The sequence below is a fragment of the Solanum dulcamara genome, chromosome 7, assembly GCF_947179165.1.
Source record: "Solanum dulcamara chromosome 7, daSolDulc1.2, whole genome shotgun sequence".
Lineage (NCBI taxonomy): Eukaryota > Viridiplantae > Streptophyta > Magnoliopsida > Solanales > Solanaceae > Solanum > Solanum dulcamara.
The window spans coordinates 18,720,345-18,864,523 of record NC_077243.1 but is presented as its reverse complement, the minus strand read 5'-3'; the positions used below and the strand labels follow the sequence as shown (position 1 = coordinate 18,864,523).

Genomic DNA, 144,179 nt, shown 5'->3' with positions numbered 1-144,179 from the left:
GATCTACCTGTTCACCTCAAATACTACTTTTGCAATATTATTTTCTTCAGTAATGTTAGTACTTCTAGCTTTTCTACTCCTATCAATCTTAATACCCTTTCTTCCAAGCATCTTCTACATACCACTTAAGCTATCTTAAGTTCTATTTTCCAAATAAAAGAGCCTGCAAGTTACTATCAAGCTTCAATTCACTCAGGTTGGAAACAAGCTATAGACACTAAAATTAAAGCCTTACAATCAAACCACACTTGGGATGTAGTGTCTCTTCTTCAAGGAAGAAAGAGTCTACCTTGAAAATGGGTTTATAAGGTGAAACAACATGCATATGGCACCTTAGAGAGATTGAAAGCCAGATTAGTTATAAGAAGAGACATTCAAAGAGAAGAAATCAATTTCAATGAAACTTTTTCTCCTATAATCAAGATGACTACAATCAGGTGTTTACTATCTATTACTGCTAAAAAGGATTGGAAAGTCTCCCAGTTTGATGTTAACAATGCATTCTTGCAAGGTGATTTGCCAAAAGAAGTCTACATGAAATTTTCAGCTAGTCTCACTTCTCCTAATCCTAATTTGGTATACAAACTAAGGAAATAACTTTATAGGCTGAAACAGGCATTCCGACAATGGTATTCCAAGCTTGAAGGTGCCCTAAGTTTCAAGGGATTTGCTACTTCACTTAATGACTATTCCTTATTTTTTTCAAAAGCTAGGTGGTTTAGTCTCTATAGTTGCAGTTTATGTGAACGACATTCTTATTACAGGAGATGATCACAAGGAAATAAAAGCTCTTAAGGTATTTACTCATCAGGAGTTTAAAATCAAGGATCTTGGCCTTTTACATTATTTATAGGTATGGAAATCTTAAGAGACCAAACAGATATTATAATCAGTCAACAAAAGTATACTTTGGATTTGTTTCAAGAATTTGATGTTTCCCATATGCCTTGCGCTTCTTCGCCAATGGATTCCTCACACAGGCTATATGCAGATTCAGATGAGTATATATTAGATCCTACTCTACTCTTTACCGACATCTCATCAGTAAATTAAATTATTTAACTCATACAAGGCTAGATTTATGCTTTGATGTATTGAATTTAAATCAATTTATGCAAAAGCCTTGTGTGTATCATTTTACTATTGCTTTATGAGTTCTTACTTATCTAAAGGGTAACCCCAGCCAAGGGATTTTTATGACTGCCTCTCCTTCGTTTATTTTTACGGCATTCTATGATATCGATTGGGCATTTTTCCATGAATTCTATTGTTCAGTCAGCGGATTCTTTATCAGCATGGGTGGTTCTCCGATCTCTTGGAAGTCGATAAAGCAAGCTATCATTTCCTTTCCATCAATCAAAGCTGAATATCAATCAATGTGTCATTTGGTCGCGAAACTGACCTGGTTAACTAGGTTACTCTCAGATTTATTTGTTCCACCAGAGTTACCTATTCCCATTCTCTCAGACAGCCAGGCGGCAATACATATCTGTGTTTCATGAAAGAACGAAACACATTGAGCTCGATTGTCACTTTGTAAGGTAACAATACCTTTCCAGTCTTATATCTCTTTCATTTGTTCCTTTCAAAGATCAGCTGGCCAACATCTTCACTGAGCCTTTGACCGACTCTTTTCATCTTCAGATTCTGTCCAAGATGGGTATCACTTCTTTACCCTCCATCCTGAGGAGGGATGTTGGAAATATTGGAGATGAAAAGCTTCACAGCTCATTAACTATGGCAGATGCTATAATGAAGAAGATGAAGAGGTCTTCAAAGTCTTCAGAGAGTTTGACAAAATCAAAATTTTATGACTTTTGTTTCTTTACAAAATACAAAGGAAGTGGCACAAATCAGACCCTAGATATTTTTCAAAAGTATTGGAATATTTATCAAGTGATATTTTTGAAGTTGTTCAAAGTTTCTTTCATTCAAAAGTATATGCTATCTTTTTGAATTAAACTCTTATAACTTTGATACTTAGTAGGCGTTTGGATATGTGATTTTATCTCATAATTTCAGAGATGAAATCAACGTTTATACATGCAATTTTATCTCATTATTTCAAATCATGAGATGAAATTTCAAATTTTCAAAAGTTGGATTTAAAAATTTCATATCATGATTTTAAAATTTTCAAATATAAAAATGGTTGAACTCAACGGTGGCCCTCTAAAGTTGGCACCAATTTTTACTTAGACACTTCAACTAGACTTTGTTCATTTTTAACACATCATGTCATGCCTTTCTGTGTTATTTTGACATTTTTTGTTGAGTTGGCAGAGTGTGTGTGTCGCACTGATTTTGAGAGCGGGAAAAATATTTTTTCGTGAAAAATATTCTCTCCCTTTCTTCTCTTCCCTATTTCTCCTTCAACCTTCCACCACCATACACCAAACCACCACCACATTAATTTGGAAAAATCTTATAAAAATATGGCAACGCACTGATTTTGAACAAAATAAATAAAATCATTACACTAATTTTAAAAAACTTTACAAGAACGTAAAAAAATAAAACACGAATAAACTTCATCGAAAAATTACTACCGATAAATACTCCTCCAAACCTATTCTACAACTACCATCTAGTTATTCGTCACTTGAGCTTCTTCAAAATTGAATCTCGTTATGATTTAAATGTTTATTCTCAATCCTAGAAAGTCAAAGAACACCCAACTGAAGAAGAAAGTTAAAAGTTTTTTGATTTGATGGTAATGCAAGAAAACTTGTTAGATCCTTCCTCTATCAAATACAAATTCACAAACTAATTTTTTTTCAAATTTTTGAAATTAAATATTTCTTTTCAATTACTATTTTTTTAAAATCTTTTACAGATCTCAAAATGCTATCACCACCTCGCCGGAAAAGATGGAGATCCACCATTATCGTCATTCTCTTTGTATCTCCCTTCCTCTCTTCCATCAAAACACATTTTATCTAAAATTAAAATTATTATCTCTAAAAAAATATGAAAAATTATTTAAAAAAATCAGATCCGAGTGTCATAATTTTTTCCGGCGAAACTCTATTTTTTTGGTAACTAACGTTCTTGTATTAATCACCAAAAAATTGCTTTACATATCAGTAGCTTGTTATATCACAACAAACTATATCTCATATATGATCAAAGAGCTATCTATATGTAAGAAATTCTAAAAGACATAGCTATGTACTATATTCTGCATTTTGAGGGGAGCTCTAACACATATGTCATACACAATCTCCTTTGCTATTGCTTCTCCTGTGCACCTCTTATTCTCAAATATTCTTCTATTCCTTTCGGTCCATACAACATGTGTAACTTCAGAGTATACCATGGTAAACAATTGAGCTTGAATTATCTTGCCCTTAGTCCTTTGAATGGCCCGTTGCAAGTGTTGGTCCCAAGTGAGCAAGCCATATTGAGATCTTTGCATCCACTATAACATTCTATCCCACAATACTTTAGAAAAAGAACATTATACATATATATGTTCTCTATTTTCATCATGCATTTGGCATAATAGATGTTCTCTATTTTTATCATGCATTTGGCATAAATTACATTTAGTATCTATCATCATCCCCCATTTCACTAATCGGTCATCAGTTATCAGCTTCCCTTGTAGTTGTTGCCAGGTAGTAAATATTTCTTTTAGTCTATCTTGATTCAAAAACATGAGTCATTTCCATGTAACCTTCGGTTGATCTCCAAGTAGTTGATAATACAATTTCCTCATAAATCTTTAGTCTGTTTAGATATCTGCCTTTGTGTTGCATAATTCCTTGCTTCTATTATCCTTCTTATCAACCTGGAGGCTTGCCTTGGCACCTGTATAGTGCTCACATGTTGATCCTTTATATAATAAGTGTGTACCCATCTAATCCACATTTTGTCTTTCTTGTGTTTCAGGTCCTAGTATCTCTTCATAACTGCAGCTTTGTTCTAGAGAAGTATATTACTAATATTTAGTCCTCCCATACTTTTTGGAGTACATACTTTCTCCCAAGCAACTAAAGTTTTTCTTGTGATGGAGTTACTCCCAGACCATAGATAACTTTTACAATGAGCTTCTATTAGCTTAATCATTTTTTATGGGATCATGAATAACTGAGCCCAATATGCCTGAATTCCAAAAATAACAGTCTGTATTAGTTATGTCTTTCCTGTATATGAAAAATTCTTTGTTGTCCATGATGTTATTTTGCTTGTAATCTTGTCTAAGAGGGCTTCCACTGAACCATGGATATTTTTTGTGTTAACAGAGGTACTCCTAAGTACTTGAAAGGGAACTCTTCTATTGAATACCAAGTGATTGATATTTATGTTCTGGACTGCCTTAGACACTCTCCTAAAGTAAACAAAACTCTTTCCTAGATTAGCTTGCAGACCTGATGCTTTTGAGAAGTTGCTGAAAGCTTGTTGCAGGTACTCTACTTACTTCAAATCACCCTTATAAAATAAAAGTAAGTCATCTGCAAAGCATAGATAACTTATGTTCATCTTAGCACATCTTGGATGATATTGAACTCTTTCACATTATTCAGGTTGGTGAGATATCTACTAAGGTATTCCATAGCTATTCAAAGAGATATGGAGATATTGAATCTTATTGTCTCATTCCTCTAGCAACTTCAAAAGGAAGAAGAGGCTCTCCATTCAAGATCACACTATAAGTAACAGATGTAACACATTCCATAATCCAACCAATAAATTTTGTGTGAAAGCCTAGTTCAACCATAACTTGCTCTAAATCTTTCATTCTGGGGAATCATAAGCTTTTTGTATATCAATCTTGATCATACACCTTGGAGATATGGTCTTCCTTGAGTACACTTTAACCAATTCATGAGCAAGAATTATATTGTCACCTATTCTTCTACCTGGTATAAAACTTGTCCGTACTTCACATATTATAGTAGGCATCACTTTTTGCATTCTTGTAAACAGTATCTTAGAGATCATCTTATATAATACATAACAACATGCAATAGGTCTATATTCTCTGATGTTAGCAGGCTTAGATTCTTAGGTACTAGAGTAATGGTAGTACAATTGATAGGTTTGTACATAGTGCCTATATTAAAGAAACTCTATTTATTTTGGTACAGAAGAATTTTTCTAAAAAAATGACTTTTAATCCTTTATTATTGAAATATTTTTTTCAAAATAAAATTTAAATAGTTTTTATTTCTTCTTCTTATAATTAATTTTTAAATTTTAATTTTGTGAACCAAATTGACACATGTCCTCCTTTTATTAGTTAGCATGTCACGTCACTCTCGAGTGGATTACACATATTTTGTAATTTTACCTATTGTCAAAAAGGTGTCAAAATGAAACAACATCGCATGGCATGAGATGTCTAAAATGAACAAAGCCTAGTTAGGGTGTCTACGTGAAAGTTAGTGCCAACTTTAAGGGCCTCCGATGGATTCAGCCTACAAAAACTGACCCACAAGTTTAGATTTGGAAAAAAAATCCCAATTTTATATCTACAACCATTTATTTCATGTGTAAATAAATTTATAGTTGATATTATTACTCTTACCAACCATTAAATCATATATATCGGATATAACAATTACTCTCACCAACCAAATCTATTATTACTTCAAACCAACGTCTATTATGTGGGAGGATTATATGAAAGAGTAGTACACTACAATTCATGTTCAATTTTATTTTTTTATTAAACTAAAATTCGATCAATAAATGTTGTATTTTTTTTAGAATAGCTTTATTATGGTTTGTTATAGTTTTGTTATAAATTTTGCTAATTTGGTAAAATTGTATAAAGAATTGCATGTCCAAACAAAACTTCAACTTTATCTCATATGATTTTATATCATGATTTTATTTTACATGATCAAATGAGCCCTTAAATTAAAAAAATCTAGTAATATTAGTCACTTTAGACCCATAAGCTTACGTTCTATGGTGTATACAATTATTGCTAAGATTATGTCTGCAAAATTCAAATCTTGTCTTCCAAGTTAGGTGAAAATTACGAATCGTATGTCACAGTCACTGTCACGATCCGAGTCTACATTCTAGTCGAAACACGGTACTGTTGACACCCAATTTTGACCTGCCACAACGCAAATGAGTTATCGAGTTTCTTCAATTTTCAAACAATTTGAAATAATTAGTTTTTAAAAAAAAGATCAAAAAGAAAATTTCAAGTTATTTTTATGTAATTTGTCATTTTTATAATTTTTTGACTGATATATATATATATTTCTATTTAATTATTTATATAATTATTAGGTTTTATAAATATTCAAAAATAATCTAAAAAAAGATTTAATTATTTCGTAAATTAGTAGTTGATATTTTCAAATTAATTAGATTATAGTTAGATTAATTAATTATTTTGTTAGAATTAAAAAAGCTATTTAATTAAATAATATAAATTCATCCTAAACGAAATAATTAAATGAATTTAGTTATCTCTTTAAGTTAATTGATTATGATTGGAATCTAAGTGGTCAAATTCCCAAAACTAGTTCTTTATTCCCACAACCTTACATAAATATTCTCACTACAAGAAGTCCCCAACCCACCCTTACAGCAACTCCAACATACACCTAACCTATACTTACAATTGACAGCACAATTCCCACGTGGCAGTACTACAATTTCTTTCAATTCTAATTTCTAGCACACCATATACCAACCGACCCCAATTGTTATACCCATTTCCCAATTTCAATTCCTAATCTGGTGCCTCTCTACAATACTATCCTCTCTCTTCTCTCTATACTCAAACGCCGACAACATACAGAGCTGTCGGAATGGCCCTATCGCCGCCAGCGGCACTCCGCAGACCACCGAACTTAGTCCAAGAGGAGCCTCTCTCACCCAGGAACAAGACCCAACTGGAATCAACACCTAATTCCATTCGTAGCTCTTCGTATATCGGCTAGAACGCGACCCCTGTAGAGATTTCGAAGGAGCAACTAGCTTGGGCACAAAAAATCATTTTCTGATCACAAAATAGAAGCAATGGTGAAACTCAGGGTAAAGACGCGGAGTCTGATTCTAAACAATCAGATACACAACAAATTTCAAACGATTTCACACTCCCAATCGGAAAATCTGGGGATACCCAAGGTGACTCGGATACTGAGAGTGGTTCTTTGGATAAAGAGTTCTCTAACTCAGATGAGAATTTCTTGAATTTGAAGAGATTCGACACAGGTACACAAAATGTGGAAGACTCGGCGAGCGTATCAACTGGTGCTGGAAATGCCACACAGGAAAGGACCTCGAAACAGTCGAATGTCGACAGCGAAGAAACGACAAGGAGCAATATCCAAATCAATCCAAGTAAGAGTGTATCTATTCCGATTGAACATAAGTCGAAAGAGGTAACCCATTCTGTACAACAAGAGGTTAAGAATAATAAGGAAAATAAGGGTGAAAATGAACTGAATTCTATCGCTATAGAAACTGATACTCAGGACAACATAGGAAAAAATGATGCATGTAATAACAGTACCAAGATTAATCATAACAATTCAGAATCTAACAAGACTCAACTCCCCCATGATCTTACCAAGCTAACATCCAACTTTGTTAAACACAACCCTCAGTATAAACCAAATATCCAGAATTCAAATGACAAACCTCCCACAAAATCAAAATAGCTACCCCAGTTGCAGAGCCCCAAAATAGATTATGTCCCAGAACCAAGTCCATTCACAGTTATACAAACTTATGCGACTAGACTAAGAGTTAACCAAAATAGAACTGAAGCGCCTATTAATATTTCACCTCCTGTCTACACCACAAGACAGGGCCTACCAGCTATAATCTATAAAAAGGAAGACTTTTTTGTGAAACTTGCGTCTAGATGTAAGTATACTTTAATAGGAAAATTCACCAATACAATGCCCAAGATAGAGCTTATCAGAAGAAGCTTTATTCAGCAGACTCAACTCACGGGAGGTGTCAAAATTGCACATTTCAATGCAAGACACATTTACATTGATCTTGATAATGAGGAAGATCATATTTCAGTCTGGAATAAACAGAAAATGTATATTGATGGGCAACTTATGCGACTACAATTGTGGACTCCAACCTTTAGGCCAGAGGAGGAAACTCCTATCGTACCAGTTTGGATCATACTACCAGAACTACCGTGGCATTGTTACAATAAAGAGTTTATAACCACCCTTTTAGACCCGATTGGTAAAACCCTGTACCTGGATGCAGCATCTCTTAAAAAAACTAGAGGCAGTGTTGCAAAAGTAAGGATACAAATGGATATCACCAAGGAAAGGCCTCAACATGTATGGTTAGGAATTGATGAAGAGGATCACAATAAAGGCAGATGGCAAGCTATACAATATGAAGGTTTACCTGAATACTGTTCTTATTGTAAGCATCAAGGACATACTATGACAAGATGTAATGTCAAGAGGAGAGATGAAGAAAGGAAAGGAGCTGAAGAAGCAAAGAATAATAAAACCAGGAAAGAAGATGACAACCAGGTAGGGCTGTTCACGGTTTTGGTTAAAACCAAAACCAAACCGAAAATTTAATCAAACCGAATAAAAAAACCGACATTCAATTTGGTTTGGTTTGGTTTGGTTTTAAATTTGAATAATCGATAATATTTGGTTTGGTTATGGTTATAGTAAAAAATAACCGAATAAATAACCGAACCAAACCGATAATTATATACATAAAAATTATAATTATTTATATGTATAATATTAGCTTTTCATAAATAATTAAAAATATTTTATACCTTTTAATTATTAATTTAATTTTAATATACTTATTATGTACAACAATCCAAGCCCAATCCAAGCCCAACTCTCTCAACTCTCAACTCTGAAGCCCAACTATGTGAATAGCCCTAGAAAGTAAAAACCCTACTCTTTCTTTTCCTTTTACATTTTCACTTCCAACTATGTGAATAGCCCTAGAAAGTAAAAACCCTACTGTTTTGAGCATTGATTAGTTTGGAGCTTAAGCTAAGGAAGATGTACTTTTGATTATATTATGGTCTATGGATTCTCTAATATCTAGTTAGTTTAGTTTAAATATGTAATTTTTTTATTTATGGACAAAGTTGTTTGTATTTTGGAACCCCTATTTGACTTGCTCTAGTAAATATAAACTACGTTGCAAGTTTGGTGGACCTAATTTGCCATCAACATGTCTTTCCGACAATAAATCGAAAAACCGAACCAAACCGAACCAAACCGACAATAACCAAACCGTGGTTATTATTTTACTTGATTTGGTTATGGTTTTAGACATTTAAAAACCGACTAAGTTGGTTTGGTTATGGTTTTAATCAATAACCGACCCAAACCGAACCATGAACACCCCTACAACCAAGTATGTCCCTTACCCACTGTACAAATGTATGAGAATAATATATCTTTAACTAATGCAGGTACAAAAGAAAATCAAGCTGGGAGACAGAGACAGCACCAAAATAGGAACAAAAACAAGGAGGAACAACAAGAATGGCAAATTCAGAAAAAACCAAGACAGAAGGAACAACAAAAGAATGTTCAATCAAAGCAGAATCTAGTAAAGCAAACAGGTATTGACTTATCTCTCCCATCCCCCCAAGTCCCCATTAATGGCTTAGATGCTGATGCAAATGACACGATGGATGACGACTGCAACAAAAAAAAAGGAAGGATTCAGGTATTGACTTATCTCTCCCACACCCCCAAGTCCCCATTAATGATTTAGATGCTAACACAAATGACACACTGGATGATGACTGCAATACGACAAAAAGGAAGGATTCAGGTATTGACTTATCTCTCCCACACCCCCAAGTCCCGATTATTGGTTTAAATGCTGACACAAATGATACACTTGAGGATGAATGCAATATTACAAAAATGAAGGAGCCAGGTATTGACTTATCTCTCCCACAGCCCCATGGCTCCCCCAATAATTTTAATGTTGTGAATGATGTAGCTGTTGTAGTTTATGGAGGTGAGGATGGGGGAATACAGGAGGAACCCACTAACTTGCAGGAAGGGGTTACCAGAGGGAGGGGAAGTACTTTGGTTGACCCTAGGAAAGACATTAGAGCTCCTGCTACCACAGAGGTAACTACTACAACTGTAATTAGAAAGAAGAGGTACAATGAATACTCACAACAAGAAGAGGACTGCTACACAATGGATAAGGAACCCCCGGATCCGAAAAGGCAAAATGAGAGTCCTCAGGCGTTTAACAACAAGGCTACATTAGCCCTTAGTAAGAAGAAAAGGGATGCGTTGAAGAAGAAAATTATTAAAGAAATGCAATCAGGACAACAGAGCTTACATGATGTACTGGTGGTGGAACATGCAGGCATCCATGTGACAGCCTTGCAAATTTAGAAACTGGATACTGGAAAATATGCCCTTAACAAGGAAATTACTCCACAAGAACTAACAGATGAATACAGAGTCACACATTCTGAGGATGAGGAAGATCCTGACCAATATGATGAGGTTCAAAAAGAAGAGGAGGAAAGGAGGGCTCTGTCTACCAGGGGTCAGCAAGAAAATAGGAAAAAGAAACAACAAGATAACACAACAAGTTCGGATAATGTTATTTGCAAAAGTGGCATCAAAACAAGGTCCAAATCAAATAAGTCTCAATGATTAATACCATATGTTGGAATGCAAGGAGTATTGATACTCAGGATTCACTGGATAGACTCCAAAAACTCAAAGACTATCACAAAATATCTATGATGGCAATTCTTGAACCATTCTCAAACCAATCACACCTCAATTCCCATAAAATTCAGCTTAATATGGACAATGCTATTCATAATTCCAACAACAAAATTTGGCTCTTGTGGAATAAAGATGTAACATGCTCCATTATAGATCAGGATGAGCAGCAGATTACCTGTGAGATCAAACATGTTACATGGCATATTACCTATCTCACAACCTTTGTTTATGCTAAATGTAAAGATCATTTGAGAAGAGATCTTTGGGATAAACTACTACTATATTCCAATGTAGGCAAACCATGGTGTACAATAGGGGATTTTAATGTAATCACTGGCATTGAAGAGAAGCTGGGGGCATACCCTACAACATGAACAAAAGTTTTGAATTCATAAGTACTATTGAAGCTTGTGGACTCATAGACTTGGGTTTTCATGGTGCAAAGTATACATGGTGTAACAACAGAGAGAATGATGCCAGGATTTGGAAGAGACTAGATAGAGCTATGGTAAATGATAAGTGGTTAGACATGATGCCTATGACTACTATTACTCATTTAGCTTCCACTGGATCAGACCATTGCCCTTTATTCATGGAGTGTGCAGAGAGACAGAACAATGCCCCTAAATATTTTAAGTTTCTACACTTCTGGGTTGATAATGATAGCTTCCTTGATGTAGTGAAAACGTGCTGGGGAAAACCTGCTGCAGGAAATCCTATGACAAGATTTCAGGAAAAAATGAAAAGAGTGCGAAGCACTCTGAGTAAGTGGTCAAGACAAGAATATGGTGATATTTTCTCTTCCATCACTGATTTTGAGACAAAAGTTAGAGAGGCTGAGGATGCAATAATCAGTGATAACTCCGAAGATAATAGAACCAAGTTGAACTTGATCAATGCCAAATACATCAGGTATCTAAAGATAGAGCAATCCATCCTCAAACAAAAAACTCAACTCCAATGGTTTAAGGAAGGGGATGCCAACTCCAATTACTTCCATGCTATCATTAGAGGGAGAAGGAGAAGACTGTATATTCACAAAATTGAGGATGATCAGGGTAATAGTATTCAGGGAAATGAGGAAATTGCCAAGGCTGCATGTCATTACTTTGAAAAGATATTCACTACAGACAACAAGAAAATCAATGAAGATTTCCTTAAGTACATACCTAGAAAGGTCAGTGACAATCAAAACCACATGTTGCAAAAGGTACCTACTAAAGAGGAGTTACAGAAAGTGATTTTCTCTATGAGTGGTACTTCTGCTGCAGGTCCTGATGGGATGAGTGGCAAGTTTTTCCAGGTATGCTGGGACATTATCAGTGAGGACCTTTTGGAGATGATTCTGTTTTTCTTTAATGGCCATGACATCCCAAAATACGTCTCCCATACATGTCTGGTTCTAATCCCAAAAGTTGAACATCCTAATAGACTATCTGAATTCAGACCTATATCTCTCAGCAATTTTAGTAGCAAAATAATCTCCAAACTCCTTAGTAGCAGACTAGCTCCCATCCTTCCACATCTTATTTCTGATAATCAATCTGGATTTGTCCAAGGAAGGAGCATATCTGAGAACATTATGCTGGCTCAAGAAATTATACATAACATAAACAAACCCAAAATTGGAGATAATGTGGTTATTAAACTTGACATGGCCAAGGCTTATGATAGAGTCTCATGGTCCTTTATCTGTCTTGTCATGAGAAAGATGGGATTTGGGGAAACCTTCATAGACATGGTATGGAGAATAATGTCTAACAATTGGTACTCTGTCATCATAAATGGCAGCAGGCATGGTTTTTTCCACTCAACAAGAGGTCTCAAACAGGGAGACCCACTCTCTCCTGCTCTCTTTGTTCTTGGTGCAGAGGTGCTGACCAGAATGTTAAACAACCTTCATCAGCACTATCTATACACTGGTTTTCAAATGGAGAAAAGGGGTCCTCAAATTAACCATTTGAGTTTTGCAGATGACATTATTATTTTCACCTCAACCTCCAAGTATTCTCTTCAACTCATCATGAAGACTCTTCAGATGTATGAAGGCATTTCTGGGCAGCTTATTAATAAGGACAAAAGCCAAATCTTAATCCCTACCAATACACCTGCTGATATAATGGATAGAGTAGTGACCATCACTGGTTATAAATGCACTCATGGGCCTATGACATACTTGGGATGTCCATTGTATATAGGAAGACAAAGGGTCATATATTTCACTGGTATAGTTTCAAAAGTGATTGCTAAAATTCAAGGGTGGCAGACAAAGATGCTAAGCTATGGGGAGAGAGCCACTTTGATCAAATCAGTGTTTCAATCACTTCCTATACATCTGTTATCTGCCATAACCCCTACCAGAACCACTTTGAAACAAATAAAATGCCTTATAGCTGACTTCTTCTGGGGTTGGGATAAGGAGAAAAGGAAGTATCACTGGGCCTCTTGGGAAACCCTGAGCTTACCATATGAGGAGGGAGGTATTGGTGTAAAAAACTTGGAAGATATATGCCTGGCAATGCAATACAAACATTGGTGGTTGTTCAGAACTAAGAGATCTTTATGGGGGGATTTCTTGAGAGCTAAATACTGCCAAAGAGCTCACCCTATCACAAAAAAGTGGCATACAGGTCAATCTCTCATGTGGAAGAAGATGATGAAGAACAAAGGTGACATAGAACCTCACATTAAGTGGAACTTATGTTCAGGAAACTGCAGTTTCTGGTGGGACGATTGGCTGGGTATTGGCCCTCTAGCCAATCACTATGAATATATTCCAAGATTCAACAACTCCACTGTCTCCATGTTCATGACAAATGGAAAATGGAATGAAGAGAAAATCAGGCAACAGGCCCCTCAACACATGATACACACAATTCTCAATACTAAAATCATGTACCAACAAAATACATTAGATCAAGCTCAATGGAAGCTGCAATCACGTGGAAATTTCACTTGTAAATCAGCTTGGGAAAATGTGAGAAAGAAAAAAAACAAGACATTGATAGATAGGATGACATGGCATGCTAACATCCCTTTCAAGGCTTCATTCTTGCTTTGGAGAACATTGAGACACAAACTGCCAATCAATGATAAACTGATTTCTTTTGGGAGAGAAACCGCAGAGTGCTCATGCTGCTACAGGCCTGGTTTGGACAACATAGATCACATATTTGTCTCGGGAAGCTTTGCTAAACACATCTGGACATATTTCTCCAACTGGAGGGGAATCAGGCAGGACCACAACTCCATTAGAGACATGTTGATGAGATGGTGGACCTACAAACCAAACAATGCTGTACATAAACTCATATTGCAAGCCCTCCCTATATTTATTTACTGGAATGTCTGGAAGAACAGGTGTGCAAGTAAATATGGAGGAAATAAATCTAGTACTACTAGGGTGAAGTTCAATATAATCAAAGAAATATACATGCTTATTACTACAGCTTTTCCATATATCCAATGGCCACCAGCTTGGAAGGATCTAATTATTTGGATAGAAAACTGTAAGCATGACATAAAAGTAACCCAGGTTAAATGGCTCAAACCCCCCCTAACATAGTTAAACTTAACACTGATGGGAGTGCCATAGGCAACCCAGGAAAGATAGGAGCAGGAGGCATAGTAAGGGATCATAAGGGTAATCTGATATATGCTTTTGCCTCTCCTTTGGGAGTTGGAACAAATAATCAAGCGGAAGTGCAGGCAACCAGTTTTGGCATTAATTGGTGCATTCAACATGGTTATAATAGAGTAATATTGGAAGTAGATTCGGAACTGGTGATCAAGTGGCTGAATCTGGACATCAAACCACCCTGGAACATTCAAAACTACGTTAATGAACTCCAACAACTGGTCCAACTGCTAGAATACTTCCAATGCAAACATGTTTTTCGGGAAGCAAATTTTCCAGCTGATACATTATCTAAGTACAGCCATACACTTGATAATACACAACACTTCTACAACCTTCAACAACTTCCACAAGAAACCAAGGGCTACATAAAGCTAGACAAGATAGGAATGGCAAGCTTCAGGAGAAGAAGATTAAAAAGGATAAAACAACCTTCTTGAACATTTTTTATCTCTAATTTTCCTAACTTGGCTACGATTGGTGTTGCTGCAACTTTCCTTGGACCTACTTGGTACGACATGTCTAAAAAGAGCAAAGATGAAAAGAATTTCCCCAACCCATGCGAGATAAAAGGTTCGTATACTTGTTCTTGAATAGGACTAGTGTAGGCTACTTTCTTGTATTCTCATGGAAGGGGAGAGTCTCTCTCATTTATGCTTTCTTAGTTGATTTGTACCGAGAGGAGTCCTCTCACAGGTTTAATGCTTTCTAGTTATAGTTAGTCTCTCTTTTGTATCGGGGATGAGTTAGCCGACCTTAATAGGTTAGCCGACTTATGAACCACCATAGGATCGGAGGTAAGGTTTATGTCCCCCTCCTTGTATTTTATTTTGATTATTTATGTTAAGGCTTGGGGGTGCTGCTCAACCCCTGACTGTGCACGAGAAAAAAAAAAATTCCTAATCTCACTTTACTCGTACAGAACCCAACAAACATACATTTCCATTACACCGCATACATATACAATATTTTTTCCCACCGATTCAATTTGCCAATTACATATTATACTCACCAGTAGTCCCAACAACATTCACTACAACAGCATACCCAATTCACGATACAGTACACACATGCCCAAAGACAAACACGACAAGCTTTTCCTGCAAAATCCCTCAAAATCCGTCGGATTTGAAGTTCATCCATCTCTCTCAAGTAGCAGGTAACTCCACTCGTTTGTCAACTTTTTCCTCCTCTTTTTTTTCAAATAAGATTTTCTCTCCTCTCAAACGTCTCTTTTTGAAATTCAAATAGTTTTTTTTGGCTATAAATATCGCACTTATTTTCATGGGAAGAAGGGGAACTTGGAGAATATTGAAGTTTCCATACGATCTTTCGCTAATTTATCTATTTTTCTTTCCTCACTCAACTCTTATATTTTTTAATTACTTGCCGTCGAAATTGGTGTGGATCATCCTCGAGCTCGTTGTTCCGGCTCGCTGCCCAAAACCAGGTAATCCTCTTTCTTTTCCCTTCTTTTCTTGAGTATTGACTAGTTTCTAGTTTTTTTTTTCTTAGCAAGATTCATGTGTTTTGTATTTTCTTGTGTAGATAGTTCGTAGTTTAAATATGTTTCTAGTAGTTTGTAATTGATGTCTTTTCCCTGCGCCGATTAGTATGAATATGTTGTATCTCATGCCTTCCTGTTATTTTCTTTGGTCAATATTAATATCCGTTGTCTCGCCTGGGTTGTGATTCAAGTTTGAATCGTTCTTACTTCATGTCGAGATGTACGAAACTTTCATTGTCTATGTTCATAAGTTAAACATGTAGACTATCTCATTTTTAGAGCTGATGATGTAGGCATTAATTGGATCACATTGCTTCTCTTTTTCCACTTCAGATTTTAGTGTTATGTTTGGTTTCCATTGCTTTCTTTGAGAGTACTTGCAGACATAGTATTATTTTTATTTATTTGTTTATTTATTTATTTTTGGATGGATTAGAGCTCATTTTTTAAAAAATATTTAAAATTATATGATACTAGTTTAGTATTAATCTTTGCTCTCATATGTTAATCCTTATTTCCTCGTTCTATTTGCATGAGCTATCCTATTCGAGTCTATTTGGACTCCCCATCTTTTGCATGCGAGACCTCCATCGAGCCATTCGAAAGAGAAGCTAATATCGTAGAGTGAAAACCTGAAATGGTAGCAGATCGCAGAACAGCCCCAAAGGGCTAAAATAATTGGAATTATGGACTTAAAAGGTCGTATTCCGTCAGTGGCTACGGGAAGCAGAAATGGGCTAGAGAATGTCCTTTTCTTTAATTTTTTACTTTATTTAGCTTTTTACTTTTGTGAATTCGTGATACTCGTTGCTAACTTCTTGAATTACTAATTAACTTAAATGAATCCTCAAATGGGAAAATTAGAGGTTTTTCAACGATTTTTATTTTTATTTCATAATCTTATTTATCCGAGTTAATTATGTATGTCAATTTGTCTTTTAGATGAAATTTGAGATTTTGTAAGAATGATTTAAGGATTTTCTATATCCTTTCATAGTTGTTGAACAAGATTTTTTTAGTCCATGTTTATGAGTTTGAACTAATTGTTTAGTTCAAAAGCTTAACTATGGATGAAAATGTTAAATTATAATTATTTTGAGATTTTACAAATGTCAAAAGAATTTTTAGTTATTTCTAAAATAAGATTGTTTTCAAGTAACTCAAGTTTCTTTAAAATTAGTCAAACTTTTAAATCCGTTGGTCAACCGCATGTTAGTGGAGTGGATCTTTTAAGGTGTGTAAAACCTTTCTTAGAGGATTGCTTGAACCCTTACCCGACTTTGGTTTATTAAAAAAGGTTTCTTTTCAAAATTTCTTTTTAAATGATTTCTTAATTTTTCTAAAATTAAGTGGCGATTTTAATTCTTGTTTTTCTAAGAATATATCAATTTAAATGAGTTTTTCGTCAAGTTATGAAAACGTTTTTTAACTAAGTTTTTTTAAAAAAGGTCATAACAAGTACCTGGAACTATAAGTGATCCCAAGCTAATCATTAGCATAGCATCTCTAAGCATATTATATGGAAGTTGAAGCGTAAGCTATAAACTAAAATCATAACTGAAATACATTTTAGAAATAAGTCTATTACAACTAAATACTAATGTTTGAGAGCTCTAAAATGAATAAGATAATTTGTTGGGTTAAGACCCCAGGCTGCCTGAAAGCCAACACAGATGAAGTGAATAAAATCAGCTGAATCATAACTAAAGTTCTCTGAATGCGACGAGTAGGGCTGCTTCTCGGATGGATTGGGCGGATGATTATGATTAATAGTTTGGCTTATCGAATATTAATTTTTAAATATACGAATTCACTAGTCAATCAATAAGTATTGGTTGGTAAGGTACCGAATTGGTAATTATGGGATGATGTATTACCTCAATTATTTCATGCTTTCTTTTTTGCACTTCAACTTATCAATATATTGATCTCCCATCAAACAATCTTGAGTTTCATCTTTAATTCTGTAAGCGACTAAGTTTTGTTTTTGAAAAATAACAATCAAGAAAGAAAAATAGCGACAAACAATGATATTTATATTTCAATAATTTGTGCAAATGTTACAATCTTTATGAAATCTAATGAAAAAGACATAATCCTTTGATTCTCCTCCTCAAGATCGTCAACTCATGAGTTTTGCTTTGTTCTTGAATAGATGAAATGTTTGTTGAAACTTAACTACGAATGCAGAGCCAAGATTTGATCACAATCAAAGAGATATGGGAACTGGCGGCTCACAATACTTGGAGATGAAGACTCCTTGCGGATCACCACTAAAGAATAGAGCTTTTCTATGTATTTCTCTTCTTGTTCTTTTTTCTTCCTTTTCTTTCTGGTTTTATGAAGACCCATTTACATAGTTATAAGCTAGGATTTTGGGGGTATTTTGATCTTCAATTAATTTTGGAGGACCTTGAGCTTGAAGAGCATGAGTTGGGCTTGTATTGTCAACTTAACGGACTGAGCCAAATATAATTTGAATTTTATTTAAGTCATATAATTTTAACTTAAGTATTGATCCGACTTTATTAATCAATAATTTAATTTGATCAACGTATCGTGAATTTAAGATTTAATCCAAATTTAATATGAATTTATCAATAAAATTTCAGTATCCATTTTTCGTTGCTTTCACGCTTTATGAGTATAGTAGACCTAATATGGTGTAGTGTTAATAAGGTCTTCGTAGTTGCATGATTTTATGGTAATAATGGTTTCAATTTATTTTTCGTTTTTTATTGTTGGTTTGTGATTGCAAACATTAACCTATGCCATAATATTTAGTTTATCTTGGGAAAGTGAATTAGGGTTTGGTATAAATAGTGAGCAAAACTCAAGCGCTAACTCTAGTCTAATAAATTCTTTTAGAGATAAGTTGAATTTACTTGGCATAAATCAATTTTTCTTATCTAAATCCCTCGTATAGATTTGAAAAAAAAAATCATACTAAGATAAATTGTCAACTCTTGAGACAGATTGAATGATGGTTACGATAGGAATTAAGTGCATATCTAGACAATTCAAATATTTGTAACTGCATGAAATCGAAAATGATGCATCCCATATAGAGGGGGACACAACTTTAGTTCTTTAATCAATATAATTTACAAGCAATTCAATTACAAGAATTTTAGATATAAAATCACAATCATACTCTCTATATTTACGGAATAGAAATTGGACTATCAGTCAGTAATCGTCTAGTCCAGATCTTTTCTCGCCTAGAACCTAAGGAATTTGACTTTACTATATCTACATACAAACGCACATTACTTGTTAGGTGCAATTTTGAACGTATCATGCTACATGAACACCAAATCAATCCACATATTTGCTCCTCTTGGGATCATTAGCCAGGTTGTCCACTTGTGTGCCTTCTCTGGCTTGCCTTCATACATTTGGTGCCGGTGAGTATAGTGTTAGCACTTCATTCATCACCCATCCCATCTGCATAATTCACATTCCAAAAATTTCATTACTAATATGCAATTTATTATATAAGATATGTACTAGAAACAATTAATGAATGCTAAATCATTTTTTTCTTAACCATAAAAAAGAAACATGAATTAACTACAAAATTTGTTTTTTTGGTAAAGGAGAAAATTTGGACATAAGAGAAAAAAATTAGACAAATATAGTTGTCATTGGTGAAACTTGTTGAAGTTGCATGGCGTAGTTACTAGTGCGCTATGTCCTTCTTTTTTTTAACGGAAAAAGATCAAATATATTCCGTATTATTAGAAATAGTTTAAATATATCCCGTTACACTTTCAATTCAAATATACCTCTTCCGTTATACTTTGACACAAATATATTCCTAATTTTAACAAAAAGACACATGTCACCTTAGAAATCAAATAACCCACCGCCAAATTAAAATACCCAATTTCCTTAAGAAACCCCCCATTTAACTCATCCTACCCATTTTCTACGGTGACCCAATTTGAATCAAACCTTATTACTTTTATGAATGGGTTGGAATAGATAAATTTTAGGTTTGTCTGTCTTGGTTTAAGTTAGGATGTTGGAGATTTTGTATATTCTTTTTTCGCTTTTCATTTTCATTTCAATTGAATTAGAATCAACAAATTATTTGTTGGTCACATATATTAACTTTGCTTACTTGCATAGAAATGCCTTTATAAGTTGTTAAAGTCAGATGTGATATAGGTAAACAAATGTCAACTTTATTTTTACACCTTTGGTTCATTTGGCTTTTTCTTTCATCATTTAGGTTCCGCACTCATTCTGGAATGGAGGGAGTATTATTTAAATTCGTCGTAATTTGTTTTAAAGACGAATTTCATGAGTTAAGCAACATATTTTATTGGTCCCTAAATCTTGTTCTTTTTAGAAGAAATTTCAGAAACATAATTAGGTTCCTTAGCTATAGTTTGCTTAATTATGATTTGTAGCTACATGTTAGAAAGAGAAGAGAGGCGAGTGTATTAACGAAATACATTTGTATCAATGTGTTCAAAGTCAAGTGTATTAACGAAATACAATTTGTATCAGCGAATACAATTGTATCAATGTTGTATTTCGTAACAAATTGCATTGTATTCATGTGTGTTTATATTTTGTATCACTGAAAGAGCATTCATCTGTTGCCATGTGTATTTATATTTGTATTTGTTGCCTTATGTGTTTGTATTTGTATTTGTTGCTTTATGTGTATTTGTATTCATCTGTTACTATTTGTATTTTGTATCATTGAAAAAGATCATCATATGTATTTGTATCATTGAAAAAGATCATCATATGTATTTGTATCATTGACTATTAACATTTATATTTATATCATTGATTGTTACTATTTGTATTTGTATTGAGATCAGAGAGAAAGGAGACGTCGAGAGAGAGGGGTAGAGAGAGGCGAGAGAGAGACAAAGGGGGCAAAGAGAGGAGAGAAGGGGGCAGAGAGAGGAGAGGCGAGTGAGAGAGGGAAGAGAAATGAGAAAGGCGAATGAGAGTGCAGAGAGAGGAGAGAGACGAGGGAGAGAGATGAAGAGGAGAGAGGAAATTGCTATAAAATCCTAATTATAGTTACGAATTGTAATTATTTCAAACTATAATGGTGTATAGTAAAAACATTCACATGCTTGCTTTACTACGTGATTTTTCCTTCTTTTTACGCACAATTGTCATATTTTCTTTTATGTTGGGATTTTTATCCTAACAAATACTATAGTATAAAATTAACTACTAATGATTATTTGAGTAATCTGGTCAAATTACAATAATATTTTCTCATTAATGATAAATATATTAAAGGAATCATTATAAAGAAATCAAAATAAGAAAAATAGCAGTGATTAATATCATAAATCACAAAGAAGGTGAATATAGTAAAAATGAAATCTAAAGTGAGGTCTTTGAATTTTTCCCCAAAAAGTAGAGTACATATCTAGTTTTACTTATGAGCTCATCCATTATTTAGTGTTATTTGAGCTTATCCATTATTTATTAGTGTTTCTCCTTATACGTTAGCTTTCTGAAAATTTGTCTATTGACCGTCAACGTCCTAAAATTAACTTTCATTAGTATAATTATCTGTAAAATATATGGATATATACTATTATATGTTTAATTGTGAACGTAACAAAACAATTCAAACTGTACTTTTGGACATATTGGAAAGAGGATAGTAGGAAAATCAACTTTGTCGATCATAAATGGGTGTACAATGATTAATATAATTAACTGTAATTACATATGGAGCTGACTCCATTTTTGGACATGCATTGAAAATTTATACAAATACTTTCATGCCTAAATAGGAATAAATAAATAAGATAAGATCATTCATCTCATGGGCAAAAAAGGCAAACAGATTAAAGAAAAAAATCCAACATTAATGGAAAACATTTAAATTAGCAATGATACACATTATTATAAATATAAACATTCTCCCTTAATGGTTTGTCAATCATCTCCATATTAATCCTAAAAAGTTCTTAATTAATCAATCATGCATCCAATTTACGTCTTGTTATTTGTCTTTGCATTCTGGCCTTACGCTCTGGTAAGTTTTCACTTCTTTTTTATTTAAGGACATGTTTAATTATATACATTGATATTTTTTAAAATTGGATTTAATGTTGATCATTTTTTATTTGGCAAAAAGGTGTTGAAGGAATTGGTGTGAACTATGGGCTTCTGGGAAATAATCTAGGAAAAATTAGTTGATTGAGTGCTTTTTAAAAAATAATTACTGATTCTAGCGATATTTTTTATTTATTACCATTTATAGCAATATATAGTAATATATAGCAATACTATGATAAATCTATACTTGTATTAAAAGTGAATTATGCATACAATATAAATGTATTATAAGTGTTTTAAAATATATATTATGTTTGTGTAGTAAGAAACTAACATAATGTATTATAAGTCTATTAAAGTATGTGATAAATGTATTATCCATCTATAAAACTTGTATTATATATGTTTTATAAATAGTTCTCTGCAATATGTATTAAAACTGTATTATACATGTATTATAAATATTCAGTGAAATTATTTTTTTATTGCTATAAATGGTAACTATTTTCTTAATATTGTATATTTATGTAAGTTTCCCAATAATCTACCACCACCAGCCCAAGTTATCAATCTCTTAAAGTCCAGAAACATTCAAAAGATCCGAATTTTCGATCCGAACCCGGATGTGTTAAAGGCACTAGAGGTTTCTGCCATTTCAGTAATTCTTGGTACTCGAAATGAAGACTTGCAAGCACTAGCAAGTGATCCAACATTTGCAACAAATTGGGTACTCACTAACGTTATTCCATATGCTTCACTTATTAAATTTACTCAAATATCAGTAGGTAATGAAGTGATACCAGGACCATTAGCAACTTTTGTATTAGGAGCCATGCAAAATCTAGACTCAGCAATTAGAGCGGCCTCTAACTATTATATACCCGTTACGACAACAATCTCGTTACAAGTTTTAGGAACCTCGTATCCTCCTTCGAATGGCGCCTTCTCCGAGGATGCCAACCAATTCCTACAACCAATCCAATCGTATCCACCTTTTTCCACTTAATTAATTAAATAAAATTTGGAGTTCTTGATGTTCTTCATGTGTTCTTGGTGTTCTTGAAGAAGAAAAAAAAAAGAGTACATTTGATTCAAAACTCCAATTGACCAAATTCGAAGCCGAAGCCGAAGCCGAAGCCGAAGCCGAGCGATCGACGACTACGACGGCGCGAGGGGAGACCCTCTTCTTGACCCTTTAGCAACATGAAGGAGTGCTTCTACTTTTAAGTAGGAGACTTTTTATTTCCACCACCTATGTGGGACCAAAGCTTATTTAATAAAGCAAGAGAGAACATATCATTTTCTCTCCACTTCTTTTTCCCTCAATTTTCCATTCAATCTATCAATTAAACCCAACATTCAAAACGTATAAAATTTTAATATCTTTTTTTTGTGTGTATGATCAGAATTAAACTTTTTGAAATCGTTACAATCATTCAGTTTTATTTTAGATTTCCATTCTTGATGGTAAATATCATTACATTATTTTTGAACTGTAAAAAAAAGGTGATATTTCTAGTTCTAAAAAGGGAGAATCTAGACATTCCACTCTCGTTTTTCTATGTACAACTAGTATATTAGTATATATATCGTGTACATTAGGTGATTTGCTAGGAGGCGAGGGAGAGCACATCACTTCTCAGGCATAACTCAATGAATGTCTAAAAAGTGGGATCGGACTATCTATATGGGATAAATCTAGACTCAACAACTAGAAAAGTAGAATGTGGCACGCGTGGCGAAAAGAGATATATCATCCGTGATGAAGAAGAGATGACCTCGGGACAAGTGTCATGATATGATCGGTAAATATGGCATCATTCACAGAGAATCCAAAATCATGTCATTTTCCCATCTAGCTCCAGAGCTATGGAAACGGTGATAAGTCAATAACTGAATTCTCTCTAAAATTGAGTAATTTTATTAATAAAATCCTCTCCAAAATTATTTCCTTGAGACTTGGCCATATCTTTCCTAAACTAATCTCTGAAAACCAATCAGTTTTATCAAAGAGAGGCTAATTACTGAAAACATTCTCTTGGCACAAGAAATTGTCCATGACATCAGAAGAGGTAATGTTGGCGGGAACTTGGTTATGAAATTAGATATGTCAAAGGCTTACGATAAAGTTTCTTGGGTTTTTCTTATGTCTGTCCTTAGAAAGCTAGGCTTCAGAGAATATTTTATAGAACTCATCTGTAGAATCATTTCAAACAATTGGTTGTAATTGTTAATGGGTTTAGACATGGTTTCTTTAGTTCTTCCAGAGGTCTCAAACAGGGCTATCCTTTATCTCCTGCTTTATTTGTTATTTATGTTGAGGCCCTCTCCAAAGCTCTCAATCATCTAAATAACAGAGTGGATTTCAAAAGTTTTACCATGAGTAAAAATGGACCGCAAGTGAATAACCTATGTTATGCTGATGATATAGTGTTTTTTTCTTCGTTCGACAAGCACTCTATTAAATTGATCATAAGGCAATTGAAGATGTATCAGGAGGCATCAGATTAAGAGATTAACAATGACAAGAGTTGCTTTATTAACCATAAGGATGTAAACTTCAGAATCAATCGGAAGATCTAAAGATGGACAGGCTATAATGAGACTAAGTTTCCTTTTTAATACTTGGGGTGTCCTATTTATACTGAAAGGAATAAAGTATTAGCCTTTCCACTGACTTGGCCACTAAGGTGATTAATAAGTATAGTGGTTGGCAGAATAATCTCCTTTCAGCTGGTGGCAAGGCTCTTATCATCAAACACTTTCTACAATCTCAAACTCTACATCTTTTTAATGCTCCTGAACCCCTCAAGACTATACTTTATCAAATTGAAGATTATTTCTCCAATTTCTTCTGGGGTCAACGCGAAGGAAATAACAAACTTAACTGGTGCTCTTGGAAGAATATGTATTATCCAGTTGAAGAAGGTGGTTTGGGTTTCAGAAGGTTGTTTGATATATGCAAAGCTTTCACACCTAAAAGGTGGTGAAGGCTTAAAACCATGAATAATTTATGGTCTAACTTTATGAAAGAAAAATATTTCCCTAGAACCAACATGGCGGCCAAAGTTATCTGCTTAAAAAACTCTAATGATTGGAGAAATATTTTTCATATCAGGCCTATTGTGGAACAAAGGATTAACTGGGAGATCAAAGAAGGCAAGATGTATTTTTAATGGGATAATTGGCCTCCTCAATGTCCATTAATCAATAGAGTGCAACTCCAAAGAAAATCTGGTAGCATTACTGTGAGACAGTTCATTATTGACAATCATAAGATCAAGAGACTCTCAGACACATTCTTTCTGATCAACTAGTTCCACAGGTGATTCAAGTGGACATTGGCAATATGGAGGAGAAAGATCATTGTATTTGGACTCCTACTACTAACGGAAATTTTTCATGCTCTTATGCTTGGGATTTTCTTAGACAGAGACGACAAAAAAAATCCCATTTTAAATCAAATTTGGGGCAAAAGAATTCCTTTTAAGATCTCTTTCTTCACACTATTAAAAACAGGGCAAAAAATGACGGATAAAAGAGCAACGTACGGCGTCTCTACAAAAATGCGACGGATAATGCTATGTTGTCCGTCTTTTTAATTTTTAATTTTTTTTAATTAAAAGCGACAGACAGTGATACAAAGTTCGTCGCTTCTTTTGGTGATTTTTTGCGCCAAAAATAAACCTTATTTATATGTAATTAGTTTATATATTTTGATAAAAAGTAATTATTTATAAAATAATTATTTACGATGCCATCCGTTGGTTTTTAATTAATTTTAATTTATTAATTTTTTTTAAAAGGAACAACGGACTGCGTTGCTTAGTCCGGCGCTATTGGTCAACAAATTTGATCAACAAATTTAAATAAGCGACGGACTGTGTCATTTTATCTGTCGCTATTTTGGTCAAAATAGTGGTCAACCATTTTAAAAAAAGTGACGGACTCTGCGACGCAATCCGTCAGTTTTTTAAAAAAATATCCCATTATAGATTGGGTTTTTCTTATTTTCTCCCTCTCTATTTTCTCCTCCTTCTCTCTAGAACCCGAAACCCCCGCCCTCCCCTGCCCCTCACGTCGCCGCCAGCCCTCCTCTTTGTCGTTGAGTCCTCCCCGTCGCCACCCCTCGCCGACAGTCAATCCTCCTCCTATTCTTGTTAAGGTTAGTATAGTTAGGGTTTTTAATTTTGATTTTATTTTTTGAATTTGAGAAATTAGGGCTATGTTAGTTAGTTTATTTCATTTAGTTTGTTGAATGTATGTTATTAATATTGTTATTTTGTATATGCAATTGTGAATTAGTTAATGATGTTGGAAAGTTGATTTAGGGTTTTACTTTGAATTGGTGTTTTTGAATGAAATTGTGAATTTAGTATTATTTGAGTTGATATTGAAGTGTTGTTGAAGTTAGAATGTTATTAACATAATTAGTTTATATATTAAATTGTGAATTAGTGAATGAAGATTTTAGGGCTTTAGTTTGAATTGGGTATTGTTTAGTTGGAATTGAAGTGTTTTAGTTTTAAAGTTAAAAGTTAGAACTATGAAGTAATTAGAAGTTAGAAATCTTGAATTATTGAACTTAGAAATACTTGAATATAGAATGTTTGAAAGTTGAACTTAGAAATATATTGAATTGTATGATTTTTGATGTTTGGAAGATATACAAAGTCATGAAGTTGAACTTTAGGATTTTTGAAGATGGAACTTAGAAATTCTTTAGGTTTGTATAGATTTTGAACTATTTAGACTAACTAAGTAGAATAACTTAGATATATACTTGAATTTTAGGATACTTGAATTAGAACTTGAACTTATAACTTATAACTTAGAACCTGGATTTAGAACTTGAACTTAGAATTAACTTTGAACTTGAATTTTTGTTAACTTTACAAATCTTATTGAACTGTAGTCCTTATGAACTAATTAAGCTAATTAGAGTTAGATTTTCAAAGTCATGAAGTTGAATTTTAGAACTTTTGAAGTTGAACATGAAAACCTTTTAGGTTTGTATAAATTTTGAACTCTTTAGACTTTAGAACTAATTAAAATAACTTAGATACTTGAATTTAGAACTTCAACTTGAACATCAACAAGTTTAGAACTTAGAACTTGAACTTAATATAATTAGAACTTAATTAGAACTTGAACTCAATTATTACTTTATTAATTATAACTTGAATTAATTAGAACTTGAACTTAATTATTACTTGAATTAATTATAACTTGAATTAGTTATAACTTGAATTGATTAGAACTTGAATTAATTATAACTTGAACTTAGTTGTAACTTGAATTAATTAGAATTTGAACTTAATTAGAACTTGAATTAATTAGAAGTTAAACTTAATTATAACTTGAATTAATTATAACTTGGACTTAGTTGTAACTTGAATTAATTAGAATTTGAAACTTGAATTAATTAGAAGTTAAACTTAATTATAACTTGAATTAATTAGAATTTGAACTTGATTATTACTTGAATTAATTATAAGTTGAATTAGTTAGAATTGGAACTTAATTATTAGTTGAATTAATTAGAATTTGGACTTAATTATTACTTGAATTAATTATAAGTTAAATTAATTATAAGTTAAATTAATTATAAGTTGAATTAATTATAACTTAAAGTTAATTATAACCTAAATTAAATATAACTTGAAATAACTATAACTTGAACTAATTAGAACTTAACTTTAATTATAACTTAAATTACTTAGAACATGAACTTAATTAATTCTTGTTTTAATTATAACTTGAATTAATTAAGTTGGTGGTGATTTGAAAAGTTCTAAAGATTTGACCTTTGTGTTAAAAAGATAAGCAAAATGTTCCCTTTTTAGTAAGGGGTGAAGAAGAATTGAATTTGGATTGAGAAAACACATCAAGATCAGTCTTTTGTTGATAAAGAAGAGATCTTTAGTGTTGGGATGAAGAACAATTGAAAAAATAAGAAATCCCTTTTGCCACTTAGGTTGATGAGAGCTACTAAAAAAATTAATTAATTAAATAAATAAAGCGAAACAAATTATGTCGCTTTCTTATTTTTTCAATTTTTCTTCATCCCAACACTAAAGATCTCATCTTGTGTCAATAAAAGACAGATGTTGGATCTATTCTCTTTCTTTTTTCAAAAAAATCATCTTGGAGATTGTGTACCGAAGCTCAATGGCATTGATATGTGTTTTCTCAACGCAAATTCAATTTTTCTTCACCTCATTACTAAAGATCTCACATTTATCAAGAAAAGATTAATTTTAAGGTCTTGTGCATTAGATGTGGCTTTATATATTTTATTGTTACTTTACATACAGGTGTTATCTGGTCATGGTGATAGATCCCGGGATCATCTTGGGGTTAGCCATTCTGGTAGTAGTAAAAAGAAGAAGTCTAGGGGACCTATTGATCTTGAAGATATCCAGGACATATTTTTTCAGCATCGGATATGCAGCGCCACCGAGCTTCTCCTACGCATATTCATGTTGTGCCTTTTGGAACTATGGATCATGCGGTTTACCATAGTCAGTTCCGCCGACTAAGCGACCCTTCTTCTTCTGCACAAGTTAGATATACTTCATATGACCAGACCTACCAGCTACCCATAGAGGTTATTCCTCTATCCTAGAGATTATCATCTTTGTCTACTCCATCTCCCACAGTTCTATCTCCCTCATCTTAGTCTCCTCACCTATCGTTCCTGAGGCTTAGAGATTCTAGTGTTGAGACTGACACTCCTCCCTTGACTCAGCAATATGTACATCCTATAGCATCAACTTTATCTTCTTCTGCTGCTACATCTGATGCAGCACAGGATGTGCCTCAGTTAGCTCCTGGGCTAAGGGATAGACTAGGGAGAGTGATGATTCATCCTAATGGATCTTCTTATCCTCGTAAGTTTATTTTTTTATTTTTTCTAGATTAATAAATTATTTATAAACTAACATGTTTATTATGTGTTTTGCATGTGGCATCCTTCAAAAGATGCTACTAGGGATCTTTAGAAGAGTGTTAGGAGGCTATATACTGAGCTCTATCACTCTTGGAAGACAATTCCAGACAATATCCGTCAGAAGATGTTTAATGAATTCAAGGTATATATATGTTTAAATCTATTTTTTAGTTAAGTTTAATATTTTTAGTATACTTTACTTAACTAATTATTTAATGCTATTCACTTTTTTCAGAGTTTATGTACCTGGGAGCCAAGGTACGACATGGTCATTGCGACTACTTTTGAAAGAAAAGCGAGTACCAGACTATCTAGCTAGCTAAATAAAGCTAGAGATGATCGGACACCTTCGAGTTGGATGCCGCCTCACATTTATGAGGAATATGTCAGTATTGGGATACCGAAGAATTCAAGATTTTGTCCGATCAATCCAAACAAGCTAGAAGCAGCCTAAAGGGTGGTTCGTTGCACACCGCATGTGCAAATAGTGTTGTTATGATTTAGAGGGAGATAGTAAGATTTCTAAGTTTTAAGTTTAAATTCATACTCTTTAAATAAATTATTTGACAAAATATTATTTCATTAATTGTATTTTTATTTATAGAAAAAATAATAGGACGCGAGCCCTATCGTCATGAAATCTTTAAAAAGACTCATGTGAAGAAAACGACAAACGAATCGGATCCGGATGAGTGAGCGGAAGAAAGGGCCGAACGATCCTATGTAAGTTAACATAATGTATAATATATTTTGATTTTAACTTATATATATTGATTATAACTTTTATTTTGTAATATGCAGCAAGAGTATGAGCAGTAAAAATGTGAGATGGGAGATTCGATTCAGTTAACGCCTGAATAGTCCACTCAAATTTGGAAAGAAAAAGTGGTTGGAGGGAGCCACAAAGGCCTAATATATGGAATGGGTTCTAGGAATGACGTACGACGACTCTAGTCAGGTTTAGAAGGTAATGGATCATCACGTCAAGCCGAGGGCATTGACGAGGTTTAGATAGCTCTATGTCTCAGTAAATCACAGAATTTACACGTGCATTGGCAGAGTCTGAGGCAAAAAGGGTTGAGGAACATAAGAGTATGAATGAACAAGTTGAGTAAATCAAAGAACAAGTGATCAACCTCACCCGTCAACCTCCGCCACGTTATTCAAAAGGGTCCACTCTAGATGACTCCGACAATAGTGATGAATATATAGAAAATAGTCCCTAGGCTCCCTATATATGTTAGTTTATGAATATTTTGTATATTTCCTTTAACTTTGAAACACTTTAAATCGTTGTAAGTTTACACTTTAATCATTTTGAGTGTTAATTTATGTTTGTTATGAAGTATTTTGTGTGTTAGTTATGTTGGATTGGGCTGTATTGATTGTTGTTGAATTGAATTTATATTACAAGCAGATTTCTGCTGTCAAAAAAATTACAAAAAAAGCGACGGATTGGGTCCTTTACTTCGTCGCTTTTCTAGTTTTCTTTTTTAAAAAAGTTTCTAGAAAAGTGACGGACAGGGATCCTATGTCTGTCCCTTTTTTGGAAATTATCAAGCAAACCAAGAACAAAAACGACGGATGGGGACCCCTTATCCGTCGCATTTTTGAAAAAAATAAAATAAAATATTATCGACGCAGTCCGTCGTTTTTGGTATAATTTTTTTAAAAAATAAAAATAAAAAGATACAGTTCATGACCCTATCCGTCACTTTTTGAAAAGCGTCCACCAAAAAAACAACGAAAGAAACTGTATCGCTTTTTCGTCGAATTTGACCAAAAAAGCGACCTTGTTCGTCGCTTTTGTCCATCATTTTTTAGCAGTTTTTAGTAGTGTCATGTGGAGAGTCATTAGAAGGAAACTTCCCATTGATAGTATCATTACGATATTGGGTATTCATGTGGATACTAGATGCACTTGTTGCACGATCTCTCAATTGGAGACACTGGACCGTGTGTTCATTACTAGTGATTTAACGAGGAAAATTTGGAATCATATGGCTAGCCCTCTTGGAATAGTTCATAACTCCAACATTATCCAAGACACTTTGGACTATTGGTGGTAGTCTACTACAAAAAATGAAGTGCACAAGCTGCTGCTCCATCTCACTCCCTTTTTCACCCTCTGGGAAATTTGGATAGCAAGAAATGCAAAAAGGTATGATAACAAAAATACCTCTATTTTCCGACTTATTAATCAATCTTGTTTAATGTGCAGATAGCTTTATCCAAGAAATTCAGCAGAATGGATGCTAATTGGGGATGGTACTACATGTTTCGTAGCTGAGAACTACAAACCGAAGATCAATAGCATATTGGTCAATTGGACAAAACCTCAAGGAAATACTTGGAAAATCAATACATATGGTAGCTTCATGTCAAGATAAGGTTTGGTTGGAATTGGCGCAATTGTTAGGAGAGGAAATGGGAAGATAATTATGGCATTTGCCAAATTGATTAAATTTTCTACTAACAATTCATGTGAATTGGAAACAGCTTTACATGGGATTGAATGGTGTCATGCTAACTCCAACTCTCACATCATATTAGAAATGGATAGTCTGATGATAGTGAACATGATTCATGGTTTGATACAACCCCTTGAACTCTGAAGAAGACTGACCAAGTTACAACAAAAGATTAGAGATATGGATTGTGAGGTTTTGCACTTCTTTAAGGAAGCTAATGCAGTAGCTGACTCTCTTGCTAGATATGCGACAACAAGAGACATAAATGAAATTTATATCAGAGAAGAACAGATGCCTGTTACTACTAGAGGACCTTTGAGGATGGATAAACTCAACCTTGCCTCCTTTAGGTTCAAAAAAGAAAAGTATTCTGGTTGGCATTATGAGCCACTATAAAGGGCTAATGGGGGGCCTCGGCTTCGATAGAATCCCTAACTGAAGAAGAAGCCTTCCCGGATGGAAACTCCTAGTTTTAGAGCTTAGCCTAGCCTAGTTATTTCCTTTTGGTATTACGTGTGAAGAGGTGTTTGTCCTTATGTCCTCCTCTCTTTTAATTATTAATAAACAAGAGAATTTTGACGGAAAAAAGAGGAAGTCAATAACCGGTCAGGATAACCACATAGGTACAATTGTTCCCGAAAAATATGAGACGATTCATTTCATCAATCACGTAGTCCAGCACATAACAGAAGACAATGTGGTGATATGAATCATTAAGGAGGCGAGATTACGCAAGACACTTTTTAGGGTTTTGTTTTAAATATATATTTTATCCCTCATTTTTACCCACAACATAATTTTACTAAGCAGATTGCGATCTCAAGATCTGTAAATCATCAGCTCTTAATTTCTTGAATATTATTCCCTCTTGTTTTCTTGGTGACGTTGTTGGACAGCCATGCTGGAGAACTCTATTTCATTGCTTTAGTATAGTCAATTGTTTCATAGTTATTTGTTTTCTATCATTATCGTTAATTAATCATGTTTAACAAGTCATCTTATGAATTATTTGGTCATCTTAATCTGAGAGTCACGTTAACAAATTCAATTATACCGATTTAAGGCTAATTATTGACCTAGAACCTACAACCACTTGTTTTCTATTAGAAAAATATTTTTTTGTGGAGACTAGAATTTAGCTTGAGGCTTGTCAAAAATATTGTCCTTAAAATATTTCGCCCATTAATTAAGTGAATAGTATTATTAGGCGTATCCCTTATAACATTCAAAAAGCTCTTTCAATAATTAACTTGGAGCAGAAACAATAGATTTCCAAGAAAGAAAAGCCAGCGTTTTGAGAAAGAAGAAAGAAGAGTGTAGACCGGAGCAACTCAAGTATCTTGGTGGCTTAAACCCAAAATCAAATGAAAGAAAAGTTAAATATTTTTGAAGTCTATTATTCTAACTATTTGAAATACAAAGTTGTTAAGAACTTTTTTATAATCGATTTCTTCTAATAGTTTATTTTTAATTAATAATATATCTATTTAATCTTTTTTGAGACATTTTATTTATTTATTTAATGTTTTTTACTTCATATTATAGGGTTTTTTAATCAGAAAGTAGTTACAAAAGTATGAGTCTTGGTTCCCAAATTCTCAAAATCCTACAGAAGGTGGAACATCCTCCAACGTATCCATGATAATAGGTAACATATAAGCCCATAAAAAAAATAATTATATAAATATTTTTAAAAATGAGGGATTACACAACCTATTGAAGATGTTTATCTAGAGCAAAGGTGTTCTTGCTAGGCTTAGTGTGAAAAGAGGGAAATCCAAGTTTTGAAAGTCATTAAACAATGTATAGTCATTGCCTTGTACACCAAAGTTAATAAGACAGATGCGTTAACTTCTTTTAATAATTTTTTTATATGGAAAAATACATTTTTTATAAAGAATACTCAATATTTATTTTTAAAATACCTATAACCTATTATTACTTAAAATAAAATAAAATGAGGCCACTCATATATGAGGGCCTAAGGTTACTACATTTTTAAAAAGCCTTTAGAGCCGCCGTTGAGTATAGATATATATTTCTTATGCATGGGTTCTCCAAAGTAGTGTATATATTTCTCCAACAACTAACTAATACGACCAGATAACAACTCGTTGACGATTAGCTTAACTTCGTTAAGTGTAAGAGGAAATAATAATTACTAGATATAATTAAAAATAAAATTCAAAAACTTACATGCCTGACTGTTTCTAGTTGGTTGGACATGATTCAGTTGAAATTTATAAAAAAAGTACTTGAAGTTGGAGTTTTAGAAGAAAAAGGTATTCGGAAAGACTAGTTATATGTTTGAATATGAATTTCACTTGAAAAATAAAATAAAAATTTGTAAGTGCAAACTTGAAATATAGTTACATACTCCTCAAAACCTATTTAACAAATTTTAGGTTGTCGTTTCAACATTAATTAATTGACACTACTCAAAATTAATTTAACAAATTTTAGGTTGTCGTTTCAACATTAATTAATTGACACTTGAAAAAACAAATTAGTTAATGTGGAGTAGGAAAAAGGTATTAGAAAGTTGAGATAGTATGTTTGGACACAAAACAAAATTGAAGTTTTGAGAGTGAAAACTTGATTATTACTTTCTTTTTTAAAAAAAAAAAAAAAATCTCAAAACCTATTTTTCAAACTATAAAATTTATATGTTTAATTTGAAGTGAAATAATGGACCACATTATAAAGAAAAAACACTTATTTGAAATAATTGAAACCATTATTTCAAGGGAAAAGAATATTTATACTCCAAAAAAATAAAATATTTATTCTTAAATGCTTTATTACTTTCATAGCCATTTTTTATTTTAAATTTGTGTGCTTACGTCAGTGGCCATCCTTTTTTCCTCTCTGATACCATCACAATATATTACAGTATATGAATATACTCTGATGGTATTAAAGAGTAACTAAACAATGGTTTCATTGAAGGGTTGCTTCTTCCTCCTTGATACCATCAAAATATAATATAACCTGGTGGTATCAAAGAGTAACTGAGCAGTGTTTTCATTGAAGTTTGCTTTAGTTCTTGGATGAGATTAATCAATCATCCATGATACCATTGCGGTATATCTACTTATTGTCATGATATCATTGATGTATATTTCAATTCTTCAATATTTTAATTTAAAAAAAGAGTCATAACTTAGATACAATTTTTTAAAAATTTGCAAAAAGAGAAAAAAATAATTATTTAGAGTTTATTTAATAAATAAGATTGTGACTTTCATAATTTTCTCTTAATTATTTCTTATTTATTTCTTAAAAAATGGAGCTCAATCCTATATGATACTGATAGAGAATCAATATACCGACGGAGTATCACAGAAAAATAAGCTCAGTCCTATATGGTACAGCTATGGTATCAATATACCGACGGAGTATCACAGAAGATTAATTCATAGTTGTGATGTCGACGTCATGTTGACGTCATGTGTGAAATAAGAAAAGAGAAAGTAGGGTAGGCGCGCAAATAGTTTGGGTCATGAGTCCATTAAGGATAAATAGTTTGGGTTGAGTCCAATTTAGATAAATAGTTTCACTAATTGGTGCAATTTATGTAGCTTCCCTTATTTCAAATATTTGATACAAAATATTAGACTCCCAATAAAATATTGATTAGGATTCCTATCTCAATCAGGGGGCGGATCTATGTGCATCTGAGGGGTGCCATGTCACTTCATGGTCTCGGTTGAAAATCTGTATATACATGTATATTTGTATATATATTTATGAATAAAGTATAAATATTAATCGTGGCACCCTTAGAATGAGTCTTATAGTGCCAATGGTTAAAGCTCATGTTTACCACCGTAGGAATGCAAGTTTGAGCTTTGTTGTAGGGTATATTGTGAAAAAGTAGATTAGAAACCTAGACCTTAAGTAAAATCTTAACTAAACTAACAGAACAAGTCTGAAATATGTATGTAAATTTGCTAATAAATAAGTTTTAAGTATTTTCTTATTCTATATTGGGGTTTTTGCCATATGTTATTGTTCAAAATAATGTGGTATGCAGAAATTCAAAATCCTGAATCTGCCTCTGATCTCAATTATTGAACAACAATATAATACTATTTTCTTTATTTCAATTTATGGGCACATTTTATTTTTATACTTATTTACTTAGAGTTAAATTTATTTTTATAATAATCTCTTATATATATATATATATATATATATATATATATATATATGGACGGATCAAGTAGCACTGTACAAGTCTCACAAGGTAGTCATTTTCTAGCTATATAGATGTCGAACGCATAGGCATAGTTTCAAGAGTGACGATGTTGATGAAGACAAAATGAAATAATTTATCAAAGGAGGAAAGATGACGACTTGCCTCTACCTCCTAAAATTAATTGAAAAAGTTTCATAAAGAAATCACCATCACAAAGTAACGTTTGTCTATTTTCAGTTCTCCAAAGTCAAATAAAAAATCAAAATAACTTTTAATTTGACTATATTTTTGTGTAATCTTTGCTAATTTTTCTTTTGCAGCTTCAACTAATTTTTGTGTAAATCTATAAACTATCCATATACAAACAATACATGTGTCAAACGAAATCAATATAATTAGGACTAAATGAAGGGTTAGTTAGATTTAAATTTTCTCCAAAAAATTGAAAAATCATCTAATAAAACACATCCATAAAAGAGAAAATTAAACAATATGATGAGTTGGGACATGATGATAAAGAGTCCATATGCATAGCATTAGCCATTAGAACCAACGTGCGTATATACAAGTTTGTGGACTGCAATTCTTTAGCAAAATTGGCTAAAACCGCATCCACGTCCACAGGGTTCATTTATCTGGTTCTCCTTCTTAGCTTATGAATTTAGTGGAGAAGCAGAGGCGCGAAAATTTATGACTTCTCAATTCTAATTTTTTTTTAGATTATTGAATTTTAAATTAATAATTTATATATTTTAAATAAATTTTTATGATAAATATAAGGTTTGAAATAAAAATATTGAGTGTGATTGAGCCCATAACCGACACTTTAGCTTCAACTCTGAGTATAGTTGATGAGCTAATAGTTAAAATCATCTTTAAACTTGACACATTTTATCAAATTAACACCTAAACTATGAGAAGTCTTAATTACCCCCTCAAACAAAGATTCTTAAAACTATTTACTCTCATAAACTATGAGAAGTCTTAATTACCCTCTCAAACTTGAATTTTTGGAATTATCTGCCCCCTAATATGCCACATGATTTTAAAAAATTGTTCCTTCAATATAATGATTGTTTGTTGGCTTGTTGCACTTCTTAAAAATTTTTTAAAAAAAACAAAAAGCGGATTTTGTTCTTTTGTAACTTGTACGCAACAGTAATTCAATAACTTTTGTAGAAGAGAGTTCAATATTGAAAAAATAATAACAAAATAGAGAATAAAAAAGATGAATATAAGGTAAGTAATAATATAGGCTCAAATTATTAGGAAGTACAATTTCCCTCATAAGGAAGCTATTTCCAAAAATTATTCCATTCCCCTACAAAAGTGGAAACTAATGACACTTCAAAATTTTTTTTTTTTTTTAACTTCTTACCTGTTTTAAAAAAAATTAGAAGTACATATAATTATTTTAAAATATATATATATATATATATATATATATATATATATATATATATATAAGTCTTTTATTTTTAAAAATGGGGCCCCCAAAAATATGGGCCTTAAGCAATGGCTTTAATGGCCTAGGGTTAAGACGCCCCGTTTATAGGAAGGCTCGAATCTAATATGAATAGATAAATTTCATTCATTCATGTAGAATTCTTATTAATGATACGCTTCACAAGATATTTCTTATGTGTGCACACAAATAATATTTATTCTGTATAATATATAGGAAGATATTGTTATTAATCTGTATCAATTATTAAAAATACTAAGAATAGGAACTTTGAAAAATTCCGTGAGAAATGGTGAGGTTTAAAAAGTATTTTTTAAAAATTTGAAAAACTCAAAATCAGTAGATAGAAAAGTATCTGAAATATTTTTCTCAAGGAAAAAGATCAAGCTCACTGAATGCAAAAGAAATTATTCTCCTCAAGTCCCTAGGCCTCCTGGGCGAGACAAGCTACCTTTAGCTAGGAGCCTCTTTTCCTTCTGCCCAGCTTCCCGCCGTGCTTTTTTCCGAGGCGCTGCCTCTGCCTCCACCCAATGGATTATATCCTCTTTGGATAGAAAGTTCTTACTCATTGGTGTTATCTAAAATCACGAGATCAGCGAAACGTTCAACAGCGATAAAGTACACTAGAATTTAATTGTGTAGAAGAAGAAGAAGTTCAAAAAATTCGTAAGGAAAAAATTTTGAGGATCAAACAAATTTATAGCCATGAAAGTACTATTTCTAAAAGTTTGCAACCTTCCAAAACAGTCACTTAAAAAACGGCGAATATTTTAAATGAAATTCGGGAAAAAAACTGAACTGGGAGGATCTCGTGTGAATCTGGTTCAGGTTGGATATTTGGTTGATTTAATCAATAAATAATTAATTAATTAAAAAAAAATTGTCCCAAAATAATCTCTTGATAGATTATTTTTCAAAGCAGTCGAAGCCTAGTGAGCAACAACGACGATGCGAGAGAGGTCCCTCTTCTCAACGATTTTAATAACAAGTAAAAATGTTACCTTATTTAAACACTTGAACTTCTCTTTTCACCAATAATGAGGAAAAATACCTTTTACGAAAGCATGTGTTCTCTCTGTTTCCCATTTAATCTATACTAGACCCAACAAATACTATACGGAAATAATATAATAAATATATCGCGATAAGGAATAAAGCATTAAAATACACCATTGAAACTATCAACTATAGAGTTAATAGTTAAAATGACCCTTAAACTTGGCACACTTTATCAAATGCACACCTAAACTATGAGAAGTCTTAATTGCCCCCTCAAACAAAGATTCTTAAACTATTTACCCTCTAAACTATGAGAAGTCTTAATTACCTCCTCAAACTTGAATTTTTGGAATTATCTGCTCCCTAATATGCCACACGATTTTAAAAAATTACTCTATTTCAATTTATATGACTCGTTTTCTTTTTAAGTAAATTCCAAAAAGAATAACACATTTATATATTTAGTAAAAAATTTATTTTCGTTCCTATTTATATAATGTAGTTCGACTCGAAATGAAGTTTAAAAAAGATGTGGTCTAAAATAAGTCATAAATATTTGTGTGACAATAATTATTTCATTGGGGGTAAAATAAAAATTTTAAAGTTAATTTTTTACTAAATATAAAAATGTATTATTCTTTTTGAAATTTACTTAAAAAGAAAGCGATTCATATAAATTGAAACAGATCGTTATATCAATTTTATCAGATTCTTGAGCCAAGTTTTATTGTTCTAACTTTTTTTTATAGTGTTTTCTTCAAAATTTGTTATTAATGATATTCTTAGTTCATAAGTATATATATTTTTGTTTTAGTTATTATTAAAATTTAATCAATTTAAATATGTCAACTAGAAAATATGATTCCGATTTTACAAAAAGAGAGAAAAAGAGAAAATTTGAAGAATTAAATTAATCCCCAAAAGGAACACTTGACAGATTTTTAACAAATAATAAAAATCTTGAATCGAAAAATATGAGAGAATGTTCTTCAAATAAACAAGTCCCTAATAGAATTGAGTTGGATTATAATAACATCCAAAAAGAAAATCTAAAAGAGGTTGATGAAAAATATGACATATTTCTGATAATCAAAAACTCTTAAATAAATTAAATAGTTGCATTTCTAAAAAGAAATAAATGTGAGGATCTTTCTTTTTATTTTAAAAAATTTATCTAAATAAATAAATATTAGAGTCCTTCTCTAAAGTTTGATTTTAGACCTCCAATTTTATTGAGTTGGCCTGCCGGTGGGTTGTTTCAGATGGTCAAAAACACATGTCGAACTCACTATATTATTGGCTTGGACAAGTTCCTTTCTATGATATCTGACCTCTCAAATCATTATTTGTCTCCGACCCACATTTTAAAAAGAAATAGTCAGATAATTTTATTCATTTTCTCTAGAAAGCAGTTAGCTTATGTGGATAATGTATGCTGATATATGCACATAGGTCACTTAGACGACGTTCGATAATAACTCCCAGAAAAACAACTTATTTATGTATTAATTTTATATAAGTTATATAATGTTTGGTAGTTGGTTAATTAAAAAGTAAGTTATTTATGTATTAAATTAATACAATGTTTAATTTGTAATTTATAAATTTGCATATCTAATACATGTATAAGTTAATGAATAAATTTGTGTATTATCTTATATGAGATAAAAGATGAAATAATTAATACCAGTATAACTAATAATTGTATTACTAATGCCTACATAATTCTAACCAAATATCACTATAACAAAAACAGCTTTTAGCAGCAATAAATATACACGTTAACAAAGAGTGTCAAAAGTTTTACCGGTATTAATTAATTTTCATTAGATCCAATGTCGCTAAATATTTTAGGAACATTTACAAAAAATATTAATTACCTCTATAAAACATATTCAACGATAATTAAATTATTGTCGTTAATTAATTAGTGCTAAAGATCATTTTTGGAGCAATGTATCAAACGATCCCTTAGTTTAGGTAACCCTCAATACAGTAAACATGCATGCATTTAAATTGTTGTTCCAATAATTTATCACTTTATAGCCCATTGATGGCATCTAGAAACTAGATATTCATTTTGTGCTCTCCAATTTTTGGAACAGCACCGACTCTCTATTTCTCTCTAAATTTGTCCTACCTCTATTCACATTAGATTATTTAGTAGGTGTTTGGGTATGAGTTTATTGAGATTTTAAAAAAAATAGTATTTGAAGTTAAAATTTTAAAATATATATATTTAAAATTTTAAGTTGTGATTGGATATATACTTCTATCGAAGTGTATATTGGACTATTCAAGTATTATTCTGAATGATTTTTTTTTTATTAAAATAGAAGAACCACAAAAAATAATAAGTATAAGTAAGGATGGCTATGCTTTTATTGCTTTAACCTTACAAATCTTATTGACCTTAAACACTTCTACTACTTCTAGCAAACATGTGAGAAATAAGAACTTAAAAGGATCAAAATATACTCTATGATCATAAACGTTCATCACAATGTTTAGAATATATTTTATGATAATTTATGAATGAAAATACTAATAATATAAAATGATAAAATAAAACAAGAAAGAAAGTAGAGCGGAGCCCCATCTTCTTTGTATTTATGATAAATCCTCAAATTTGTAGTCTTGTATCAATTTGGTTCTTCTCCTTGTCTCATTGCTCCAACCTATTCAAGAGTTTTTTGAAAATGCATTAATTCCTCTTAGATCTGTTGGCCCTTGCCCCTTGTTGTAGTTGAACCTTATCACCTTCTGCATTACCACTTTCATTAGTAATTGTCTTGGTGTTGAAAAATGACAAAAGTCCCATATTGATAGTTAATGAGATAGGTGGACTGTTGGGTTTTAAAGGTGTGAATAGGAAATGAAAGGTTGTGACATTTACAAAAGGTTGTGACCGTTCCAAAAGGTTGTGACTTTTCAAAAGGTTGCGACTTTTCAACAAAAGTTGTGACTTTTTTGAAGAGTTGCGACTTTTGTGAAAGGTTGTGACTTTTGTGAAGGATTGTGACTTTTCCGATAAGCCACAATAAGCACCTGTTCACACTACCCTTTGTTGTCTATAAATAGAGGATTTTTCTCTCATTTTTAAAACATTGAATTCTCCATCTTCTGCATATATTTTCTTACAAACAAAGTTGAGTCTTTGTGTGATTTTGTTGCTGGCTTTTGAGTTCGCTGAAATTATTGTAGTTTGAGGTACCGCTACTTTTTTAATAGTTTATCCGTTTTATCTTGGGAGGAAATAATCCTTAACCTTGGGTACAATGAGGAGATTAAATTTCTTAAGGACACACAGTGAATTCTGTGGACTCGGATACTATTTTTTATTTTCATATTTATTGTTTCTGGTGTGCTAACCTTAATATAGGAGGGATAACATGGACTCCTTATAAGACTTGGACATTCCTCCTCCCTTTGAGCTAGCTTTTGAGGTGTGAATTAGGTCTAAGACCTAATTTAACATAGTATCAGAGCAAGACCCGTTTCACCCAATGTTGGACCCCCAAAATTAAAATTGCCCATGCACCAGATGTTAACCACTGGGTGTGAGATGGGGTATTGAAGAATGACAAAAGTCTCATAGTGATGGTTAATGAGATGAGTGGACTCCTTATAAGCCTTGGACAATCCTCCTTCTTTGAATTAGCTTTTGGAGTGTGAGTTAGGTCTAAGATCTAATTTAACATGTTCAAACTCTATAGACACTTTGTCCTCTTAATTATGATGTTTATCATGAGTTTTTTTATTTTTACGTTTTTCACTTCTTTTTTGCCTAGGAGAGGTGCCAACGTCCCTAGAGCATTTGCAAAGCAACTATCCACTTTTTCATTCTCCTCACTTACCTTTCTAAAAAAACATTTGCATCTTGTAAAATATGTGGAGACAAAAAATTACATCCAACGACTTATAAACCTACCCATGATCTTTACCATGTTATTATTGTTAATTCCATATTCGATCATGACACTATTTGTCGCTTCTCAATGTAGCTCTCCTTCTCATATTGTACACACTTGAAAGAATAAGAAATTTTTTTATTTCCTGTATCTCCTTATCTCTTTAAGTTTGTTGTTTGCTCTCATTTTATAACACACACATTTGATCTGTGGTATATGGTTAGTAAAGAAATCAACTAGCATTAATCAAATAACTCTCTCCGTTTTAATTTATGTGTAGGTGTATAGACCAAGCACAAAGTTTAAGAATAAAAGAAAGATTTTCGAAACTTATTATTTAAAATAAGTCATAAATATTTATGTGACTATAAATTATCTCATTTAGAATAAAATTGAAAGTTTAAAATCAAATTATTACTAAATATAAAAAATTATCATTCTTTTTAAAATTAACGAAAAAGAAAGAGTATCACATATAATTTATATATTGGGACTGAGGAATACCTATATTTCGCTTTAGGAATGATATTAGGTGTGAACTCATTCTTATTACTTTATTATTTACATTATGCTTTTATAGGAGACTATGAATGTTTGACTATATCAAATATATACAACAACAACAACGAACCCAGTGTGGTCCCACCATGTGGGGTCTGGGGAGGGTAGAGTGTACGCAGACCTAACCCCCACCTTAAAAGGTAGGGCGGCTGTTTCCGAAAGACCCTCAGCTTAAGAGAGAAGAACAAGGGAGGAGAAACAAGGAAAAACAAGACATAGGTCAGTAAAGCCAGGCATATAACAGACAATATAAAGATATGAATAATGAGAGCGATAAAGCGATAAAGCGATAAAGTCAGGGTAGGAAAGATCGGGGATAAAGGAGCATTAACTACTATAGATAAAATAGGATACCCAAAGTATACTGGGCCAACTAATATAAGCAGTAATCCCATGCAAAATCATATGTTAAGACAAATGAGCGCGACTACGACTACTATGGAGAACCGATCGGCCACCTAGCCCACTACCTTAGTCTGAGTCCTCCATAGCCTCCTATCTAAGGTCATGTCCTCGGAGAGCTGCAACTGTGCCATATCATGTCTAATGACCTCTTCCCAATATTTCTTCGGCCTCCCTTTGCCCCTCCTGAAACCGTCCATAGCCAACCTCTCGCACCTCCGCACTGGAGCATCTGTGTCTCTCCTCTTCACATGCCCAAACCATCTCAGTCTCGCTTCCCGCATCTTGTCCTCCACCGATGCCACTCCCACCTTGTCTCGGATATCTTCATTCCTAATTCTATCCATCCTAGTGTGCCCACACATCCACCGCAGCATTCGCATTTCCGCGACTCTCATTTTCTGGACATGGAGTTTCTTGATTGGCCAACACTCCACCCCGTACAATAGGGTCGGTCTAACCACCACTTTGTAGAACTTGCCTTTGAGTTTTGGTGGCACTTTCTTGTCACACAGCACTCCGGAGGCGAGCCTCCATTTCATCCACCCTGCACTGATGCGGTGTGAAACATCGTCGTCGATATCCCCATCTTCCTGTATAATAGACCCGAGGTATTTGAAGCTTCTTTTCTTTTGAATATATCAAATATATATTACTATATTATCAATAGTATCCATTAGAGTGAAAATAAAGCAAGAAATTGTAGGAGTAGAGTCATATATATGATTGCAGTTAGGTTAGTGGGTTTTGCAATCATAGTTATCATATCTCCAGCATTGACTTGAAAAAAGTTGTAGGATTTCTAATTAAGTTCAATCAGTGCTATTTTTGGCTTTGCCATGGAATGGGGACAGAATTCGACACAATCATTATTGAGAAATGATATCAGCAACTGATTTAGACTTTTGATTGTGCAAGAAAAATGGAAACTGTGAGATCTAAAAAATCCAATCAAGAAAAGGGAAGAACAAAATCCCGTCAATCAACTCAGATTAGTAATACTATTAACGTTAAATTAATTCTACTTATTCAGCAAAATTATGACTTAAGAGCCCAAATCCAACTTAAAGCCCCTTTTTTGCTTTTGAACGTGTTTGCCTAATGCTAACTTTAAGGCATAAAGTTCTTAAAGTCAGTCAAAAATGAAAAGTTAGGATTCCTAACTTTTTTTTTCTAAGTGTTTAAAGTCATTTTCTTTGACCATGAAAATGATTTTTATATCCCTTATATTTTAACTAAATTCTCAAACTACCCTTTTTATTTTTTTAATCCTAAAATTCACATCATTTTCCTCATTTAAGTACTTTTATCCAAACACTCAACTGCCTATTTATAAAAATAACTTTCAGCACTTCAAAGTTCTAAAAGCACTTCATACATAAAAGTTACTTTTTTTAAGCCCATCCAAACGGGCTCTTATACGTGCCAGGGTTTATGACTTACATACATAGCTTATTTTATCTTTTACTTGTAGACTTTTTTGCTCTCACTCTGTGTTTGATAATTGCTGTAGACTTGAATAATTTGGACTTGCGCTATGTAAAGATCATTAAATGAAAAAAAAATACTTTTTATAAGATTTTTTTTATTTCTAACGGCTCGAAAATTTTGATTAAAAAATTAATAAGCCTATATCGATTTCATCACACTTCTTGGCAGTAGACCTATTGGGGTGTCAAAATCAAATTCAATCTGTTCAAGTTTGGACAGATTATGGACCCATCCACTTACTAGCTCAACATTGTATATAGTCATAATAAAAACTAATAATTTCATTAGGTATTAAAAAATTATAAAAAAAACAAATAAGATAATTAAAATTTAGTAAAAATTGTAGGGGTTGGGTTATGATTGCATTTTAGTCCATTTCAATCCAAGTAGCTTTAGGACCAGTCAATAACCTACCAATTTATTAACTCAGACTAATATGATCCGCTTAAATTTAACTCAATACGTTCATTTGACGTGCCTAATTTTCATCAATAAAGTACATAAATGAAAAAAATGAAAATCCTAAATATTTGAATTAATTGGCATGCCAGGCAAAATGTGCATATCGTATCTCTTGACGTGACAAAACATTCAAATTAATCCCCCTTCGTTCACTAATTTATGCATGCCAATTCATACTCTTTTTTTTCTGCACTTCAATTTGAAAATAGTTGACACAGTCAAATATCTATACATAACAGCGGCATAGGCCGGAAAGTACTAGTCATTGTTAGACCATAGGACATAGGTAAATGAGTAGTTGCTTTTTGGAAAAATTAAGCGGTATGATAAATATTTTTACTATATTATACGGTATAGATATAGTTTAAAATAATTACAACTCGCATTAAACATATTTACTCGGTGTGACAAATCTCGCTGCCATACAATATATATGTATATCAGTTATCATTATACAGTTTTTCTGACAAATATACATATACAATTCGACAGATATACATATACAATTCGTCTCTATCCTCCCTCTCTCGATCTCGCTAGCCTCTCTTCTCCTCTTTCTCAATCTCGCTTGTCAGATATACAAATACATATGTATACTAGTTACATATATACAATTTTTTTGACAAATATACATATACAATTCGACAGATATACATATACAATTCGCCTCTATCCTCCCTCTTTCGATATCGCTCGCCTCTATCCTCCCTCTTTCGATATCGCTCGCCTCTCTCCTCTTCTCTCTCCATCTCCCTTGTCAGATATACAAATACATATGTATACTAGTTACATATATATAATTTTTTTGACAAATATACATATAAAATTCGACAGATATACATATACAATTCGCCTCTTGCTCGCCTCTCTCCTCTATTTCTCAATCTCGCTCATCTCTCTCCTCCTCTCTCTCAATCTCGCTGCCAGATATATAAATACATATGTATACCAATATTTGTATATTTAGGTATACACATAATATGTGGGTATATCGACTGTATAATTCGCTACAATATTTGTATAATGGCAAAATTTATGTTTGCCATTATAAGTAATTAGGGAAATTATACCCATATGGAGTAATTATGCTTAAAAGGTTTGTCATATCTGAAAATTCTTCTTACTTTTTTATATACAAAATGGCTAGCGTTGAGAGTAAAGTTGTTCATGATTATAATTAAAAAATAAAATCGAACCGCAATCTGAATCAAATCGATTAAAAAACTGATATTTGGTTTGGTTTGGTTATGTTTGGTTTTAAATTTTGAAAACTGATATTATTTGATTTGTCTTTTATTTTACTAAAAATGAACCGCAAAAAAACCAAACCAAAACGAGAAATTATATATATAAATTTCATAATTATTTATATATTATTCATAAATAAAATATAAATATTTTATTAAATTTTAATTAACTTAAGTTAGCAACTTTATCATTTTCTCAAGTCCAACACTTAAATTTTGGTATATAATTTTATTGTACCTGTCACGCCCCGAGAGGGTACCCTAGGCGTGGCCGGCACTCAGAAACCATTTCTGACTTCTGAGAGAACCACTTGGTCTCATTTCTTATTTATTCATGAGCGGAAGACTTAAGAATACTAATGTGGGCTTGTCATAATCAAAGGAAAAATAGATAATTATTAGAAGAAGTAGTTTCTAAGGAGAACTACTCCGATTACATCATCAGACTCTGTCTATGAAGCCTCTAATACTCTTAGATGGTGCCAATGACATGTCCATGGCTACCTCAAAAGAAACATCACACTCAACAATAATAAAAGGATAAGGAGTTCCTTCGAATACAAGAAGGACTCACCAAATAGCTGAAAAGAAATGATCTTCAACGATGCGCCTGTTGAGGATCTCTAACACCTGTATCTGCATCATAAAACGATGCAGGTCGAATGACGTCAGTACGTGGAATGTACGAGTATGTAAAATGGCAGGAAGGTAAGGATAGATATCAAGATACTCCTCTCAATAAAACTCAGCTCAGAACTCAACATCATCTCAACATGAATATGTAATGCAAGTTTAAAATATAATAATAAAAATAATAGTAATAAGCAATGCTTACTCAGTTGGGAGTTTCTCTAACCGACAACCATCACTTATGAGCTAGCGATGATACAACGAAGCGATGTCGTTGCCACATCCATCCAATACCTTGCCAGGGTAAAGGACATCACCATCTTGGATCCATTCATCAAAGTCCTCTTTTTGGGACTTAAGAGGCATAGCCTCCATCCTACGCTGGCTACGTAGTTCTGGGGTTTGAGTCAATTAAACTCTTACCCAACTCGGTGCTCAATACTACTCCCAAAATATGTGCTCATATTAAACTCATCATCTAGTCTCATTGGACTTTAATTTAAATCATCAAACTCATCTCATTTCATGTTCATCAATCATTATACTTCCAAAAACATCATTTACATCTCATCAAAACATCTTGCTCAAAATATCATTTTCTCAAATTCATTCAAATTCAACTCTTTTGCTCTTTCAAAACTCAATAAAATACATATATAGTATTAATTCATATAACTCTCTTTTTATCAATAAAAATAATAAAAAGCCAACATCTTTACACAAAACATGTGTAAAAATATTCATGAACATTAAATCAATTAGGATTCATGGGAAAGTAGCCATGAACAATAATTCCAATAATATGAGAGATAAGAATAATAATAATATTAATGCATAATATATCAAACTCAATAGAAGAAGAATTAATTCATCTAGAATTCAAGATTTGAATAAAACTCAACTATAACTCAATTATAATAAATTTAAATATTGGGCGCATGGATGAACTCAATCCAATGCTATGAAAGCCTTACATACCTTAAATCCGAAGGTTTACTCCGAATTGGAATACTCTTGGATCCCTAGCCTTTTCTTCTCGCCGGAGCGTTTTGTGTACTACCCGGAGTATAAGAATAACCGGAGTAGTATTTTTATACTACTAAAACTAAAACTATATTTGAGAAGAAGTATATAGAGAGAAGAAATGCTTAGGAAAGCTTGATGAATAAAATGAGGAAATAAGGTGGGTATTTATAGGTGGGAAAGAGGGACCTAACAATAAATAAAATAATTATAAAGAAAAATCTGAAAATTTAATGGAATATATTGATGTCATGGATGATGTTAAATGGAGGACAATTTATGTCATGCATGATGTCAAATGCATCTAGATGTTTCCATGGTAGGTAAGATGAGTTCTTTTTAACAGAATACTCATTTTCGAAGCTACGTTTGAATAAGATAAATTCCTTATTAGGATTTGGTTTCTTCATAAGAATTGTAGATATGGAAGTCTAGTTTCATATCGTTCAAGAATCAACCAATTTGGAGCAACCTACAGTGAGATATGAATTTTCTTCTATCAACACTCAATTTCGTCACAGCACTATATCTTGCAAAGATTAATTTATTTGACCTACTTATACTCCGAATTTGAAGTTATGTTCTTCATGAAAGTTGTAGGTAAGGATGTTGTGATTACCCAGAAATTTGAATCACCTAATTTGGACCAACCTATGAAAAGTCATGCCCAAAATACAGAGGCTGTATTATTTTTGTCGAGAATTGAAATACCGACATACAACATTTTAGGGGTTGTTACAATATCTCCCCCTTGGGATCATTCGTCCTCGAATGAAGATGAAAATAGGAGACATAAAGAATGAATATCATCAATACATCAACTCCGATACTCAAATGGTTAATGACTCAAACTCAAGAATAAACATCGACTCAAAGGTAGAAGTAAGGAATATTACCTTGAATATCGTCATCAGAAGGCATAAATAGATAAGGATAGTTAGCCTTCATATCTTCTTCAGCTTCCCATGTAGCCTCTTCAATAAATTGATTTCGCCATAGGACTTTGACAGATGCCACTTCCTTAGTTCTTAATTTGCGAACCTGACGATCAAGAATTTGAACTGGAATCTCTTCATAACTCAAACTCTCTTTCACCCCAATGCTCTCAGCTGGGACAACAAGTGAAGGATCTCCCAAACACTTCTTAAGCATAGAGATGTGAAACACGGGATGAATAGCAGCTAATTCTGGAGGCAACTCCAATTCATAGGCTACGTTACCTACCCTCCTCATAATCTGATAAGGACCAATGTAGCGGGGACTAAGCTTCCCTTTCTTTCCAAATCTCATCACACCCTTCATGGGTGAAACTTTCAAGTATACCCAATCGTACACTTCGAACTCTAAATCTCTTCTTCTAACATCAGTGTAGGATTTTTGGCGACTTTGAGCAGTCCTCAACCTCTCTTGTATGGTTTTCACCTTCTCCATAGCTTGGTGAACCAAGTCTGGTCCAATCAACTCAGCTTCACCAACTTCAAACCAACCAATTGGTGATCTACATCTCCTCCCATACAGAGCTTCATAAGGAGCCATTTGAATACTCGAATGGAAACTATTATTGTATGCAAACTCAATAAGAGGTAAATGATCATCCCAATTACCTTTGAAGTCAATGACACAGGCTCTTAACATATCCTCCAAAGTCTGTATCATACGCTCTGCCTGGCCATCTGTTTGCGGATGAAAAGCAGTACTAAGGTTCACTCTTGAACCCAAGCCCTTCTGAAATGACTTCCAAAACTGAGCAGTAAATTGAGCTCCCCTATCAGAGATGATAGACAAAGGAACTCCATGCAGTCTAACAATCTCTCTAAGATATAGTTTGGCATAATCCTCTACAGTGTTCGTAGTCTTAACCGGCAAGAAATGGGCCAATTTGGTCATCCTATCCACAATCACCCAAATAGAGTCATGTTGTTTGCGGGTTCGTGGTAAACCGGTAATGAAGTCCATATTGATCATTTCCCACTTCTATTCCGGTATCTCTATATTCTGAGCCACTCCACAAGGCCTTTGGTGATCAACTTTAACTTGTTGGCAATTTGGGCACTTGGACACAAACTCTGCTATATCTCTCTTCATTCCACTCCACCAGTATACTTCTCTCAAGTCATGATACATCTTTGTTGAACCTGGATGGATGGAATACTTAGAATTATGGGCTTCTTTCATGATTCTCTCCCTAATACCATCAACACTTGGAACACATAAGCTTTCTTGATATCTCAACACTCTATCTCCCCCTTTGGTAAAAGCCATTACCTTCTGCTTATGAACCTCATCCTTCAGTTGAAAAAAAATAGGGTCCTGATCTTGCTTTTCTTTCACCTCTGCAACTAGAGATGATTCGGCTCCATTTCGTACTATTGTACCACCCTCACTAGAGTCAATAAGTTGAACTTCCAAACGCGCAAGTCTATGCACTTTCTTTGCCAACTCCTTCTTTTCCTCTTCCACATGAGTTGTACTTCCCATAGATAACCTGCTAAGAGCATCAGCAACTACATTTGCTTTACCTGGGTGGTAGAGAATGCTCATGTCATAATCCTTGAGCAACTCTAGCCATCTCCTTTGCCTCAAATTCAGCTCCTTCTGGCTAAATACATACTGCAAGCTCTTATGGTCTGTGAACACATTCACATGTACACCATAAAGATAGTGACGCCAAATCTTAAGAGCAAATACCACAGCTGCCAACTCAAGGTCATGAGTGGGGTAGTTCCTCTCATGAGTCTTAAGCTGCCTGGAGGCATAGGCAATGACCTTACCTTTCTGCATCAATACACATCCCAACCCAACTCTTGAAGCATCACAATAGATTACAAAACCATCCATTCCTTCGGGTAGGGATAGTACTAGAGCAGTAGTCAATCTAGCTTTCAACTCTTGAAAACTTTTCTCACAAGCATCAGACCATTGAAACTTAGCCTTCTTCTGAGTCAGCTTAGTCAATGGTGAGGATATGGATGAAAATCCCTCAACAAACCTCCTGTAGTAACCAGCCAAACCTAAGAAACTCCTTATATCGGTTGGAGAGGTGGGTCGGGGCCAGTTCTTAACTGCCTCAATCTTTTGAGTATCAACTTGGATTCCATCCCCAGATATAATATGACCTAGGAATGCTACAGACTCAAGCCAAAACTCACACTTTGAAAACTTAGCATACAACTCCTTCTCCTTAAGAGTTTGAAGGACAATCCTAAGGTGATTAGCATGCTCACTCTTACTTCTAGAGTAGACCAAAATATCATCGATGAAGACAATTACAAATGTATCTAGGTATGGCTTGAATACTCGGTTCATGAGGTCCATAAAAGCTGCTGGAGCATTTGTCAATCCAAAGGACATAACAAGAAACTCAAAATGACCATAGCGGGTTCGAAAAGCCGTTTTCGGGATGTCACATTCTCTCACTTTCAACTGGTGATAGCCTGATCTAAGGTCTATCTTAGAGAAGCATGTGGCACCCTGAAGTTGGTCAAATAAATCATCTATTCTGGGAAGAGGGTACTTGTTTTTAATGGTGACCTTGTTTAGTTGTCGGTAATCAATGCACATTCTAAGGGACCCATCTTTCTTTCGCACGAATAGGACAGGAGCGCCCCAGGGTGAGACACTTGGCCTAATAAACCCCTTATCTAGGAGGTCTTTCAGTTGTTCTTTCAACTCTTTCAACTCAGCAGGAGTCATCCTATAAGGAGGAATGGAGATAGGTTGTGTATCAGGAAGGATATCAATACCAAAGTTTATCTCTCTATCAGGAGGAATTCCGGGTAGATCCTCAGGAAAGACTTCAGGAAACTCATTCACAATGGGAACTGACTCAAGAGATGGAGTCTGATCATTAATATTTTTGACTCGAACTATATGATATATACATCCCTTAGAGATTAATTTTCTGGCCTTAAGGTAGGAAATAAATTTACCCCTAGGCACTACAGAATTCCCCTTCCACTCTAAGATAGGCTCATTTGGAAATTGAAACTTGACAATTCGGGTCCTACAATCAACCGAAGCATAACAAGAATAAAGCCAGTCCATACCAAGAATCACATCAAAATCAACCATGTTCAACTCAACTAAGTCAGCCATGGTATCCCTATGATAGATTGACACAGTACAATTTCTATAGACCCTCTCAGCTAAGATAGAATCACCAACAGGAGTAGACACACTGAAAGGCTCAAGAAGACACTCAGGAAGGATCTCAAATTTACTAGCCAAGTAAGGAGTCACAAAAGATAATGTAGCACCCGGATCAAGTAATGCATACACATCAAAAGAAAGGACTCGAAGCATACCAGTAACAACATCGGGTGTGTTTTCTTGGTCTTGGCGACTACCCATAGCATACAGACGGTTGGTTCCCCCACCTGCACTTGAAGCTGCACCTCTATGATTACCTCTATTCTGTGGAGCTGCAGAAGAAAACTGAGCTCTACTACTTCCATCTCCCTGCCTTTTTGAAGGACACTCATTCTGGAAGTGACCTATCTTTCCACATCCATAGCAAGCATTGGTGCCCACACGACACTCTCCCAAATGGAGCCTCCCACATCTAGCACATGGTGGTTTTCCTCTAGAACCTTGAGCCATACTTAATTGGGACTGAGAACCTTGAGATCGAAAGTTTTGGTGACTTAGCGATCTCTGATCATACCTGGTATTAGGTGTAAAAGCATTTGTTGGGGAAGGTGCATAATTGGAAGACCTTTTCTGAAAGAAAAACTTATTACCCTTCCCTTGCTTCTGCTCATTCTCATGCCCAGCAGACTTAGCCTTCTTGCTTAGGTGTTCTTCTCGGTCCTTTTTCTTGTCATCCTCAACCTGCTGAGCATACACCATCAATCTAGAAAAATCCATGTCAGAAATCATTAGCATTGCCTTACATTCTTTCTTTACATGTTTGCCTAGGCCAGAGACAAACTTCCTCATCTTAGACCTCATATGGGGAATCATTTCTGGGGCATATTTGGACAATTGAATAAACTTCAAACTATATTCTTTCACAGTCATATTCTCTTGCTTGAGGTTCACAAACTCCTCAATTTTTGCTTCACGTAGCTCTTGGGGAAAAAAGTTATCAAGAAATGCTCTTTCAAACTCATCCCAAAGAGCAGGCTCTGCATCTTCACCTCTACTTTCTTTCCACTGGTTATACCAGACATTTGCGACATCCTTGAGTTGATAAGACACCAACTCAACACCCTCAATCTCTGTAGCATGCATCGCTTTTAGTATCTTCCACATCTCATCAATGAAATTTTGGGGGTCTTCATCAACGTTAGAACCCGTGAAGACCGGTGGATTCATTCTCAGAAAATCTCTGATCCTCGTGGCAGCAGACGGCTCTTGATAACTAGAGCTAGGAGTTGGTGAACTCTGGCTACTATTTCGAGCAGCCACCAACTGGGTGAGCATAGCAATCGCTCCTCGAAAATCATCCTCAGAAGTAGGAGTGGTCTGAACAGTAGGTACTTGGGGTACCTCAGTAGACCTTGCAGGTCGGCCCCTAGTTCTCTGTGGAGGTATCACTGACTGTGGAACCTCAGTGCTGGGAGCGTTCCTCTGACTAGCTGAACGTTTAGGAGGCATGTCTGAAACGTGTAAACGCACGAATTAGAAAGAAAGCTTTTATAGAGTTAAACTCTATCGCACGAACTCAGATTATGAAAGAAGTGAAATAATTCCTAATGTCCTATAGCTTCCTGATTATAAGTGTGGTGCACGACACACCCATAAACAAGACTCTACTAGACACGACTTCATAGATAACCTAGGACTCTTGAACTCTGGGCTCTGATACCAAGTTTGTCACGCCCCGAGAGGGTACCCTAGGCGTGGCCGGCACTCAGAAACCATTTCTGACTTCTGAGAGAACCACTTGGTCTCATTTCTTATTTATTCATGAGCGGAAGACTTAAGAATACTAATGTGGGCTTGTCATAATCAAAGGAAAAATAGATAATTATTAGAAGAAGTAGTTTCTAAGGAGAACTACTCCGATTACATCATCAGACTCTGTCTATGAAGCCTCTAATACTCTTAGATGGTGCCAATGACATGTCCATGGCTACCTCAAAAGAAACATCACACTCAACAATAATAAAAGGATAAGGAGTTCCTTCGAATACAAGAAGGACTCACCAAATAGCTGAAAAGAAATGATCTTCAACGATGCGCCTGTTGAGGATCTCTAACACCTGTATCTGCATCATAAAACGATGCAGGTCGAATGACGTCAGTACGTGGAATGTACGAGTATGTAAAATGGCAGGAAGGTAAGGATAGATATCAAGATACTCCTCTCAATAAAACTCAGCTCAGAACTCAACATCATCTCAACATGAATATGTAATGCAAGTTTAAAATATAATAATAAAAATAATAGTAATAAGCAATGCTTACTCAGTTGGGAGTTTCTCTAACCGACAACCATCACTTATGAGCTAGCGATGATACAACGAAGCGATGTCGTTGCCACATCCATCCAATACCTTGCCAGGGTAAAGGACATCACCATCTTGGATCCATTCATCAAAGTCCTCTTTTTGGGACTTAAGAGGCATAGCCTCCATCCTACGCTGGCTACGTAGTTCTGGGGTTTGAGTCAATTAAACTCTTACCCAACTCGGTGCTCAATACTACTCCCAAAATATGTGCTCATATTAAACTCATCATCTAGTCTCATTGGACTTTAATTTAAATCATCAAACTCATCTCATTTCATGTTCATCAATCATTATACTTCCAAAAACATCATTTACATCTCATCAAAACATCTTGCTCAAAATATCATTTTCTCAAATTCATTCAAATTCAACTCTTTTGCTCTTTCAAAACTCAATAAAATACATATATAGTATTAATTCATATAACTCTCTTTTTATCAATAAAAATAATAAAAAGCCAACATCTTTACACAAAACATGTGTAAAAATATTCATGAACATTAAATCAATTAGGATTCATGGGAAAGTAGCCATGAACAATAATTCCAATAATATGAGAGATAAGAATAATAATAATATTAATGCATAATATATCAAACTCAATAGAAGAAGAATTAATTCATCTAGAATTCAAGATTTGAATAAAACTCAACTATAACTCAATTATAATAAATTTAAATATTGGGCGCATGGATGAACTCAATCCAATGCTATGAAAGCCTTACATACCTTAAATCCGAAGGTTTACTCCGAATTGGAATACTCTTGGATCCCTAGCCTTTTCTTCTCGCCGGAGCGTTTTGTGTACTACCCGGAGTATAAGAATAACCGGAGTAGTATTTTTATACTACTAAAACTAAAACTATATTTGAGAAGAAGTATATAGAGAGAAGAAATGCTTAGGAAAGCTTGATGAATAAAATGAGGAAATAAGGTGGGTATTTATAGGTGGGAAAGAGGGACCTAACAATAAATAAAATAATTATAAAGAAAAATTTGAAAATTTAATGGAATATATTGATGTCATGGATGATGTTAAATGGAGGACAATTTATGTCATGCATGATGTCAAATGCATCTAGATGTTTCCATGGTAGGTAAGATGAGTTCTTTTTAACAGAATACTCATTTTCGAAGCTACGTTTGAATAAGATAAATTCCTTATTAGGATTTGGTTTCTTCATAAGAATTGTAGATATGGAAGTCTAGTTTCATATCGTTCAAGAATCAACCAATTTGGAGCAACCTACAGTGAGATATGAATTTTCTTCTATCAACACTCAATTTCGTCACAGCACTATATCTTGCAAAGATTAATTTATTTGACCTACTTATACTCCGAATTTGAAGTTATGTTCTTCATGAAAGTTGTAGGTAAGGATGTTGTGATTACCCAGAAATTTGAATTACCTAATTTGGACCAACCTATGAAAAGTTATGCCCAAAATACAGAGGCTGTATTATTTTTGTCGAGAATTGAAATACCGACATACAACATTTTAGGGGTTGTTACAATACCCCTCCGCCGGGTAGCTCCTCAATTGTTAAGCTTGGGGTTATTTCTTGCTATAAATATTTGATCTTTTGATCTTTGGTGTATAATGACTTTACTATTGCTTAATTAAATCACTTTTTTCGTGTAATAATAACTCTAGTATTTCTTAATTGCTTAATTGAATCCACAATAGATTCTTTGTGTTCATGTATTAGGTATTTGTGTCTATCGAGATGCGGATGCCTTCAACAAATTTATTATTCTCAAATTAAAAAATCAAAAAAATTGAACCAAATAGAACCAAATTGATAAAAACCAAACTGACGGTTATTTTTTGGCCGTTTGGTTTGATTTTAGAAATTTGAAAATTGATTAAATTAATTTAATTTTAATTTTAACTAATAACTGATTCAAACCGAACCATAAACACTCTTATTTGAAAGTATTAAAAAAGGGAGGGGGGAAATTATATAGGTTCAAAAAGCAATTGACACTATATATACTGATGGTAGGTGAATTCCAATTACTGTATACATGGATTTCCACCGGCTTGCACTCAATGGCTGCTGAGTCAAAAAATTTATTTAGAAAATTTAAAGTATGAAGAAGTAAACACACGAAAAAGTCATAGAGAATTCAACATCTTCTATATGTACATAAAAAGTAATTTTAATCATATATAAATAATGTAATTTTTCACTGAAGGAGGTTAGATGAAACCCAGGCCTTTTGCTAACCGTCCCTAGTTGCTCTTACGATCTTATGCTATTGGAAGCAGGGGCGGACCCACGTGCAAGTGAGGGGTTCATCCGAACCCCCTTCGTTAAAAAATTACACTGTATATATAAGATAAATTTTTTAATTTATGTGTATATATTTAATATTGAACCCCTTGAGCATAAGTCAAAGGACTAGCTCAGCGGCAAATGGGGTTCAATATTTCGTCTTAACTTGTCTCAGCTCATGGATTCGAATCCTAATAAGCATAATTTTTTTCTGATTAGCGTGTTTAGTTTTTTTTGAACCCCCTTCATAAAATTCTTGGTTCCGCCACTGATTGGAAGGTGTACACTTAACTGAAATTATAACGTTATTTATTGTATTGAATTTCTATGTTATACTATTTTTTTGAAATTTGTGGCCAAACTAAGTCATAATACCAACGTAAATTTTAAAGTTAAATTATTATTAAATATAAAAAGATATTATTTTTTTGGCACACCTAACTACTTGCCAAGGAGATACTAAAAAAATTATAGTTTTTTCAGATGCAAATTTATCATTTAAAGTTTTTGAATTGAAGATTTTAATTTTTTTAAATTATTAAATTCTAAATTAATAATTTATATATATTTAATATATGTCAGAAGAAAAATATAACATTTGGAGAAAAATTATTGGGTTAAGACGAAACCATAAACTACACTCTAGCTCTGGCATTATACTTTTGTTAACCTAGGTTGTTATATATCCTCCCATGTCTATTTTTCCATTTCTACAAGAAGGATTTGAACCTTACGGTTAAAAATATATATATATATATATATATAAGCTAGACCAAACAAATGTAGTAATAAGAATGAAGAAAAAATATGTGCTTATTAAAGCGGAAAATATAAAGAAAAAGGAAATATGAGTAGTATAGACGCAGAAGTATTAATAATAATATATGAATTAAATAGTTTTAAATTATATATCTTAAATAAAATAGAAGTATTAGTAAGAACTTTAAAGTCCGCTTGAATTAAAAGGACGTGTATATATATATATTGTATAAAACAATTAACATAAATATAAAATTTAAATCAAAATTATTGAATTTTGCTAAACTTGAATGTTTTTTGTTGTTGTTTTTAATTTGGTGTCCGGTATTCACATTGGAGCCCGATTAAATTCGAATTCGTGCCAAGAAGTCCCACAATAAGGAATAAAGCACTTCCTAACAAAGCCGATTCCGTACCCAAGGAGATACAAACTCGAGACCTCTACCGCAACAAGGCCAAACTTGAATGTTATATATACTACCTCGCCCCCTGAACAGACAATTTCTTCTAGTATTAATAATGTTTTTGCCATGTCTGAACAATTTAAATATTTTTAGCAACATCAATAAATGTACTTATACTAATTTAATTTAAAAACCGACCATCAAAGAGCAAAACGTAGGCTACAGAATTAGCAATGACAAATTGTCGGATGCTAAATATAGATGACGAAATGTAAGTACACTTTTCACAAATAATGTGAATCATAAGTAAAGAAATGGGGAAATTTATAGTTTTTCATTGTATTAGTTATATTATTGTAATTTTGTTTTTGATATTTATCATTGTTTCAATTATTTATCTTAGTATGTTATTTATATATTGTGTTTCGATCATCACATTATTTTGTTGTTTTTGGCTCTTTTCTGGTGAACTTTGCACTGTTTTCTTATTATTTGCTATATTTTCTTCACTATCTCCTTCTTCTTTGTACCTGAAGTTCTTGCACTTGAACCGACGGTCTTTCGAAAACAGTTTCTCTACCTTCACAAGATAGTAATAAAGTCTGTGTATATTTTACCCTCTCCAGACCCGACTTATGAAATTTTACTGAATATATTATTGTTTTTGGACCATCATATATTAAGTTTTAGTCGGTGTTTTAAAATTATTTAGTGTTTAACTACTTTTTAATATGAAAATAAATTTTAAATAAAAATAATATTCCAAGTCAAAACATGAAAAGCCTCTAGGAAGTTTTTATTGAAATTGCATCTGAACCAATTTGAACTCCATAAGTTATTCCTAGAATATAATAAACTGATATAAGGTTTGAACTCCATAAATCATTTATGAAATTTGAAATTTCAATAAATATTTCTTCTTGGATTTTGAGCTGATAAATGTTTGGCCTTTCCCATGAGTGAACATGAGAAATTTGAAACTTTATTAATCATTTATGGACTTTCAAATTCTAGCAAATTTTCAAACTCTACCATATTAATTGTGTTGAAGTTTCACTTGTCAAAATTTTAAACTTTAGTACTGAGTGCTGGAGTTTTTCTGTATTTTAACTTGTGGTAATTTTGTCCAGATATTATTTTTGTCTTAAAAATGATTATTTCTTCATTATATTTAAAATAGAAGACTAAATATAATTAATAATTGAAATCACTATTTTTCTACCGAAAAATGTTTAGGGGTTATTTTCAAAGATATTTTGATTGAATTGGTTGAAAAAGATAAAATACTAGTATTTTCATATGAAAAAATTAAAAAAACATTACTATTTCAGTGAGATTCTATTTCTCATATGCATTTTCTCGATGAATTGGTTTGATGAATTTTTTTTTATGTTTAATAGCAATGATTTGTAGTGGAAAAACTTTTATTTCCAACAATGATTTTTACAAAGAATTGTTGCAACAATAAGAGATGAAGAGAGTCGTGCAGAAACAGGAATATACTTTAAAATGGTAAGTCTCCTTTTACCTTTTTAAAATACCTTAGTCCGCATGTTTTTTTCATTTTAATTGTGAAACTATAGTACAAGGCCGGAGCTCAAAGGGGATGCATGCAAAATCGTTTGATTTAGGAGGGTGAGTTTCACATTTAAATTACTATTTATTAGTTTGAGAAATACATATCTATCTTTTATTTTATTTTTATTACAGTGTGTCTTTTTCATTTAAAAAATTTTATCATATCATACTTTACATGGACAAAACATTCTACTTTAACAAAAATTAAATAAATTATTAGAATTAGTTAAAATTAAAGATTAAAGTATTACTATCTCCCGTCCAAAAATATTATAAAATAAAATATAAAATATTTTTTCCTTTCTCACTCCACCACTTTCTCTCACCATACCCCCCTTCCCCCTCCAACCCCAATTTTATAATTTTCTTTTTATATATTAAATTTCTTTTATAAAGGTTTTAAAGAAAATTCTTACTTCATCTCTCCCTTCCTCTCCCCCCCCTTCAAATAATAATTTAGATATTTTATTTTTTGAAAAAGAAAAAAATCTACCCCGGCCCATCTAACCCTCCACTTTCAATTTTTTTCTCGTTTTGTATTAAATATATAAATACTTCCTCCGTTTTCTTTTACTTGTCAAATTTTAACTTGACACACCTATTAAGAAAATAATGATGGGTATATGAGTTTATCATTTTACCCCTATTAATTGATAAAGTCTTAAACATATTTATTCACTACATTTTTTAAAGATATTAACTTCATGTTAATAAATTGAGGGTATAATAAGAAGAAAATTGTCCTGCCTTGGTTTGTCAAAAATGATGAGTAAACAGGAAAATCAAATTAAGAAATATTTGACAAGTAAATAGGAACGGGGGGGAGTATGATTTTAGGAAAATATTTTTTACTTACCGCAAGAATTTTCTTAAAATAAAATTTTTATTTCTATTATATTCAGTACGTAAGAAGGAAAAAATATTTTCGTAAAAATATATGTACATATCTAACACAAAATGAGAAAAATATAAAAAAATAAATATAAATTAAGAGTAGAGGGTTAGATGGGTTAGTATAGTTTTATTTTTTTTAAATAAAAATAATAATATTTTTTAGGAAGGAGTGGTGAAGGGGGTGAAGTATTAAAAATAAAAATAATAACATTCATGTAAAATGACATGTGGCAAGGTTTTTTAAAAAAATAGAGAGAATATATTTTTTAAACTAATAAGTGATAGATTAGATGTGAAACTCACAATTTCAATAGTTTAGGTATGAAACTAAAAAAAAAGAATAATTTAAATATGTTTTTTTGAGACTTATCTCTTTATTTAATTAAACCATCTCTTTTTTTCTTTTTTTTGGTCTATATGTATTTTAACTTGTGATTGTAATTACATAGCTATAATTCAACAATGATATTTGACTGAAAGTTTGAAACTCCGAGAACATATATTATGGAAAACTATTTAATTAGACATACTAATACAATCAATATTTTCAATTAATTACTTATTATTTCACTATTTATTGTTTATGAATCAGATTTTGAGTGAGATATATCATTTCTTAAAAATTACCTAAAATAGAGTGCTAACCATTTAATAATTTTTATAATTTACTTCTTTACTCCAAATCAACCCACTCTCTCTCTTAATCCTTCCCCTCCCATGTATTATTTCTTCCCCTAGTTTTCTTAGGGCAGCAACCATGGCTAACAGAATAGCCCAAGCAACAAGGTCCATCAAAATTTCAGTCTGTCAACACCATGGCTGACAGAATGCCTCCCTCGCTGATTCAGTGGTGTAAAATTTCAGTCCATCAATATCATGATCAGTAGAACGCCCCGTCATCTGGTTTGATGGATTTTTCACTAGAGACGCTGGTCTTTGGCTGGAGAGGAGAGAGAGAAGAAGGGGAGAGAAGGAGAGACTTAGTCAAAATATGTATCTGACAGAATATACACATATTTCTAATTAAGAGTTAATGAATCTGATAAAGTGTACATGCAATTGAGTTAGGATTATATGAATTTATGGGAAAAGATTTTTTATGCTCGAAAAAATGGGAAGAAATTCAAAAAATTTAAAAAAATTTGACAAGAAATTCTGGGAAGAATCATAATTTGCTCCTAAATCGTTGTGTTTCAATTACATTCCATTTTGGTAGAAATTGTAATATCAAAAACTTACGGAAAAACAAATAATTAATCCTGACCTAAACTAGTGGAATTTATGTTGTTTACCCTATATACCTCGAATTCAAATATTTTTTTAGCGATAAATTAATGATAAAGTTTTTACTAATTTCTCTTATATATTTAGTTGAATTTATCATTTATATTTCATTCTTAATTACTTTAATACTGGGAGTAATTTTTGTAATGATGGGAGATATGTATGAGGAGAGTAAATACGCGTGAATTGATTTTTATGATTCTTTCTCTTAATTTGACATTTTGACTAGCCAACTTTATTTTCTTAAATGTGTAATATGTATACTAAATAACCACCAAAAGAAAAGAAGGAAAACTCAAACAATTGAACATATTCTTTTTTAAGTATAAATTACTTGCTTCTTTTTTCTTTTTCACTTTTTAGGTTGCTCTATTAGAAACTCCTCTCCTGTTTAATTGAAAATTCTTAAGCCAACTTATAATTGACTCTTTGAAAACAGTATGTAAAAGTCCAATAACTTTATTCGAATTGACAAATCTCAACTCACTGACTTTGATTTATTCTTTTCGATGATAATAGCAATTAAAACAAAAAATAAAGTGACAAATTAAAAAAAAATGAGATAACTAACACGAAAATATTTAAACCAAATTTGTACGTTGGGTCTTTTTCTTTTTTAATTCGATTTGGATTGTATTTTCTCAAAATCTAAAAATGAATAACAGAATTTAAAAATGAATGCACACCCCTATACGACGCTCCAAGCCAATAATGACAACATATCTAGTGTGATCCACAAGCGAGGTCTAGGTAGAGCAGTGGCGGAGCCACCTTGTAGTTAGGGGTTCATCCAAATCCTCTTCGGCAGAAAATTATACTATTTATACATGGTTAAAATAATTTTTTAGGTATATATAGTAGATGGCGAACCACCTTCGACTAGTTCGTGTGTCTACTTTGTCAGATTTTCAACCCCTTAATCAAAATTCTAACTCGCTATTGTGGGAGAGTATTGATGTGTAACGCAACATTACTCCCATCTTGTGAAGGTAGAGATGTTGTTTTTGATAGATACTCGACTCAAGTAAAGCATATCAAAATCAATAACAAAAAAAAAATACAGTAATAAAGAAGTCATTCTAAAGAATACGTAGTTAGGTAATAATTAATCCACGTTAATCCTTATTCTGCAACCTCTTGAGGAATAATGTCTGAAAATCCGACGTGTATCTGACCTAATTAGTAGTTATTAATAGACGATTAATTAATTAATGTTCACATGGTCAGCTTATATTCTTGCTTATTATGTCAGTACCAAGCAGTACTTCTGAGACGACTGCATGATTATAATAGTAATAATAATAATCTTGCTAAATATAATCACTTCTAAAGAATACTACATGCATTACTCGTGATACACACAAACAACAGCAACAATAAAAAAAACAAGCCAACACTTCGTACATGGAGTGGACTGACTAGATTTAGCTACATAGAAAAAAAGTGCGCTGAAATATAGCACAAGATCGCCTTTTTCCATCCTCAATAATGGTTATGTATATTGATAATTGTAAATGACGGCTATCAGTAAATAAATTTTTTTTTGTTGAAATAAAGCACAAGATCGCCTTTTTCCCGCTCAATAATTGCTATGATAAACATTATAGGTATACGAACAATCGTAAATGGCGGGTAACAGTAATCTAGCAGGCAAAGATTTACCTCCGTGGAAAGAATGATTCATTCGGATCGAGATGAATAGAAAAAGTGTGTTGAAATATAGCACAAGATCTCGTTATTTTCCCCTCAATAATTGTTATGATAATGGTTATAGGTATATGATAATCCTCATAAATGATAACTAGTTGAGAATGATTGAGGAAGTGATGTTTGTTATATAAAACCTCCTTAACCAAAAAGTACATTACATGATGAAAATATAGATCAAACAAATAATGCACCTTCTCCAATTAGTAACTAATCGTGAAAACTTTTGTTTTTATGACATGGGACGACGTGCAACATTTTCTTAGAAATACATAGTGAGGAAAGGCAGAATAGAAAGAAGAAGAACAAGTATCCATAATTGGAATGGAATTGTGCAGAATTTGATTCATTATTCACTGATAAAATAAATAGTCGTCAATCAAAATGATACCCAAGAAATATATATTTTTATATAGTAATGTATGATATACATAAAATATGCCCTTTTTTAATACAAAACAATATATATTTAGCCAGGGGTGGCTCGATAGAGTTAGTAAACAAGCCCCCAAATTTGAGAGGCCTCATTTTTTTTTAGCAATAATAGGTATATATATATATATATATATATATATATATATATATATATATATATATACTATCAATAAAAGAATTATTTCAAAAATCAGTCATAAATAAATTAACAATTCTGCATCTCAAAGAGGTAGAAAAATAAGTTAATAAGAAATATATATTAATTTATTTTTGAAAGTTTAAGACCTCCATCCGATTTTTACTTTAGGCCACTAATATGCTTGAGCCGCCTCTATATTTAGCTAGCAAATGTAATTATTTTAGCCGCGCGACTGGTTAAATGTGTATTTGCCCTATAATAAAAGATGCAACTTATTTTGATCATGTGTCCTCTCTTTGGTCTTTGAGAAAATTCTATTCTCGTACGTGTTTGTGTTGTACGTGATTCTTAATTCTTGACCAAAGAAATTAATGAAAGAAATATGTCATATTATATGATTCTTAAATCTTGACCAAAGAAATTAATCAGAGAAATATATGGCCAAAAAAATGTTTAGAAACACGGATTAAGGTGAATATATGTCATGGACACGAAAATGTGGAAAAGAATATTTTGAAATGAAAACAGAAACTGCTTACAAGAAGAATTACAACCAGTCAAACAAATCCATCGCTATAGTACGTGAAAAGGTTTATATCTTTTCTTAATTTCTTTTAAAAAAACATATTAAAGTAATCACAGCTCACTTTTTTTTCTTTTTATGTTAAGTTGACAACTAAACTGTTTAGATATCTTACCTACTTTTTTCTAGCTGTAATTGGCAAGGATATTATATAATTCTACCAACAAATATAAAATAAAAAAATGTAATAAACTTAATTACTACAACTTTTAGTTATACTTATTACTTACTTTGTAGTAGAATATTTGTGCCTCAATGATTATACGATTGGATAGTTTATATGCATTATGCATATATGGTAAGAGTGTAAAATCTAAATAAAAATAATCATACCAAAAATTCAGATTATATAACATTTTGGGGTTTCACATGAACTTTGATTTTTGTGAGGACCTCGTGTAGTGGTTGTTTTTATGATGCTAGCCGTGGCCATTAAAATATAGTGTGATATACATGTGTAAATAATTTTACACAATCCGTTTTAATATGTTATTGTATAAATATACTATTTAGTAGGTGGTTTCTTTTCATCAATTCTATTTTTTTTGGATAGAGTTATTCGATATATGTTATTTTAAGTATTTCATGTTATTGCGTAGATCGTTCTTACTTTGAAAATATTCATTATACCGAATTTAAGCTCTTCAAAGTTCTTCTCAATTCCTGTGACACAACTAAAATTTCGAGAGTTAATCAAGTTTTTTTTTGGATTGAATTTTTTTTTATATGTCTTTTAAATATAAGTTAAGCTCTTCTAAACCAACATGAGTTGTGGTGCAGTAGTGAGACTATTTCATCCTTAACCAGAGGTCTCGGGCGAGCCCTGGGTATGGAAAAATCATGTTATGAGCGTCAATCATGAATGAACCCTGCAGTGCACGATTCGGATTTAGTCGGAGCTCCACCCGGACCAAAAAGAAAAAATAAACTCTTCTAAAATACGTACTTCTCAATTCTATGAAACAATTAGAATTTTGAGAGTAAATCAAGTTTTTTCTTGGATTGAATTTTCTTTTTATGTCTTTTAAATATTTTTGAAGTTGTTAATAATGGTGATTTATAGTACTTTTTACATTGTTTTCAAATGTATAAACTTTGTTTGAAAAATTTTTTTATAATTCACAGTCAAAGTTTAAAAATTTATATTATAAAAAATTCAATCGTTCCACATAAATTGAGAGAGTAATGGAGATTAAAAAAAACATAAAAAAAAGAAGAAGTTGTTATACCATTGCACAAATTAAATAATCAATGGTACAAATAATACATAGTCGAGAGTCGAGACAATAACAAAATTATATAATATAGTCCGGTAAAAATTTCAATTTGTAGGTAAAGGAAGATCTGACCATAAAGAAAGCATTGTGGGAGTAAATCTTGGCCGGCAATTCATGTGCATCCAAAGGATATGTGTACAGCCGAAATATTGTATTTATCTGACGACCAACTTCTACGTTGACAAATCAAATAATATTTAGAGTAATTTGAAACACAAACATGCATGCATTAAATAAATAAATAAAATTTTTATATATAACACATACGTAAAACCATAAAGAAAGAAATATATGTGCATGTTCAAATTAAATATGTCTAAATTGGTTGTTTAATTTATTGGTATTTATCTCATATATATTGGTCAATTGTCAACTTTTGACTCTAATTCCTTGAGGGCTCGTCAAACTTGACCTTCTATAAATACCCATACATGCAATGCTCTCTCATCATTCATCAATCGTTTTGTTTTCCATTTACTAATCAAACTTGACAATTCATCTAGCAAGTTGTATTGAGAGGAAAAAAACAACAACATGGAATTCATCCAATATGCTAGCATGTTAGGCATGGTGACTATTTTGTTTGTGTTATGTAAAGTTTTATATTCTTGGTGGATTATGCCTAAACTTATGTATAGGAAACTTAAGGCAAATGGTTTTGAGGGACCAACACCTAATTTTCCACTTGGAAATATTAATGATATGAAGAAAGAGCTAATGATGATGAAGAAAACTTCTTCTAATTCTTCCTCTTCTTCTCTTGTTAATGATATTAGCCATGATATTCATTCATTGGCATTTCCTTACTTTGCTACGTGGCAGAAATTGCATGGTACGTATGTTTTCTAACTTCTTGACATGGAGTACAATATATAGTACAATGCATGTTTTCTTCCTTGTTTTCCCCCATCACAAAACATGGAAACTATTGGTCATTTGAGTTACTGAGTTCGAAATTTAATATTTATATATATTTAATAGATAGCATTAGCAACATATATATAGTGAAGGGAGAGTTTTGGCGTAACTGATAAAGTTGTAATCATGTGACCAAAAGGTCATGATTTGAGCTGTGGAAACAATCTTGTGCGAAAATGCAGATTTAGGTTGTGTACAATAGACCCTTCCTCAAATCCCGCGCATAGCAGAGCTTAGTGTACCGATATGCCCCTTAACATATACAATATCTTTACTAAAATTATTGAGTTTGGACATCTAATTACACATATATAATAATGTTTGAGCTAAAGCTACTGAGTTTCTGCTAAACCCACTTATACCATTAACTGTACATCCGTCCCTAGTTGGTTCTTTCAGATGAAACTTTCTATAGCTACATGCTTACATGCAGTGTAAATGAAATAGTGTTTCTTTATTAATTATTGCAGGAAAAGTATTTATATACTGGCTAGGAACAGAACCATTTGTCTACATTGCTGACCCAGAATTTATCAAGAAGATGTCTGCTGGAGTAATGGGTAAAAGTTGGGGGAAACCAACAGTGTTTAAGAGGGATAGAAAGGCCATGTTTGGGGAAGGACTTGTTATGGTAGAAGGAGATGAATGGGTGAGACATAGGCATATTATTACTCCTGCTTTTACCAAAGCCAACTTGAAGGTAAAATTCTTAATTACTATGGGTGCACTTTTTTATTTTCTCATTGGAGCATAACTTTGTATTATATATTGATTAGGAAACTCCACATGATGAAAGACATAAATCAGTTTTCATATCTGGCTCCACAAAAAGCAACATGACCTTAAAACTCAAATTGGCAAATCTTATGTTAATCATACATCATAAGATAACGTTTCTCTATTATCTAAAAGATGACCTGATAATATTTTTAAAAAAAATTACATGTACTATCATTATATAAAAATTAAAGTCATGCATCATGAGACTCCAATTTTCACGTACACTTAATTAATTCCCCATTTCTATCAATTATATTCCGATTGTATTAATTTTAATTTAATTTCCAGGGCATGGCAAAGTTAATGGCGGATTCCGCCACACACATGCTAGACCGTTGGGCTACACTCATCGATTCCGGGAACACGGAAATCGATGTAGAGTCCGAAATCATAAGTACCGCAGGAGAAATAATCGCAAAGACAAGTTTCGGCATTAGCTACGAAGAAGGCGAAAAAGTATTCGAAAAATTAAGAAACATGCAAGTTACACTCTTCAAGTCTACACGTTATGTCGGGGTACCGTACGGGAACCAAATCATGTGTCCAAAAGAGACCTTAAAAGCCAATAATCTAGGTAAGGAGATCGATTCGCTCCTCATTTCAATAATTGAGGAGCGAAAAAAGATGAACAAAACTGTTGTTGATCGTACAAAGCACGATCTTCTAAGCCTTTTGCTAGCGGGGAATGGGAGGATGTTGAATACAAGGGAAATGGTGGACGAGTGTAAAACGTTTTTCTTCGGAGGACATGAGACCACCGCGCTAGCACTTACGTGGACATTGTTGCTGCTGGCACAGCATCCAGAGTGGCAAACTCAACTCAGAGAGGAAATCAAACAAGTGATGGGTGATAGTGAAATAGATGTAACTAAGCTTGCTGGTCTAAGGAAGGTATGCTAATTTTGAACACCCTTTTCTTTCATGTGTTTGTTAGATCTATTGAGAAAGGGAAATCTTTTTATTATTATTATGTGCGACATTAATTATGTGACGTAAATATAAATTTTGAGTTCATATTTTGTGAGATAAAAGGTATCTCTCATATTTAATATCAATTATGTGTGACATATATTTCTTTTGTCCCATTTTAGTTATCCACCTTACTAAAAAAAATATTTCAAATTATTTGTCAATTTACAAAATCAAGATAGAATTACTTATATATATTTCATTTATCCTTTCAATTAGTTTTTTAAAAGATAGATTAGTAAAACAATCCTTGTTTTTCTTAAACATATATGAAGAGAAAAATGAACAATTAATATAAAATAAAAAAGAATAATTTTGTAAGTGACGGCCCACATATTTGTTTGGGGGGGAACATGCATGTTTAAGGTTCAAAAGCATAAATAACAGTGAAAACAACAATTAACGACACAGACAGAAGCGTGTGGCTTTTCAGATACCAAATATTCCAAGTATTTGGATAACAATATATTTGGCGGAATGTAAACACTATGCGACTTGGTCTTATTTTCTTTACATGTGTCAACACCCTATATGCAGCAAAATGTGGCGATGATGGACCGGTCCAGCTGGTCAACAATTGATTACTCACCGGCCAATCGTCAACACTAAAGCTGTTCCATTACTCACCATCCCAAAATATAAACATGTCCAAAAATAGAACTTTTATATTTATAATATAATTTAACTTTAATATTTTTATTTTACTCTTAAGATGATTTATAGCTACACAAATTTTTATGACTTATTTACGTCTTGTAAAATAATGTCACATGAATTGTGACAGAGAGACTACTACTAGTTTTTTCTTAGTCTATCTTGGATTTCCTTTGGACCCAAATAAAAAAACAAAGATTCAAGTTTTATTTGTTTGAACTTATAATTTGTATTGGTATTAATAATTTTGAAATGTATATGTATAATGCAGATGGAATGGGTAATGAATGAAGTGCTAAGACTATACTCACCAGCACCAAATGTACAAAGGCAAGCTAGAGAAGACATTAAAGTGGACGACTTAGTCATTCCTAATGGAACAAATATGTGGATTGATGTGGTGTCCATGCACCATGACAAGAAGCTTTGGGGTGAAGATGTGAATGAGTTCAAACCAGAAAGGTTTAAGGATGACATCCATGGTGGATGCAAACACAAGATGGGATTCATGCCTTTTGGCTTTGGAGGAAGGATGTGCATTGGTAGGAATTTGACTATGATGGAGTACAAGATTGTCTTGTCTTCAATCTTGACAAGGTTCTCCTTTTCCATCTCACCCACCTATAAACACTGTCCCTCTATCATGCTTTCTCTTAGGCCCACACTAGGATTACCTCTTATACTCCAACCACTTTAATTTAGCATCTTAGAATAATCAACGATATAAGGAAAACTACTACCTAAGTAGGCTGAGAAGCACATTAATCTATGTGAATTTTGTTTTTGTACTCTACTTTTCCTCTTGTTTTTTAACTTTACATGGGAGAATGAGGAGCAATGGCTTACAGAATTATACCTCATTTCCAGAAGTCAAATTTATGTACTGATCATATCATCAAAGTGAAATACATATCAGTTTAATACCCTACTCATGACAAGAGATACTGTGAGAGTGCGAGTAGTCCTATTATATCCTCTAGTCATAACAAATGAATATTAAATCGCATAAACAAAGATACGGTGCGATCAAGCGATCAACAAACTGGAAAGAAAACCATGAGATTTCAAATTCAAATTACAACATAACGAAAAGATACTAGCTAGATTACTTTTTTCCATTCATATAATCCTTAGTAGCCAGAATTAACTAATAGTTGTATTGGTGAGAGGTTGAAGTACCCAATGAAATAATCAAAGTGGGCAAAAGCAAACCAGACACAATCGTCATCACCAAACAATATGGATTCCATAGGTCGGACGTTTTCCTTTCTTTTGTTACAATTTTACTACTAAAGTCGAGCGGTTAAGCTTATATTGAACACTACGGAAGGAAATTGAGGATAAAAGGTCTATTTGGGCAAAAGTGAAATATTCACTCGAAAGGAATACATCCAAATATCAAGTATAGTTCGCACTTGAGAGTAAAAGGTGATCGCACTCTGTACTGCTAATTTTTAGGGGAAAATACTATTATAAACACACACACACTCGAAAGAAATATAACAAATTTCTCAAGGAGTAACCCTTGTAAATAAAACGCGGTTTCCATTCCCAAACCGTCTTCGTGACTTGAGTTCTAAATACAGAGTAGGATAAGTAGTTCTATGAATCCAAAAAAATGAATGGATCTCAGCGAATACAGCCAAGTTTTAGAACATAAATGACAAGTGTAATCTCAAACCAGAAATCTGCTTATATAGCTTTATTCTGAATGCAGAGTCACCATAAACACCCAGATACACAACAACAGTTATTTCACATGAAGCCAGAGCGGTCTGATCATCTTTATACAAGATTTAGATTTTTAATTTACATAGTTTTAGACATGCAATCCTGCTTCTTAGTAGGACTGAAGAAAACAAACTAGATGAAGATTGGAAAGAAAGAATTTTATTCAACATTGCACAGTGCCATAAACGGTCATCTTTTTTTATGCAGAACTCCGGTCACATCCTCTCTTTCTCTCGTATTCTACTAAATATTGTATGTTCACTGAACAAAAACTAAAAAAGAGGTAGCGACGATGGAAATCGTACTTGCATCCACTGTTTCTCATATACCACCAAGTGGTTCCATCCTATCTGATCGAGCAAAGAGAGCTTTAGTTCATAAAACTTCTTCTTGGGGGGGTTACCATCATCTTGTATCATATTATTTAGAACCTGATGTAAGAAGTCAGCAATTAATCAATTTTTTAAACAAATAAGATTTTGTAATTACATGAGCTAACCAGTGTTATTAAAATGCATGCATTCCAAGTTCAAGCTATGAAATTACTGTGAAAGCGGGAAAGAATGAGAGAGAAGAGCCATCTAAGATCTAACCGAGAAAATAATGAATACATAGTGTAGTTGTGTACTGATGCACTAACTAAAATTTGCAACATAGAAAAAATGCTCAAAAAGTAGTAGTACCTTGAGTGCGGTTCCAAGTCTTCCATGATGCCTCTCACGGAGAACCCAAAGGATGCCATATTTAGAGGACTTCAGATCCACCCATTTCTTTAGCTCTTTGAAGTTCTCTTCAAACATATCTACCTTATCTGCAGTGCTGTCATCCTACCACCAAAACATTATCACCCCATTAGGCACTCAAGAAACAAAAAAACAAAATAAACACAGTAAATAAAATAAAGAAGAATCCCCATGCACTTCATGCAACAGTTTTTGTGCATAATCAATTATAACTGAATGCAGAATGTACAACAGAAGATGAAGACCAACTCATAATCTACTGCATCAGGTGATCATCATCCCTATCAGACTTAACGCTCAAGTGATCTCCCTATCAGACTAACTTAAATATAGTAACATACTCTTACATGTTCAGGAACTATCTAATCATACTCGGACCCAGGAAAAATAGGAATAAGAAATTCAGTTTGACAGTTAATTGGTTATTCTGTTTTGTTTTTCTGAAGCTATTGTTTTCAACTTTTCATCCCACCATTGCTTATTCCTTCATTAATTATATTTGATAGAATAAACTTGACTATTTCCTAATTTTTAGGATACCCAGGGTTAGGGATCACTTATAGAAATTTCCATCAGCCAAAGGTTAAACTCAGGGTATCTACATAAGCACAATTGTCTGATTAATCATATATGTCAATAAGAATTTTGTCCCACCTCAAGGATACAATAATTTTAATCTGTTAGAACTTAGAAGCTCACCAACTGTGTAATGCAACGTGCACAAAGACAAACTGACGTTTAAAATCAAACAGGTCCAAGGTAATCCACTCTAGCAGATATGCTAGATATGAAATGCCTGAATGAATAAACAAACCACTTCCGTCCAGCTTATTCTTCTTTTGTTGGACAAGTATCTAATAGCCTATTTATATTTTAAGTTCCAGAACTCACAAAGATTAAGCTTTTTAAACAAAGATCTTTTCATTCAAAGGCCAATCTTTATTCCTATTTGCCTTAATCATCTCAGCTGTCAGCATTCAAGAGCAAGGATAGAAGGTCCATGGATCCATTAAAGAGTCATTACCTTCAATGCTTCAAGCTCTGCCAAAGCCAATCCCTTCTGGTAGAGTGCTTCAGTTAACTGGTCACGGGTTGTCTCCATCTTCTTCTTCATTTTCTGTCAAATGGGGTAGACTGTTGTTATGACTAGTTTCTTGGCAGAAAAAGCTGTTCGGCTGAGATATAAGGACAAATCCAACAGTCCAGGTTTTACAGTTAGCAGAAGGGGAAAAGGAGAGAAAGTACCGACAACATTAACTGCTACAACTACTTTGCTTCAATTGAAAATGTAATAGCAGTAAAAATACCAAAAGGTGAACAACTACTTTTCTTCAATTGAAAATGTAATAGCAGTAAAAATACCAAAGATGAACACTCACTTCTGTAGCCTCGTCTTCTGGATCACTTCTGAGGGCACAATATTTTGTCAATTCATCCCTATCTATGCTAGCAACAACCTCATCTGCTGCGCTGATAATCTGGAGAAAGCACATGCCTCGGAATCATTAAATCCATGATCACTCAGATTATATGGAAAGACTGAAAATAATTCAAGTATTTGTTGCCCATCTGAGAAAATAGGTTTGCCACCAATTTGTTCGACCTACTTAATCTGTGTCATCAAAAAGAAATTGACCATTTGTAAGACCCCGGAAATGTGAAAGGTCCTAAACCAAGAAACCAAACACGAAATCTCAGAAAGTTGCAGAAAACTGGCACAAGAAGCTGACCATGAAAGCCTTCACGGACCGTGGTAAGCACCACGGGCCGTGAAGCCCTCCATGGTGAGCCCTCCCCCCCCCCCCCCCCCCCACACACACCAAAGCCCTCAGGAATTTTCTCAAGGTAGGTGGAGACTTTCACGGAATGTGGAGTGGTCTGTGGTGACCACTTCTGCAGGCCTCCTGCAGGACCTACACCACGGCCACCCTTCACGGGCCGTGATGCGTTTCACGGACCGTCAAGGTGTCCTTGAAGAAACTTTAGAGACTACCCTGCAAGTCCTTTTTCTAAATTTCTCTAAGTCCCTTATCACGGGACCCCACCACGGACAGTGGTGAGTATCACGAACCGTGAAGGGTCCTCGTGAAGTCTTTTTAAAGGGGCATTCTAGTCTTTTTCCTATGTTTTAAATCAAAATGGTGTCGTTTTTAGAACTGAATTCTCTTATCTAAAGACCCTAAACCCTTCCAAGACCTCATTCTTCACACTTAGACTCAAGAGTCTCAAATTCTCTCTTCCCAAACTCTCTCAAGAACCTCAAGGCAAGGCTAGGTTTCCAAATTCAAGGCATTCAAGTCTCCTTTCTTCCTCAAGTATTCTTAGGGATTTTGTTTCCCTCAAGGTATGTGGATTTTCATCCATGGGTCCTTCCACCCATGGAGCCCAAATGTTTTCTCAAACTAGCTTTTCAATTTTAAATGATGAAATCTTATGGGCTTTTACATGATAACTTTAAATGCATGGATCATGATATATTTGAAGTTTCCTTACATATATTGATGTATACTGACTCTTGATTTCATGAAATTATGATGTTATTAAAGTGCCTATATGAGGGCTTGAAAAGAGTTTTGAGACATATATGGTGGGTTGCTTTAAGAATGTGTATTTTATGCATTTCCATTACTCTCATGCATGCAAGAAATCTTTAAAGACATTAAAAGACTTTTATGAAATGAACCCACCTAGTTTCTTATGATAAAGCAAAGTTGAAATGAAGTTTGACTCCAAATGAATGTTATAAAGTAAATGCTTATGAAAGGGAGTCTTTATGAAATGATTGATTGATGAAAGGGCTTCTTAGCCAAATTAATGGTTCAATGTGAAAGGACAATTCTCACATTGAATCAAATGAAATATTTTAATGAGCTATTCCACCGATTGATGTTTTAATGTTAAATTTATATAATGCTTATGCTATATTGATGTTTAAACATTATTCTGTGGGATTTGACCTAGCACCGAATGTAGCATGTAGATGGGGACTCAATCGAAGAGGTTCTTAAGTAAAGTCTCATGTTGCATTAACTACCACCATAGGAGCCCTTGTCGGCTAGGTCTTTGTAGCCATCAAATGTTAAAGTTAAAGTTAAAGAATGCTTAAAGTTGATCGGAATTCTACCTGGCAAGTAGTCTCCCCGAGCCAATGTAGGGGGATATGTTGGATTTCATGTAATAGCTCGCATGATCTTAAATGTCGGTTATGGTCACTTCCACACAAAATGAATGTTTTAAGGTTTCATATGATGATTTCTCATGCATGCATTCACTTATGCATATTGCTTATACATATCTCTCGCTTATGTTCTTTACTTCCATAGCATACTCACATACTTAGTACATTCAAAGTACTAACGCATACTTTTACCTACATGATATCACCATGTAGGGACAGGCGTCGCTCCATACTCTCCTCCCCATGGCTAAGTTGATCGTTGAAGGCTACCTCTTTGGTGAGTTCCCATGTTCCGGGAACAACACTCCTATCCTATCTAGCTTATGTTATATTTAGACACTTAAGTTATGTTTTGGTATTATGACCTAATCTTGAGGATGAGCTAGAGACATGTCTTGGCCCCCGCCAAGTCTTTAATGTAGAAGGTATGGTTGGACATAGTAAAGGATGTTATGTTGTCTTTGACTCTTATTAAATGTGAAGCCCCATAGTCCCTAAATCTCTTATGTTTCCGCTTGATTTTATTTATCATTACCGATGAAATGCTTAATGAATGCTAAGAGGCTTGGGTGAGGTACCTTCGGGTGTCTCATTAGCCGTGTCACGACTAGACCCCCAAATGAAGCACATCTTCACAAAAAAATTCTAAACAAAACATTTTTTTCTTAATACTCTTTTTAATTTTTCTAGCACCTTCTCCAATCATATCACTTGCATCCCTGCAAACAAATTAGTGAATGTTAAAAGTTTCTTTTCTACTTGCCCATTCCTACCTGCTCAGATAGAAGGAGAAGATGGAAATCACATACGACCAACGTGGTAGCACAGGTTTTAACACCTTGTGCAAGTATCAGCAGTTACTCTATTTTTATCCAACTCCAGTGGTAGGGCAACTGTATAACCAGATCAGAACAGCTGTTCACAATTAAATTGTCAAACAGAAAGCATCTTCAGACTAAGCTCTATCACTTCCTTCTTTTTGGGCGATGAGAGGTTACAAGGTCTTTTTAAGCACATTCAAATCATAGCCATATAACACAGCTAACAAGTCATTTTCCTTAACATAGTTCCATGTTAAATTGTTCTTCCTAACTTTGAAACTCAGTGTCTGTAATGACCCTTAAGGTCATTTTTGGAATTTTGTAAAATGACCATTTTACCCCTCCCTTTAGATGCCCCGAGTCGTTTATGATTGTTATCGGGTGTTGATTTTTAGAAAATCCTATGAAAAGTTAAGTCCTTGGAAATTTTGAGTTTCATAAGTTTTAAGTGTTAAAAAGTGATATTTGGGGTCAATCAGAGCTACAGATCTCGGAACTGAATTCCGTCGATTCCAGCAGCTCTGAAATGTCGAAATTGGGTTAGGAGACTTTACGGAATCTGTTTTGGAGCTGTAACGAAGATTTGAGGCCTTGAGTTGAGAATTTGAGGAACTTTAAGCCAAGGTGACTTTGGTCAACTTTTGGAGTTTCGATGCTCGGAATGGAATTCCGACAACTCCGTTGGATTCAGGAGATGGTTTTTGATCTAGAAGAAGTGTTGGTTGAATTTTTAGAGGTCCCGAGTCCATTTTGGTATTTTAAAGGCCTAAATTAGTTTAGTTGCGACTTTTTGAGTTTTGGGCTAACGAAATCTCGAATTCAAATTCTGATGGTTCCATCAGCTCCGGAATGACCAAATTAGGCTAGTAGCACTGTTGGAATGACTATCGAGTCAATCGATACGAGTTTGGGGCTATTTGGCGCTTTTGACTTTGAAACTTAGCCTATAGTTGACTTTGGTCATCATTCTTGGAAAATGCGCTCGAATAAAAATTCTGACAGCGCGGTTAGTTCCGGAATGTTGATTTTGGTCTAGAACGACCCTTCGTTCGCTTTTTGAGGCTTCCGGACTAATATCGAGGCCCGTTGTGAAATATGACTTAAAATGACTCTTGGGTGTGGGACCCATTTTTTATTAAAATAATTCCGTATGGTAATTCTGAATGCGCCATTGAGTCCGGAACGTCAAATTTAGTGGGGTAGCATATCTGGTTTATTTTTATCGGATTCCGAACGAATTCCGAGTACCCCGTCGGAGATTTTGAAAAGGTCCAAAATCTGTTTCAGCAGTGCTGCAGCAACAGCCCGTTTTGGGTTTTTTCTCCAACTTTAAAACCCTTTATCTTGAGTTATATAGCTCCAAATTGGGTGATTCAAAAGTCAAACTTGTGAGATTTTTCGTGGAGAACGCATTGGGGAGCTTGGAAACTGATTTGGAGCATTCAATTCAGGTAAAAATTGTGATATTATTTGCAGCAGTGTCCATTTCCGAAATGGATTTTTGAAGAACTTTGACAAGTTATTTCTTGACCAATATAAATCCGATTTGGGTGATTCCAGAGGCTATCTTGCGTGGAAATTTAAGGAGAACATCGTGGAAGTTTCAGAATCTGTTTTTGGCACGTCGTTCGAGGTAATAAATTGATTTTTAGCTGCAGATTTAGTGATTTTCGGAATGAAAGTTTATTGAATTTTGAAAGAGTGTATCTTGGTCAATATAACTTCGTTTTGAGTGATTCTTGAGGCTAGATTGTGGGGTTTTTCGCAAGGAACGTCATGGTATAATTTGTTTTGATTGAAAGATTTTCGTTTTTGAGAAATCGACGTGTAAAGAGGCTGCCTTATATCGTTTTCTTAGTTTTAAAATGTGGGAATTGATTTTTGATCGTCTTACGTAATTTCCCACCCCGAATTATGTTATAAATCTGATTTGTGTGCTTGGGGTGACGTTTAGAACCTGTTTTGGGGGTCAAATCCAGAATTTCGTATGTGGGTCCCACAATTCCCGTTTTCGACCCAAAAATTGGTCCATTTCCAAAAATTATGAAATTAGTGTCTAAACGACCGTATCGACGTTGTGGTTCTATTTTTGACAGTTTGGCAGCGTTCCGAGGTCGTTCGAAAGGGAAAAACTCCAGCACAGTGATTTGAAGCTCGCGTGTTTAGCCTACAGGTAGGCTACGGTTTACCTTTCTTTAGATTGAGTTGGAATATGTGAAAGCATGTTGAAATAGTTGGGATTTTGGTTGGGTAGTTTAATTGTATATCTCAGGTGTTAGAAATCATGTTTTAGGCTTGTTATCGGGTTTTTCGGGTATTTAGAAGCAGATGTATCTTGTCGTTATTTGTTAGTATTATAAGGAGAGTTGAATGAGCATGTTGTTGATACTGTGGAGTATGTTGGCCTTAGTATAGGTGTTAGAAATCATGCTTTAGGCTTGTTATCAGGTTTTTCAGATATTTAGAAGCATGTGTATCTTATCGTTATGTTAGTATTATAAGGAGAGTTGAATGAGCATGTTGTTGATATTGTGGAGTATGTTGGCCTTAGTATAGGTGTTAGAAATCATGTTTTAGGCTTGTTATCAGGTTTTTCAGGTATTTAGAAGCATGTGTATCTTATCGTTATTTGTTAGTATTATAAGGAGAGTTGAATGAGCATGTTGTTGATACTGTGGAGTATGTTGGCCTTAGTATAGGATGTAAACTTGCTTTATATGCCCGGCGTCGCTCCGGTGAACTTAGATCCCTGTAGAATGGTGTAGCGGGCTAGTGCCTAGTAGTTGGCCTTAGCTAGGCGATACCCTTGCTCTTAATAACACTCCCACCCATAACTCGGTATAGTCATAACTTTTGAGATGCTTTGGCAATACTAGAATTCGTGATCGTTTGGGTTCGGCTCCGGTTCAAGTTTTGGCGGCATATCAGTTGACACATTGGGGAGAAAATTCTCGGTACTGTTGTTGATTAGTTGGAAAGGATATATTCGAAACCATGGGATAAATTATCTATGAGCATCCGGGTACCCAGTCCCGGCCTCCGTTCTGAATTATCGGGGAGCATCCGGGTACTCAGTCCTGGCCTCCGCCGACTTGCTAGTATGACGAGCATCCGGGTATCCAGTCCTGGCCTCGATCATACCGATGTATTACGGCGAGCATCCGGGTACACAGTCCCGGCCTCGACCGTACCGATGTATTACAGCGAGCATCCGGGTATCCAGTCCCGCACTTATGTATTATGGCAAGCATCCGGGTACCCAGTCCCGGCCTTGGCCACTTTGAATATTCGGGCGAGCATCTGGGTCCCAGTCCCGGCCTCGACCCCTAAGTCACCCCTAGATCGATTGACTCTTGGAGATTCTGGGTTTTGGAAATGATACAGTACTTCGGTTCCTGATATCGCATATTCTTGGTTCCTAGCCTTGGTAGTTGTAGCTATTCTGTGTACTCGGCGAACTTATGGGGGTTCGTTCGGGTTTTTATTTAACTTGCGTACGAGTGTCCCGGCTGGGCTTATGGGGGCCCAGTTGGGTATAGTTAGCTGTAGCTCTCGTAGATAGTACTCTTTTCACTTTAGATGCTTATGTTGATTCCTATTTAGGCTTATTCCTCTTTTTCATATTGTTTTCACCTTTTCTGCTCAGTCGGCCTATGATGCCTACTGGGTACCTGTTGTCTTGGTACTCATACTACACTCTGCATCTACTTTCGTGATGCAGGACCGAGCACCAGCTACTGTCACGAATAGATCGAGCTTGTTGCAGTCAGATTCGGAGACTAGGGTGATAACTTGGCATTTTTGGATCACTTATGTCTCCTTCAGAATGGATGGCCCGTCTTTTGCCTTTTGAGACTAGCCAGTTGTTGTATATATATGTCCGGTCCACTTTCGGGACTTGTACTCGTCTTTTATTTTATAACAGCTCTGTACTTGTGACTTTCAGGTTCTGGGAGGGATCTTTAGTTGTTTAAATTATGATTTGGTTTACTTCCGCTTATTCATTCTGTTTACATTTATAATTCGCTACTCTTATTGGTTTCTTCCCTCAAACCCATTACTTGAAGTTCCGGGTTGAAAAGTTGGCTTACCTACTGATGGGTTATAGTAGGTGCCATCATGACCTGATGAAAAGTGGGTCGTGACAGTGTCTCAATGGAATTCTTCAATGGTACAAGTAGTTCGTAAGAGATTGATGATTCTACGAGAATTTTTATCAAAGCCTTTCATTTGCTTCTCTTCGATGGACGTCTGATGACACACTTGACTGACATATAGGTTCATTCAATTCTGTGGTTTGATTCGTTGAGTGGATCTAAAATTGGAGACAGTTCGACATAAAGCTTTTGAAAACACAGTGCACCCAAGTAAATAAGGAACAAAATGAATACAGAGGATAAACAAGCATCCCACACCACATAAGTTTTCCCCCCAAAAACCCAGTAACTAAGATATACAACAACATAGAAAAAGCACCTATTTTCTGTACCCGTTCCGGAAGAGCAAAGAAAAAGGGGATGTTTTGTTAATAAGAACAAAAACGTGTGTACAAAAATACTCATCCAAGCCGCAAGAACATGTACATACAGAATACAAGAATTTCCACCTGGTTGAAGATCTAATGGTGCTACCTGAAGACTTAAATGAATGGCTATCGTTGTTAAGAAAAACCGAGATCCAATTGCAAAAGGTAAATTTAAGACCATGTTTCCTAATAAGTGTGATGGAAAATATTTTGTGGAAAAAAGGTCATTTTTCAGATAAATATTTTCTGAAAAATGTTTTTTTGGTGTTTGGCTGGTAACCAAAAAATACTCCCTCCGTTTCAATTTGCCTACTTTCCTTTTTAGTCCGTTTCAAAAAAAATGTCTCTTTTCTTTTTTAGCAACTCTTTAATTTCAACTTTTCACGTGACATGTTTTAAGACCCACAAGATTAAAGGGCATTTGATACTTTTGACAAATCTTTAATTATTATATTTTTGAAATTGTTTTTCATATCTATAATTTAAGACCATAAGATTCAAAACTCTTCTTTAGTTTCTACACTTCATGTCAAGTCAAAATAAGATAAACAAATTGAAACGGACAGAGTAAAAACAATAACATACCCAGTGTAATACTTGTGGTTTGGGGAGGGTGGTGTGTATGCAGTCTTACCCCAACCTTGTGAAGGTAGAGAGGTTGTTTAGGAAACTGAAAAATAATTTTCGGGAGATACATTTATTAAAGATAATATTTTAGTAAAAAAAATTACTCCCTCTATTCTATTCAATATATGGTGGTGTTTAACTATACATAATTTGAAGAAAAATAAGACCTTCGGCGCACACCAAAAGTACCTCTAGAACTTGTGGCTTTAAATATGACAATGTAACAATCAGAACCCAACTTTCGAGAATATGTACTCTTGTGTTATGATGCTTTGGTTAGCTCCGCATCGTATTTTTGGACTCGGGAAGGTTCTTTAACACGGTTGAGATTTAGAAAGATTAAAAGCCAACTTTGGAAACCCAACCCCTCTTTTTGAGTTTTAGCATGCCATTGAGCGATTCGAGACTTGTACAAGTCTATAACATGTTTTGGAACTTGTTGTCATTCTCGCATTTGGACCCGAGGAGATCGGGGGTGTTTCGGCACCTTAGTGGGCATTTGGAATTGGCAGACTTTTGCTGGTGTCTGGTGCCTCCTACACAACTACAAGACACAATCTGCAATTGCGAAGCTCAGGTGGGCAAAGCATTGCGATCACGAGGAAGGGTATGCGACCGCGAGGAGAGTGACCGCAAACGAAAAAGGTAAACTGGAAGGGTCCCGCCAATGCAAAGACGCCCCGTAGCTTTAAATAGCAGATTTTTTAAATTCTAGAATCAGTTCAAGTACGATTTTGGGGTGTTCGAGGCGATGTTGGCTCGCAATTTGGGGAATCAAAAGGTGGAATTTCGTCCTAAAAATCTAGGTATGGGTTCCCAACACTACCCTGATGTAAATATTTTCTGGAACACATAGCCTACATGGAAATAAAAAAGAAGCAAAGCTACGTTCTTGAAAGTTCAATTACAACCATTTACATACTAAACAGATTTACACAAGTTAACTAGTTACATGATCCCAGAAAGAGCAAATTGAGGTGTATACTTCAAAACTATGTTTACCTCTGTGAAATGATGGAATTTATCCTCAATATTGCTCCGAGAAAGCACGCCTTCCAGTATTTTAGCAAGCAAAGGAGTGTATTTATGGTACTCTGACTGCAAAGTAAATTGAAAAAATAAAAAAGTAAAACAACATTGTCATACATGGGGAGCATATAAATAGATAGAATAGGAATGATAAAAGGGAAATTCCACAGAAGTCTGGAAAGAACGCAAAAAAGTTCAAACAGTCACAATTTAACAGCAAATACTCTTTCTATTATTGGAGAAATAAAATTAAAAGATTCCCATTAAAAAGAAGAGGCAGTACAAAGTTGACACACAACATAAAACAAGTAACCTAAATCAGACATCTGACACAAGAGGTAAAGGCCAAAAACAACATGAAGCTGACAGAACCTCATCAACCCCTTTTGCACACTCTTCCCTTACACCAGGAGAGTAGGGCCTTGAGACTTTTTTTCTCCAAATTGAAATAATGCTGAGTTTTTAGTCTTGCAGACTTCAAAACATTGCAAGTGTAAAAGTTGCAAGTTTTCAGCAGGTAGAAATGGGCTTTGCTTAGCCTATTCTGAGTTAGTACCTTCCAATGTCAATTGATAACCCACATCAAGTTTATTAGCTCACAAGTTAGGCCTTCAAAGCAATTATTGCCACCACCTTGAAACAATTTAACAATTACCTTAAGTGACTGAGATAACTTTTTCCATTCTGCGCGTTCCTCATCTGTGCCTTGATTCAAGCTAGCAAGAACCTTTATTTTAGCATCACGGACCTGATTGACAAAAGGAAAGCTACTATTAGGCATGTCAAATACTAGAGAAAGTAAATGATCGTGAAAGATACCCTTTTTAAGGCAACTACCCAGTAAACAAACAGTTGTAAAGCAGAAGCAGCTGATACTCCGTAACTCCATAAGTTAATACCAAAACAATCTCTGTTGTTTGCCACTTCAGTATGGTGGTGTACTATTTATCTTGTTAGAAAGGAGAATAAAGGCTATATGACAACTCTAATTGATACAACATCTAACCAGATATTGCATGCATGAGGATATTTCTCCAATTCCAGGAAAAAAAGCAATAGATGAAACAAGAACCAGTAAAACATAAATAGAAATGACTTCACTCAATGAGAAGTGTTAAGCAGAGTGACCAACTGTATGAACACTTCACTAAATTACTTGCCAACATCAGAATTTGATAATAAATATGAATACCTCTTCTTCTAGTCTTTCTGAGACAGACTTGGTGTCACTCGAACTTTTTCCTTTGTCTTCATCAAGCTGAAACAAAAATATCATTCATTGAATCAAGAAAGACCAAGCACAGACTCTGAAATGAAAGAGATTATCTGTCCATTGCAGAAGATAAATCTAGCCAGAAGGATACAAGGGAAAACCTTAATTGGTGGCACAATATACGAGATTTGATAAGAAGCAGGATTCTTCTGAGGACTTTTTACCCCTTCATATGACATTGGGCCAAACAATACAGATCCTTCGTGGGAATTCTGCAAGTAGATTATATAAATCATACAATGGCCAGGACACATAGAGGACAGCTCAGAGAAATGAGACTGGATGACAAGTCCTGAGTTAAGCAACAGAAAAGAATTTTGGTAGGACAAACCTTTGGGAGCTTGTCCTTCACTGGAGGACCCACATAGAATGCTTCTTTCACTCTACAAATATCACGATGTAAAACAATACATGTGGTGATATAACAGTAAGAAAAAGATGACCGTCATAAATTGGACTAAACATACCCTGGAACTAGATCTGAAGAGTTGAAGGAACCATCACCCGTTAGTGGGCCATCAGGTTGAGAATAAAAGTTCAACCGAACAATGTCCTATACAAAAAACTTAAGCATCAACAAACAAAAACTTTGAAGAGTGTCAAGCAGTATAGACCTAATTAAGTTGCTTCCCCCTCGGGCTTAGTTCAAGTGCAAAGGTTGAGGGACTCGTAACTTAGGTTATAGGTTCAACAATTGCTTGGATGGCAAGCACACCTCACTTCCAACCCAAAGGTTGTGAGTTCGAGTCACCAAGGGAGCAAAAACAATGGGAGCTCCTAGGAGGAGGGGGTTAAAAGAATTTTTTTTTAAAAAAAAAAGGTTCAACAGTTGCATCGCACAAGCTAAGCCTGGTATTTAAGTAGAGAAGGGTAGAGGGGTGGGCCCAGTTGTGGTTGGTCCTAAGAGTTTACCCCAGAAGGATTTCTTGGTCATTTTTAAAATTAAAAAAAGGTATAGACGTAATTAACAATAAAGATGCATCTTCCATAAGCTCCCTAAATTCATGCCAAATACAGAGATCTGCTCAAATAGTTCATTAGCTCATACTTTAATTAGGAGATCATGAATTTCCTTTTGTTGGAAAAATGAAGGAAATAAATAGGCATCACCAAGCCTTAATCCTAAACTAGTTGGAATCAGCACTTGAACCCTCAATATCCATTCCAATCCATTTGAGTTTGCTTCATTTCAATAATTTATTTTTTAGGAAAAACCAGGAGTACCTAAAGTTAGTAACTCTCCACTATTGCCTGCAATGATATACAAACTACATATTCCTATACAACCTATGTCATGTCATACATTGGAGCTATGGTAGACTAAACTTAATCTTAAATATTTGGTATTGACTATGCAGAATAAGTTCTATTCTTCCGTAATTCCACATGGATTGCATGAGATTGTAGATCTTTTCAAATAACTTCCATTTAGATCTACCTCATCCTTTTTAAAATCATTAATCATTGTAGTTACACTTATGGATTGGTGGCATTTTGAGGTCTTTTATCGAGCAATGGCATTAGCGACATGTGAGCTTATATGGCTAAAGCAACTTCTCCAAGAGCTGAGGCATGGATACACCCATCAAATTGGTCTATAACAATCAAGTCAATACACATTACTTAAACCCAGTGTTACATGAAAGAAGGAAGCACATAGAAGTAGGTTATCAAATTATATAACAATCAAGTCAATACATATTGCTTAAATCCAGTGTTCCATGAAAGAAGGAAGCACATAGAAGTAGGTTATCAAACTATTAGACAATAAATTAAATCTAGACACAGATTGTCATTTTATTCGACAAAAGATTAAATCAGAATGCATTATGACAAGTTCTTCAAATCAAATGATCAGGTAACAAAAAAGTTGCTCGGACTCAGGTGTCCGATACAGGTGTAGATTTGGAAGTCGGATTCTTCATGATCTAACTTTAAGATTCAAGGGTATGGATCTCGATACAGATACGGGTGTGGGGATTCAACTAACAATAATTCAAATATCTAAATTATAGAATTATATGTCTAAATTATGAGACATTATGTGAAAATTTTACAAGCTTTTCTTCTTTTTTTTTATAAAAATTGTGGTGTCAGGGTCACCTTTCGCGCACCTCGACTACAACTCACAAGGTATTCTCAGGAAAAAATACTGATCAAGACGAGAATCCCAGATGGTGACATAGGGTAAAGGACTGAATAGAAATTTCTATATGCAAGATACTCCATTTTCTCCCATTTCACCTGAGCTTTAGTTTTGATAGTCCCCAATATCTCCGTTGATTTTGGTCAAAGTACCCAAAATTGATTGACCAAATCCGGTACGGATCCCACACCCACGTCGCGTCAACAAGTTTAGGCAATGAAAGTGAAGAGTCCTAGCAACTTAGGTGATAAGATACTTATTCACGGAGGAAGAAGCGAAGAAAGATAGGAGAAGATTGAGCAGTTTCTTACGGTTATTAGGATTTATTTGGCAGTTCCTTATGGTTACTAGAAGCTTGGTGTGTTTATCCTAAATAGTTATGAAGTAGTTATAGTTAGATATTATATAAATAATAGATTCAGTAATGTGTAGGTATGTTGTAATATCTTTTATATGCAAAAAGATTATTCTAGAGATACGAGATACTTTTGTCTCTCTCTGTAATTTCTCTCTTTCCAATATAAAACCTTTGTTTCTATCACTACCACCATTGTAGTAAAAATTTGTCATGGTTAACACACGAACCAACTCTTCTCACAGCGAACCTATCATGTCAACTCATGATCAGATCAGCCAACAATGGAGCAGCATAATTGGAAGCCATAGACACTTTGGCTGCTGATGTGGCTGCATTAAAAGCGCATAACAAATCAGCAAGGAAAATCTAAAGTTTTATTGGATGAGGGCGAGGTTGATAGCACTTAGAGGCGTCAAGAAACTATTTAGTGTTCGCACATAAATATGGAATTATCGAAGTATGAGGGAGGACATCCTTGAGGTTGGATTCTGAAAGCAAAGAAGTATTTTCAATATTATCAAGCACCTGATGATTGCAAGGTTGATGTGGCTTCAACATCTTTGGAAGGAGATTCATTGGATCTTTTTTGCTTGAATCAATGGTGAAAACACCATTTATTATTGGGATGAGTTGGTGAAAGTTATGCAAGAAAACTACGGACCCAATGAGTTTGAAAATCCAGATGAATAAATGTGCAGTATCCAATAGACTGCATCGATGTTCGAGTATAGAAATAATTGGCAAAACGGCAGCAGGTGTGCAAAATTGGCCAGAACACTCTTTGCTTTGAGTTTTCCCAATGTTGTGAAAGGCGATCGCCTTGTCACCAATGGCGAGAGGCGAGGCGAGGCGAGGCGAGGCGACCCTTCATCACCTTGTAGCTTTGTGGCGAGGCGATCTTCAAAAGGCGACGTCATGGAGACAATGGTGACAAAGGCGAGAGGCGAGAAAAGTGTCACCTTTTGTATTTTCTTAAAAAAGGCGACCAATTTAGGGTTTTAAAAGTTAAAGGGTAATTTTAGGGGTTTTTTTTCTAAATTTGCACAGTTGCACTCTTAGACGTAGACTACGACTCCAACCAGTCGACTCGACTAGTTTTCTCCAGCGAACAACCAGACTTTTCCAATGACTCCAAAGTCTAACCAATACGTATTTCTTCTTTTCTTCTTCTTTTCTTCTTCATGTGTTTCGTTTTCCTTCTTCAGACTTCAGAGTTACTTCTACCTTTCTTTGTTTTTTCCCTCATTGTCTTGACTTTTGTTCTGTTTCTTCATATTCAAGTTCTAGACTTTTAGTATCTACTATCTATTTTCAGTTTTTGAAGTGAAATATTTGTTAATATGTTATTTATATTGAGATTTTGATTATTCATATATGCAAGTAAATATTTTAATTTTTTGGGATTAATTGGCAACGCACTTCAAAAAAGCGAGCGTCTCGCCGCTCGCCTCGCCTTGTGGAGAGGAAGACCCTTGTTGCTTTTCGCTGTCCAAAACACTGAGTTTTCCTTTGAGGGCTAAAAGAAGACCTCCGTGTGGATGTTAGGATTCACAAGTCTTGATCTGTGTATTAGGCAATGAGTTTGGCTTTAGAATATGAAGGAAACAAGGACCAAAGCGATCCAGTAAGGTACTCTCTTGGCCTTCTGTATCACGACCTTCATCAATTGGGACATCCTCTCCAGTGACTCAAGAATCCTTTAATTTTCAATCAGCATGCAAACCATTAACACGCCCTTTTCAACATTCATCGATTCCAAACACTCGCCCACTAAATTCTGAACAACAAATTCGGCAAAAAATAGGCCTATGCTATCGTTGTGGAGACAAGTTTTCCCCCGGTCATCGCTGCAAACCTGGGCATTTAGCAAATTTGGAGTTAATGCACGAGGAGAACAATGTGCAAAGTGTTGACGGTAACCAGAATGAAGACATACTCCCAACTGATTTGGGGAATTCTCCTTTCATTCAATTTTGGGTAAAGAATCTGCTTCAACTTTGAAACTTCAAGGCACTATTTGCGGGAGTAAAGTGTTGATTTTCCCCATGAGGACAAGTCGTCTTTCCAGGAGGCGTCTACTGATAAGCCATGTAACTTCCATACTTATTCAAGGAGGAAGAAGCGAAGAAAGATGAGAGAAGATAATAATCTGCATCTTCTCAAGTTCCTGGAGATTAAACACATGGCAGATTGAACTGTTTATTGCAGTTATTAGGAGTTATATGGCAGTTCCTTATGATTACCAGAAGTTATGTGTCTTCATCCTTAACGGTTATGAAATAGTTATAGTTAGCTATTATATAAACAATAGATCCAGTAATGTGTAGGTATTTTGTAATATCTTTTATATGCAGAATGATTATTCTGGAGATACGAGATACGTGTGTCTCTCTTTGTATTTTCTCTCTTTTATCCAATATAAAATCCATGTTTCTATCATTAGGTTAACAGTATTCTTACAAAATTGCTCTGTAGCTCCAGAAAAGGGTATATTGTCCCAAGTTAAGAGCATATAATATGTAATCTCCAACTTCAGGCGAAGTAAAGAATATAAATGTAAGAAAATGTAAATATAGCAAGTGTACATTCCTTGATACGGAATAGGTTTAAAATCCATGTTATAGTGTAATTAGGAGCAGGAATTGCTTTCTTTTCCTTTTATGCATTACTTGAAAATCTTATTTAAGTCCCAACATGCTTGAGGGAATAATCAAGTAATTCATCCCAAATCTTTTATTTATTTACCCACAAGAAGACCAATTTTGAATAGGTTCATGATAACCTGCATAACCCTAGGAATGGTGAGGAAGCTCTCTTGCAGTTGTGTGCTGAGTTACCCTGACGGATGAGCAAAACCACCTCAATTTTTTGTTTCCCCGATTCAATCTCACTATCCCATTCCAGGTGTGACAGCATGTCAGATGTCTTACCTTGAGAGCTACCCAAGCTCGCCACCCAGCTATAACTGAAATACCTTAATCCTACCCAATACCCTACAGGGATTGCAATCAGTTGCCTCAAATCCATACAGACTAAATCCCAATTACCTGACTGCCAGCTGAACCTCCTAAAACAATAAAAACTTTAGAAGATGATGAGATAATTATTACTACAATTGTTGTTCAAAAGCTCAAGGAGAGGATCAAAATATATTCTTCTACATTTACTTTTTTGTATAACCTAAGTCTACTCCTCTAACTTAATAAAGCTTTCGGTACATACCTAATTATTTTCCCATCATAAAGAACCAAACGCGTTTACTCTAACGAGAATAAACAGTATCAAAGGTAAATAGAAAATGTATGTAAATGTACAGTAGCAGGTCTCCTGATTGAACCAGAAACCCTACATGAGCACCCAGAACCCTTTTATTCCTAATTCACCCCAAACCCCCACAGGATCAACGAGTACCTTATTGGTTAAAACCCATTAGAAACTTCCTTTCCATAATCATCCTTTGGCCTAGTTAAGGCGGGTGTTAAGAGAGTATTAGAAAGTCAAGATGTACTTTGGCTGGTCTACTTACTTGACTGCTGCGGGGAAATACAAGAACTTTCAAAAGCATGTCAAATCTCATGACTTTAAACATGTAATATCAAACATGTAAAGAAGGATAGCAACTACACAACGGAAAGGACCAATGCATCAAATAAAAGGAGATGTCTGCCTGCATTTCTCAACTATTGATTAGTTCAGACTGAACAAATTTTGATCTGTAAAGAGTATAGCAGTGTACCTTTTCCTCCAATTTTCTTTCAATGAATAACACCAGTTGCTTCATCTTCTCTAGGTACTGTACATTGTCATGCCTGAACCACAGATATTACGAGCTGGTGAAGACCATATTTTGTTATATTCAAGCTAGCCATATCATTGAAGCCTTCCACATTGAGACACCAATTTTCAAACTTAAAGTAAGAATTTTCTTTTCCCAGTTCCCACATTCAACCATAATAGGGCTATGATCAGAAATCACTCTAGGTAGTTTTAAAAGCTTCTTCCGTTTATTATTTGTTTTACTAGTTAGTCATGAGTGGTTTAATGGGCACACTTTGAACAGCAGCGGCTAACAGGTACAAGCCTTAGTTGAGGTGCCAAAATGAAAACTGACCACAAGTTTAAGGCCATCTATGCATTTGGCCTTTAAATTTTATCATCAGATTATCATAAGATTCTATTCTCTTCTTTCTTTTCTCTCAGTCCTTGGTACAGACTCAAGTAACTTTTGCCCACCCGTAGATGGCCAAACCAGAAATAAGAAGTGAAATATACTGATGCTGTGATATCCGAAGACAAGTAACAGCTAGAGGTGTTAGACACAATACACATGATATATGCCCATGTGTGACAAAACAGCTCACCTCTTCTAACACACTAATTCTAGCATTCCAATACTAATGCTCAACTTTCTCACATATCCAAGGGTATTTAAAAAATCCTAGCTATAAACCAAATACAAGCCACCTCTCTTAATACCATATGTTTTATTTTACTTGCTAGTATAGAGATGCAACTTCTATGGTCTAAAACTCAAGCCCAGACAACCTCATGTCCCAGGGTCAAAATGAGGAAGAACCTTCGGCAATGAGTTATATTTAAGTAAAGAGATGCATGAGGAAAATAATCTGCACAATCTCGCAGCACATCAAATAAAGAATGTTGGAGAATTCACATACCTCAGATATAGATGTACAGTATATTCACCCTTCGGAAGTTTGGCGGAATCTGGATAAACATCACCCTTAGCATGCACACGCTACAGAATGAAAGGAAAGGATAGCAAGTGAAAATAGTCAGATTACATGTATATGATGATCAAAATACTCAAATTATAAATAAAAAAATACCCAGCTTCATGATTACAATGAAACAAGTGAAATAATCTAACATTGATAACAACAACAACATACCCAGTGAAATCCCACAAGTAGGGTCTGGGTAGGGTTGGGTAGGGTAGAGTGTACGCAGACCTTACCACTTGTTGAGTTAAACAAAATGCACAGTGTGTTACATTTGTGGTTTTAATTTTTTTCAAATCATGCATACTTCCAAAAAAAAACAATGTATCAACTATTACGCAAATATAGAAGATTATGCTTTTCAAAGAATCCGCTTTATGAAGAATAGTAAGGCTGTAAACTAGGTTCTCTGAATGAAGTACTCCATTTCTTTCTAGAAGTAGCTCAATTTTACACCAAGCTTTCTTGTCATCCTTCACCAACGATGTTTTTAGCTTTCTTAGGCTATCTGGACCAATTGGTTCAGATATTTCCAGTTTTCGCTTCAGGGAAGCTCAATCGCATTATGTAGCTACATTTAAACATTGGAAGGAAATCTCCTTCCATTATTGATGAATTCCTTCTGAAATATTTCAGGTACTATTTTTTGTACACATACAAGCACAGAAGATCTGCTGATATACGCCATTCACACAAAATATTAACAGATCTTAACCCTGTTACAACCCACATCTTTCTCAATAGGTAGTAACGAAATCAAATTTTCCTTTCTTTCTTGAGATACTCTTTTGTGTGTGTGTGTTGTGGGGGTGGGGGGTATACCTCAAGCCTAATCTATGGAATGCTTCCATATCAAAGAAAATCGACTCTATACCTTATTCACATCAGATATCATATAAAACTGAGACTCAAATTTGTTATCATAGATCCGATTGTTTAGTAAGGGAATCTGAGGCTTCAGTTCCGCATCATCCTCCAGTTTGAATTTGTAACTGTAGACAGAAGAGCTGGAAATGATTATTATTCAAAATGTAATCAAGCATCGTATAACTAGTTCCAAGATGTCAAACCCACGTTAATGTAAGAGCCAGAATCTGTTTTCCTGAGGGTAATTTGTCCCGATCTGCTGAAAGCGCATGCAGTTTGCAATCAATTGGACGATACGGAACTCTTATCTGAAAGAGATCACGTAAGCATTTCACCCTTCTGAGGAAGTCAATCAGAGTGGCTAACATTAAAAGTTAAAGAAACAATTTGACCTTGTTGAGAACTGCAGAAGGGACAAGTTTTTCAGTTGACAGAAGAGCTTCAGCATCAATCCTCACAGGTGCTTCGCTTCCATCAAGAACTACTTCCTCTTTGCTGATGTTTATACCACGGAACACGAGCTGAGAATTTCAACCAAAGATCCAAGCAAAGGCATCACTGTCTTATTTGTCTCCCAATATATTTAAGCAGCAAAGCATAACATTCTTCCAAGCACTTGTTCTCTTCCAGCAACTCCAGAGGACTGGGTTGTCCAGAAGGGGGTTGGAAATTTTACTCATAAAAACATAATTACCATGTTGTCCAGGAGGGGGGTTGCTGGGTTGAAACATAATTACCATGTTAAGAAGAAAGTGCTTAGTTTGCTGCGCATCTATGCTATCCTTCTTAATGGACAAGGCAACAAGTAAGAATTCAGCCTTCTGGATAATACAAGAAAATTTGATTTGCTCTCATCCGCTTTGCTACATATAAGATGCATGACTAGGGAATTCATTGAACTCCAAAATAAAAAGGAGGGTGTGAACAACTTCAATTGTTCAGAAAACCTCTCATCTTAAAATTGGAAGTGTTCAGTACAAGAAAAAAAAATCAAAACGGATAAGGCAAAAAGAAGAAAAGAACAACAGCATGCCTCCTATTAAGATCCTTTCGTCATTGAAATTAAATCATCCAGAACAGAAATATAAATATAAGAGTCAATTTCAGTTATGTTGTACTCGAAAATAACTACCTCAAAATCAACAACAGTGGCTTCGTGACTGCCTATGCCGCTGGACCAAAATTGGGCTATTGCTAGTTCCATTGTCTGACCACCCTCCACTCGAAACGCAAAGCTTTTGGATGAAGGTGATGAAAATGTGGCCACACTTTCCCACTTAATGGGTCTTTGCAATGGGGAGAGCTGTATACGAGCACATGAATTGAGGTAACTTTTACATCAGAACAACACAATAAATCACGAGATAATTTACCTGAACAGTATCTATGAAGAATCTTCTAGCAGTATCAAACCCATATGTCCTCATGGTGGCCTCCACCCAGGTAGCACCAAATGGTACCTCAATAAATCTCCTTTCAATTTGGCCTGAACACAAGTGTACATGCAAAAATGTTGACAATAACAAAGCAATCAAAGGAAGAACATGCAACATCTACCTTAAAATGATTTTAAGCAAACAATGTGAAGCTTTTGTTCGTGTCATTTGATTTTTTGGCTTAAACCCTAACTCATTCACGTGGGGAATCTATACCCTGCTAAAATTTCTGCCACATTTTTTCCAACTTTTTCCTTTGGGTTCTTAACCCCAAATCCTCACCTGTTTACAACACATTATTGCAGTCGATTTGAAGGAATAGATTCTCACCGAGAATCTGGTCCAGATCATGCTAACACTATATCATCAGATTTTTATATCATCTGTGACGAAGTGCATCATGGAAATTACAGATTACCTGATTTTCCATGGTTTGCAGCTAAAGCTATCATCAGCAACATAGATAATTTTATGAACTGTTCAATTTGTCTGAACATTATTAATTCGATTGTCATTTTTCAGTAATGCATCTATTGCATCCTACTGCAGACCATTCAAATTGAGTAAACTAACTACGAACTATTGAAAGAAGGATGCACATTTGCTTAGGAAGAGAAACTCTAGAGAACTGGCAGGACTATTTCTTCATGCAACTTAGAAGACAAGGCAATCTTCTATCAGCACCAAACCTTCAACAGAAGACAAGGCAATCTTCTATCAGCACCAACACTTCCAAGAAATATAATCAAGAACAGTTTTAACATTATTAGCAACACTAGAAATATAATTCTTCTCTCTCTTCCCCCATTCCTCCACTACTGATCCTCCCTCTTTCTCACGCGCACACACCAAAATATGTAAGTGCAATCTAGTCTACACCCACCACTTAAACACAGCCCCGGTAGTTGTTTCTCCAAACTTCAGCTGTACAAAGTTAAAATCCATGATTCTAAACTAGTTCCAGTTCGGTAAAGATAATCCAAATCTAAAAGGCATGACATTTCCAATTAGAAAGAGATAAAAGTGGACTGGCACTTCGTTTTGGTACACACAATTATATGAGGGCATGCAACCTGTTGGCTCCAGTGCTTTGGTTTAGTGGTAAGAGCACAGGGTTTGGTATGTTGATTAGGCACACATTACAGGTTCAAACCCTGCCACAAACAAAAGCTTGGCATTTAAGTAGAGAAGAATATCGGGACGGGCTCATTATCCACCGACTTTTGAACCATGTGTCACTGGCACTCAGGAATTTTCATTTACCAAGAAAGTGGGGTAGAGAGAAGGAACGCAACCTGTTGACCAAAATACATGCCGCCAAGTGGACATTCCCCTAGGAGTCGTATAAACTCATTAACAAGCACAAGAGCTTTATGACGAACTTCTTTTAAAATACAAAAATGAACTTCAAACTTAAGTGGTGGATGGCAACAAATCAGTTGGGGCAACATATAGTTCACTAGGAAATCAAGCGAAAAATAAACTAATAAATAAAACTATGCTCTTCTCTCTGTGTTTTCTGCTCTCTCAAAGACATGATGTTTCCAATTATAAAGGGATAAAAATGGATTGGTACTTACAACAGGATGCAACAAAGAATATTGATCCATAAGACCAAGCAGACACCACCCTACTTGTAATTCGGACTATCACAGAAGAGATATGGAAGAGATACAGAGAACAAATTGCACTAATAAATTAGCACTATGATAATCACCTGGTACAAATGAAATTCCTTGGAAGGAAATTAGAGGGGGTCTACTCGTTACAATAGAGGGCTTTGTTATAGTCACTGGAATTCTGAAAAGTGGTCCTCGCCATGGTGCTTTGCTGTCTATGCCATATACTTCATAATAATGCAAGCCATCACTTAAATTGGTGGGGTCCACAACTATGCTGGAAGAATGTAGAAAAATATGTAAGTTTTTTCCCATATTGTACACCAATATAATCATTAATCTCTTTCTTGTTCTGTCTATAACCAGAATCATATCATGAGTTTAGATAAAAATCATGTTAATGATTTGTTAAATCGACACAAATCATATATAGTCTATGTAAAGGGAAATCGGACCTGTGGTAAATGGCAATAGCCATGACTTACTAGAAGAATTCATGAACTACATAACACTCACATCCTAAAGTAATAGAATAAATTATCACTATATCTACCATCCAAATAAGACACCTACATGACTGGTTCCAGTGACATATTTGGACTTCACCTCATATTAACTGGCAAAGAACAAGATGTTTGTGCCAGAATAAGCTCTACAAATATGTGGAGGAGAATAAGATACCAAGCTAGCCCTTCACAAAGTAAGCCTACTACTGAAACTGGTCACCAAAAACTTTGGTTAAGCTCAAAATTCAAATCTGATTTGAGGCGTATAAATTATCGTCACTGAATTTCCTCTCCATAAACAAAGATTGATAGATACCAGAATATGTGAGAAGTGGATCAGGAACCGCAACATCTGAACTGAAATTATCATAGGTAAATGGATTTGACTGTCAAAGTTGGGGAAGGAATTGATATCTACTCAAGCCAGTCATTTAACGACTGCCTTGGCACTGGCAGCAACATCCAGTGTGCCAAAGCAAAGACAACCAGCCAAAGAAGCTTTTTTGTTGCCTTAAAATTTATCATCTACACGAACCCAAAGAAAAATTGGTGATGACATAAACCCAGTTTGAATATCCAAAACTACATAGGTGAAAACAGGAATGGCATAAATATAGAACATAAGACAAGTGGTCCCCAATTTCTCCTTAGCACTTCCATGTGCACATGCAACACCAACTAATGTATGTTGAGGTTTCTTTTTCTCAAGATTTCAACAATGAGAACCCTCTTCAATCAAGCGAAAAAGCACACTAGCTCTCGATATCCATTCTAACAAATAAGAGAACTTTGCGCCTTCGATTCATACTTATGGCAAAAGTATTTCATCCAGAATTGTTTTGTTCATGATCTCATCCCATCTCCTAAGCATCCTGCTTCCAAGCATCCCTTGATTTGTCACTGTGATCTGATCTTCTGCTTGTAAGTAGCTCTTTCATCTCTTCGTGCTGTAAATTACTTCCAAATGGATTCTTGTTTGTTTCTTGTATACTTGAGCAATTGTTAGTTTACTTTTAGCAATAGATACTTTAAAAAATGGCTCTAGAGATATTGAAAACATTTAGGAAGACATTGAGGAGGATTTCATCCCAACACCACATATTCCTGCCAAAAACTAATATTTGCCCCGTTTCCTGCTCTGCTGAACTACTTCCATCGTTATGCTCTTCCATAAACCACGTCCATAAGAAGATGTGATTAATTCTTCCCGCCACTCCCTTCTAAGATTCCTAGATTTTTGCCTGTGCTTTCCATATTATATTGGGGATGTTATTACCTTCCAACTTATCAGTGTGAGACCTTTTTGCCTCATCCTTTGGGTTGACAAGAAATTCCTTTGAAGTCTCTCCACTACTTCAGCAACACTTGCAGGAGAGGGCATAGGAGAGCATAAGAAGTGGACTCAAGGTTGGATTTCCTATTACATACTCAATTGACACCAAAGAACAACAAAAACATACCCAGTATAATCCCACAACACTCACAATTGACACCATTGTGTGGAAGACTAACGGAATGACGTTACCTGCTCGCTCTAAAGGAGTTCCTGTGGTTATATGACATCAACTAGTTTTGAGGTTGGCTGATTAGGATAAAATAGTTTAAGGTCCTGCAGAGCAATCTATTTATTCATTTGTGCACCATTTTTTCAGTGTTGAAAGGCCATAACTATGACTTGCTGCAACTATAGAGTATAACTCCCCCTCTTACAAACTTTGCTTTTTAAAGTAGTAGCACATTGCTTAAAATATAAAGATGTTTCCAGCACTTTCCTTGGAATAACCAGCAGGCAAGCAATCTGGAAAAAAACCCACCCATCATTGAGGTAGAGCCAGAAATCTTGTTGATCGCCCGCTAATACCCAAATTTGTGCATTTTGCAATTCAAAAGTAGTTATGAAAGGTCAGACATTCAGAGAGCTCAAAATAGACAGAGGAATTGGAAAAAATAAGAAAATAACATGATTTATATTTAATCATCAAATCAGAACAGTAAGGAGAGCTAAGTAACCTGAAGCTGCGCCCATTATGGGTGAGAAGGAGGTAGTCAGGAGCTCTCACTACTGCCTCTCCAGTAGAATGCAACTCAATGCACTCTTCGAAAGGAACCAATTGGTTTAAATTATTTGCGTCTTCATGGAACTTCGGTGCAATTTCCACTGTCCACTGAGGAAAGAGTGTTATCAGCCTTTGAGGGGTAGCAATATAATTTTAAAAAATCATGATCGACTAAATAACATTTGCACCAAATGTCCTTTCAGCTGCTTTGTCTTTGAAACGGATATGAGCCTCTTCTTTTCTGCATCAATTTACTTCACATCGTACAGAGAAGTAGCTCAAACCATTTTCAATAATTTCATGTGTTCCAAAATCGAAATCGACAGGATCACTATCCCCATTGGATTCTACATTTCTCCATCACACGCAATATGGTTTTATTCTGAAAACATACACTAAAAGGAGGTACAGACTCACAGCAAGATGACTAGTTACATAGTAATAAAACCATACAAACGCATCAAAGTTGACTGCCTTGACATTAAAAAAGAATATCTCAAAACAGATTATATTATTTGGCTTTGCCTCACTCCACCTGAAACACCAAAAACCTAACTCCATTCAAAGCCCAGGTATCCACTAAATCAACTTGCAAACCTTTCATCCAGTCTGTTGATCTTTTAAAGCTTAAGGCGTACATAGATGCCCCCAAAGAGGTAAACAGGTTTCTCCAGTGGCCACTCTAATCTAGTTCTTTTCTTTTCTTTGAGCGCAGTAGAGTATTAAAAATGGCAACTTAAAATAAGAATTCTAGCCTGGATGTGGAAGAACTGGGAGGATCGCAGCAAAAAGAAGAATGGATCACAGTCTGTTTTATCAGTGAAGTAATGCTGAAGTGGATAGCCTGTGTAGAATTGTATCAACTTGTATGTATGGCAATGGCAAGGGGAAATGATAGCAATAGACTGCTGTTTATGTGGGGAAAACTTGTAGGCTCCAGGTATTTCTAGGACAACGACAAACAAAGAGACGGTGGCCCAAGGCATTTGTGAAGCGTGTGTCGGAGTTTGAAGCTTAGGCACATGAATGAGAAGGAAAAGAATTTTGACAGCCAACTGTCGCAATCACATCTACTGAGTTCTAATCTTGATTTCTCTAATTTTAGATCTCATTTACAAGCGAATGCCATCGTTAAAGGTTCCAATAGAAAGAAGGACGAGAGTCAGTTGGGGGTAACTCAGTCCACCCAAGGGGATTGAAGCATGAGGTTAACAACTTAGATATCCCAGGTTTGACTCCCAGCAACAACATTTGGTATGAGCTCAATGGGTTAACTTGGTAACTTGCTAATGAGCTGGACAGGTTACCTCGTGAATCTGACGAGGTGCATGAACTGACTGGCTCGGGCGGCACCATTGAAATTAATTTAAAGAAAAAACTCTAAATGGTGTGGTCTTCTGTCTAATTTTTGGGGTTATCTTCAACTACTATACAACAACAACAACTTAGCCTCAGTCCCAAGCAAGCTGAGTTGAGGGCTTGAGGCTATATGAATCCCAACTTCTTCATTTAAGCTCATTTCAAATCATCATCATACTAAATAAAATAAAAGTGAAAAATAAGTTATATATATTTAAAAAAAAGTTATCTAATATTAGAACTATTATACATTTTTTTAAAGGAATACACCAAAAAAGGGTAGTAGAGGAAGCCTTACTAATTAAACATTAAATCTTATCTAAACTAACTTGCCCCAGGATACTCAGAGACACCAAAGATACCAAATGAATACTGTTGAACCTTCACAACAGATCATTGTCACGCCATAAATTATTCAGCCTGCATACAACACAACTATACCTCGACTCCAAACTTTTGGTGTCAGCTATATGAAACTTTAGCATGCTTGAACAAAGAAAATTTAGAGGACTAATCTCACCTCTGTAGATTGGTGACAATATAAAGGCTCCCGAAGATAGATGCCTCGAGACGTAGCAGCTGCAAAAATAGCATTTCTGATCAGAATGAACACATTCTTTGATCAGACCAAAAAATAGTGGTGATGATGATACACAAACTTTTTAAGTTAAAGCAACTGCTACATTACCCCCTAAGAACCAAAAAGATAAAGAGTTATTCATCTTTGATAAACCTCCTTTTTGTTTCGGAAATTCACCAATAGTAAAGACTTAGGGAAAATGGTTTAGAGCATCATGGAGGGCTACAAAGAAATAGACACACGCAAGAAACACAGATATGAGCACACACACATACATACACGAAGTTGGTTTCCTTGTGATGCCAGCCTGCTTGATATTTACTTGATACCACACACAAGGAAGATTTTGCACCTTTTGCATGTACTCATAAGCCCTGCAATGATAGTCAAGATATTAATCATAAAGGGATCAATGGTCATGCTAAAGATCAAAAGCCATAAGGAAGCAGTAAACCTAACTTGTCAACTTGCATGAGTCCCTGTCCAGCGGTTAACTTTTCTTCTGGTAAAGCACCCACGGGTGTAGATGTATTTTCAAGAGCCTTCCGTACACTGTATGGACTAACAGGAATACCTTCTGCCTGCAGGTCAAAGACTTCAGTCAAGAGGAAAACAAAAGAAACTGTATAAAAGGACCAAAACATTTGAATTACCTTCATAGCACTGACGATTAAAGCCACACCCCCACAAGCGGACGGAGATGCCATTGATGTTCCATTCATTAACATGCGTCTTTGAAGGGTCCATGTGGGCACAGGGGCCACAGCACCACCAGGGGCACTAATGGAGACACCAAGATCACCATCCACAGTGGGTCCCCGACTAGACCTGCAATCTCTTGGAGCTAATTTTTGTACACCAAATTCTAACTAGGACAGAGGCACAAAGTATCCCAAAAGTTCCAAATTCTTGAATTGGAAAAGGGAGAAACCATAAAATAAGGTACATACCAGGTGTATTCAAGGCCTTCAGTAGGTGGCTCAACTAACAAGTGAGCACCAGCAGCCATAGCTGGAGAAACATATGCCCCCACTCCAATAATGCTTGAGCTGGTGCCACCAGGTGCACCCACAGTAGTCAAAGCTGGACCGTTATTGCCAGCACTACTGACAAATATTAGGCGGTGTTTGTTGACCACCTGAAATATTTCACCAGATGGTCAACCGATTAACAGATTTCTCATGCACTGAACTACCACAAAGTGAGCATACAAAGTCAATGAAACATTACCTCATCGACAAGGTCAACAAAGCGACCATAGTCTGGCAGCAGTGTAGGTTCTCCGTAACTCATATTGATGAGATCACATTTGTGCTGTCCACAAAATAGAAGTATGCACATCTCAACAATGATTAAAAATTAACGTAGAAACTACCCGTAAAACCACAGTTTTTATTTGTCAATACACACAGTCAGAGCATTTAAAGTCGTCACTTGACAAGAATGAGAACCTCAGAGGTAATGTAGGGTCACATGACACTCACTGAGGTTGTTTGACATCAGAGAGTCAGATATTATAGGACTGACATAAACTTGCATGTGTACACCAAGGGATACAGGCACTGTAGGCCAAAGTACCAGCCTTACACAGCAAGACTTAGCAACTAGCGTCTTAGTCAATACGAATAGTTTTACTGTAGAAAATATTTCTAATAAAACCTGGCTCACTTAACCCACCAACCCGGCCCACAGTTTAAAGCCAGGGACCAGCTCAACCACTTAAGCGAGTTTGGGTTGGTTCAACGAAATCCGAGCCATAAGTTATTCCAGCCGGGAACCAGTTTTGAGACTTGAACAGCTGTACCAGTCTGCCCATAAATGGTCATTTGACCATTGAGAAAAAGTATATCCTTCATGAACGGTAAACTTGGCCATTTCTCTCACTCACCCTTCCCTCAACTACTGTAGCGAGTTTGGGTTGGTTCAACGATATCCAAGCCATAAGTTATTCCAGCCGAGAACCATTTTGAGACTTGAACAGTTGTACCAGTCTGCCCATAAATGGTCATTTGACCATTGAGAAAAAGTATATCCTTCATGAACAGTAAATTTGACCATTTCTCTCACTCACCCTTCCCTTTCCTTAAAATTAATAGGCGCTTGGCCATAGATTCCAAATATTTGTCCCTTTTTTTGGAATTTATGGAGATGGAGTTGTGTTTGGTTATACTTTTTGCAAAGAACAACAACAACAACATACCCAGTGAAATCCCACAAGTGGGGACTTTTTGCAAAAATTATTTGAAATATTGTTCATGCTTGAATGTACTTAAATACAACTTCAAAAATGAAAAGTAAGTTGGGAAAGGTTACAAGTTGTTTCCCAAATTTGATATACAACCTCAAGTTCGATTTTGGAATTTTCGCAGCCGAACACTGATTCACTATGAAGTGAAAAAAAAATCGAAAGAAAAATGAATAATTTTTAGGGTCAAACGGGTCCTTAGTTTATTCACGATATTTTCCTATCACCTAAGAACTATATAAACTCACCATCCCAATTGACTTCTTCTCACAAATAACTTCCAAATTCAACTCTTAACTCTCTTACTCAAGCTTATCTCATTCAATTTCAATTTTTAAGGCTATCAATAAATGATTTCAAGTAAGCTCTGGGAGATCAAAACATTCTTTTCCATGTCAATGTTGAGCGGTTGAATATTGGATGTTTAAAAAAATTAAATTGCAATTCGACTGTTATAGCAGTAAATTCATATATTTTTGGAACTTCTTAAAAAATTTCTTTAAATTGTGTGTTCACTTTATGTTTTTTGCTTCAAGCCCATGTACTTGTCGATTTTTGTGCTTTTTGGTTTAAAGAACATTGGCAAAGAAACAACAAACACGTCACAAACAGAAATACAGAAATACAGTACATAAGATGAGTGTTGTCAAGTTGGGATTAATAAATGGTGAGTTGTTTTTTATAAAATATAAAGGTTGGGGGTAAATTTTTAATTTTTAAAAGTAACCAAAAAATAGAATTTGGCCCACAAATTAGTTTTTTCTAGTTCATGGGAATTGGGATTTTTTGCCAAAGAATGACAAATTGTATGGCCAAACACTTTTTGCCAAGTTTTCCCCAAAAACAACTTCTACTTTTTATGGCCAAACAGGTCCTTAATCTAATATTGCATAGAAGCACACCTAATGATCAATACCTGCATGCCAAAACCCAGAAAAAGAGAAGCATGCGAGAGTCGTGTAGAGATTGCATAGATGAAATAGTTGGAAAACTTTAGTTACCAAAACAAATATTGGATTAGTTTGCCTAAATAATGAAGAAGATAATGAACAAGTTTCTAAGTTTCTACAATTAAAAAATAACACCCATGTCCCACGCAGAGAATTTAAAGCAGGGATCACCGTAAATTTAAGAACTACCATTGCAGGAAGAAGAGAAGCAAGAAAGGGGAAAAGAACATTTTGTAAGGGAGAGATGATGACCGAATAGTAAAAATGATATATTGGTGAATAGGCCCTACCTCTACAGCTGCAATCAAGGCCCTAGTCAAACCAGTCCCTGTTTCCATAGAATCCAACCGTGAATCTCCAATTTTACAAGACACAATTTGTGCTCCAGGTGCAACTCCATTTAGCAAAGGTTCCTTCACAAAAAACATGCACAACATAAACCCATCTTAAATCTTAATATAGCATCAGGATAGTCAAATCTAGTGCCAGAAAAGCACCAGTGTAATGGAAATGATGCCAACAGAAATGTTATTCTACCTCTGGGTGGAAGGCAGCAGCAATACCAGCAACATGTGTGGCATGTGGCGAGCTATCTGTTACAATACTTAAAATATTCCCTCCATTGTAGACATTTAGCACACATGTACAGGCATCCAATTTACTAAAAACTCCATGCTTTTGTTCAAGCCTACAAGGTTAGTAGCTCAAACTATGTAACTCCAGAAAGTAAAAGCAGTAGACATTGCCATTAGAGGCCATCATACAAAGTCATATATTTTTTGATAAATCAAATATTAATGAGTGAAGATGAAGTCTAATGAGATTTAGCATGTAATAAAAATACAACCGAGGAACAAATCAAATCATTTCGTTCCAATTTTAGTAAAATGGTAGATTTAGCATGTAATAAAAACTTATTGGTGTAACTGTTGCAACACAGAGGATCTTAAACTCCAGATTTGCTACATCCACCTATCTTGCAGTGTTGCTGGACCATACAAACTAATAGAGGATCCACATTTGAAGGTTTTGAGTGCACCAGTACTATGTCATTGCCATCAATTAGATTTAGTCAGTTTTATATTCCCAGATAGACAAAACAATGAACGAACCAGAATGGGTTCGATCAGCAATATCCTGCATATACCTAAATGGATCTTTTTAATGATTTTGGCAAACTACAAAAGGAAGCTAGCGTAACTTTAGAGGTGTTAGAGTTCCACTATCTTGCTAGGAGTAAAAGAGTCCTGATGTCTTGGCTTGAATGGAAGAAAAAGAAAAAATAAGAAAGGGAGAAAAAAGAAAAAGAAAGAGGAAGCCCTTGCCTAAGGAAGAAGGGAGTGGGGGGAGGAGATCTGCCTACGAGAAAAGAAAGGAAATGGAAAAACATATGTTTCTGCAACTAGAAGCCTTTGCATTACAGCAACCAAAGAATTCAACTTCACTTCTCCAACCACTGCACCAGCAGCTTCATATCAAGAGTGAATGCACATCCAATAAAGGATCTAAGAAAGAGCATTTTAACAAGACTATTTTGGATGAATCTGGATTTTTCTGCCAAGGGACCAGGTGTTAAGCGTAACAGTTTGATTACTCAGTGATTCTGAATTAACTAGGGCAAAGGAAGAAAGGGAGAAGATGGCAGAGGAAAATATTTTTCTGAGAGCTGAAATGAGAAGCGGGAGGCTAACATACTTGAGAAACAAAAGGCTGTAGCAACAAGACATGATAAAATCCTAGCCAATCTTCCCATATCCTCATCCAAAGAACTTGTTCCCTAGAATCTGATCCTGTTTTGAACTACTTTCTGTAGACCCTGTTTGGGGTTGTTACTTGTTCCTATCTCTGGTTGATAGTGCTGGTAGTTTCAGGCTTAATTTTGTAACCATTTTGTTAGTAGGATGGATATGAATGATGTGTAAGTGGATGTTTCTTATCATATTCTATTGATCAAGGCACTGGTACTATATTATCAATGCTGGATTAAACACCTTAGCTTTTTGATGATGCCAAAAGGGGGGAAATAAAGAATAATGTACAAACTTGGTTAACATGGTAAATAAACTAATACTCAGATGATCATATCCTGGTTCCTGGACTACTTATACCGGAGACGGTTGTTGAAAGAACCAGGGCCTTGTGCAGAGTTATGATTGAACCTGGCTCTTCTGCAAGAAATATATGGATCTGACCAGGTTCACATAACCTAGCCATCTACTAGTTGCAATGAGTGGAAGATTAGTCCCATGAAATACTTAGGTAAGAGCACACATCTTACTAAGTCACGATGATCAACATGAAGTTGGTTCTTATGGGGAAGATTGCACCTGAGAACACAAGCGGCTATAATGCTGGAGTTATCTTTTTGTTATGGTTTGTCATCATCAGAAAGGGAGAAATTGTTGAGCTGAGAGTCATGAGTTAGAGAGCTATGAGGTAGGGAGAGTCATGAGCTAGAGAGTTAAGTGATAGGGATGAAACGGGAAAATTGTTGAGCTAAGAACCATGAGCTAGGGAGTCATCTGTTAGGCTAACAATATGAAGTTTTGATGATTAGCAAAACATAACAAACATATGCAAGAACCAGATAACATACAACCACATACCCAGTGAAATCCCACAAAGTGGATTTTGGGGAGGGTAGAGTGTACGCAACCATATCATACATGTCTCAAATAAGGACCGGTGGTGTGTATAACAAAGCACTACTAAAGAACCAGTTCCTAAACATGTCTACTATAAGAGTAGTTATCAAGAGTACACTGCAAGGAGTGAAAGAACTATGTCCTTCACAATAGACTGGAAGAAGATTGTTAATCGAGGCAAAGCAGATTTGAACTACATACAAGGATACCTCGAAGAATTATGATAATGGCTAATCCAATAAAGCAAGGAACAAGAAAGAATATGGAAACATTACCATGTTTGCAAGGAAGAAGCTTTGAAAATAGGAGCAAAACAATCGCCAACGCGTGAAGGAATAACCAAGTCAAACTTGGATTAGAATCTTGGACTCTTGAACTAATCCATGTTGAATTGGGAAAAAAGAAGCGGCTAGCTACCCCTATATAAAGTGTCAATTTGATGTTGTTCAAGACAATCCACACAATAGGGAACAGAGAGCGCACAAAGAAGAATTTTCAGCATGTCTTCGTGTGAAAGAATCAACTGACAACACCTATTCCTATCCAGAATTATCATAACAGTTCTTGTTGTTTAGTTTGATTCCCTGAACTAAAATTGTAACTTTTAAATTCCAAGTGATTTGTCTTAGGTGTTGTTTTGTGTTGTAAGGGCTTGTAATGAACTCTTGTTCGCACGTTCCTACAAGTCGGGGGAGAATTTTGTTTTCACCTTTTTCCTACACCGGTTCTCTTATTTCGTTGACCATTTCCCTTCTACAACTCCAGGAATGGAATGACGATGTGTCCTCAGCAATAATACCACTAAAAAGTCCCAACTTAATTCGCCCTCTCCTGATAGTGTCATTGTTTGTACAACTATGAGCATTATTGCCTTCAGCTTGATCCTCGATGAATAAAATCTCTCAACTTTCCTATGATGTTGGCAGACTACGAAAATACTTCCCATAAATCAGGATTCCAGAATGCAGTTAATAAACAAAATGAACAGGGCAATTGATTTTATGGTCCATGTTGGTCAGAAATATTTTGTCAAAACACTAGTCCAACTGTAATCGGATAACATATACTGGCCCTCCACATTATTGCTTTCTTTGGGTGCATAGTCACCTTTAATTTGCTGGTTGGGCTAAAGAATACTCAAAATCACTCGGAACAGTTTCTTTAGCCTAAGGTAAGAGGAATTCTTGTAATAAAGCTGTAATAAGGAAAAATTAGAGAACCTAAACACAAATATGGTTCTCTGGAAAATGTCACCCAATCTTCTATGCAAACAGGAACTTCATGGGTGCATCCAATTCTCTAACTAGATTAGTTTCTTCACAATGACCACTTCTTCCCTTTTCCCGAGTAAAATAAGATAAAACATGTAAAACCTCAAACTAACTGCTTTAATTTTTCCCCTTTCAAACAACACAAACAAATAGCTCACAAGCACCCCTTTCATATCTTCTTTTCCCAAGGCATGGTTCCATCAACGACACATAACATATAATATCCTACCAACAACACTAGACCAATCCATCCCTCCTTGAAGTCCTTTTTTTTTGTTGATAAGATATCAATCCTTGAAGTTCATTTAAAATCATCATCAATATATTTCTTTTTGAAATACACGGAGTTCCTTTGAGGCTTTCACAAGCCTGATGGTTAAAGCACAGTTAATCAACTTCTAAAGTTCCCCAAAAGCAAATAAACAGAAGTTTTTATTCAGTACACACAAGAAAATTACTACTGTTCTAGCAGCCATGTCATACCTGTAATTACTTAAAGGAACAAAATCTGCAAGCTTTCCACATCCTGATTCATCCTCGAGACTCTGTGTGTCCAAAGCAGCTCTCCACAACTCACCATCATGCCATACAACAGCATCAATAACTGGTCCCTTGTCATCGTAGCTCTATGATAGATATCATATTTAGCAATGGAAACCGAAAATTTAACTTTTAGGTAAAGGACTTGGGAAATGAATCAGTACAAAAAGGTACTGACATCAGCTTGCTTGCGCAGGAGATCAACTCTATTCTGGAGGTCTTCACGGATCATTTTCAATTGCACACCTTCGACTTTTGTGTGCTTCTGCAGAATTGGTATTATTATGCTCAGCAAAGATACATCAAAGTAAAACTAGATAACTAGAACAACAAACTTGAAAAAACGAGAGCATGTCTCTGCATATATAAAGCAATGGCTAATGAGTTGGAACATTTAAGATAAACCTGTGAATTTAAACCTATGTCTACTAACTTATACAGTTGAGTGTTTACGGACGTATGAGACAAGGAATTAATGATAAATTTCTTTCATGACAACTCTAAATAGAAACAATTAATAGCACCACATATACATATAACAAAATGAAACACAATGAGTAAGTACTCAGAATAAACAGCTAATTAGAATATCAGGTGAAATTTTAAAGCAATAAAGATCCTTGATTTCTAGTACGATATATTTAGATCAAAACCCTTATATTGACATTTGTCATATCATACTTCAGAAATTCTATCAAAGTAATCCAACTGCAAATCACAGCGTCATCTCATCAGTGTCACTGAGCAATCTAATCAGTTCTCACATTAGTCAAATTGTTCCTGTTTCACCTGTTAAGCTTTATGTTAAGATGGAATGGCGTAACCAACTTCACATCAGACCTCAACTAGGCAAAATCAAAAAAATATTAGGCTAGGCTGTCAACTCTCATCATGGCTGAATCTGGCATCTGTGCAAATTAAGGTTCAAAACCATAGCTCTACCTTTTGAGATTTGGTGAACTTGGTTTCATTTTGAAGATTTACAAAATTCATGTCAATGTTTTTGTAGATCTTTGAAAATTTTGGGGCCCAAATATATGATCTCTGGCACGCACACCTAAGTAGGTGCATGGTTTATTTTCTTCGAGACTTTACCTTCATAAGTTACAACAGCTAAGTGGCTGACTTTTCTCTATTTCTTTTCAATATCGTGAGTTGACATGGCAAGAATTTTGTGTCTTGATACTCAACATCTCATCTCCAGCATTAATTGGTTAGCATTCCACATGCTTTGATCATAGAAAAAGGATCCAACCAAGACATGTGGTGGTTACAAGTTACCTACGACGTATTTAAGATAAGTAAAGCCTGCCTTTCTCTCTAGCATGGTAAGAGCTTGCCCTTTTAGATATAATAGGGCTACCTAATTTGACATACTCAAAAGCCAGTTCTAAAGGTCTCTTTTCATATAATTTTCTCTTACTTTATAGTGATGCTTAAATGTTACGGCTCTTTAAAGAATTTACAAGTTTCTTCATTATTTAACTTGTCAGAATTTACAAGTTTCTTCATTATCTGAAGATGCTCACTGCAAATAAATTAATGACCTTTACATACGCAATCTACCAAAATATGAGGTTATTGAAGGAAATAATCACAGAAATGGTGGAGAACCTTATCAAATTGATCAAGCTGCTTTACAGCCTCTGCTATTGCTTCTTGATTTTTCTCATCCCATCTTTTCTTTCGTTCTTTCTGCAAATAAGAAGAGTTTTTAGAAAGAAAATAGTTTAAAATCCTTCAAGAACGAAATCAACAACTACTACCCCTCAGTCCCAAACATGTTGGAGTTTGAACTTTAAAAAAAATCAAGAAAGAAAGAAATTATAAACACTTGTATAAAGCAAAGAACCAGAATATAGGGAGAATGGCAACCAGACTCACCTTTACTCGAGAGGTCAGCGTATCAGTAAAGAGCTCATACACCAATTTGCAGCCAACACGCCACTCGCCAGATGGATTCTTCCATGAAGAATTTATGACAAGAGAAGCCCCTACAGAATAATTAATCTATGAAGCATTAATGTTGTATACTGATAGAAACAGAGATTTTATATTGGATAAAAGAGATAAAAAGTACAAAGAGAGACACAAGTATCTCGTATCTCCCGCATAATCTTTCTGCATATAAAAGATAGGGAAAAGAAAAATTGTACCCCAAAAAGAGAAACTATTTACAAGCTATGTTGCTCAGACTTTCAAAAATGTCAACGGGTGCGTGTCAGATTCTCCAAAAGTAGTGTATTTTTGAAGAATCCGACACGGGTGCGGCATCAAAAATGAAGAGTCCGCGCAACCTAGTTTACAAGCAGCTAGCCCCTTACTTTCGTACATCCTTTTTTTAACTGTTAATTCGTGTTTACTGCTAGATACCATCAGAGTATATTCTCTGATGGTATCAAAGAGAGGTAGAGAACATTCAGTTACTCATTGATAGTTACTCATTGATACCATTAGAGTATATATATAACAGGCCGTGTTTCAGTGAAATGACTACTCAATCATTGTTTGATACCATCAAAATATATAGATACCATCAGAGTATATATATACTATGATGGTATCAAGGATGAAAAAGTAGTGGTTCAGTGAATAGAACAAGGGGGCAGGCGAGTAAATAGTTTGGGCCGTGGGTCCAACTCGGATAAATAGTTTGGGTTGGGTCATGGTTCTGAAAGGCGCTCGCCTCTCGCCAAAGGTGAGATGGCGAGGCGAGGCGAGATCCGATAGGCGACCAGAGGCAACGAATGGCGAGAGGCGACATGGCGAGGCAATGGCGAGAAAGGCGCCCTTTCGAATTTTTTTAAAAAAAAGAACTGCTTTATTAATTAAAAGAATATTTTAGGGTTTTTTGCTGCACAAGTCATGCATCAGTTTCTTTCATCTTCTTCGAGCAAGTCTACTCCTCTTGCTCAAGTTGTCTTTCTTCTTCAGCGATTTCTCAAGTCTCAACAAGTATGTTCTTCTCTTCTCTTCAGTTCTTTATTTTTCTTCTTCTCGTTTTTTCTTCTTTTTCTTCTCTTCTTCAGTTTGTTTCTTCGACTCTGGCACAGTGCTCTCCTCTGCCTCTATTTTTCTTGTCTCTGTTTTTATTTTGGGACTGAGTTTTGAGTCATTGTGACTGCAGTAATTTGCCAACATTTTTAAAAAAAATAATTTTTCTATATTTATTTCTCTCATAATCAATTTAGTTTTATACTAATTAACATAGTATTTATTTGTCCATAAATAGTTATTTCAATGGCGTCTGATGCTAACAAAAAGAAGGACATTGGATGGAATTATGGTATGCAAGGACCAACAAAAGATTCAGTAATATGTATGTTTTGCAAAGTTACTTATAATGGTGGTATTACTCGACACAAGCAACATTTGATGGGTGGAAATAGAAATGTAAAACAATGTCAAATGTCCGCTGGAAGTAAGAGAAGAAATAAGAGCTTATGTAGAAAATAAAATCGCGAGTAATTCGAGATTTCAAGTGAGGCATCAAGAAGAACATGTGGTTAATATTGATGATGATGATGACATGGATGAATATGGTGGAATGACGCCTCCCTCAAAAACTCAAAAGATGTCTTTTAGTGGAAGTGCATCATCCATGGGGCGGAACGTGGCAAAAGGTCCTCTCAATCTCTATTTTTCACAAAAATCACAACAAAAGGGAGGCTTTGAAAAGGGAGCAGGATTTGATGAAACTAAGAAAGTACTAAGGGAGTGTGCGGTAAGTGCTTTTGCATTATGGATGTATGATGCAGGGCTCCCTTTTAATTGTGTTAATTACAAATCATTTGATAAATTCATTGAGGCAGTAGGACAACATGGCCCCGGAATGAAGCCTCCTACCTTCCATGAAGTAAGAGTTACTCACCTTAAAAAAAGTGAAGAAAGTTGACAAAATTGTTGATGAGCATAGAGGCCAATGGACTAAGTTTGGATGTTCCATTATGATGGACAAATGGACAGCACGAAATGGTAAAATGATCATCAATATTTTAGTGAATTCTCCAATCGGTAGTGTATTTCTTGGTTCTGTTGATGCTAGCAATGAATCTACCGATTCAACAAAAATGTACAACTTGTTCGAGAACACTATTAAAAGAATCGGACCGAAAAATGCTGTACAAGTTGTCATAGATAATGCTAGTGAGAAAGTTAAAGCAGGAAGCATGATGATAGGTGTGTACCCACAGATTTATTGGACTCCATGTGTTGCTCATTGCATCAATTTGATGTTTGGTGACGTATTTAAGATTAACCCATATGCTTCAGGTAATATCACTCTCTTATCCTCTAACTTTCTTTAAAGTTAATATTTAATATTTATTAGCTACTAATTACCATAATTATATTACTTCAACAGTTTTTAAAAAGACCATCAAGATCCATTTTTACATTAGTCAAAGGCTGTTGTTGAACTTGATGAGAAAATTCACCAACAAAAGAAAATTGGTGAAACCGGCCAAGACAAGATTTGCAACGGCCTACTCGATTTTGAGAGCTATGTACAGTCAAAAGAAAAAATTGAGAATGCTAATCCTCTCAACCGAATGAACTTCAAGTAGATTTGCAAAGGAAACTTTGGGAAAAGATGTTGCCAACCTTCTTAGTTCTGCCCACTTTTGGAATGATGTTGTTCGGACACTCAAAGTTTGTGGTCCTTTGACAACAGTGCTTCGTTTGATCCTTTGATAACAGTGCTTCGTTTGGTGGATGGGGAGAAAAAACCACCAATGGGCTATATTTACGAAGCAATGGATAGAGCAAAGGAAACTATTAAGAGGCCTTTGGTGAAGTTTAGAAGCACTATGAGAAGGTGTTTGAAATCATTGATGCAAGGTGGACTGACCAGCTCCATCGGCCGTTGCATGCTGCAGGCCATATTTTGAACCCACGATTGTTTTATAAAGCTCATGAAGATGGCACTTTACATCAAGATGTATGGACGAGTTATCATGCATGTGTTGAGAAGATGAACCCTAATATAGCAACACAAGATTTACTAGTCGCTGAGCTTCTTAGGTACAAAAATGGTGATGGACTGTTTGGTTGTGGTCAGGCTCAAAGAGCAAAAGACACAAGGTCACCGGGTAAGTGAGTTGATTTAGTTCTTTATACTTTACTTAAATTATTTTGACTTATTTATACTTATTATTAACCTTTAAATTTATTTTTTTATAGTTGAATGGTGGTCACTATTTGGTAGTCAAACTCCAAACTTGCAAAAGTTTGCCATGAAAGTGTTAAGTGTAACTTGTAGCTCATCCGGATGTAAGCAAAATTGGAGTGTGTTTGAACACGTAAGAAGAATATTTTATATCGTAATATCCATATTATTATTGGTATTTGTTAGTTAATATCTACTACTTATGTGCAGATTCATTCTAAAAGAGAAATAGGCTTGCGATAGCGTTTCAATGATCTAGTGTACATTAAGTACAATAGAACATTGAAACGTCGTTACGATGCTCGTGATACCATTGATGCAATTGCCTTGGATTATATTGATGAGGCAAATGAATGGTTGGTTAGATGCCCCGAAGATCAAGAAGATGAACTAGTCTATGAGGAAGGTGATCTTACTTGGGGTACTGTTGCTACGGCAATTGGAGGTGACGAGAGTATCTATGGTCTTAAGGGAATTCCTTTAAGATCAAGGGCACTTGACAAGGGCAATGGAGTACAAACTGCATCTACAAGTTCAAGTAGGACGTCTCGAACACTAATTGATGAAGAATCCAAAAAGGAGAAAGATGAGGAGCAATATAATCATAATGAAATGGATGTTGATCTTCAAGATTTTGATAATCTTAAAGAAGAATAGACTTTTAGATTTCTAGTATTGTTTGTCAATTGTCTTATGAATTATTGAATCATTCAAGTTCTAGACTTTTAGTATCTACTATTAGTTTTTGAATTGAAATATTTGCTAATATATGTTATTGCAATTGAGATTTTGGATATTTATATATGCAATTAAATATTTAAGAATTTAGTATTAATTGGCGCCTCAATTCAAAAAGGCGAGCGGCAAGGTGAGGCAGGGCCTTGTTGCCTTTCGCCGTCCAAAACAGTGGGTTAGGTCCAATTTGGGTAAATACTTTGCCTAATGGGTCCAATTTGGGTAGGGTTCCCTAAAAGATACTACAACATACCTACACATTACTAGATATATCTTATATATATATATATATATATGAGAACCTTCTACCCGCTGATGTGGCATGCTTCATTGATCAGAAATATATTTATCTTTTTTTGTTAAATTTTTCCTTTTTTTCAATTTTAAAACAATTAAAAAGTTTTAAATACCATTCGGTTTTCTAACAGTCACTTGTATTCGGTGAAAAAACAACCATCGCTTCTTTCCGTCCTCTTAAATAAGGCTACATTCACTTCCTCATTCGCCCATACGATTCCTTTTTCTAGTTTTCCCTATTCTTCCTCTTCTTATATCCGCACAAGTTGATCAGTATCTGCCTCAAACTTTTAGTGCTGAGAATGGATTTGCTGGTGTTCTCCCACGATTATGGTTAAGTGTCTTCACACCGATTTCAATTACGCAAAAGATCAAGAATATCCATTCAAGAGTCTTTAACATTGGATCATTTTAGATGTTCATGAAAAAAATGTGGTAGGTCCTCATGCTTTCCTCTCTATAGGTTTTAGTACTGACATAAGGTTGGAAAATACAAATGGGCATGCTGGAAAGGTTTTGGCTTAGAAAGTGATAAGGATAGTGAGCCTAATTCCAATTAATCATGGCTACTTCTTGCTTGAAAATGTACGTATATCAACCTCGTCATTCTAGGATTTACCAAACAGAATCACATAGTAATCCTCCAAATTTTCTGTGAGTAAATTTCTTATCTCAGTGAAATTGGATAAAGTTGGAATATGTTTTAGTTGTATTAAACGTCCAGGCTACAGAATATCTTTTCAAAGATGAGATTTGGGTATTTATTAACTTCTCTATTTATTTCTTTTACTAGTTGTATTTAAGGCTTTTTTGAATAACTTCTGTGAAAATGTATATATTTTCTTTAGAACACCCCTAAACTTGACTCAAATTATTAATTTCATACCTGAACTATTGACAGCCTTTAAAACACTCCTTTACTTGGCTAAGTGAACTTAAATACACCTCCGGTCTTGCAGCATGAGTGAAATACACCCTTAAATTCTCGCCAAGTTTAGGGGTGTTTTTAACACTTTTCTCGACTTTTTATTAAAAGTCGCATGCTCCTAGAAGTGTTTGAGACCGCTTGCTATATCATGTGGCAGATAGGGGGTGTATCTACATTTAGTAAGTCAAGTTGAGGATTGTTTTTAAGCCTGTCAATAGTTCGGAGATGAAACTAATAATTTGCACCAAGTTTAAGGGTTTTTTCAATACTTCTCTTTTTTCTTTAATAGGTTTACCGGAGTACATTGCATGCAAACTATGATATAGGTTGAGAGAGTGTTCCCCTCAATTACCGTGTTTCTCTTTCTCTTCTTGCTTCCTCTTATTCTTTCCATTGCCATCGGTAATCTCTTCTCTTCCCTTCCTCTTTCGCCTTGTATATAAATGATGTGATTTTGTCTTATTTTTCCAAGCATCGTGTTGTGGAGTTGAGTCTATCCTACAAAGATTGCATTTGCATTTTATTTCCTTCAAACAGTGAGATTTGTATGATAAAGCAAAATAATTAATTGTTAAACTATCAATAATTTGTGCATATCATAAGTGAAATGAAGATAGGGCAGAAGACTTGGCATTGGAATGGAAAGTAATTAATTTTATCTGAATGGATTAGCTTGTTTCACTAATAATTACTATTTTGTTGTTTTTCGTTGAGCCGCTCTAAATTTTTAGAGTTTTGTTAATCTGATGTACTTCCTCCGATCCATTTGAGTTATTATGTTTTTCTTTATAAACCTATCATTGTGTTGTAAAATAAATTAATAACTTTCACTTGGACACAAAAGTCCAATATTACTAGATCATTATCTATATATCTCTTTTTCTCCTCCTAAATTAGAGTGGTTGAAACAATAATAATCTCCTTGAGTATCAGTTGTACTTTCTAATAGAGAAAGTTTAAAAGCTTATTGTGGTATTATCTTATGCTTTTATATTAGTTAATGTTATCCATTGAAATTAGTGAGATTGATTATTTAGTTCATTCTTTGCTCTTCTCCAATTTGATAATTTATCTCATTCTTTGCTTTTCTCCAATTTCAATGTGCTTACACACTACTTCAGAAATGATCTTTAGAGGTAATTAATTAACGACAATAGCTTAATTGCCGCTAAATAAGTGTTTTTTAAAGGCAATTAGCACTCTTTGTAAATGTCCTTAAATACTATAGCGACACTGAATTCAATGGCAATTAACTAATGATGGGAAAAACTTTAGCACTTTTTGCATGTGTATATTTATTGCCACTAAAAGTTGTTTTTATTGTAGTGACAAATCAACATGCATTTCAGTAACTTAAAAAGAAAAAGAAAAGAATATTGTTGTCACTCTTCTAATGATACGGGAGGCTTTTGCTATTGTGCATATCTTCTACCGTCTAAAACTATCTTAGTGCTATATTTTGATAATAATTAGTTTTCTATAATAATTAAAAAAAAACATCCCATGTCTCTTAGGTTCTCTAAAATTCTACGAATGTTATTTGAGAAAACTAACAGGCCAATCAATTATGTCAACTAATATACTAACAGAAGGTCTCTTATCTCTGGCAGATCGAGGGACAGATTAATTGGATTGTATGCCACCTTTTTGTATTATTCACCTACTATATGTTTATGTATTTTGTTGAACTTAAAGTTTAAACTATGGTAGTGTCTTTTTTTGCTATTTCATATACTTCTTTTTTAACATGAAAAGGTTAAGATCACAAGCCTTTTTAGATACTTTTGTTTTCTTGCGATTCATGGGAATTGTATAAATTGTCATTTAGATTCTCTTTTCTTGGGTTCTCTTATTATTTTTTCACTTTTGGAGTTCTTAGAAAGTTTAATCAAATTGGAAATTACATCACGAGTCTTTTTTTAGCTGCGTTTCATTTTACGGGTTACCAAATACAATGCTCCTGAATGGAGATCTATTCATTATATGGAGATCTATTCAAACTAAAAGATCATATGTTTACAGGTGAATACCAGTAGCAGAATGCAATATTTCCTTCCATATTGACGCTTCAGCTGAGGAAGAGGTGAAAGAAAGTTGAAAGTTGATGTTTTTAGAGTAGATAATGATGAGATTGCGTGTGCATTAAGCGCAGGATTCATGAGTGCAGAAGGCTTGCGGGGAACAACTAGATTTAATCCCTCTGGTGTCAAAACTTATGTAAGGGAGTATAATCATGCTGCTCCCCAAACCTTCTCGAGGGTCGTGGTACATAGAAGGTGCCCATATTTTTTCGTTTATAAGTTTTTTATGAGAATCATTTATATTTTTGTTAAAAATTCAGAGGATTAAAGCACATGAACTTTGAAAGCAATATAGAAGGGACGTACAACTCTTAGCTAATATTTTCTTGCTGATTAAATTGAGGCTAAGCATAATGAAGTTACTTTTCGTTGACATATCTTTAATTTTTTTTGATAAGTAATTTTGAATTATTAGATGATAATTCTTTTTTATTTAAAAATTTAATGAAGTTAGACTTGGTCATTTTGTTTTTGTGTAATCTATATATGAAGTGATATTTTTGGTATGGAGTGGATTATACTAATCCATACTTTAAATTTTTAAACATTTTTTTTGATAAAATTATTGAAGTTTACAATTGTGACTATCAAATAAACTTTTTTTCAATCTCTAAACAAAATTAATTTTCGAATAGGTGATTTACAAAATTTTGGATTCTAGAGGTACGTGACAATGTGGAATCTCTTTATTTTTTTTATCAAAAAAATTATTCTAAATATCTTTACTTTAAACAACAAAATGAACTTTAAGTTATTTTCATTATATATTTGAATATTTTCGAATCATTATTCTTAAGCTTAATGAGGTCATTTATGACCGCGCGAAGCGCGGATAGATTACCTATTTATTTATATAATAATTAACTATAACTATTTCATAACTGTTTAGGATAAAGACACATAACTTCTAGTAACCATAAGGAACTGCAAAAAACTGCAAATAACAGTACGAAACTGCTCAATCCTCCATGAGTGAGACCTCCATGAATTTGAGAAGATGTAGATCACTATTTTCTCCTATCTTTCTTCGCTTCTTCCTCCTTGAATACCTATGGAAGATATGTGGCTTATCAGTACACCACTCCTGCAAAGAAGACTTGTTCTCAACTCTCAATGGGAAAATTGGGAAACTGTGAAGCTAACAGGTCATAATTTTCCCAACTAGCTTCTTTGAGAGGTTGACCAACCCATTGAATCAATAACTCAAGTTGCAGATTGGCGGTTGGGGTCCCCAACAATGATCCAGAACTTGTGCAGGTGAAATAATGAGCTCCCCTTCATCATTTAATGGTAGTTCTAGTGGCTGAGAAGGCAAGACAAATGAAAGGGACGGCTTTAAGAGAGAAACATAAAAGATAGGATGGATTTTAGAGCTAGTTGGATGTTCAAGTTCATAGGCAATAGCACCCACATTACGAATGACTTTGTAAGGGCCAAAGAAATGAAGGGATTGCTTCTGAAATAAGCGATTGGCCAAAGACTTTTGGCCATATGGTTGAAAACGCAAAAGGACAGCATCACCACATTAAAAGAAAAGTCTATGCACATAGAATTTTCCTACGCTTTCATCCTTGTGTTGGCCTTCATTGTCTTGCATAAGTTTCAACATAGCATCACTAGTCATCATCTGATCTTTCTGATTGGAAAGATGTTGTGTGTGTGTTCTGAGGAACACCTTGCAATTTATAAGTTTTCCCATTAAATTGGAAGATAAGAAACATCTAGTTCTAAGTGGTTGTATATTCAACACCACGTCTACGCCATCAAAGGAAAAATGGAAGAAATCGTGCTTTATGATTAAGTTAGAAACCTTTACTAACAGGTCCTGACAAACTTTGTTGCATTTGATAAGTTCACTATCGCATATCTGAACACCGAAGGTAGGGATATATTGGACTGCCCACCCAAATTTCGTGACAATTCCTTTTGCTACAAATTATGCGTCGAACCACTGTCCACCAACATCAACACTTTACGCCTGCAAAGAGTGCCTTGAAGTTTCAAAGTTAAAGCAGATACTTCGCCGAAAATTGCATGAAAGGAGATTTTCCCCCAATCAGTAGGGAGTATGTCTTCATTTTGGTTATCGTCAACACTTTGCATATCGTTTTCCTCTTGCATAAACTCCAAATGTGCAAAAGTTCCACGTTTGCAGCGATGACCAGGGGCAAACTTCTCTCCACAACGGTAGCATAGGCCTTTTTCTCGCCAACTTTGCACACCCGCTGCCCATTTTGCAAATTCCTACGTATACTTGAACATCAATCCAGTCTGTTGGATACTACACAGATGTTCATCTGGATTTTGAAACTTAGCAGGTCTATAATTTTCTTGCACAACTTTCACCAACTCATCCCAGTAATAAACAGTTCTTTCACTGTTGATCCAGGCTAAAAGATCCAATGCATCTTCTTCCAAAGACATTGAAGCCACATCAACCTTGCAATCATCTGGTGTTTGATAATATCAAAAATACTTCACTGTTTTCAGAATACAACCTCGAGGATCTCCTCCGTCATACTTCAAAAATTCCATCTTTGTGTGCAAACACCAATAAGTTTCTTGATGCCTCCAACTAATATCTACCTTGCCCTCTTCCGGTAAAACTTTAGATTTTCCTTGTTGATTTTGATTGTTATGCACTTTTAATGCAGCCACATCAGCAGCCAAAGCATCTTTGGCTTCCAATATTGCTGCTATAGTGGTCAATTGTTTCCCGATCTGATCATGAGTCGACATGATAAGGTCGTTGTGGGAAGCGTTGGTTCGTGCATTAACCATGGCAGATCTTACTGCTCTGATACCAATGATAAAAACATAGGTTTTATATTGGGTAAAAGAGATTAAAAAATACAAAGAGAGACAAGTATCTCGTATCTCCAAAATAATCTTTCTGCATATAAAAGATATTTCAACATATCTACACATTACTAGATCTATTATTTAGTATAATAGCTAACTATAACTATTTCATAACCATTTAGGATAAAGACATAGAACTTCTATTGAACATAAGGAATTGCCAAATAACTGCTAATAACGGTAAGAAACTGCTCAATCCTCCATGTGTGAAACCTCCACGAATATGAGAAGATGTAGATCATTATCTTCACCTATCTTTTTCTTCGCTTTTTCCTCCTTGAGTAAGTATGGAAGATATGTAGCTTATCATATACAAATGAATCAAGGGTATGTGGACTCATAGCACCTTCTAGTACTTTAAACTAAGCAAGCAAGAGTGCGGAAGAAATGTATATGTTATGGGCCCTTGTCGTAGATTTTCTAAAAAATGTCGGAGCAATGCAATTAACAAAAGCTTTTTATAGAAGGATGTGCGAGAACAGTTTATTTCCCTTTCAACTGCATACACTCAGATGTCCCAGGATCACATTACCAACCAAAAAAGTTGAAGGCCTTCCCAAATCTGATTAAATCTTGACATAGAGCCCGTTTGGATGGGCTTAAAAAAGTAACTTTTATGTATGAAGTGTTTTTAGAACTTTGAAGTGATAAAAGTTATTTTTATAAATAAGCAGTTGAGTGTTTGAATAAAAGTGCTTAAATGAGGAAATTGATGTGAATTTTAGGGTTAAAAGAATAAAAAGGATAGTTTGGGAATTTAGTTAAAATATATGGGATATAAAAGTAATTTCCATGGTCAAACAAAATGGCTTTAAGCACTTAGAAAAAAAAAGTTAAAAATCCTAACTTTTCATTTTTAACTGACTTTAAGAACTTTATGATTTAAAGTTAGCATTAGGCAAACACGTCCAAAAGCTAAAAAGGGACTTTAAGTTGGAAAACCAACTTAAAGCCCATCCAAACGGGCTCATAATCAGAAATGATAAAGGTCTTTCTTCTCTTTTAAAAGTTCAGAAATGACAAAGGTCTACAGCATTATCATCATTGTAAACAGCAATGGGAGATATAACTCATTATGGAAACACTTCTTATAATTGTTGAAGATCAGAAATACTGCACCATCATTATTCAGTATCTACATATTGAAAACGTGCCATTTTGGGCTATCCAGTCCAAATCAAAGGAATTAGTACCTAAATCCTAGTGACGTGACGATAGAAAGATTTTGACCGATAGGGGAAGTTTTAATCATTCCATTTAAGTTATCAGATAAATTTAAGATTGAATTGGTCTATAATATATATAATTTTTATAAAAATAAAAATAAAAATGTTTCAACATGATGAAACTATATCTTAAGGAGACAAATTAAATATTCTATACAATAGGGGTCAAATTGCAGAATGGTTGCTAAATTCAAAGGCATACCAGAAGCTCCAGTAATACAACCATCCTCATCAGCCTTTACCACTGTAGAAGTATCAACATCTCCACTCCCAGTACTGAAAATAAGATAATCATTACCCGTGCATGAAAAAATAGTATTGTATAGTAGCATATCCACTGGAAATAAAAGTAAACTTCAGATTCTCAAGCCTCACCAATCTATAACATCGATGACCTTCGGCTTTCCATCAGAGGTAACTCGTAATCCAGCAGCAGCGGGATCAACTCCAGAATCTGAGACACTTAATCTCATAAGTAACAACAGTATACACACAAATATGAAGTCACAAAACAACAGTTGATTCATCTTCTACTTCTTATATACGTTTCTAGATATTTCTAGACAAGTAAAAACGTGTTGAAATTGAGAAAACAACCGAAAATTGCAATGACGACACCACGACCGTCGTAGTCAGGGTGAGCTTCGATGAATCGATCAGCGGCAATCTCTTTCTTCGGCATTTGAGCAGCAAGGAAAGTTGATTCCTTCTGTTTGAAACTACGCACAGCTCCGTTGCCGTCGCTGGATTCCACTAGCGAAGTACAAGGCATTGCCCTAGTTATTCTCCTTTTGGGCACAATGACGGTAAGAGGAGAAAACAATGAGTGCGAAACTGATTGAGGCGTTGAGAGTAGTGGAAATGATTTAAATATTAGATTTTGCATCGCAGGGGTGTTTTGGTAAGTTTGAGTAAGGGCGTTTTAGTAAAATGGCGGATTCCGGCAGTGGCGGCTGAAGGAGAGATTGCCACCTGCCGGAAATTTGGGGACTTGTGTCGTTGGGTTTTAGATGGGTTAGCTTCCCTCCATGTCAAATTACCTTATCCATCCTTGTAGAAATTGAGAAAACAACAATATGAGAAACTTATTTAAATTTATTGACGAAAGTCTCCAAATAAATAGCAGGTTACAAATGAAACTAACTCTTAAAAAAAATTGATCCATAATTTCTAAGCTTATGGAATTCTCCTAAAAATCACGAAAGCATAAAATTTTCCTAAAAAATAGGCCCATCAAGACCAATTCTTTTATTCTGCTAAACAAAATAAAATATTAAAACGACCTAAACAAATTAAAACACTCAACAATCCTGGCATGAAAATTGCCCATTTGGGAATTTGCTGCTCCACGAAGTAGCTATAAAATATCTCATTTGGAAAATTATCTAATTAATTAAAAAATGAATTTATTCTATAAATAGAAAAACTTCCTGACGAAATAATTTGTTACGTCCATGTTGAATAAGTGAAGCAAGATACTTTTTCTTTTTCCCATAGGATCATGTTTCATATTAGGCTAGACACGTTTTGAAAAAGAAAAAAAAGGATTCTAGCAAATATTGATAGAAAATCCAAATCATATATTTTTCTTAAATTTTGTAGTAAATATGTATAAATTAGTAATTTAGATCTTAGTAACTTAAAAGAATTAGAATCCAAAATATATAAGTTTAAATCTTAGCTCTGCCTATGATTTATATTGTGAACTCTCTCTTCCTTTTTATTAATGAGTTTTTAGTATTCATGTTTGCCTTCTTTTCTCCTTCCCTTTCACACGGAAGGGTCATGGAGTTCTTTCTAATATATATATTTTGGATACATCCGTTCAAGGATCGAACCGGTGAATTCCATGTTAAATTTCCGATCTATTCATTTTACCTATAGAGGATTGAACTTTTTTCTGAATATTGCAATGCAATTAAATGGCGGATTTCAATGATAAAGAGAAACTTTTCATTTGGAAGGGAAATGGATGTCTAGTGATTACGGAAGAACCTCTACACAGAGGAAAGCTATTGATTATTGCTTCACTTGCAACAATGTTGAAGTTTAAATTTCTGATTTATTCGAAGGTGACTTTGCGTATGCAATGCGTGCGGTAGTTAATTAGACCATTCCGCAGTTCTCTGTTAAACATTATTTTTTCCTCATGACGCCAGTATGGAGAAAGAAAATGTCATGTGCTACAACATCGGCAAGATTTTTTACCAGTCCCATGGACTATGGGGACCTGCATACGATTTGCATTAAGGTGGATATTCCACATTCTGAAAAAGTTCACAAAACAAACAAGTTTTGACAACAGCGGCATCAATGCCAAAAAATCATTGGGAGGGTAGTGTGTATGCCGACCTTATCCCTACCTTGAAAGATAGAAAGCCGACAGATCCTCAGCAAAAGAGAGAACATAAAACTATTCAGGAGATTAACAGAACAAGGATGATTATATTATTCTGGTGTAATATTTGAACATGAAATTTTCAATTTAGCAATACGACATTCTGCGTATCATATCAAATTGAAAGTTGGAGGACTTATGGATCTATACCATATCCTAGACAACGACGTATACAGTTGCTCTCTGTGAACCTCTCTAAATAAAAGAATGCTGTTTTTCACTCTGCAATATATATTTTATAAGATGTTATGAAATGAACATCTATTCCTTCACTGCATCCCACTTCTAAATGAATCAATCTGCACCATGTAACCAGTATTGACTATGGTTTTGTATAGCTGAGTTTCTGGGTTCTAATTACCCTTTAATTAGAAAATCAGCATGTATGACCAACACCATTGTACCTGTGTCAGATCATGTTATGGCAAGTAGTATCACAGGGATATGCACAATCAATCTCCTTGCTGACGTTTCTACTGAAGTACCAATCACCCACTGTCTGTGCAATTGTCTGGATAGTAAAAGTTTCAAGATCAGTAGACACAAAAATCAAAAAAAAATCTTCTTTGCACATGATAGAGTCTGTCAGGTACGTTGCATATGACTCATACATATCTTGTAAATTTAAGCAAAATGACACAATGTTCTCCATAACCTAGGGAAACATTTACGACTTACATTAAGATTCCAAGATTCTGAACAACAATATTATCTAATGAAACTATTGCATAGTAACAAGCACGTAAAATTGTTGAAGAAACTGAAAGGAACGAGATAATTTAACACACTATAACTTAAAATGTTCATATTTGTCTTTCCAGTGTTAAGTTTGCATTTGCAGTGAATACTATGCCACAGCAGAAAATGAGAGAAATTTATTTCACCAACCTTGTTATGTATTCGAGGAGAGTCAACTGCAAACCAGGTATCTTGCGTCTCACTCTGACAATGAGTAAAGCAAGAGTTTATGTACATCCCATCTCTTCTTGAATATTGATAGAAATCTCTCAATGCTGCAAGCATATCTTTCCTGAACCCTGAAAAAAGGTCAGGAAACCCTGGTTGCTGCCATCAATAATGACAGAAATTACAAATTCTAAGAACGTAAATATAAAGATAAAACTAACAAATGTACCATGATAAGAGTAGCATAACATAGTATGTTACTTAAGATTGCTATAATCTAGCTATTGAATATTTGCATACTTCATGAATTCAGTTGACATTTCTTTCTATCAGACCCTTACAAGTTTTTCCCCAGCCTTCAAATTGTCTGCCTAAGGACCTACGTAAATGTTTTCAAAGAGTAATATAATAAGCATTGTCAACCTTGCAAAATATTTAGTTGACTTGCATTGCATGCAGTAACATTGAGCTTGCAATGATCCCAATGCCGCCGAGGATCGGCAGAAGGCGGCACCAATATGTGATGGAACTGCAGAAGCATAAAGTCACATTATTGGCACTGTGCATAACAAACATTACTCTGAAAAATGCCTAGTTTATATCAAATTGCATAATGAACATACTTGGTACACGTCATACGCTGAATTTAAGATGAAGAATGGCGTTTCGATGTATGGTAATGCGTACTGTGGGAAGAAGCACTGCATGAACATCGTAAGAATTATTAGAGGAGTGCTTAGTTTCATCACCAGCTTATAAATAAGAGGAGAGTGATCAGATCGTACCAGGTGTGGGTAGTAGAGAGTAGAAGTGCAATTTTGATTGAGATTTGGTTCTATCCCCTTCAGAAAACCACGTTTGTCAAAATAAGATAGCTCAGTATAGACATTCCTGATAGCCATGACGAAATCATACCTGTAGGGAAATAAGATCCTCATAGAAAGATCTAATAGTGTGGTTCAGAGTTATATCTCTCCTGAGATTACAAATGCAGACATGTTATTAAGTGTAATGCAGAGAGGAAATCTCATTTGACTGTTCAGTTGGCAGAAACATACTCGTCTAGAAAAAATCCAGCATCACTCAAGCACTTCACACTAGCATTCTTTGGTAGGTAACTGGTGAAATTGTCACAATGCAAAAAGGTCGCCAGACCCCCAGCAGAGCAGCCAGAAAGCAAAGCCTAGAAGAAATGCATTAAGACCATCAAGTGTAGTTTGAACTCTGAAGCACAAAATATCTTTGTAGGAAGGGGAGTAAGATAATGAAGTTAAAGTGGACGTTGGCCATGAATATTTTTTACCCTTTTCCTGGAGGTGAATTCCGGAAATCTTGTTTGGCCATAAAATTCCGGAATTATTCCGGAAATTGAAAAACACCAAAAAGTTGTTTTCACTTTTTTCACTCACAAAAATTCAAAAACAATTCCAATTTGTATCATGGTCAAATACAACCCCAATTTCCAAATACCATTTTTCACTTTGAAAACAAAAACTACTTTTTTCAAATTTCACAATTTTCATGGCCAAAAGGGCAATATTTGTATTACATGTATCTTTTTCAAGAAAAAAAATGACGTAATTAACAAAAAGATGATCATGTTCTATACTTGAGGTATAACACTTCGAATACAAACATACTGCAAGATCTCAAGCAGCTGTGTATAACAATGTGCAGTTGGCTATTTGGTTACTTCTACAGAAACTGACAATTTAACCCAGAAAGGCAAGACCTACTAATTGCCCTCCTCTATGTCCTCACAACAGACTAATATTTGTGCCGGAAGGGGAGGGGTGTTGGTGTGTGGTGAAGGAACCAATTGTTGTTTGTCACATTCCATTGCTAATCCAAGTAATCTTAAGCCATGACGGTTATCATCACATGTTGTTTAAGTGGGAAAGAAATATGTCTAATGTCATTACCTTCTTCGCGTGCTCAAGACCTTTTGGGAGAAGATCAAGAATAATAGCTTGCCAAATTCTTTGCCCTCTGAAATAAAGCAATGATGTCTGCTTCATTTTATGCAAGAAAAAAGGCTCAGTTAATAGTAAGGACAGTACAACTCAGACCGAATACACCTTTGTCAAGCCCGTAATTCTTTTAACTAGTCCAAAGGCAAAAGAAATTAGTTTGAGAAGTATAATATGTATGCCATCAGAAAATACATCAGGAAGTTCATGTTTAACTTGAAAGCAAGGAAAAATGAATAAAATTCTGAGTAATGGTAAATGCAATCATATGAGAGAATCCAAGGCATGTAAGGTCATAATAATTGGTAGAAATAATAGGCCTTAAGATAACAAACAAAAAGAAAAAGAATATTCCGTATCAGCCTTGATCCAAGTCAGACCATGCTTTTCGAGCTCTAGGGTTCCAAAGTAATGTCAATTACACATGCACATTAATTCTGAAGCAAATGAATGTCACTCTGCAAGTTATGAATCTTTTCCATTTTTATCTGTTGACTTTCCATTAACGGTCCACAAAAATGTTTTGAAGCATGAGTTCAGAGAGATACTTGGGAACTTGTAAACAATGACCTCTCTGCATCACTAACTGAAGTGAATCCTAGGCTTGCAGTTCATTTACAGAAACCGGTGAATAGTTTACCACCGATATTCATGTAAAACAATATCTCCTAACCACAGTTTTGTGTCTATCCTTTCTTAAAGACACAATCCTTTTTTTTGCCAAAAAAAATTAGGAATGCTTAAAAAAGTTCATATAACCAAACCATACCAAGCTCAAGTAATTACAAATGAAGTCTCAGCACTAAAAGACGTTTCTATACACCTGTAGTTAGGCTGACAAAAACAAGAATAAAACAGAAAAAATAAAAGAATAAAAGTTTGCTCATTTGGCAAGAGGAAAAGAAAGTACTTGATTAAGCTGAACTGTTACTGATATTACTCTAGATAGGTGACAATCAAATAATAGATTTATTGTGGAAATAATGGCAAGCTACTAGGACATGAAATTGATACTTTGCAAACAATATCCAAACAATGATTTGCCTATTGAAAACAGCTTCTCTACCCTACAAAGGTAGGGGTAAGATCTACGTACTCTCTACCCTCCCAGACCCCACTTGTGGATTATTGTTAATAACCAAACAATGATGATGATTGGAAAAACTAATTTCAATGAAATTTGCTAACAGGTTCTAGTGGACGCAAATGTAGTACTCAAAAGCAAAAAAACTTCACAAAGTAGGTTTAAAGGAATAACTAAGAAACTGATGTGTGTGCAAGTTGCAGAGAGTTTTACCCCATTATAGAACTCAGCATCACCAGAAAATGAGGCTCCATCGCAATATCTGATCTTCACCCGATTCCAGTTGTAGAAATCTGCATTTATTATTGGATTGGATTTCTCCATTAGTCATTTGAATATTCCAATCTCAGAGTTCTTGAAATGATTTTAAAATTTGCAACAACATTCCCAGTGAAATCACACATACTAGAGTTTGAGGAGAGTAGAGTGTACGCAAATCTTATTTCTACTTCATTGAGGTAGAAAGGTTGTTTTCAAAAGACACTCGACTCAAGTGAAGCAAATCATAATAGTAATAGAAAATAAAAACGACACGACTCAAGTGAAGCAAATCATAAGAGTAATGGAAAATAAAAACGACAGTGAAGGAAAACATGACAACTAGTGTGATTACCTAAGCCTAGTAAACAACAAATCTTATATATATATAAAAGAGGATCCTTCATTCCTAAGCCAATAATCTCACTTCTCTTTTTCCTTATTTTTTAACCCTCTGTTTATTAAAAAAAAAAAAAGGGTCACATCCTTACAGAGTGGCTTTTCTTTCATGCTCCCTACGATCTTTCCCTGGCAACCGAGATATGCCAACACTGCTGAAACCAACATTACTGAAAGCAGAAAGGCTCATCATCGAACAAAGTCAGAGTCAATAGTTTCGAAGACTACTTCCGGAAAGATCTCGGAAATGTTTATCCTACATAAGCCGTAAACATATCTAGAAGAGGGCAGCACTCTCAAAAAGCATTCATACTTTTTATTGTTTTTTTCAGGGTATGTCTATTTATAGATTACTTATTTTAATAATTTCTTCTGTCCACATATCGATGAACATTAAAAATTTATTGATCATGAATATTGATGGGTTCTTCACGTAAAACAACACTTTGTCAATTTTCAGTCTTTTCTTTCTTTAAGATAAGAAAATACATGGTAAATTTGACTTTGTAGGATATTGGTGAAACCCAAATGTAAGGTTCGGAATGGTTACGGAAGGATTTTTTTAATCAACTTTCAAGTTCCATGAGATTGTTCTACAACATTGTATATTTTTGCGATTACCATGTCCAAATACATTTATGAATCGAAAATTTCCAATATATATGAGTGATCGTTAAGATGTTTACCCAACAAATAGTGATATTATTCCCCTTTGTTTCATCCCCTTTTCAAAATATACACCCATTATATCCTCACCCCCACAATGCAATATCACAAATCGTCTTCAATCAGTTCCTCCGTACCTACCTTACAGTGGGTTCAATAATCAGTTGGTTGAGTTGAAGAACACTATTTTGATGGCTTATATGCTTATTCTCATCCAAAAAACCATTTGGTTATCTCTGGATGGCGCGATGATGCTTGATTAAATGTGGATCCCTTTTATGAGAAAAACTATTACATCCCTCCCATTTATGTATTTATTTTTTATTCAGGCTAGAAAAATCTTAACTGACAAGAAACAACCTGATGCCTTCAACCCAGAAGGTTATTTAACATTGTCAAAGCACCTAAGTCGAATTCAACTTGGGGTAAGTTTGACATATCGATTTCAAAGTTCTTATAGGTTTAGTGACATATATATTGCTTAGAAGCTTCTACTATACGATTTACTAAATTGACTTCTTTTTCTTTTGCCTATTTCGCGCTTTTTAGGTATCCATTTAATGAATATGCATTAAATGTGATCTTTGGGAGGACAATTAGCGTAGAAGATACATCAATTAGAACGCAAACTCGGAAGTTTTACTATGTCCAAAGACCAGTTTTGAGGAAATATAGAGCCCGTTTGGATGGGCTTTAAGTTAGTCAAAACCAACTTAAAGCCCCTTTTTAGCTTTTGGACGTGTTTGCCTAATGCTAACTTTAAACCATAAAGTTCTTAAAGTCAGTCAAAAATGAAAAGTTAGGATTCCTAACTTTTTTTTCTAAGTGCTTAAAGTCATTTTCTTTGACCATGAAAATTACTTTTATATCCCTTCTCTTTTAACTAAATTCTCAAACTACCCTTTTTATTGTTTTAACCCTAAAATTCACATCAATTTTCTCATTTAAGCATTTTATCCAAACACTCAACTGCTTATTTATAAAAATAACTTTCAGCACTTCAAAGTTCTAAAAACACTTCATACATAAAAGTTACTTTTTTAAGCCCATCCAAACGGACTCATAATACATACAATAAAGACACGGGTATTTATTTTTTTAATCTATTTTAGAATTTTTAATTGTAGCAACTCTTGTTTTTCTTCCTCTAATGTGAAGATGTAGTTGTTAGGGGCTCCTATTGTTGTTATGCCACCGAAAGGTGCTTTCCCCTCTGTGTTAATACATACAGACATATATGACCTCAGACCCGGTGATGTGGCATGCCTTATTGATGAGGAATAGCTTTTATCTTTTTCCTGTTTTTTTGGTGGGTTTCCAATTTTATAGCATAACATTTTAGAAAAAAACAGAAACTGCAAACTCCCTGAGAAACTGTTCGAATCAACATCTTACCCTCTTCAAAATCGTATTACTCCAAAACCATGCCTCTTCAAAAAATAGTTTCACGCCAAAATCTTAAAGCCTTGAGTCCTAATGTCCTATGCACCCAAAACACAGAAGGAATTAATAGAGTAAAAGAATTCATTGTTTCTAATGTTTGCTTTGTCTCAAATTACAACAGAAAGGAGAAGATGATGCACAACTTCAACAAGTTCACGCTTATGATGATGGCTATCTCTGCCCAACGGACCCACTATAATGGATTACGACTATCAAGATCACTTCAAAAAATGATACTTAAAGAATTCCAGAGGTCTATATCTTGATTGCGCCTTCTACACACTCCGTCCAGTAAGAAAAAACCAACAAATATGCAATTTAGTATCTATAGTAGTTCTTCAATTAGTATAGGCCTTTTAATTTGGATCTAAGGCTTTAGTGGCTTTACTACTTCCATCCCAAATTATTATTCACTTACTTTAAGTTTGTGTAAATGTTCAAAGACCGTTGGTCCAACTCATACTTTGTGGAAGATTAGTTTATTCAGGAACCTCTTTTACATTCCATCATTAGTAAAAGAAAGTTTTCATGACTGCTTGCCCAAATGATGTCATGATCTCTAAGGAAGCTCCTCAATGAGGATTCGAAAGGTTTCTTGAAAATTCTCATGGCTAAAGCTTTGGTTGAAGATCCACAATTCCACACTATTTGAAACTTTATGCCAAGGTATTATAGCTAATATTATCATGTGTAATTTTAATGGTCATCGATTAAATTAGTTACCACGCAACATTGCATAAAGAAAGAAGGAAGATAACATTTTAAAAAATAGCTGCTCCTCTTGAAAAGGAAATGTTGGATACTAATCCAGGGGTGAGATGGGATGCTGATGCAGGACTAAATGAAGCAAATAGTCTTCTACAGGAAGCAATTTCCATTATGAATGCCTAAATATTTTCAGTTACTATATAGGTTTTTTGGAGGTCTACACATAATTAACGTGGAAATAAATACATCTTTTTCTTTGTGATCTTTAGAGGAAGTATAAGCGACGAATTGTCATATAAACTTTTTTTTCCTTATTGTTTCTGTTTTGTGCTTTTATTTTCTCTTTATTATAATGCTTTGTATTTATTCCTTTAACCTGGAATTTGGATTTTACTTGAGTAGGGGATCAATTGGAAGCAACCTTTCTACCTTGACAATGTAGGGGTAAGACTGCGTACGCACCACTCTCACCCGACCTCACTTGTGTAATTACACTGAATATGTTGTTGTTATTGTATACCACTTCATTAGAAAGTCTTACATATAAGCTTAATTTAGTTTTAATTGTCACAACATATAATTACAAGATAGTTTGATCAATTTTCTTGACTTTTGTTTACTTTTAAGTTGGTTGTGATCACATCAAAAGTATGCCCACTTAGTGCTTTTTATTTTTCTAAATAACAATACATGACTCATTTAGTACTCTCTGAGTTTTCAGCTATAAAGGCCACTCCTTTTTTTTTTGGAGTTTCACTTTTATTACATGTCGGTTTATCATAATAATTTTCATCTTATTATTATCATAAGAAAGGAAAAAGATTTTTTCTTATACATTATTATGTGATAATTTAAAATTTTTGTTGCTAGAGAAGTATCAACCACTGCCAGTACTGTACTAGTTACTAATGCATTGAGAAGTAGTAACCTTCATTGTTAATCCAAATATAAGTTAAATGGTATATTCTTTTAGTTGTACATATGGTGAACCTCAAAACTTAATTAACAGATTTATATGTATGAGTTCTTAATGAAGTAGCATATGGATCTTAAATATTAGTACTTTTACTTGGTCCAAAGGCATACAAGTTTATTTAAGACTACTGAATACCATGAAATAGACTTCGGATGAGTAGCATGGTACTTTTGATAGTCTACATTATAGTGATTTTTATGTCAAAATGAAATTTCGATTCCTGCTTTCAATAGGTACTAACAACATATCACTATGTTAGAGCTGATTTTGGTACTGATGACAGTTGCATTTTGCAGGTGGCATTATGATGTTTATGCTTATTTATATTCAAATGTACGGGTTGCAATAGAAGATGTGCATTGTGTTTGCACAAATTTGTTCATCACATATTTAAGTTGACAAAGAAAGTGCAGTTGTATGTGTACATGTGAAAGCTCTAATCAATGAGATGTAGCTCTAATCAATGAGATGTTGAAATGTTGGAGCAAATCTATTATTTGTAATCTTACTGTATATGACAGGAGAATTCACTCTTAGGGTATTGATCCAGAGCATGTTGATGCCACGCACCGTGAGAAATAGAGACATTTGTTCTTTCATAAGAAAAAAAAGTAATTGTACTTTTATAAATAAATTGAGGGTTGTTTACTCTTTTCCTCATACATGTAGTATTTTCTTATGATATGCAGGTTGTAGCCACTTACTGCATAGCCTAGTCTTTTGAACTTTTTCTAGTTGATAGCCATAGACTTAGTTATGCTTGGACATTAGTCTTTTTGTTTTACATTTGAGATAACCAACAGGGTCTGTTGTTTGGTTATGATTTGTAATTGAAGCCACTTGGTGATTAACACAAGAATTAGTTACCAAAAAAAATAAAAGACTTATGTTGTGCATCTAAGAAGATATAGTGTTTAAATCCATTATTCGGCCTTTGACCTTTTTTACTTTAAGAAGACAATTCAGATTTGTTATATTCTGTAATTGTTCTCTCCTTCCTTACATACCTTTTGTAAATTTGTACAATTCCTCAAGACAATGTATCCCTTTGATCATTAAATTCTCCATTAGTAAAGTGGTGTATATACTTTTATATGTCAAGATTTGGCGTAGTTCAATGGGCTAGGGTGGCCTCATTTTGCCTTACCAACCCCAGGGAAACTCCGAATACAGGCCTAGATCGTTTGTACAGACAGACTTTTTGGGTGCTAAGATCCAAAGTCGAGGCGTAAAGCAGGTCATGAGCCCACAGTTTTGTCACGGCTTTGGAATTGGAATCCACATGCTAAAGGGAAGGGGGCAAGAATAAGTTTCTATTCAGCCTCCTCCAACTCCAGGCTTCTTTCGCTTTTATTTTAATGCACTTAAAATCGGAACATAATGTATAGCGACTAATTGATTTTCATTTATCAAAATTAAAATAATAGCTATTTAGTCATATCTTAGTTTCTTCTACAATCGCGCAAAGCGCGAATAATTTCTCTAGTGACAACATATACCAAAAGCCAAACACTGGATGAATAGGCTAATACTACAACAAACACGGTGCTCTAAACTACCATCAAGCCAAAGATTAAATGAATAGGCTAATTAATACTAAGACAACGTTCGACTACTTAATAACTTTCTATCCTTATCTGTGAACTCCACACGCTCCTATCTAAGGTCATGTCCTCGGTAAGCTGAAGATGTATTTATCCAACCTCTCATACCTCCGAATTGGGGCATCTGCGCATCTTTTCTTCATATACCCAAACCATCTCAACCTCTCTTCTTCATCTTTCCACCACAGAGGTCACTCCCACATTATCCTAAATATCCTCATTCCATTACTCCAAGTATGTCAACATATTCATCTCAACATCCTTGTAAAATTTGCAGATTTATAAATATCCTTGGAACCATCTAAATTTATTACTCTAGGAACTTCATTGCAAGGGAAAAGGAAAATTTGAAAAATATTACTCTATCTTCGAGACTCAAGAAGGATGATATCTGTAAAACAAAATAGTTCCATGAGATTCATTCAATCACACTAAATACAAAACGTAATTGCGTTTAGTTTCTTTTGAATTAGGGTTCGTCTCTAGATCACGCTAACGAAAGGCAAAGTAAGGGAAATTTTACTAAATGAACAGACCCACTTCTGCTTTCCATTAAGTATTTTTCATTCTTCTTGTGTATTATAATATCTTTTTACAGAGCTTAGGAAGAGAATCGAAAAACTTTCTGGCAACGAAATGGTATAGATATGAGTGGATTGAAGTTCTATACTCAATTTTCATCGTTGAAAGTCGGAAACAGTCTAGTTAAAAACCGCCTTAGCTCAACTCAATCATAGCATCGAAGAAGAAAAGCCCAAAAAAATACTAAGGACTCTCAATGGGGACCCTTTTCGCTATAACTGTTTAAATCATGTTGCATCAGAAACACATTTTTCACTTAGGTATGGTTAGACATGCAATATGAAATATATAAATCAGAAGGTAACATGAAATTTAAGTTTTTTAAGTTATTTTTTTTCCTAAACATAAATATCTTACGTAAACTATCAAAAGTGTTTCAACTTTTAAATAATCTTATCAAATGAGTAATAGTTCATAAACAAGATATCAAACTATACTATAGTGCATTGATGAATCATATATCTACATATTACTTTTATAAATAAATGTTTTCCATACAAATTTTCAAATACACATATTTTTTAAAGATTCACTTGTCAACAATAGTAATAATTAGGGGTGTATATCGATCGATTCGGTTCGATTTTAAGTATTATCGATTCAATTTTTAATTTTTAAATATGCTAAACCGATAACTAAACCAATAAAATATTTGTTATCGATTTTCGGTTTATCTTTTAATCTTTAACGGTTCGATTTTTATTTAACCAATAAAAAATGCTTTCAAAACAAATATACAACTTCTCCAATAATTTGATGTGATACAGACATACAATGAAACAAGCAAATCAAACGTTCTTGTTGTAAATACTCACAATTCATAACCCTAGCCATCGCCTAACCCTTGCCGTTGTCGTTGCAAATCATATTCGTCGCCATTCTTAATTCTTTAGATTTTGACATTGTGAACCTAAATTAATACTAACGCCTAAATGGTAAATACAATGTGAATTGTGTAGGGTACCGATAATCTGATATAGAGATTATATTAATATCTTGTGTTTGATACTTTGATATTTATGTATGAGTAAAAATTAAAATAGTAGATTATTATAATATTAATGGGTTATCGATTTACCCAATGTTAAAAAATCAATACCGAACCAATAACCCAAAAATTATTTTTTATAAAACCATTAAATAACTGATAGCTCAATAATCCAATAACAATAAACCAATAACAGTTTTTTGGTTCGGTTAATCAGTCGGTTTGATTTTTGCACACCACTAGTAATAACTAGTTATTCTATAATATAATCCTTTTACATGGTACAAACAATGTCTTTACGCCGAGTGTGAGGTTTTCTTTTACAAAATTTAAAATGATGAGTCTTTTTTATAAAATATAAATGTATAGATTCAAGTTTTACATTTAAAAAAAATTGAGATCATGATTTGAAATTTCAGATCATGCTTTTTGAGAATTTCAAATTTCAAATCATGATCTAAAATTACATATCTAAACGTTTACTTGAAATCATGACTTCATATCATATGTTCAAACGTAATCTTAGATAATTTTCAAAAATATATCGTCCAATATACAATATTATATAACACTATACAACATTATACCTGGGAAAACATTATAATAATGTTTCAACTTGTATAAAAGTGAAAAATAATGTATATAATGTATTTATACACAAATAATGACTAAATTGAAAAACAAACTCAAAATATGAATTACGTGGTAAGTATTTTCTCTCAAAAAAAAACAAAAAGTAATTAAGATTTTTCCAAAATTTTAAGAATATAGAAAAAGTCGACCAGATTCAACCTCAGCTATAGAAATGCATGAATATCAAATAAAACTAAATTAATATAAACACCATCATTGAAAAAATAAATAAATAATAATTTAAAAAATCATAGTATTATTATTAATTAGAAAAAGTAGCCTAGGCCCTATAGGCTTTGTTGTTGCTGTCCTCCAAGTTCCAAATGGCTGTCGGTGCACCGACTAGCCTATAATTTTTCATGTTTTAGCATATACGAACATAATTGACATCTCTTTCCCACCATTTTTTCTTTTAAAAAATAATACTCTTCACTAATCAAATTCAAATGGAGTATACGGTAAATATATAGCTTGTTTCGCTTAATTTATTTTAAAAAATTTATAAGTTGAAAACAGATTATGAGTTGTTTTAGATAAAATGAGTCAAACAGACTCAATTATTTTTTGAATTTATTTTAAACACAAAATAACTTTAAATTCGTTAATCAAATATTCAAAAAATTAAAAATAGCTTATAAGTCAATCCAAACGGGCTCATAGCCCATAACTTTGGACTTCAAAATATTGATCACGTGGAAAGGGCCAACATCAAACGTGAGGGAACATGGAATTCGTCACACAAGCATACTACATTGCCAGCATTCTACATGTACTCCTTTACTTACCACATTGCCTTTTCATATGATTCTAGTAAATTTTATTCTCTTTCTTTTATTATTTACCTTGGTATAAAGTGAAAGATACACTTTTCCGATTGATTTTTCTAAGTGACTTTATCAGATAATAATTATAAATTGAATGATTATATGAGAAATCAATTCAATGTCGGTGAATTACCAGGATTAAAAGAGGCATTGTTGCTGAGGATGCCGGAGAATATTTCCCATTTGTTCATGTAACGAGTTGATCCACGATGAGATTTAGATCTATCCAAGCATGATTTGATATCATTGCACCACCCACCACCCTGTTAATGAATTCAATAAGAAATTAATTAGAACTTGTTTTGTCAAGACACTTCGTGGTCCGCCCACTATACTTCTTGGACAAAATTTGCATACCCATTTATATTTCTTTTTCCTTCCTGTACCGCAAGATAATGTAACTTTGTTTTTGCCCCAAAACAAACACACAAATTCCAATTATAGTATCATGTGACAAATTTGAAACTCTCTAATCATGACTAACAAATTAAGTTTTGTATAGGCAGAATGACCAAATTGCCCCCTAAATTTGCATAAGACCTTAAAGCCGGTCTTTCAACTTTCTCGTTTTTTTCCATTTTAAAGCCTATATATATATATATATAATTTAAAAATTCAAGAATCAAAAAGTTTTTTTAATTTCTTAAATTTCATATCAAGTCAAAACAGGAAAAGTTAATTGAAATGGAGGAAGTAATATTTCAATATTTACTGAGAGTTTGAGTGATGGATTAATAGCTAGAAAATTGTTTTTAAAAAGTTAGTAAGGAGAGAGGGATACTTGCAACGGTGATAGACGTGTCATTTTATTTTATTTGTTTTATTTTTCTTTTTAGGTTACTTAAAAAGAATGATTTTTTCTCTTTTATAACTCTTTTATTTTAACTTTCTAGTTGACATATTTAAGAACACAAAATTAAAAGACTTTTTGATACATTTTATATAATTTTAGCTTAAAACCACATAATATATCGGACGAAGGAGTACTAGGTAAATGACAACATTGACTTTCTATTGTGGTCCATACGCAAGTTGTCATTTACAGTAGAAAGAATGGGCAGTATTCGCCCAACTGGATCGGAGTAAAGTGAATTTAAGCCGCCTTTTTTGCAAACTAATTGACAGGATAAGCTTAGCATTGGTAGTCTAATCTATGTTACTACTCCATAACAATTATTGAGAAAGTGAAATGGAAACATTGAAAGAGATAACGGGTCCCTTTTTTTGGTAAATGGACAGACATGTTTACTTTTGGGCACACCAATCCTTTGGTCCTTTTCAGGTTTGATGATTCATAAGAAGTAGTAGTAGTAGAATCCTCCCTCGCCTACACTTTTTCCATGTTTTGGACTGAACGAACAAATGCAAACCGTAAAAAGAAGAAAGAGAGAATACATTACGAAATCATTGGTTAATTATCTGAACTTTTACATTATTAGTGAAGTTTTTATTGCACACCTTGTAATCTCCTTTCCCAGTTCCCTATCCCAATTTTATTTTTTAAGAATAGTCATTTCTTTCTTCAAGGATAAAAATTAACAAGGTGGAAGAATAGTAAGGAAATCTGTGTGAATAAAATGTTCGTAAGAGATACGAAAGAGATGGGGAAAAGAAGACGTGCAAATAAAAAAACTTCGTAAACGAAAGTTTGAGAAGAAAAAAAAAAGACATTGAATTCACTTTGAGTTTTGCACATATAAAAAACCTTTATGCATGTAGAAACAGAGAAGGAACAAAAGGGCTAGAATAACATGTTATCATATGTGGTCTTAAATATGTTATTTGAAAATTTGAGTTTAAAAAAAGTTGTTAAAAATGAAAAGAGTCATTCTTTTTTAAACAAAAATAATAATAATAATAATAACAATAATAATAATAATGAAAATACAAACAAATTAAAACGAAAGAAATAATAATTTTTAATTCTTCATTTGATAATTGTGTTTGATAAAGCTAATACAATCTGCTATGGCTTAAAGTTAAAAGCGTGATTGGAATACAATCTGATATGGCTTAACGTTAAAAAATGAAAATAAATAATTAATTTTATCTTAATTTCGAAAATAATTATTATTTTAAATCAGTTATTTTTAATAAGCATAAAATCGAGGAAATAGTAAGTAAAAAGATCAATTTAGAAATGTGAGATCAGCAAAATGAAAAGAAAATAAGATGGATTTAAGTTTCCCAAGAAAAATAAGACGAGACCTAAAAACAACATTAAGGTCGTTTCCTAACTTCCAAAAAACCATCGTCAAAACGTGTTTTAACCGAAACACCCATGATCTGTTTTGTCAACAAAAGATAAAGTAGAGAGACCTTCTTTTTAGTTTCTCACCTATGGATAGAGTATATGTTGAATTTTACTTTATGATTTCCAAATTTTAGGACAGTGATATCACATATTTGTTGAACTCATCAATAATATACCTGCTATAATTTCACAAATAAAATATATTAGGATATATATTTTTTTTAAATTTATTTTCTAAATGATGTCTAATACCAATATTAGAGCTAACTAATTCAGATTTGTGATGGATAGAGCCTACTCAAAAATATCACTACCTAAACTTTTAGTTAAGAGATAACCAATTAGGATAAAGCGTCCATTCATATCTTCAACAGCACCGAAATATTGGCCCATGAGCATACTCATCCATCGTACCAACAATGTTTATAGTGAACTCATATCTTTATTTGAACACCAAAAATATCTACTACTCTCTCTGTCCCACATGTATACTTTTTTTTTTAGTTTATTTTAAAAAAATGTCATCTTAATATAATTAAAAATAATTTAATTTAAAATTCTTATTTTACTTTAGTAAAATAATTTACAACAGCATAAATATTTAATAATTATTTTAACTACAAATTTTAAATGTCCTTTTTTTCTTAAACACCAATGATGTGGTGAGAGAGAAGTAATTTTATTAGTTAGTGTAAAGAAAGGCTGCAAGCACGTTGATCGATAAGATGGGGAAATAGCCAACAAGCAAAGAAGTCTCTGTGTAACTGCTCATTAACCAAGTGTGACGGAATCTTTTTTGCCCTTTCCCTTCCCAACAAAAAACACCAAAAGGAATTACTTGCCTCAAATTGCAAAATCCAGTTGTTTACTCCAGCTCCAAATCCACGGTGCAGGTGATACGCCGGCAAACTTCCATCCAAGCAATCTGCAAAATCAAAAAATAATATTTAACCATTGTCATTAACTGCTTTAATTAGCGTTTGGTGGAGAAATTTAAGAGTAATTATTAAATCACTGGTGTAAATGGAAATTAAAACTCTCAATAAAGACAGGGCATGGTGGGCTATTATTTACATACATGCTCCTAAAGCAGAAGCGTTATGGACCAGAGTCATGTTGACCAGTAGGCGACCCTGTTCTCCTTCCGAGTAAACCAGACATGGCCAGCAAATAAGCAAAACCAATTTCAACAGAACAATTGAATTTACATTCATTTTTACTCAACGAATATTCCACAATAAGAATGCAAAATGTGAAAGTAATCCACCGAGAAACTAATTTTGGGTATTATCAGAAAATTGACTGTTTAAGTTTAAGATGAATGGAGGAATAAGATACTCATTGTTTGAGTGAAGAATAAAATAGGGAGTAGACAAATGAGAAAAGAGAAACGAAACGAAAAGAAATCACGAAGAGTGTGCTCTGCTTCCGAACCAGAAATTGCAGAAACGGATGAAAATAGCAATTCAAAGGGAGAAGAAAAGGAGAAAGGAAGTGAATGGAGTAGCACCAACTTAGGGAGAGCAGTGAGGACTTGAAGGTTCAACAAGTACAAGAGTTGTAGTTTATGAAGGGGGATTCCCGAGGGAGGGAACGAAAATGGGAATGTCTCATTTATGGTTTTGAGGGGTCGTTTGGTGCCAATGGGATACAAAAAGTTGCAAATAAATTAAGGTATCGTTTGGTACCGCCTGTAAAAATAATGCTAGTTATATTTGTATTAAATATATATATATATATATATATATATATATATATATATATATATATTATTTGGTTTGATGCATTAAAAATAACATGCATTGCATAAAATAATTGAATCTTGAAGGGTTTTAAAGAGTAATTGGGTCTTCAATCATGCTAATGCATACATTATATCTCCTTGCCTTGCTAATACCATAAAATTTATGATATTAATAATATACAATAGAGTATACAACTAATGCAAGCATAAAAAAAAGTACTAAACAAGGCATTACTAATACATAAAGCTGATGCATACATTATTTTTGTTAATACACTCTACCAAATGACCCCTACGATATTTGTTTGATTACTTTTATCATAGAACTACATAATTGTTTAATCTCTTTCCCTTTGTTCACTCTTACTTGTCCACTAATTTAAAAATAATTTTTTACTTTTATTGTCAGTTTTAACATAGCGTATACAAATATTTTTTGATATTTTACCATCAACATTAGTTATTTAATCTTCAAATCATTTCCAATAAATTAATATGGGATATTCATATTAATCATCATTTTTTATAATGAATGTGAAAAATTCAAACTGGACAAGTAAAAGTGAACGAAGAGAATAATATATAATACTTTAGTTATTTTAAGGGTGTTATATGATTTATTCCACATTATAGTCCATATAAAATATTATATTAATTTCTACATAATTTATATAAATATATTTTATGTCAATAACAGAAAATAACAATCAAATATTACATTATTAATGCTAAAGCTTGGGCAAATTATCAGAAAGGCAATTACACATTTCATTATTTTTTTATTTCGTTTACCTTTTCCTTTTCTAACCCCCCGCCCCATGCTTAATAAAAAAAATTAAATCATTGCGAGGATAATCAAGTTGATTGAGTAAGTGATCGAGTTAATTGATCAAAGAGTAAAAAATAAAAACGTCAAAGAAAGCACATTATCAATATGAGTTATGGTACAGTAGTGGTATTTCTCTATCCTTAACTAGAGGTCTCGGATTCGAGCCCTGAGTATGGAGAAAATTCTGCTGAAAATTAAACGTCACCCCCGAATGGCGTGCAGTACGCAATTCAAATTTAATTAGAGCTTCAATATAGACTCTGAACACCGGATAAAAAAAACAAAACAAAAAAAAAACAAAGAGAGCACAGTTACTAAACTTGTCCATTTGTTCAATTTAGTGATTTTAACAATCACTTCTATCTTTTAAGTGACATTTAATAAAAAGTGATACATTGAAATTACTCAAGTATTTAAAAGATTATGGTGGACACTCATTGAATTAGGGTGGTTCAGTACGGAGGAAAATATTTTTTAGAAAAAATTAGCGTGATTTTACTTTTATATATATATAAAAGCATTTATATATTAGCTAAAAAATATTATAGGAGGCAAGGGTTGGATGGTGTATTGTGGGATGATGGGGCAGAAACTACAGGATAGGAGTGAAGATGAGCTATGTTAGAGGGTGGATAGGATAAATTCAATATGTAATGTCATTTGTGGAGTTTGTTCTCTTTATTTCTATTAAAGAACACAATTTTTTTATTTTTAAGGAACTTATTTTTTCAAAAAATCAAACATGAAAAAATCAAAATTTATTTTTAAAAAATATTTTTCTCTGTACCGAATAAATTCTTAGGATAAAAGCAAACATCAAACAAATTACTATGTTATATATCAAATCACATAATTTAATGGTCAAGGTTCATGGTATTTTCCACCAAAATGAACTCAAAACTGTTAGTTTCGGAGAGGAACGTATAATCAATATAATTGAAAGCCATTATGTGCCCATTTTGCCCATTCAATGTAATATAACGATAAATATAACACACAACCTTCCAACTTTCCATAGAGAAAATTTATCCTTGGTCAAAGTTCTAACGTATTGATGTTGATGTAATATTTTCTGAAATTTGTCTTCTACAACAACACAGGTATTAACAGTTAAATCAGTGGATTGAATTTGACGAGTTAAAATAGATTGAGTTAATAAAATAGGTGGGTTATTGACCTATTCAAAAATTACTTTGATTAAAATAAACGAAAATGCAGGTCATAACACAACTCACTCAATTCTTACAAAGTTTTAGTTGTTTTATTTGTTCTTTTATAGCCTTTTAGTATATTATAAACTATTTTTTGTTCTATTGTGATATATAACAAGAAATTACACGATTTGTCATTTAAATGAATTGGTCTATAATTTATGCCTTTCAAATAAGTTTATCTTTAACTATTGTGTTTAGCAATAAAACTTATGCCTAGCGAGGCATAAGTTCTTTAAAAATGGGGGACATTACTTATGGGACATGTGATGCAAAAATATAATTTATCTCTCGCTTTAAGGAAAAAATTAAAAAGACCAGCATAAGATAGGGCAAAAGTGCAAATGACCCTATAGATATCATATCAAATAAGAGGCTTTTTCATTAGTCAATTTGATTAGCATATCAACTCAATTTTTGATGAACTACAACGGATTAATTAAATAATTGGATGAGTCAATAATTCGTCCAAACTTAAACGGATTGGGTAATTATATTGACACCTCCTATCAATAGTTATTACTTGCAAAAATGTTAGTCCGATGAAAATAATGAAAAGGAAGTCTAAATCTTTTGAACTTACATTGACACTATTACACACACAAAAAAAACGTCTAACTTGACCAAAAAAACAAAATATATGACAACGCTTTGAATATAAGTCGCTTGTAGTTCATCTACAAAAATTAATGCTCCTAAGAATATTCTTCAACACTATTAATTGTTTTGTATTAATTAGAAATATCAATTTCAATTGTAATAACCAATTAGTTGTAATTTCATTATTATCATAGGATAGACAACACCAAAGTCTTTTTGTTGTATAAGCTAATCGAAGAGAGGATCGAAATATGAATTGTACAACTTCAACATCACAGTCCACATTTAGTCATATCATTTACGAATTAATTGCGTATACAAATGAAACTGTTCTTTTCTCTTCTTTTTTTTCTTCTTTTCAGAAAATTGAAAGCGAATCTTTTTAAAGGGTAAAATGGTCAAATTTGCCATAGCTATACGAAATGAAATAAATTTATTTTTGGTTAATAATCGAGGTCAAATATGCCTTCATTGTTAATTAAAATTGCTTCTTAACTATATAAAATAGAATAAAATTGCCCTTATTATTAAATATTGAAGGTTGGTTCAGAGACAAATTTGATCCTTACGGCACGAATTGACGATAGTCATGCATCATTTGTGTCCACGTTTCGAAGACACCCCTCTCTTTTAACAGGATTCACGGCATGTCATTGAATTTTTTTAAAAAAATCATCGCTTTTTTTACCTCTTTTTGTCACTATTTCTATCATTGATCACCTTTACTTGCAAATAATTGGATATCTTACTACTAATTATATATACTAATTCCATCTTTACAAAAATTAGGTATTTTGTAGATATTGGAATAATGGATTTTTGCCTCTCTTTTTTTTCGAAAAAAATTATCTTATTAGAAATATATATCTATATCATATATACTAATTCTATCTTTACTTTCAAATAATTAGGTATCTTACCACTAATCAAGAATTTTCTGCCACATATTTAGAAAGATACATCTAAATACAGATATTTTCGCTACTAGATGCACTAAAATAAGGAGGGAGGCGAGTGAGATGGGGAGGGAAGTGAGTGAGATGGAGAGGGGGGCAAGTAGATATTAATATATCCCAAATACATATATGTATGTATCTAATGTTATTCACATGTATCTGGTGTACCAAATACATAGGAAAGTGGAGAAACGAGATTTGTGTAAGTATCCCAAATACATATGAATTCACTTGGATAAAGCATATCTAGAATAAATTACACATAATTTTGATCTCATATATCCCGAGATACATGTATCCGCACGCACTAAAATTTATGATATTGCAAACTAGAATATATCGAAGTAATTAACTCCTAAACTGGTGGAATTTCTGTAAGTTTTCCAATTTTTTCCCTTCAAAATTAGACAAATTCTATGACCAGATAAAATTTACCAAAAATATTGTCAAAAGGCGAATACAATATTCATGTCCAAATGGGTACTATATTTTGTGGTCTTAAACTAACACTACGTTGAATGTAACGAAATATTCTTTAATCTAGTGGTGTTAAACACGTCATATGAAAAGTTGAAATAAAAAAAATTCAATTTCGTGACAATTCTAAATTATAGATGTTAGATCGACTTGTTGAGCTGTGAAATTGGAGATAGCTGGATTTGGGTTTTCTGAGAGTTATGTTGTGAGGTGTAGAAAATGTCGAATTGGTGTCTAATCATTGTTGAAGCTCAAAGTTTGAAATTTTAATTTTCGTAAACCTCATTTGAATGTCTATTATTGTAAAAGATCGATTACGTATTTACAAGCCTAAGCTAATGTTCAAATTCTCAAATATTCTTCGCAAATTATTTTTGGGTGAAGTTTTGGTAAAGTTTCACCATGTGTTTGGCTATAATTTTTTCAAAGAATATTTGACTGTTTCAAAAATATTATTTTGTATCCATAAATTCTAAAAATTATTAAAAATACTCATAGGTTTGTATTATCATTTTATCATGTTCCATTAAAAATCTTATAACATAATTGATAACAATCAACAACAACAAAATAACAATATGTGCAAGAACAATACATTAATCACATTAAAAATAAATTATTCTTTTTTTTCTCAATCTTGTTACTCAAACTATTTTTTTCCGGATGAGGTAGATATAGATGTTATTTAATGGTGTTGGCTGACCATGTTGGTAGATAAATATTAGTTGAAATTAATAAATGATGGTGTTTATATATAATATAAAAATTTGGGGTCATTTTTAAAACTTTCCAAATACTAAAACTTGGACAAGTTCTAAGTTTTTTCTAGAACTTGGGAACTTGGGATATTTGCCAAATATATTTGCCGGTAATGACAAATTATATGGTCAAACACTAGTTCTCAAGTTTTTTCAAAAAACTATTTGAGGCCAAACAACATCTAAAATATGAAATTTGGGTAATCTAGTGTAGTTTTTGAGGTGTTTTTGGATGCATCTGGTGCTTGATTAATGGAAGAATGTGAAGTCAATTTTTATATATTAATGTAGAAACATCTCTTATAATTTTGAATATTATTATATATGGTATATAAATACCCCATATAATTTTATATAATATTGTATATTGAGTGTATAATATTATATATCAAGTTTTTAAGCATCTTTATAAATATATATATATGAATGTTTTGTATATATTGCATACTGGATTATACTTTGAGTTAAAAATTTATAATATATATTTTTGAACTATATTTTTACCATATAAATTAGGTAACGTATTTGTCGGAAATTTCTTTGGATG

The 144,179-nt window shown here is 34.1% G+C and overlaps 3 protein-coding genes and 2 long non-coding RNA genes across 7 annotated transcripts; 3 read left to right on the top strand and 2 right to left on the bottom strand.

The window, feature by feature from the left end:
* The first annotated feature begins 65,999 nt into the window (after positions 1-65,999).
* On the top strand, positions 66,000-69,743 carry LOC129895986 (cytokinin hydroxylase). Its single transcript, XM_055971791.1, has 4 exons — positions 66,000-66,334; positions 66,891-67,120; positions 67,489-68,091; positions 69,095-69,743. The coding sequence occupies exons 1-4, from the start codon at positions 66,037-66,039 to the stop codon at positions 69,518-69,520; spliced, it is 1,557 nt and encodes a 518-aa protein (XP_055827766.1). The 5' UTR covers positions 66,000-66,036; the 3' UTR covers positions 69,521-69,743.
* Positions 69,744-70,493: 750 nt separating this feature from the next.
* LOC129894320 (tripeptidyl-peptidase 2) lies at positions 70,494-120,430 on the bottom strand. The gene is made up of 34 exons (XM_055969955.1): positions 119,962-120,430; positions 119,740-119,818; positions 119,567-119,640; positions 107,953-108,062; positions 107,683-107,763; positions 106,247-106,333; positions 106,012-106,154; positions 102,150-102,300; positions 101,903-102,025; positions 99,648-99,731; positions 99,368-99,555; positions 99,071-99,245; positions 98,877-98,998; positions 98,697-98,791; positions 98,358-98,416; positions 96,432-96,586; positions 94,014-94,192; positions 92,234-92,346; positions 91,993-92,163; positions 91,253-91,381; positions 91,068-91,168; positions 90,868-90,985; positions 89,931-90,010; positions 88,991-89,063; positions 83,218-83,303; positions 83,082-83,133; positions 82,852-82,962; positions 82,670-82,735; positions 82,133-82,225; positions 81,451-81,546; positions 72,677-72,775; positions 72,322-72,414; positions 71,238-71,381; positions 70,494-70,985 (listed from the first exon to the last, which is right to left on the bottom strand). The coding sequence occupies exons 1-34, from the start codon at positions 120,248-120,250 to the stop codon at positions 70,827-70,829; spliced, it is 3,978 nt and encodes a 1,325-aa protein (XP_055825930.1). The 5' UTR covers positions 120,251-120,430; the 3' UTR covers positions 70,494-70,826.
* Positions 76,670-79,193, top strand: LOC129894321 (uncharacterized). Its single transcript, XR_008767668.1, has 3 exons — positions 76,670-76,747; positions 76,857-76,929; positions 79,018-79,193. It is a non-coding gene; the product is annotated as an uncharacterized LOC129894321 (long non-coding RNA).
* A 1,359-nt stretch (positions 120,431-121,789) lies between the features above and the next one.
* LOC129895852 (pectin acetylesterase 9) lies at positions 121,790-138,739 on the bottom strand. 3 transcript variants are annotated; one of them, XM_055971625.1, is made up of 13 exons: positions 138,136-138,739; positions 137,900-137,982; positions 134,937-135,066; positions 125,936-126,015; positions 124,591-124,677; positions 123,727-123,851; positions 123,584-123,644; positions 123,454-123,510; positions 123,292-123,369; positions 123,092-123,197; positions 122,651-122,799; positions 122,167-122,273; positions 121,790-122,061 (listed from the first exon to the last, which is right to left on the bottom strand). In XM_055971625.1, exons 1-12 carry the CDS (start codon positions 138,269-138,271, stop codon positions 122,172-122,174), a joined length of 1,194 nt encoding a protein of 397 aa, XP_055827600.1. In that variant the 5' UTR covers positions 138,272-138,739; the 3' UTR covers positions 121,790-122,061; positions 122,167-122,171. The 3 variants fall into 3 exon arrangements, with proteins under 3 accessions (XP_055827600.1, XP_055827599.1, XP_055827601.1); XM_055971624.1 differs by having other exon boundaries at positions 121,790-122,273; XM_055971626.1 differs by having other exon boundaries at positions 121,790-122,273; positions 123,584-123,614.
* LOC129895853 (uncharacterized) lies at positions 126,569-129,732 on the top strand. The gene is made up of 3 exons (XR_008767867.1): positions 126,569-126,712; positions 127,375-127,470; positions 128,610-129,732. It is a non-coding gene; the product is annotated as an uncharacterized LOC129895853 (long non-coding RNA).
* Positions 138,740-144,179: the final 5,440 nt, after the last annotated feature.

Bases quoted from the DNA above. Each gene is read 5' to 3' on its own strand.
- LOC129895986 (XM_055971791.1), top strand. From the start codon at position 66,037: ATGGAATTCATCCAATATGCTAGCATGTTAGGCATGGTGACTATTTTG. The intron at 66,335-66,890 runs GTACGTATGTTT...TAATTATTGCAG, and splicing joins TACGTGGCAGAAATTGCATG to GAAAAGTATTTATATACTGG. The intron at 67,121-67,488 runs GTAAAATTCTTA...TTTAATTTCCAG, and splicing joins TTACCAAAGCCAACTTGAAG to GGCATGGCAAAGTTAATGGC.
- LOC129895852 (XM_055971624.1), bottom strand. From the start codon at position 138,271: ATGAATGTAAATTCAATTGTTCTGTTGAAATTGGTTTTGCTTATTTGC. The intron at 123,645-123,726 runs GTATGTTTCTGC...TTGTAATCTCAG, and splicing joins GCTGGATTTTTTCTAGACGA to GAGAGATATAACTCTGAACC. The intron at 123,370-123,453 runs GTACGATCTGAT...ATGTTCATGCAG, and splicing joins CTCTCTACTACCCACACCTG to TGCTTCTTCCCACAGTACGC.
- LOC129894320 (XM_055969955.1), bottom strand. From the start codon at position 120,250: ATGCAAAATCTAATATTTAAATCATTTCCACTACTCTCAACGCCTCAA. The intron at 91,382-91,992 runs GTAGTTATTTTC...TGAAATTCTCAG, and splicing joins CCACTGTTGTTGATTTTGAG to CTCGTGTTCCGTGGTATAAA. The intron at 82,736-82,851 runs GTTTTCCCTTGT...TTTTTGTTTCAG, and splicing joins ATATTGTGCCACCAATTAAG to CTTGATGAAGACAAAGGAAA.